General features: G+C 42.3%; 8 protein-coding genes and 1 long non-coding RNA gene across 11 annotated transcripts; 4 read left to right on the top strand and 5 right to left on the bottom strand.

The window, feature by feature from the left end:
- Positions 1-12,931: 12,931 nt before the first annotated feature.
- Positions 12,932-26,367, top strand: LOC142956844 (leucine-rich repeat-containing protein 24-like). The gene is made up of 5 exons (XM_076098602.1): positions 12,932-12,975; positions 22,144-22,342; positions 23,283-23,561; positions 24,197-24,365; positions 25,121-26,367. The coding sequence occupies exons 2-5, from the start codon at positions 22,181-22,183 to the stop codon at positions 26,365-26,367; spliced, it is 1,857 nt and encodes a 618-aa protein (XP_075954717.1). The 5' UTR covers positions 12,932-12,975; positions 22,144-22,180.
- A 19,467-nt stretch (positions 26,368-45,834) lies between these two features.
- On the bottom strand, positions 45,835-50,751 carry pigr (polymeric immunoglobulin receptor). Its single transcript, XM_076097671.1, has 8 exons — positions 50,583-50,751; positions 49,639-49,974; positions 48,945-49,026; positions 48,510-48,736; positions 46,993-47,089; positions 46,728-46,816; positions 46,530-46,579; positions 45,835-46,423 (listed from the first exon to the last, which is right to left on the bottom strand). Exons 1-8 carry the CDS (start codon positions 50,629-50,631, stop codon positions 46,346-46,348), a joined length of 1,008 nt encoding a protein of 335 aa, XP_075953786.1. The 5' UTR covers positions 50,632-50,751; the 3' UTR covers positions 45,835-46,345.
- Positions 50,752-53,567: 2,816 nt separating this feature from the next.
- Positions 53,568-55,949, bottom strand: dad1 (defender against cell death 1). Of its 2 annotated transcripts, none has more exons than XM_076097673.1 (3): positions 55,592-55,949; positions 54,608-54,745; positions 53,568-53,809 (listed from the first exon to the last, which is right to left on the bottom strand). In XM_076097673.1, the coding sequence occupies exons 1-2, from the start codon at positions 55,800-55,802 to the stop codon at positions 54,615-54,617; spliced, it is 342 nt and encodes a 113-aa protein (XP_075953788.1). In that variant the 5' UTR covers positions 55,803-55,949; the 3' UTR covers positions 53,568-53,809; positions 54,608-54,614. The 2 variants fall into 2 exon arrangements, with proteins under 2 accessions (XP_075953788.1, XP_075953787.1); XM_076097672.1 differs by having other exon boundaries at positions 54,578-54,745; positions 55,592-55,938.
- Positions 55,950-56,371: 422 nt separating this feature from the next.
- Positions 56,372-61,661, top strand: abhd4 (abhydrolase domain containing 4, N-acyl phospholipase B). 2 transcript variants are annotated; one of them, XM_076097669.1, is made up of 8 exons: positions 56,372-56,551; positions 57,691-57,776; positions 57,988-58,092; positions 58,214-58,502; positions 59,279-59,478; positions 59,562-59,673; positions 59,784-59,970; positions 60,351-61,661. In XM_076097669.1, the coding sequence occupies exons 1-8, from the start codon at positions 56,496-56,498 to the stop codon at positions 60,438-60,440; spliced, it is 1,125 nt and encodes a 374-aa protein (XP_075953784.1). In that variant the 5' UTR covers positions 56,372-56,495; the 3' UTR covers positions 60,441-61,661. The 2 variants fall into 2 exon arrangements, with proteins under 2 accessions (XP_075953784.1, XP_075953785.1); XM_076097670.1 differs by having other exon boundaries at positions 56,419-56,575.
- Positions 61,662-63,373: 1,712 nt separating this feature from the next.
- On the bottom strand, positions 63,374-83,414 carry tgm1l1 (transglutaminase 1 like 1). Its single transcript, XM_076097703.1, has 14 exons — positions 82,119-83,414; positions 76,372-76,646; positions 76,043-76,234; positions 73,065-73,316; positions 70,599-70,717; positions 69,812-69,919; positions 69,176-69,353; positions 68,590-68,728; positions 67,490-67,682; positions 66,936-67,089; positions 66,330-66,614; positions 64,982-65,142; positions 64,739-64,875; positions 63,374-64,617 (listed from the first exon to the last, which is right to left on the bottom strand). Exons 2-14 carry the CDS (start codon positions 76,643-76,645, stop codon positions 64,473-64,475), a joined length of 2,337 nt encoding a protein of 778 aa, XP_075953818.1. The 5' UTR covers position 76,646; positions 82,119-83,414; the 3' UTR covers positions 63,374-64,472.
- A 932-nt stretch (positions 83,415-84,346) lies between these two features.
- On the top strand, positions 84,347-88,704 carry LOC142956393 (uncharacterized). Its single transcript, XR_012956022.1, has 3 exons — positions 84,347-84,843; positions 86,114-86,183; positions 87,069-88,704. It is a non-coding gene; the product is annotated as an uncharacterized LOC142956393 (long non-coding RNA).
- Positions 88,705-89,647: 943 nt separating this feature from the next.
- Positions 89,648-96,850, top strand: nop9 (NOP9 nucleolar protein). Its single transcript, XM_076098305.1, has 12 exons — positions 89,648-89,779; positions 90,591-90,874; positions 91,684-91,920; positions 92,028-92,234; positions 93,178-93,285; positions 94,659-94,800; positions 94,901-95,093; positions 95,192-95,332; positions 95,507-95,626; positions 95,767-95,979; positions 96,352-96,457; positions 96,615-96,850. The coding sequence occupies exons 2-12, from the start codon at positions 90,664-90,666 to the stop codon at positions 96,767-96,769; spliced, it is 1,833 nt and encodes a 610-aa protein (XP_075954420.1). The 5' UTR covers positions 89,648-89,779; positions 90,591-90,663; the 3' UTR covers positions 96,770-96,850.
- Positions 96,851-103,931: 7,081 nt separating this feature from the next.
- On the bottom strand, positions 103,932-125,876 carry rem2 (RAS (RAD and GEM)-like GTP binding 2). The gene is made up of 5 exons (XM_076098249.1): positions 125,865-125,876; positions 122,983-123,301; positions 120,887-120,960; positions 111,837-112,014; positions 103,932-104,260 (listed from the first exon to the last, which is right to left on the bottom strand). The coding sequence occupies exons 1-5, from the start codon at positions 125,874-125,876 to the stop codon at positions 103,932-103,934; spliced, it is 912 nt and encodes a 303-aa protein (XP_075954364.1).
- Positions 125,877-131,480: 5,604 nt separating this feature from the next.
- LOC142956077 (somatostatin receptor type 3) lies at positions 131,481-133,153 on the bottom strand. Its single transcript, XM_076097382.1, has 3 exons — positions 132,747-133,153; positions 131,859-132,198; positions 131,481-131,816 (listed from the first exon to the last, which is right to left on the bottom strand). Exons 1-3 carry the CDS (start codon positions 133,151-133,153, stop codon positions 131,481-131,483), a joined length of 1,083 nt encoding a protein of 360 aa, XP_075953497.1.
- Positions 133,154-143,940: the final 10,787 nt, after the last annotated feature.

Below are 143,940 nucleotides of genomic sequence, written 5' to 3'. Positions count from 1 at the left end.
ACCACAGACCTTTAATTGCTTTGGATTACACTGCCACCTCTTCCCACGGTGGTCACCGCTGTGCCTCCACCCATTGCAATGCAGGCTGTAGGTCCTTGTCCTGCACCTGGTGTTGTCTCCACTCTGCCAAGTCCACTGTCTGCAGATCCCGGCATATGAACTCCTCCAACCGTCGAACTGCAGCACAGTCTCCTTCCACAGTTCCCTCTCGCAGGACTCCCTCTAATCGCAGTAGCGGCACCGTCTGCAGCACATGGGCGGCGTGAGAGGGCGTCTGCATTGGTGTGGTGCGACTGCCTGCACCTTCTCTTGCATGGTGCATGGTGACCCTAGCCGGTGTCCCAAAAAAGATACCTCTCTCTGCATAAAGTGGCACATCTCAGGGTGCAGCTTCAGGCCAGCTGCTTGGATCTTTTCCAGCACCAACCGTAGAGACCCCAGGACTGCCTCGAAGTAGTTGCCATTCACCAGGATGTCGTCGAGGTAAACCAGGCACTGCTGATAGGGGACACCAGCCAACACCTTGTCCATCAACCTCGCGAAGGTGGCAGGGACATTACAAAGTCCAAAGCTGTGGACCTTGAACTGCCACAGCCCCCGCCCGGTGCAGAAAGCCGTTTTGGGACGGTCCTCTGGGGTGAGAGGTACCTGGTAATACCCACTGCGGAGGTCCAAGGAGGAGAACAAGGAGGACCCCGAGACCAGGACCAGAGACTCGTCAATGCGAGGCAGTGGGTATTAATATCTGCCCTCAGCATGCTTGACACAACTTCATCACAGGCCTGCTGACGAGCAGCAGGAGGCGGCGTGGGCGGCACTTGACAGGCCGTGCATCCCCTATGTCAATCCCATGCTGTACTAGATGAGTTTGCCCCACCTCCTACTCACTCCTGGCTAAACTGCCTTGGAACTCTAGCAGAAGCTGCCACAACTTTTCCTGCTGCTGAGGATATAGGCCGCCACAATTCTTCCTCCACACCTCCCTTGCTGTGAAAGTGGGAAGATTGCAGGAAGCAGTCTCTACCGTACTCGCTGCTGGTGTGAGAGGTCTGAAAGGAGGCACAGCAGGGGTGTGGATGGGGGTCACAGTGACAGCAGGCCCCACCCTTGGAAACTCACCATGCCTCCTTAAAGGTCCAGCTGGCAGCCCGTGGCCCTCAAAAAGTCCCAACCAAGAATACATGGGTCGTGCACTGAAGCTATCCATACCAGGTGACGTACAGACCTCCCCTCCACAGACACAGTCAACTTGTGTGCCAGCTGCAGTCGCACAGAGGTGGGGTCAAACAGAGTCCAGTCCGGGAGCAGGGCACTTAACTTCCACAACTTGAAGGTGCACGCTGTTTTAGCTAATATGCTAGGCTAAATGCTAAAATGCTTAAATGTTTTAAAATGTCGAGGAGTGCAGTGGGACCTTTGAGTGGGACAGAGAAACTGGGACTGGTTGTATTGGGACTGGGAAACTTGAATGAAAAATCCATGAGCGATTTTTTTGTGCAGAATTATGGCAGGCCTATTCTCCAGGATTAGACTAATACTAATAGGTTATCAACATCCATAAACTGCTGCCACTGATAATCAGTCATGTGTGCCAATGATCGATATCTGCATGGTTTTCATGCCACATAAATCTTTAGTATTTTTGTCAGTGTGGAAATGTTACTGAAACCGTATTTCGACCACACGATCAACAGTTTAATGCCCGGGTGACCCACACAGAACAAAGAAGAGTTTTATGTGAAGAATTTCCAACAAACAACAATACAATGAAACAAAATATCCAAAAAAAGAACTCATCCATGCATAACTGATCAAAAACCTGCAATACTGCAGGTTCAATTCAGCAAGGTATAGAGCAGGCCACAGTCATTTTTATGATTTAATGTGATGTATTTTTTTTGTACAATAACCTTATTTGACTTTTCAGAAAGCAGCTAAACAAATGTCCTGTTTTTTCCCCACACCCCAGCAGCACATATATCTACCACAAAATAATGAAACGGTTTTGTTTTCAGAATGTTTTAAATTCTCACCAAACGGTCAAAGATTCAATACAAGATAATGCGAAACTGTAATCTTACTAAGTCAAGCAATTCTAAAAAAAAACAGTACTGACTCTGGCTGTATAGTCCTGGCAACTGATGAAAGCAGTGTAAGCACCAATGGAAGGACCACATTACGATGTGAAGTCAGAAGAGGGCAGCATGGCTGCAAATCTGAAAAACTAGTCTTCATGAAGGCACAGCTGCAGCATGGCACAGTAACAAGGCAATACTGGCATGAAGAGTATCTTAAGCCTCAAACATGGCAAAGCAACCAAATGTTTAGCTAGATTTAAGTGTTTTATCACTTTTGATATTTACTATCTCATTGAACGAAGGAGGGCACTGTAATTGTTTTCTAATTGCCTGTAAGAGTAAGAGACTTTAAAAAAAATACACCAGACCACATTCAACAAAGCAAAGACACGATGGTTTAGTTATAATAGCCTTCTGAAGCCAATGAATCATTTTTTACAATAAGGAAAGCTGTCACTTAGTGGCTTGAGTTACTTTTTAAGATACCATTCACCGAAGTGAAGGTCCAGGAGGAACATAAACCTGAGGGCGGTGATAGACGAGTCTTACAGAGTGATTGATTGATAGGCCCGTAATTTATCTGGTTTATTTAAACCTGATTGATATACATGTTTTGGTTAGTAATTTATTGATTACATGTTGGTATTATAACCTGTTTACATACTGTATATGCTGCTATGTATAGTTTTGTTATAATAATTCTGTAAATCATTTTATTAATTGATCAATTTGAATAATCCCTTGCTCTTAGAACGACAGATACTTGTTCTCGCTGTGTGACGGAGGGTCACACACACACACACAACTTTTTGTTGACACAAAACACACATAAACACATGCACACCCCAACTTTTTATTGTTTTCTGGTATTTTCTTGATTTTCTGATTTGTACCTTCCTTTTTAAAAAAAGTTAAAGAGAGAGGGGACGAGATTCATCAAAGATCCGTAGGTCAGAATTCGAACCCTCGGCAGTTGCTGTAAGGCCTCAGCCTTGATACCTGGGCACCCGCTCTACCAGGTGAGCTACTAAATCACCCCTTTCTCTTTTTAATCTCATTTTACTTGACACTTTGGCAATATTGTTTTTGTTACAATAAAGCATTTTGAATTGAATTGGTTGTGACTATATACTAAATATATATACAGTATATCCACACACACACACACACACACACACACACACACACACACACACACACACAGCCAAGCCATTTTATCACTGAGCCATAACATCCATCATGGGTGCCGGCAGGTTACAGGATTAAGCTACATAATAAACACAGCTATATGTCAATGGCTTGTTAAGTGTCAACACAACACTTGTTATTGTCATTGCTGGCTTGCTGTTCTTCCAGATACATAAGTCTGCTCTGTTACATAATCACATAAGCTGTTTGAGAAATATGGGAAACAGGACTCCACTTTAGAATAGAAGAGCAGAGTGGAATTATGAGTACTGATCCAAACAGTAGCAGACAGAGGGCAGTCATTGAAGTCGTCACTGTTGATTATAATCCTTGTGTGCCGTCCATGATGTCCTCAGAGCAACACTGCGTGGAGTGTTACAGCCTGTGTGTCAGGGGTGGTTGAAGGACATTTCCTGGACTCAGTCAGCTTTTTTTCTCTGACAGAAAGCAATTTTCCTGCTTGGGGGACCATTGTTGCATTGTGTTTGAAGGGTGACTCCAGTTGTGAACCCATTCCTCCTTACCAGAACCGAAATACAGCCACCACTCAGGGCAGGCTGTTGCTTTTCTCGGCTATGATATACGACATATCTGCGGAGTGACACCACATCATTATGCTTTCATTAATAACGTCGGAGAGAGCGGCTTTAATTGTTATTCAGATCGTCTGACGTCAGCCAGAGATTGATGAGTTGAGTATACAATTTGTTCCATGAGGTCTTGCAAAATGCAAAGTAGTAATAAGTGATTTGGACACAGTATTTTATGGCAGAGCTTGAAGGAGTTATCGTAAGGATGAGTATACTCCGACAATGTAGTATTCCACTTCCATTAAGTTATTTTAGAACCAGAGTCAGATTGACTGTAAAAAAAAAAGAATATTTATAGTGCTGAAACGATTAGTTGATTGACAGATAATTAATTGATTAAAAGTCATTTCTCAAACAAAAGGGCCCAACACTCTCTAGTTTCAGCTTCTTCTATGTGAGGATTTGCTACTTTTCCCTGTTTTATACCATAATTCTTCCAGCTGGAAGTATCGCAGAAAGACTTGGATGGATTCCCGTGAAATGTTGCCCAAACATTCACTGTGTCTTGATGATGAATTCTTATGACTCAACCACTTTTGACACGATACACAATTGAGATTACCGTTAGCTTCAACTATGCTTTGTGTTTGCTTATTAGCAAGCATGCTAACAGACTAAACTAAGATGGTGAACATGGTGAACGTTAAACCCTCCCCTGCATGGAAAACCCAGTGTCAGACTCCATGTCCCCAGTTTGTGATGGAGACTTTCTCTCACAAATTAGTAGTCACCAAATCCAATCCGAGATTACCAAGGATATGAGTCATTTCATCAGACACCGGCTAATCAATTGGCTTTGAGATTGAAAATTCACACAACTTTAATGACACATGAGATCGTCATTTACCTTTTTTTAAAGTATTATTTTGTGTTTAAGCGGTGTCATGTTGCAGCCGGGCCCACATGAATTTGTAATTGGTGAAAACAGCTGAAGTTGTGGACATTCATTGATGCAGTGTGGCTCTTTTTAGCAGTCAATACCATTACTCCTCCACACTCACACAGGAAAAATGTGAACTTTGTTTCAACATTATGCAGAATTTGCTTTGTTGGCTTAGCTAAATGTTCGGCTGCGAGCCTGTCAGTCACCCAGTAATTGCTTTGCCCCGCTGCATTTCTCTTCAGATTACCAAAGAATAGTAGAAGATGTCAGCTGTTAAATTGAAGGGAAATTGTTTCTGGAGCAAGCTAACAACTCTGCCTTTATTAAATTAAGATGGTGCTGCCTTTGCCAAGGTTTTTGCAACATGTCTATCGAGTAAACTACTTTCTGTTTCCTGAAGGCTGGCTCTGCATTTGTTTTATAAATCAAAGCACAGCGTGTGTTTTTGTCGGCTGGTAAACAATGACGCTAATGTTAACTGAGAATTCTGTGGGGGACGGATATTCTCTCGGCACTTAACTTGCTTTTTAACTTCCAAAGGTGCCAAGACAGTTGTCATGACACCTTGATGCCAGAACGGGGCAACTATTTCTTTTAAACCAAAATAATGTTCATTTTGCCAGATTTATCAATTCAAACAAGACAAGATCAGAGAGTTGACATATAAAATGTATGCCTCGCTCTACATTTGAGAAATGAATGTCTCTGTGTTAGTTGAATGCTGTTAAGGTAAATGACAGCATGCATTACACAGGGGATGTCCTCCAGTGAGGATGGAGGAGTTAGCCCAGACTTCCTCACTCAGCAACTCTCTTTTACCCTTCACATTGCCTGGGTGTAGTGCTGTCATGCCCACACTGACTGATTTGGATCAGTGGGTCCCGAGAATTTGTCTTGACTGCAGAGGGTTTGGGAAATGGACCGTTCATCACCTTAATGGAAGAGTATTGATTGTGGTGCAGAAGCACGATGCCCGTCTGCAATAGTAATGGAGTTCCCAAGAAATCACAGATGAAAAGGCATCCGGGGATATCCAGTAGGAGGGAGACACCTCAGCCCTGATTGTTGGCACCTTGTTATCTGTTTAGATGTGCCTGTGCCTGCACTATTTATTTATGTTTGTGTGTCCAGTTAGAGAAATCAAAGCACAAGCACCTTTTTAATGAATCACTTCTCCACCTCAAAAATAAATATCTTCTGGTTTTTAGAAATATTAAAACCCGAGGTTTCTGCTATCAACCCAATGCAAATTAAATGAATGGAATTTAGTTTGAAACACAACACTGGACATATTATTACCTTATGAAGTTTATATTTAGCTAACATGTTGTCAAAGAATCCCCAGTTTACATATCCACAAAGCAACATTCATTTGGAGCCAGGTGCTGCTAAATGCTATACTTTGTTCATCAGCTAGCCACCTACTTTTCCTGGTTCATGAGCGCAGAGAGCAGAGTTGCAGAGTTGCAGGTCAGAAAACCAAAACAATGAGCTGAAAGATGCTAAAATCATCTTTAAAGCTGTAGAGACGCAAAGATGACTTGATAACTCACAAGCCCAGTATCCTTAAAATTACGTCCATATTGAACAATTCTGCACCTCATGATTTATGTCCAATGCCTACGTTTAGAGCCAATGCGGGAAGTAGTGTGCCCTGTAAGAAGCCAGATAAGGGGTGTGGCGGTCGGGGTGGTGGATAAGAAGTGGATGAAGTCACCTTGACGTCACCAATCGGTTGGTGGACTATGTTTTGAAGCCTTGAGTTTGGCATTTACGACGTCGCCATCTTGTGTTTTTTGGAACCAGAAGTGACACAGGGTGCTGCTAAGTACGCTGAATAAGACATTGTTAGGCGACCATAATGTTACAATTAAATGAAAACACACCGTGAAAGGGTTAAAGTTGTAAGACGGAAATACAGACAAATCCCAGACCGGACAACTCTGTGGCAGCAACCTGTCAATCACAAGGTAGTCCCGCCCCAAAGCACACCCTGCTTTATGGTCTATTTGACTCTAAATGGACCATAATTTACTAAATGAACATCATGCTGTATTGAAGAAGACTTGAAACTAGAGATTGAGACCATAAACTCATGTTTACAATGTTTACTGAGGTAATAAATCAAGAGAGAAGTAGAGTCATTTTCTCATAGACTTCTACCATCAAACTTCAATTGATCCCTGATGGATATTAAGAAGAATGCAGCTTTAAGGCACTTCCTCATTGGCTTCCCTTTCAAGACCACAAGGTTGCCACTTGGAAGCAACATGTAGAAGAAAGTTTCATGCAGACGACTGAAGATCGTGTCCATTAATGGGCAACTTACTCAGTGAAGGTAATAAGTTACTTATTACTGCTTTAACAAGTAATAATATTACTTTACTTGGTATCAAAATAACTAGTTACGTTACTTGTTAAATAACCGTAATACTAACGAGTAATGCTGCCCAACATTGTTCGTGTCCCATTACATACCTGCAGTTTTTTTTAATCGCCCGTAACCATGATCTTTACCTAACTATGACAAATTATGTTTTAGTTGCCCAATTTAATCCATACTCTCCCCTTGAACGAGCTGTTTGTAGTCCTTAGCCCTAACTATACCATAAATGCTATAAGCAAGGGTTTTTAGTAGCTTATCCATGAATATACCTTAACCTAATTCATTTGGTATAACCGTGATCTTTGATTAACATAAAGGGTCTTCAAACTAAAGAACGCTGGCAGTGATTGGCTGCGAGCAAAACCATACAATTAGTAATTCTTTTCTAGGTCTGGGCTCAAAATGGATCAGGTGTTGTTTGACCTGAGAAGTTTCGGTACTGCTCGGTACTTGGTTATTTTGTTTGATGCCTGAAAGGTATCCAGTATCGACACCCAGCTCTAGTAATTATGATACTCGCTTTAGAATGGATGATATTGTTATATGCTGGTGGTGTAAATAAGCAACTCTTTGCTAACCACATGCTGCTATTACATTTGTCATCTGAATAAACATTTGTCATCTGAATAAACCTAATCTGCGAGTGTTGTTGTGTAACCCACCGTTGTTTACTTGATGTGAACACCCTCGGAAATATGTGCCGGGAACGTGCCTTCTCTCCACAGATCAGTGTAATCCCTTTATTCTGTGATCTGGCATGTCAAAATCACTGACAGCTGTCAACGTGTGAGGGCCAAGGCAAGGGATGATGGACATCAGACTCATCCACAGTGTGTGTGTGTGTGTGTGTGTGTGTGTGTGTGTGTCTGTTGTGAAGTCACAGTAGCAGGGCCTAATAACATAAGACTCTCTTAGCCTCCATTTGACTCTATTTGACAATCCCCTCAGTGATTAGTGGAACAAATGTGTGCCTGTCGCATTACAGCTGTTGTTTTGGCGGCCATTTGTAAAGCTTTCATGTCCTGCATGCTTTTCATTGGGTGATACAGTACATACAGTACGTGTGTGTGTGTGTGTGTGTGTAGGTCCGCTTTAAATCACTGTTATCTCCCCAGCATCTATCTGTGCATGTTATTGATTCTTACCTGTGTCGACCACATCGCAAACAAAAAAGACGATTTCCTCACCGTGTTTTTTTTCTTCCACATTTGTATGGAAATTGTGTTCATATTGCTCCATAAAGTATGTAAATGGAAATTATAGTGCCCGGTTGGTACTTTGATTTAGTCTATATCGCTTCATCTCCGTCTGTCTGGGAATCAAGTCATCAAAGTTTATCTTCGCCTGTCAGTTTGAAAAAAGCTCAAACCAGTGAATTTTTTTTGTCACGGAGAGATGGATGATTCAGTCACAATTATATTCCTTACAATGACAAGGAGCCTGTGTCACTTTGTGTCTTGATTCAAGTTTCTTCCACATGCTGTTATTCAAGAAAAATGTATTCTTGTATACTTGATCTACCTGGTAAATAAAGGAACCGCATGGAAACCAAGATCTATCGGATAACACTTACAATCAGTCACAGCTCATTATAAGCTTGTTAACAATGAACAGATCCTCAACAAAACATTTTTACATGTTTGTACAAATGGGCCATATGTAATGACTAAGGAAGACAGTAAGACACTAAGGAAGACACTAAGGAACACATTTGAGGTTTTTGCAGCCTTTAATCTAAAGTGTAAACTATTCAGCACAAACAAAGTCTAAAAATGCATTACTGAATCCCAAAAAACGTTTCTGCATCCCCCTTATTTGAAGTGTACACTATTCATCACATATAAATGTGCTGACATTTCATTTGTAGATTAAATGTATCATTGTCGAGTGCAAAGCTTTTGGTAGACCCTTAAATTACCAGACAAAATGTAAACAGTTACGAAACCTGGCTAACTTCACAGTAATTAATGAAAGACAACACATAACAGCATAAACTTACTTCATCACTTCAACAATCCAGCTATATATCTGCCATAATACAACTTGATATTTTTAAACCTCTTCTAAAGGTCTCCCCTAGTCATTGAATGTGGCCCATTTGTAGTGTGAACTACAGGTGAACTAAAGGCTTATAAATGACTTATGACTGATTGGAGTATTTCATCATTTTAATGTTGGAGGTGGACAAATCCTCCATAGCAGGGCTGCATCCAATGTGTTACCTCTTTGATATAGAGGTGTTTTCATTTACAAGGCAAGTCGAGAAAGAGAACATTCCTAATTACAGCCAATCCCCATGGGAGAAGTTGCAAGTTTTGTTTTTTTACTCAAACACACACACACACACACACACACACACACACACACACACACACACACACACACACACACACCTGGATACAGCCCAGAGAGCCCCAGTCTTCTAAGGTTGGCCACAGAGCAGCGCTAATGGAACTGTGACTTGTTCAAGTGCACGTAGACAGTTGGACTGTGTGGTGCAGATTTCCCTGCAGATCTGGGGATTCAAACTGGCAAGTGTCTAACTCTAGGGCTGTTTAATGAGGTGTTTTTGTTTTTCATGGCTGGAAAACACAACTTGTTAGTTAAGTTTATGGACCAATTTATGTGCAAATAAACTGGATGGGACTTTGCATGCATACAAATAGCCCACAGGTTGTATTTCAACATTGGGTGCTATTCCTGTGAGCCACAAAGGGAGAATTAAGAACAGCAGGATTGAGACGAAAGATGGTGAAAGGAGCCCTCTGCTCTTACAGGCATTTGAGTGTGATGTTAATTATCCTGATGTGGGTCGAAATAGGCTCATGCTGGCCCAGAGGGGGTAGGAGGAGATCATTAAAATCCACACACACACACACACACACCACACTGCAGCGCTCTCAGCATCACAAAGACACGCAATTAGACACAAACTAATGTACCTGCTCAGGCATGGGAAGCGTCACACACACAGCTGCGCATCGGCACACACACACAGGCGTTAATCAAGTGATGCTAAATGTGGGTCAGCGCGGTTTTAAGCACTATGAGTGAGATTAGTCTGTGATCAAGTCATCATCAGAGGGGCCACGCACGCGCAGAGGCGTGTGCGCGTAACGACAAATGGCTAAAGTGATGGATAAATGGTTGTGGTAGAAAGCTAAAAGGCTAAAATGGCTAAATAAAAAAACGATACCATAACGGGTAAACAGTAAGGTTAGCCTACTGTTAGCAGTTAGCTAAAATACAGGTAGTCCTACACAGTTGAAAGCTGTCTTTTAGCTAACTCTTTCAACTATTTTTCTTCAGTTTTAGCCTACTTTTTACAGCTAATAATATAGCTAAAATAAGAGGATAAATAATTGAAATAGCTATCATAAGATATGGATAAATGGCTAAAGTGATGGATAAATAGTCGGAGTAGATAGCTAAATGGCCTAATGGAAAAATAGTTGAAATCGACACCGTTAATGGGTAAACAGTAAGGTTGGCCTACTGCTTAGAGTTAGCAAGTAGCTAAAATACAGGAAGGACTACAAAGTTGAAAACTCTGTCTTTTAGCTAACTCTTTCAACTATTTATCCCTCAGTTTAGCCTACTTTTTATTTTTACAGATAATCAGAATCAGATGTGCAAGAGTGTGTAACAGTAAGATGTAAGTGTCTGAGTCAGTGGGGGTCCTAGTCTTTATTGATGAACCCAACTGCAGAAGGGAAGAAACTGTTTTTGTGGCGTGAGTTAGTCCTGATGGACCGGAGCCTCCTGCCTGAGGGAAGGGACTTGAACAGTTTATGTCCAGGGTGACAGGGGTTGGCTACAATCTTTCTTCCCCGCTTCAGGGTCCTGGAGGCGAACAAGAGAGGGACGGCAGATTGCAGCCAATCACCCTCTCAGCGGAGCGAATGATACGAGAACTTCTTCAGCTGCCTCAGGAAGTACATCGTCTGCTGAGCCTTCTTGGTGATGGGGCTGATGTTCAGCTCCCACTTGCTGTCCTGGGTTATGGTGGAGCCCAGGAAGCGGAAGGACTCCACCGCGTTCACAAGGGAGTCACACAGAGTGATAGGGGCAGGTGGGGCTGCGTTCTTGTGGAAATCTACAACCATCTCCAGTCTTTAGAGCGTTGAGCTCTAAGTTGTTCAGACTGCACCAGGTCACCAGATGGTCGATCTCCCACCTGTAGGCGGACTCATCCCCACCAGGTGTCATCCGCAAACTTCAGGAGCTTGACGGACTGGTGACTGGAGGTGCAGCTGTTGGTGTACAGGGAGAAGAACAGAGGGGAAAGAACGCAGCCTTGGGGGGAACAAGTGCTGATGTTCCGGGAGGCTGAGACATGTTTTCCCAGCTTGTGATCCAATTGCAGGTGGAGTTAGCCACGTGCAGCTTGGAGAGCTAGTCCTGCTGCTGAGAAGGGAATAATAATAATAATATATAATAAGCTAAAATTAGAGGATACATAGTTGAATTAGCTATAGCTAAAGTAGTGGATAAATGGTTGGAGTAGATAGCTAAAAGGCCTAATAGATAAATAGTTGAAATCAATACCATTAATGGGTAAACGGTAAGGTCATCCTACTGCTTAGAGAGGTAGCTAAAATACAGGAAGGACTACACAGTAGAAAACTCTCTTATAACTCTTTCAACTGTTTAACCATCAGATTTTGACAACTTTTTACAGCTAATTGATATAGCTACATTTCTAGACAACATATAGGGATGGGGTTCCTAAAAGTCTGTTTCAAGGTAGCATTTCGATTTTACAAATGCTGCAGCTGAACAATCAGCAACAGGGTCCCTGAAATCGCTGTAAAATAGAATAACTTCTGCTCATATATTCATCCTCTCCCCCACGGCCAGTAATGAACTGCCGCTGCCTGCTATGACTGAGCAATATGGTTTTGCAGGATATTGAAGGGCCGCGCGGTTCGGCTTGAAATCACTTGCCCTTGGCGAGACAGAAATGGCACTTTTTCAACTCGGTCCCGCCGCGCTTTTGCACGCTTGTGTGTTGTGCCTGCCACTGCAGGGAATATCACGACAGGCGTCACTCTGTCAGCGGCAGCGCGTGCGGGGATCACATTTTCACGCCCGTAAACCTTTCATAATAAAAGACGGGGCCGCTGTCCGTGGTGCTGAAATCCCTCTGCTTATCTGCAGAGCAGAGAGTCGCTGTTTTATCATGGTTTCTACAGCGCCGGAAATTACACTTAAAGTTGAATGCAACAATCGGTGCCAGGCAGCCACCCAATTTCTGTTTTGAAAGTGAATGACCGAGAATACCCCACCCCCACCCCCCCCCTCTCTCTCTCTCTCTCTCTCTCTCTCTCTCTCTCTCTCTCTCTCTCTCTCTCTCTCTCTCTCTTACTCTCTTACTCGTGCACCGAGAGAAAGAGAGAGGGGGAGGGAGTCAAGTCAAGCAGGGATAATTAGAGGAGTGGGTCACTGTTGGAAACATACGCGTTGGGGGAGAGCGCAGGAAAGACAAAAAAGGGGGGGGGGGGGAAACGTATCAAAGCCGCACAACAATATCAGAGGAGGGCGATAAAGAGTCTAAATCGACCACCATCAGCGCTGACGTCCAGCGTTGGCAGATATGCGAGTGGTTTCCTCCGGCTCTCAGCATCCAATTACAATGGACGGGCTCAGGCTGTGCGGACTCTAAACCGCTGCCCAGTCAGGAGCGAGCGGAGGGAGGCAAACAATGCGCTGGCTGCTTTATCTGCAGTGATTTGAAGTGGGATTCATCTTTTCTTGTTGTTGTTTTCTTTTTTTTTTCTTTTTTCTTCTTTTTTTTGTCAAAGTAGGTAGACTGCTCCCAAGATCAAGTCCACGCACGCAGGGGAAACGGTAGGTCGCAGTTGTCTGTTTGGGAAATGGGGACGGTGTGCGCTTGGGATAGTAACACAGAAGGGTTTTTAAAATGTTGTTTTTTTCAGTTACGTAGACATAATTTAGGATCACAGGCTCGCGTTTGATACAGTTTAATCTCATGAAGGGATATAGGTTTTTGTTTCTGTCTATTGAATTATAGAACTGTCTACAATGCACTTTGGGAGATTATAGCATGAGAGTGGAGCAAAAGATCTGAATTCTTACGTGTTTCTTATAGGATTATGTCATGTTGAGAAGTGTGATGAAACGTCATTATTTAACCCTGAAGGCACCCAAACCCCAAATTGCCCCAGTAGCAGATTCCCTTATTATGTCATGTTAATATGTGTTAAAGTAAAGTATATCCTAAATAGACTGCATACATATTCGATATAGGTCCAAAATTCAGTCTACCCTTGTGATGAATGGGGTGGACAAAATATTAGAAACACCTCTCAGTATAATGCAAAACAACAGAACAACAGCTGAAACTACAGACCCTAAATTAAGGATCACTGCTGCAGACTATCCTCAGTAAACTCCCTTCATGTTGTTATTCCTTTCTTTTAGCTAATAGTCTACAATCTCATGCAGTCCAATACAACAGCCCTGCAATAACATCTATCATTATGAAGCTCATAATGTTTAGTTTTGCGAGAGATAATCGGAAATGTGTAAATCCAATTATCGTATGTTAATTATTGAGGTTGTAGTAGAAGATGGTGTAATGGACTATATTGAGAGATGTTTTGTAATTATGTATAATTTACATTTACATAGAAAGGAGGGGGGGCAGAATATTTAAAACACCTCTTCTGATATTATATTATAAATTATATTCAGAGTAGTCCAGTAAAACACCAACAAACTTCAATGCTAAACATGTAATTGGGTTACCACCTTTATGACAGCGTCAACATAAACTGAGCATTAACGAGCATCCGAAAAGTAGACTTCATGGCAGAACAGTATTCGATTGCATCAGACTGCACAGGTGTACTGAATAAATTGGGCACTTGAGTGTATTCTTTGTATGTTTGTAACAGTATACAATTCAACAATCAAGCATCAGCATCAAGCTGAATAAAAACCTTGAAACAAAAACAAAAACGAACATTACAACCATCTTGATTGTCTGATTCATTGCAGGGCTGTTGTTTTAGGCTGCATCCGTTTTGGAGAGGTGTACCATATGAACTGGTACTATATCCCATAATGCAAACTTACTACGCATGCTGATGTGTTTTTGTTAATTGGTCTTGCTGTTTCTCTTCTAAATACACAATTCAAAAGGTAAAAAATACATTTCCTATCAAACGTTTTACAGCAGCAGAGTGATCTGCTAGTTAAGATTTGCTATTGTTTCTCCCATCATGCCGCAGTACTACAGCAATAAAACAGCTGTCTTGATCTTAGAATGCAATTTAGAGACAAAGTATGAGCAATTTCGCTGCAGAGCCACTGTGTATTCACATCACATGGGAATATGAAAGTGATACTGTTGTGATGGGACAAAATGAAGCATAATAAGATCAGTGCTGAGCACAGCACACACCCTCTAGGAATCTGGCAGGAATATTACAGGGGCACTATGGGAGACGCCAGGAAGAATATAGTGTTAGGTCACTACCAGATTCCTGGTACAGATCTGTCCGTACTGTAAGACCGTCATGTTTTCTGATTTTGTCTTCTAAGTGGTTTCTTCCCTAATGTCAGAGTGTTAATGCACGTCCCTCTGCTTAATTGCTATTCTGCACACGAAGCGGCGTGGAGCCAAACAGCGGGCCCCTAGATAGGACCTCGTTTGTGTAACTCCGAGGGTGGGGTGTCTGTCTCATGTGGAAAGATCTGTACAGACAAGTTGACTTCTTACGCCTGCAGAGAGCTTTCATTTTTCATTGGCTGCTGTCTGCCAGACAATGATAACTGAAATCTCTCTTGGCTGTAATTGTATTGCACCTCCAGTTCTGGCCTGAGTTGAGAACGACACGGGCAGATGGCAAAGATCAGCTGAAATACGAAATGCATGAGCAAAAAAAAACTGATTACTTTTACAGTTTCATTATTTCCCCTCTATATGCGAGACGTCACAGATAAACACAATATAGGCTACATGCCAGAGTATTATTTGACATACGTCGGACGTCCATCACTCGCAGTCAGCGGATGCTGTCACTTTCACTGCAACAAAGAAACACAATTTATAAGGATTCAATCACTCCCTCTGCAAACACTACTGCACAGGCAATATTACTGAAATTCAATAAAGCGGGATGATAAGCAATTGTTATCGAAGCGTTGCAAAGCATTCATTCAATTTTGGACAAACCGACTGTGCGCCCGGTTTTATTGCTGCTTGAGTAATACCTGCGACTCAACTGCCATAAAAATGAGTAATATTTATAATCAGATTCACCCATCTGGAACATTGAAGGGGGAAAAACAATAATGCAACGGCTTAAAAGAAAGCCAAAAAAATCATGAATGCAAACACTTCTATCAAAATGGGGTATAGGATTGAAATGGAAGGGATTGTTCTGCTTCTCAGTAGAGGACGATGTGACTCCCCTTCATCCATCTTCCAACCTGTCTGATCTCATCCATCCATCACAATGTGAAACCACTGAGCAACAGTCCAATCTGATTGGCGAGTGTTTGTGTCCACTTTCCCTTCCTTTCATTACTGCACACTCACATAGAAGAGTGGGCGAACAGAAGTGGGCACAAAAACAGGTTAATGAGAATCATCATTCTTTAGAAATGTAGAAATCAAACCGTTTATTCCGCTCTGGCATAATCCGCTGACTTGTAAATTAAAGTGTGACAGATGAAGCTACTGAGAGTGAAATTGCTCTGTTCGATTGCATCAACCGACCAGGACAATTAGAATGGACAGTGTGCACGTGCGAGAGAGACAGAGAGAGACAGAGAGAGACAGAGAGAGAGAGAGAGAGAGAGAGAGAGAGAGAGAGAGAGAGAGAGAGAGAGAGAGAGACTGCAGAAAATTGGCATTTGACGCAAGAAATCGTGAGAAAACACAGGAGCAAGTGTCAGACAGGTGATGTTGACACTGAGATATATTTGAAATGTGAAAGGCAGGAAATGTTGACCGCTAGAGTATTTTTCAAAAGGTGACAGGAAATTGCTTACTAAATGCCTGAATACAACGAGTGACAATGACGCACAAACACAGACCATGGTTGATGACTCATTCACTTTTATTGGTTTTCAAAAAAACTGTATAAATCACAAGTATCACTTTGAAGGGATAGTTTGACATTTTGGGAAATGTGCTTATTTTGGTTTCTTGCCAACGATCCTGCTTTCATATCTGTACAGTAAATGTGAAGCTAGAGACAGCAGCCGGTTAGCTTAGCTTAGCATAAAGACTGGAAACGGGGGCAAACAGGCTCTGTCCAAAGGTAATTAAATGCACCTAAAAGTTGACGACTTGACATCTTTACACTTTTTTATTTTACAGATAAATGTCCATAGCTAATATCTGTGCCAAGGAAAACTGTACGGGAGTATTTTATACACCGTTTAAATGATATAATGGCTTAAAATGATTCATAACAAAAGGTGTGGCCACTCTGAATGACAGGTGGGTGCCGTCACAGCATTTAGCTGTCTGCTAGGTGTCCCCTCAACTAATTCAAGTCACTGAACTTAACCTCGTGGAACATTCATGATAAATACCAACATGCATTTTTGTGATGAATACATATTGGGAGCTCTTTTGTAGAGTTGCCTGTTAGCGAAACTCTCTGAGTGGATTTAGGTTCGCCCTGGTAAGCAGTGCTGAAGCGTCTACTGTGTGTCTAAGGCTTTTGTGAAAGGAAAAGATGGAAGGAGTAAAGCGGTATATGCACCGCCGTTGTGAATGTGAAGGAAATAAGCTTATTTTCCCAAATCAATAAATGCAAAGTACTTTGTGGCTGTTTGTGTTGCGATGCACTGATTTGCTCACATTAAATATATTGTTTTCGTATATTGCGTCTCTTTAGCGCTTCTCCTTCTACTGTCATCCGTCTGACATTTTTCCTGCAACGCAATGCATGATGGTAGTTTGGTTAGTGACCATTGTTTTCCATTATTTTTCATGATGCATTGTGGGATACGTAACTTACTAGGTAATGTAAAGTATATAGGGGGTAGTGAGTGCCTTTGGACAGAGTCGTTGCTCTAAGTCAGTGGTTCTCAAACGGGGGTCCGTGAAGGCACTCCAGGGGGTACGTGCGATTTTTAAAATATATATTTAAAATTAGCATCCATTCAAAAATCCTTGAAAAATAGTTATGTATGTAACCTATGTACTTATTTTAACCCAAACCATGATCTTCTCCTAAACAAAGCCAAGAAGTTTTGTTTTAATTCAACCACGTGTTTCAGACTGTGACCACTTCGCAACGCTAAATAGGACGGTGCTTAAAACTGCCACAGCAGGACCGCTTCACAATGTTTAATATAACAGAGGGCGTTGCAAAAGCTGTGTTAAAAAATGTATGACAGAACAACGGAAGTATTATGCATAGAAAAATATCTTGATTTGACTTTCTCATACCTAAACAAGAGACTAGTTTGCCAATGATTCTCAACATGTTGAGTCTGTGTTTAGTCATGCAGAGAAAGAACTGGATTTTAGAGGGAAGAAAGCCCAGAATAACAAAAAAAAGAAAATCACAAGGTTAAAAGAGGTTTACAGTCTCTCGTTAAGCTCTGAGCAATGATGACGTGACTTTACAATAACCCCCCCCGGACAGTGAGTGCATAGAAGTTAATCTTGTGTGGAAAATGGATATTGATTATGCGGTCATAAAGTTGCTATTGTGCTTTTACTTCTCGATTATCAGTCGCAAATCAAATTGGACTGCAGGAGTTCCAACACAAAAATGTGTTGAAGCTTGATAGACAATATGAGTTATTGGCTCTAAATGATTCCACTTGTGGTCGGAGTAACAGCGCTGCTATTCACGGTGCATTGAGTAACAAGTGTGACTGTTACCATAGTTATTGCCTGTAAAGCATCATATTGGCCCTGACAAAATCTGTTTTTCTGGGTCGCTTTGAACCTCTGCGCAGTTTACATCGATAACCTTTGAGCTTTTTTTTCCTGCTGGCCAGCTTACATCACCAACAACAGTCTCTAGATTGCAGACTCTCACAGCAGTTTATCATGTGAACTCTTAAAAAGCAAAGATTTATCGAGTTTGTCCGCGCACAGAGACATGGAGTGAGGGTTTTTAGGCTCCGCTGGGAGAAGTGGCTGCTGCTGCTGCTACTGCTGCTCAGAGATTCTGCTTGAGGTAGCCTGACAGTGAGACACGCACACGCACACACACACACCACACACACACACACACACCCACACACACGCACACACACACACACACACACACACACACACACACACACACACACACACACACACACACACACACACACACACACACACAATCAAGCAATACACATGCACTCATTTACTTTGTGTTTCTCTTCAACACAGACATTCACAAATGCAATCCCAAATCCCCCCCACCCCGCCAACATCTGTTTTTGTGGTAAAAAAATCAATGGCTGCAGAGCCCAGCTGGACAGAGCAGTAGTGGCAAAATAAAGAAATCAATGCAGGCTTATTAACTGAGCAGAGCTTCCTTTACCGCTGACACAAATAATATGAGCGAGTGTTTGTGAGAGTGCGTATATGGCTGCCAGTTTGTATCAGCCTGGGTCTGTGTCTGTGAATGATGATGGCTGCTGCCGGTCGTGGGCAGGAACCGTGAGTGCATGAGCATGTGTGTGTCCCTGAATGTAGGTGGCTAGTGTACAATGCTTCGTAGATGTGCTTTGCATGTTTATGAGCGTGTGAGCGCGTGTTTTCACGTGCACGGTGGAGACTATCGCTCAAAGTCAGTGTGTTACTCTTGGTTTAGTGCCACAGTGTTCTCGACGTGCCTTGGCCTCGGTCTATTTGTGGACAAAAGGATGCTCTGAGACAAATGATTTAGCACCTGTCAGTCAGCGCAGAAGGACAAGAGATGAGAAAGAGAAAGAGGTCAGAGGCGGCAGAGTGGGGAAAAATGGTGGAGGCTTTTTCAGAGACACCACGAGGGGAAGGAGAGAGGGGAAAGGAGAGGAAAAAAGTTCACGTGGTAGAAAAAGAGAATTTACAATTTAGCTCCGGGTCATCTCATAGCTCAAGTTCCTGTGAGCAATTTACCCCGGGAGATGACAGCTTCTATTTTTGTGGAGTTGTTTGCCTAACACCAGCTCACAGGAGCTGGGCCCCCGCGAGCAAACCTTCCCTCATCACAAGTTACCATAACAACGGGATGAGGCCGACCTGCATCGGTGGCAGCGCGGGGAGGTGAACTTTGCTTCTGCCCTCCAGCACTCTGACTGGCTGCTGCACCTCCGACACATCAACACCCAGCCTCCTTGGGAGAAAGAATTAAAAGAGAAAATCAGAGCAGCAGCTATGCGGTGAATCTTGTTGTGCTGCCAATGTTCGGCTCAGCCAGACCCGTGATTGTTCCGAAGAGGAATGATTTGTTTGGCAGCGTGAAAACAAAGCGCTGTGTCAAGAAGAAAGAGACAATTGTCATTTCAGAAATGCCCGAGACAAACAAACAAGTTGCTTCGGAGTCTAGAGCAAAATAATGTTTGCAGAGCCACAGTGGGTGGTTGCATGTTTGGAGGTAAACGCTGATACCACAATGCCGAGCAGGGTTTGTGTGACGTGCATTTTATTAGATGTCTTTTTTTTTTTTTTTTGCCATTTGTTGACTGGCATCTGCCCTGGCAGGTCCTGCAAGCCAGTCAGATCTATGCATACAACATTACGCTCTAATCATCCTATTTGCACATCTTTACACAGTCAATTGGGATATTTTGCTGACCTCATTTTTTTAACGCCGAACAAAGCAGCCCCCTCTATGAAAACGTCGACAGTGCCGAGAGCGGCTTAGCTAACGAGCATCTGATTGTGCAGATTACGCGTGTTCCGCAGAGGATTACCGAGACCGAAATGAACAAATTGACCTCTTCCCACTGAAATCCCACATCAGCATGACAAAAGATGAGAGTTCGAGACTGAATATGAAATAGTCGAGCATACACTGGGAGACAAGTTGCAGTCAGCAGCATTATTCAAAGAATCCCTCTTCCCCGGATGTTTTATTTTCGTCCTCGCCTCCTTCCTGTTTGCAGACCCTGATGACTCCATTGATTCTTGTCTCTATACGTCTCATCAGCCTCGTCCTAACACTGGATGCGTGGCCCAATTGCCGCTCAGGCTTTTCAAAGACAGAGCAACACTGAAATGAGCGGAGACGTGCACAAGCTGCTTTCTCCACCTGGCAGGGCTTCATTTGCATTGATCTCGGGCTCATATTCGAACAACACATATCAGACTGCACATCCTGTTCCGTGTGTATTCTTAGCCGAGGGCAGGGTGTCTTCCTCTTTGCTTCCCTTCTGACACTTTTCAAGTGAGTCAAAGCTATTTAGAAATCATCCCACTGTGAGAAGTAACAAAAGCTCAATGACAGATCAAGGCCTGATTCAAAATTCAATTTTTTGGCCTTTCTCCTCCCTACAATAGAAGTACATCATTTCTCTCCACGCTTGTTTGGAGAGCTCCGGAGACGAAATTGCATGCTTTTGTTAATAAGTGTGAGTTTTTTCTTTTTGCTGAGAGAAGAAGATTGAACAGTTTATGTAGGTCACATTGTATTAAACTGGCTGGCTATCCTCGTAAATGCGCTCAAACATGCAATATTTAAATCCAGTTCTTTGCTCGTTTGCTTAATAATGCAGTGAGGCGGCACCAAGGATGACTTGTCAGCCACTGTAGTGAGCCTGGTTCTTTTGCACTTAGGCAGTAAATTACTGGTTCGGGATTAGAACACCGCAAATGAGACACGTTTGATATCAATCTGACGGAGCAGTTCAAACAGCCTACAAGCTGAATATTTATCAGTCACAGTGTATTTCAGGCACAGGGCCCTTTCATCACTCATCTGTAATGAGATCTGTGTGCATTCTAATAATTAATAAACTAGACGTTCTCCAAAATCATTCCGAGCAAGATGTAAATGCTATCAATTATCTGTCTGGGTGACTCTGCAATCTTAAGCAAACTAGATTTTTTTTGTCAGACGGGTTTATGGAAACACTACCGGGGTGCACATGAATGTTTTATAACAACGTGAGACTTTAGATCAATGAGTCGTCTGCTTCTCCACTGGATGAAGATTCTCCAGAACGAGGCGGGCGACTGAGCGAATGAATCTACCTGCTGTCACCGGAGCAGAATGACGGGGCTCAGTGTGACATTTCAACATGTATTTTTATCTCCATCCGACCCTGCAGTATCTTGATGCAATCTGCTGCCAATGAACTATTGTGAACGCTGCGGGGCTGCATGATATTGGCTGACTGCCGTGAACTGTGAAGCGTAACAATAAAAATCCCTTCCAGGCTGTAGCCTATAGAAATATTAAAAAATAAATTAAAAAAAGACAAAAAAAAAAGTGTGCGGTGTTGCTCAGTGATGGGTTCCGTATCAAAGGAAGATATTGCCATAAGGTGCAGCAAACAGCCAACGCTTGTGTTTTTTGATCAGATGATTAGAGCTGGTTGCCACTTGGGGTTTGCTTTTGAGAAAGTAAATGTGCTTTCTGAGATTGGGGGGGGGGGGGGGTCAAAACGGAGCCTCCGTCTCTTTACTGCACATTGTCTTTGTAAGACAAAGAAAGCGACAGAAATAGAAGGGGCCGGTTTGTACACACATTAACAAGACAACAGAGAGGTCCTTGAGGCAACCTGCGCATCTTTTTTATCACATCTTTAATTAATTGAAGCTCATAATAGAAGCTGCTGCAATTCCACTGAATAGACAGTTGAATGAAAAGCAGGCCCGGATAATACTCTTGTGTTCCAGTTTTTGTTTTTTTACTATTTAAATCGATCCTCCCTTGTCATTTCATATCCATCTGCATATACAACGTATCTGCAGCGGATGAAGAGGATGAAATATATTACCGTGAAAAAAGAAAAGAAAACGGTTTTGTTGTTGTAACTTCAGCAGAGCGATTGATGCTAATACATTCGTCTCTCCCCTCTCTCGCTTTCTCTTCCCAGGTTTTGGGGTCTGAAGGTCCACTGTTAAAGAACCGCCATGGTCCTCTTGCGGCTCTCCAGGCTCGTCCTAGTCTTCGCGGCCCTCATCCCTCGACCGTCTGCGGGATGCCCCTCCGACTGCCGCTGCTACAGCCTCACAGTGGAGTGCGGATCTCTTGGGGTCAAAGAAATCCCGCAGGGCGTCCCTTCTGTTACCGAGGTCAGTCGGCACAATCGGCAACAAGTCCGGGGGCGCTAGCTGTGCATTGCTATCGACCTTCGCCCCCTCCCAGCATCAGCGTTTTTTGTACCAGCTGACTTCCTGTCTCTCATCCATTCTTATTACCCTGCAATGATTGTGGTTAATCAATTCGCTGTGACCCTCTTTGATGTAAGCCCGAGGGAGGAGTTGGCTGTGTAATTATTCATTCTTGCTCAGAAAGTGACTCTCGCACACCCTCTGATCATCTGTTGAGAAGATGTTTAACATTACAACGTCTTTTCCTCTTGTGTTCATGCCCCCCCCCCCCCCCAACATTACTGAAGCTCATGAATATTAATGAAGGCATGTTCCGCATTAATTGTTCCATTAACCTCAATCAGCGGGTCCGTCTCGTCGATCATACTTCACCTCATGGCCCGTGCTTGCTTCTTCGAAAGCACCACCAATGCAAGCGCATTTAGCAGTCAAGCCGACAGCCATGCATGGGGAGGTCAAGCGCACCCCCCCGTGAAGCGCCAGTCACTCAAACGGTTTTCGTTAGCTAACAAGATCTGTGATTTCTGCAGCATTTGGCAAAAATAACTCAACTGCAAAATAAGAGGAAAAGTGCAGCACGACCCTCATCGTCACAGTTCTTATTATCACCATCCTGAACTGGCTCATTCCACATTGTTTGTATTGCCCACATTAACATATCTCCAAAGCTCTGCACAGCCCGGTGAGTGCGGAATGCTCTAACGGTGGCCCCGTTGTTAATGCAATCTCTCCTCATGGTTAATACATTTTTCTACTCAGTGAGCACAGCACGGCAACACGCCACGCTCTCCTCCTTGTACAAAATAAAACCGGCAATTTAAACATCACATCCCCTCCTCTGTGTCTCTGATGTAATCAATTTGCGATCACTTTGCTAATTTGATTTGTCTCTCCACTACAGACCATCTTCCTCCAGGACAACGCTGTAGTGCAGATCCGTCATCTGGACTTGACTCGCCTTGGCAGCCTCCATTACCTCTACCTTCAGAATAACAGCATCTCAGCCCTGGAGCCCGGGGCGTTTCTCAGCCAGGGGCAGCTGCTGGAGCTAGCCCTCAATGGCAACCTCATCCACCTGGTCACCGCGGACATGTTTCGGGGTCTGGAGCACCTCCGGATCCTGTACCTCGCCGGGAACCAGATCACTCGAGTGCAGGACCACACCTTCAGGGGACTGCAGGTTGGAGAGCTGAGTTAAAGGAATGAATGGATGCAGGTCTTGACATTAGCTTTTTTGCTCACCAGCCACGGTGGCTAGTGGTTTTCAATTTTGTTGTTGAGAAATTATGTTTTGTTTGATTAAAGTTAACTAGGGTGTGCTACAATTTACTTGACGAACTAGATTTACAACTTATTTTAAATGCAAACAACCACTGTCAAGCACCCAATTCAAGAATACACACACACACACACACACACGCTAGTAAGAGTGATTGTATAACACAGCACTGCAAAATTCTGCCCGCATTTGTCAAGCGGTGAATAGATGGATAAAATTGATGGCTTGACAGCAATATTTAATGCTCATTTTGTCTTAATCTTTCAAAAAACCTTAACCCCAATCCTTTTTAGTGAAGTGAAAAAAACTTAGCTTTTGCCAGCAAAGCTAAAGCATTTCCAATATGGGATGTATTTTTATGGATTATATAGAATGACGTGTGCGACTGTAAATCCAATTCACAACAACATGTGGGACTAATCCCTTCCAAACAGGAACACTGTACAGCCTGAGTCAGGAGGAATTTGACTCATCCTGTCTTTGACATTTCTTTTCCTCCTCCTTTCCTCTGCTTTACGTCTTTTTGCTATCTGCAGCGTCTGCAGGAACTCCACCTGCAGGAGAACAGCATAGAGCTGCTGGCAGAGCAAGCTCTGTCGGGCTTGTCATCTCTGGCCCTGCTGGACCTCAGCAAGAATCACCTCCGCACCCTGGGAGCCTCGTCCCTCAAACCGCTCGTGAGCCTGCAGGTGCTCCGTGTCACAGGTAGGCAGAGCGAGGTCTCGCTGTAAGATGACATAATCCTCCACGATTGAATTTAATGTAATTTAATGTGCCTTGAAAAAAATGCACTGTGAATGCACTGCCACAGCCACAACCTGCATGCTCACGTTAATGGAAATGAAGTGCCTTTAAACATGTTTTACACATCAAAGTGTTTCAAGTAATGAGACAAATTCCCTCAAAGACACAATTTTAAAGAATATATTGAAGGAACACTGTCTGCAAAAGATATCTCCTATCCGAGGCAATTAGTCCCGCAACGAGCACCAAGTTTAAATTATCGTAAGCAAAATATATTTAGTTTACCAAACAATATCGCCTCAAGGTCAATTTAGCAGCAGTTCTGGAGCTTTCAATCCTATCACATGGTCTTCATTAGCAGTAGGAGTTTGCTCCGCTGTCAGGGAATTGTAGATCTTCGCATTTTCATTTCTTCTGAGCACTTCAGGAACTTCTCATCCGTGTTGGCTTGAAGGTGGGGATTCAAAGTTAATACTTGACCTTGGAAAACAAATCCAACTCAAGGACCATTTAGCAACTTTATTGGAGCTTTCAACCTTATCAGATGATCTTCATCAGCAGATGGAGTTTGCTCAGTTTTCATGGAATTTCATTGCACTTTCAGGGATTCTCTGCCACTTTGGCTTAAAAGTCAAAGGTTCATTCTTGTGATTGAAAACAGCAGTTGACAAAACCATAATTGGTTTACCTTGTCTTCTTCCATTCCTCACCTCCAGAGAACCCATGGCGCTGTGATTGTGCCCTGGGCTGGCTCAGAACTTGGATCAGCGAGGACGGACAGCGTCTGTTGAGCTCTGCCGAACAGCGTCGGCTGATGTGTTCCGAACCACCTCGCCTCTCCCACCTCAGCCTGGTGGAGGTGGCTCCCAACAGCCTGGTCTGCATCCCCCCCGTGGTGCAACTCGAGCCCAGCCACCTGACTGTGCGACTAGGGGAGAGCCTCCGAGTCTCCTGCCAGGCGTCAGGATACCCTCAGCCTCAGGTGACCTGGAAGAAAGCCTCCCATGGCAAGGCCCAGTTGTCGCCTCGAGGCCTGGTTCAAGAGCTGGGACCCAATGGTGAGCTCTTCAGGCCCGGAGCCGGAGGAGTGGTGACGGCCCTGCCAAGCAGTGGAGGGATCAAGGTTGGGGGCGTTGGAGGAATCCAGGGGCTTGTGCGTGGGACCGAGGAGGGCGGCGAGAGGGACAGCTTTGATCCGGACATGGGCAGTGGCATGCTGTTCCTCAGCAACGTGACTGTAGCGCATGCTGGCCGCTACGAGTGCGAAGCCTGGAACCCTGGCGGCGTGGCCAGAGTTACCTTTCACCTGGCCGTCAACATGTCTTCTTCTTCATACTCATCCCAGTTCTGGCCTCGTTTGAACATGCACTCCTTTGCTCCCTCTTCGTCCAACTCCTTCTATCAGCCAGAGGTTCTGGATGTAAGCCAGGAGCTGCTCTACGAACAGGACAGCATGGACTTCTACGCTCTCGGCCCCGCGACGCAGACCGCCATTGCTGTTGGCATCTCCCTGCTGGCGCTCACTGCTGTCCTCCTCTTGATTATGATCTACACTCGTCACCAGCAGTACCGGAAGGAAGAAGGCGGCTCCTACTGCACCAGCAAGGAAGAGAGCATCCTCTATGTAAACGACTACTCTGACGGACCCACCACCTTTGCGCAGCTGGAGGAGTACCGCGACGACCACGGCCACGAGATGTACGTACTCAACAGAACCAAGCCCGTCCTGGGCTCTGCTTCCTCCAGGTGTCCCATGATGAGCGGGTTTGTCCAGCAGAAGGGTATGAAGGAGGCCCTCCTGGACCACGAAATGGTGCAGACACTGACCAGATCAGGGGGACTGGGGCTTCGCAGAAACCCGGCAGACGGAGTTGAGGGACCCCTAACAGCAGATCCAGAGGAGCTCTTCCTCAGTCAGAGTCTCCTCTTCGGATCGCAGGTTGCCTACGAGATCCACTGTTAAAGGGTTTTAATTGAAAAAAATGTGCTGGTGGACTTAATTAAAGACAGTAAAGGAAATCACCTTGGTGCAATGATTTGAAGCATCAGATTATTATGTTGTCTTCAATAGAGGGGAGAGCGTCAGTTAATGGTTGCTTGGGGAAACCTGGATCACAATCAGCCTCTCAGAGATCCTCATCTGATTGATTGTATGACATTAAGATGGGTCAGAGTGATAAACAGGGATAATTAGGGAATTAACAGCTGAACCATACCTGTCTGTCTCCACATCTGCCCTTTAAAGATAATTATGAGGGGCTAACTTTATCAGAAATGGTTTGTATGACAGTTCGTCTAAATCCTCACGACAGACGCTGAGACTGTGCAGCACGTAGTGGCAACTAACAGTATGGATGAAAACAGTGAGTCATATTTTGTACTTTTCTTGTTTTGTGTGTGTTAGTCAGTGTTTTGTGTAAATATAATAAAGCTAATTTTCACTGTGAAGTACAGATGTTTTGTGGACCCCGTTGCAGATTGCAGATCCCATTAGAATTAGACCGAAACCAATCCTCTTACTGGAAGTACATAGTCAATACCCATATGTGTGAGTGGGCAGGGGTGGGTGGATTTGTTTAAAGAGGTTCATTTTGAATGCAGCTAATTTTTTTTTTTTTACATTTCTACCACAGCATTGATTTCTACCTATTTGTTGCAACACTAGAACAAAGGAATCAACATTTCTATTGTTTGAAATGGAATCTTTGGTGGAATTAATTCCATTAACATCAGTCTGTAACTGCTATTCCAGTGTGAATACTGTACATTTTGTCTTCAGTTTCTACATATTAAAATGTATTTTAAAAGAATTGGTGCTCTGTTTCTTACAAGTCGGCCGGTCGCTCTAACACAGCTGTTCTGCTAATTCTACGGCCAAACTTTACTACAAAAGCTTATTGCTTTTCTCCTTCTCCTTATTTTCCCCTCAACCCATGACATGAAGCAGATGAGTGTGAAAGATGTGTTTTTATAGAGACTTTGGCTTTCAGTCACTGTGTAGAGGTCCATGGTTCATAAACCTTTACTGTAATTATTTTCCTCTGCTGCCAAGCACCGTGGCATCAGTTGTGCCCTCAGAGCTACTCGTGGACTAGAATAGGAGAATGCTTTTGGAAATGTGTTTTGAAATGTCAGATTTGTGCTTTATGCCAAGACCTAGAGCCATATTGATTTTCATTCAAAAAAACATGTCAGTATTCTTTTAAAATGAATAGTATTTTTTTGTATCGTTGTAGCTTTACAACTGTAAGAAAGGCAATGGTTATTTCAATATGAAGCGCAACTGAAGGGCATATTCCGCATAAAATAAAATTGTATTTCATTTATAATACTGCCTGTCACAGGCACTGTACAGCATCACCGCAATGCCAGTATGTTAAGTGGAGTTAAACGCTTACTTTAGCGATGCATCTTTAACCTGTTTCAATGGGACAAACGTTCCATTTGCAATTGCTGTCAATTTGACAGACCTATTTCATAAATATCAATACAGCTGGAATGTATTGCAATAATTTGCTGTAGCATCCCGGTGAGCATAGAGGAATCTAATTGAACGGAATAGTTCAACCTGCACATTAAGCAGGCTGACTGGTTTATCCAACTCCTCTTGGGAAGCAGGTTTTACACACAGAGAGAAAAAAAAACACTTAAGACATGTTATATAAGCAGTTATAAAAAACACAGTTGACAAAAATAAGCTTATTCCCTTTATTTCAGAGAGTTAAATGAGAAGATTGATTAGCCTAGCTTAGCATTGAGACTTGAACCTTGGGAAACAGCGAGCCTTCAGAGGTCAGAAATATGTTCACAAACTGACTTGTTAATATATGGTATCTCCTTTGTTTCATCTGTACACACACATTAATGTAAATACTAGAAATTGTGAACTTAAGCGGAGTTATGTAAAATAGCTACATAGGTGAACAACCAACCTGCAGTGACTTTACGGACTCTTGACATCACAGTAGAGTTGCCAGGCAGCCAGCCTGTACCTGGAGGCGCTCTGCGGTGCAGTGCTGGACGAATAGATGAATTGCACATTGATATTTACATATAGCTAACAGCCATGTTTAGCATTGGGAAAACTAGCTCGCTATAGTTAGCTAGATCTGGCAACGTTCGCACAAAGCTCATTTTCTTTCTCTGGATATGTGGCTTGTGACAAATGGGTCCAATATCGACTATAGAGCGAAATAACTGGATGTAAGGAAAAAACATCACGGTTTGGCTTAAAATAAGTACGATTGCAACATAACGCAAGCTACGGATGTAACGTCCAATGAGGTATGAGTAAAAAAATCACTCAACTGTCGGTTTCACGTGGAGTAAAAGTCCTGTGTTTGTTTGACAGACATGAATGGGACATAGCTTTTCTCGTCACTCGGAAAGGCGGAGAATAAGCTCATTTCCTAAAATGTTGAGCCAATGCTTTGAATATGATAAGATATCAATTATAGTGGCACACCAGAAAAGAATACAATTAAATACTTGTCAACAAAGGTGGAAAATTCGTCTTTGTCCGTCTGGCATTTCATTCAAACCTTAAAACATACATACACACACAAACCATGACAATGGCAGTACAAATACTCCAAGGTCTTTCCTAGGGAATGAATGACTTCTGACTTATGTTCTCTGTAGCCAGAGGCGTCCTGTAGCGCCTGCCAGAGTTTAGCTTGATGGACAGATCACAAGAAAAGGTGTCTTTCACTGACATTTCTATGAAAGAAAACAAAGGATTTCAGATGGCATTGTGTGTACAGCTACAGCCACAGCGGCCTCACAGCAGGCAGCTAGTACCAGGGACAAAAGTAGAACATTTCACAAACATTGAGAGAAAAAACCCAGACCTGATCGGAGCTTCATCGCAACAAAGCTGAAGATGTATTCTGCGGCTTGTGAAATGCTCTTATTGCATTTGTCCTGGAAAGAAAATGGATTTTCTTTTATGCCTGCTGTGATACAATTCACAGGCTGTGTCATTACACGTCCAACAAAGCCCCCGCTTACAATGGTTGTCATGGACACAATGGCTAAAAGCCTCAAAATGTCCAACGTGACTGTCTGTTATTTCTCCACAACTCCTCTTCAGCTGAACACACGCCGTGTGTGCTGAACTGTTGTTTCGTTTGCATAATACGGCTGCGCTCCTCCTCTAATCACTCCACATTCTTTTTCAAAGATCCCCACCAGTGTACCTGCAGGCGCGTGCTGTTGATTAGAGGCCTCCATAATTGATTTAACAGCCAGAAAATTATGCAGCAATAATACTAATGATAGCAGTGGTGTGTGGAAGATCAAGGTTTTAACGCACTGCTGCCGCCAAGAGCAACCCACTAAGAAGCCTTACCTTTTTCCAAAATGCACGAGCACTTTGTAATGCAACATAGGTCATTGCATGTGGGACATTCAAGTGGATTATCCATCCACTTGTGATGCAGAAAGAGGCGATGGCTAAAGATTTAATATTCAAGATTCTGGAGAGCGTGTTTTAGAGCTGCTTTACAGTTCTGGTTTGGGCTATTCAGAGACAGTCAAGGACAGCTACTGTCAACGGCTCAAATTATTTTTTCATAAAAGAAAAGAAGAGCAACACAACTTCAGTAACACGTGTAATACACAGTCACACGCCAGAGAGAGAATGAATGCGTGCCAATTGCCTTCCCTTTTCATAGCGAAGGTTGCCTGTGATCCCATCAATCAATGCGCAGAGTGAGGACGCAGCCGGGGAAGGCCAATACCTCATGGTTCTCATGCTGATGCTGTACTTTTTCTTTACCCATCACCTCCGTTCGTGTCTCTGTTCTCATCTCTCCTCCAACTCGGTTCAGCATCAGGGAATGAGTTTTTCCAGGGTCAAATATGAGATATGTGGGACTGAATTATTGATGCAATTCTACTCGGCCTCCACAACGGCTTTTTATTTTGTGTACAGTTCTGTCTAATGTAAGATGTCGTCGTCGCATTTTTGTGTTTTTGTTTTGGATTAATGCAGCCTTGATGCTGTGTTGAATGTGAGGCAGTCAAATGTATTCATATTGAACAGTCTCATTAATATAACATATATATCAGAGCGGGCATCTGAAGGATTCAGCACCGGTGTGCACCCGCAGAGAAAGTGTGGCAAAATTAGAATCAGAGCAGAAACAGCAATCAACCCTCCCGTGTGTTAATTCCAGTCCAACGATAATAAGAGGCGCTGTTTGATTACAAATCTCTGTGGAGAGTATAGTTCAGCTTGAGGGGCATGGCTGCACAGCCTGTGATTTCTCTCTAAGGATTATATGATTGAAAGAAATATTTTTTAAACAAACAATTGCCCTGTCAAACAGACAAACAAAAATCTAAGACCCCCCCCCCCACACACACACACACACACACACACACGTCAATGGTTCACGCTGCACTTGAGTGTTTTTCTCGATATCTGCAAAGCAATTTCCTCTTCAGTTGTGAGTTCTCTCTCCGAATGGACCTGAGCAACACCAACATCACGGTAATTGGTCACCCGTGGAAGAGAGTGTTTGGCAGTAAGTGCCAAAACACCTGTTAATGACTTAATGCAATGCAGTGTGATTGCAATCATATTAGTTTATTTATAATCCCAACAGACTAAACGCTTCATGCTTTTTTTTACTAATCATGAGTCTTTAAAAGTAATTAGATGTGACTGAGATTTTCACCATCTTGGCATAGTTCAGCAGTGATTAGTACCAAAGGTGTACCTGTTGTACCATTTACACTACTTATACATTACATTGTCTGCATTCTGAAGTATCAACAGTTGATTTTTTACTTCGTTGGCCGGAAATCTGATTTATGAACATGGATTAAAACACACCTTTTTACCCAGCTATGTAATATTATATATATATATATATATATATATATATATATATATATATATATATATATATATATCATCGATAATTATTAGCTTGTTACATAATAATCCCATGTCATAACACTGTGAGTAATAGTGTAACTAACCCATGAGACAGTTTGTCAGTTTTGTGGGTTTTAGATGAAGAAATATTGTATTAACACATGTTCTGAAAGGCCACAATCAGACAACATATTCTGTTGTATCATATTGTTATAAACACAGAGTAAAACATGTGTACTTGTACTTTTTCTTTAAAAATCTCTAATTTTACTTTTTTTACTTGAGTACTTTTAATTACAAGTATTGTATTTTGCAACATTTCGAGTCACTTACTTTACAGAGTAAAAGGAAAAAGTTACATCTGGTTGGTTCTTGTGAGGCGAGGAAGAGGAAGCTGGCTGTATATTTATAACTGACAAGTAGTCGTTTGAGCAGGGTGCTAAGTGCTATAGAGAGTGAATTACTTACTGTTGGTCTGAACATAAGGGCTTGTTCACTAGTGTCTACGCAATTTATTTTGTAGGCTAAAGAGGTTCTTTATTTTAGCAGTAGTATGATAAATAATCATAACCCCCCTTTCCCTTTTAAACATGTAACGCAGTAAAGTTTACTTAGAGTGCATTTTAACTGATCTACTTTTCTTTTTACGTAAGTACTTTTTTACAATATTCTAGTACTCTTTCCAGTAAGAACTGATCTAATTAGCCCCAAATAGAAGTAGATGTTTGTCAGATTGATGTAGAAGAAAGTCTCTCAGCTCTGGCAGTCCTTCAGCTGTTATATTTATAAAAAAAGAAAGATTTTTGCTAAAAAATCTCGTCACAAGCTGTTCACTTGTAGCCGATGCCAATCTGCACAACACAACACATTGCTACGGGGGTGCAGTGTGTACAGGAAGTTAAAGGTCAAAATAATGGAGTCTGAGCACTTGCTTGTTGCTGGCACTGTGAGGTCCAGCCTCTCGTACGTCAGACTTGGGAATCACTTGTAACACAGTGTATGTAGTGTATCGCATTTGGTGGTAAAGAGTAAAAAACGGCTGCAATTAAACTTTCGATAGTAAATAAAATGTAAGTGAAACCTGTGGTTGTCTCTGTGACACTGATGTACCGTCACTTATATTCTAGCCCCGAGGTGTGTCCTTCATCCCTCACCGTCACAGTGGCTGCATCCTTCCCATCACCCCTCGGCAAGTGTCACACGGTGAAATGTGAACGGCCGTGCCAGATTGCAAACCTTGAAAGCCACTTCTGATGGCTGCTAAATATTGAGCCACTGAACACAGTTCTCTCAGTCTGATGCTGACCACCGAGAGCAGCGGGGCATGAACACAATCGATGTATTAAGAGGTTAACAAGGTCAGCTGCTTTGTCATTGGAAGATGGGTATGTTTAGTCATGTACCAAGTATAGGCTACTGACATTGTTATGTAGAATATCTTGAATATGTTTGGAAGAATAACAGCCTTTTTTATGGATCTCACGCAGCTTTGAGTTTGAGGTCATTCTAATGAGATTGGAAAATGTTTCATAAAACCAAGGAGAAAATTGTCTCATTCTGCAGAGCACCACGTTCAATTGAAGCATTGGCCTTAACATAACAAACAGGAGAGTCGCCAGAACAAAAGCAATAAATGCCTTGAATATAAATGAAAAATGGCATGCTTAACCCTTTAACACCCACTCCACTTGTCGGCTAAATTAAAATAAATGGGACTATTTTTTATCGGTAGACGCTTGCAGTGGATTTGGACATAAAGTATTCAAGGATTTATTATATTGTTGGGCTTCTGGACTGCTTTGAATGTTGGGAGACACCACATTTTTAAAGCTGCACTATGTCAATATTTTTTATCTTTACAATGGATGAAATTACTCACGTGAAGAGGATCGCTGATGGCAAGTTACGCTCAAGTCTACGGAGGTTTTTAGTGTCTGTCAGCCAGGGGTGGAAGTACCTCTTGTTACTGGAACAAAGTTTTTTGTACTTGTACTTTTTGAGTTTATATAAAAGCCACTATGAGGAACTTTCCTTTATGTTGACTTTTAGTGGTCCCTGTGGACAAAAGCAGTAGTGTTTCCGAGCACCAGAGTCCTTTTAGAAAACCTATAATTTGAACGCAGCACACTCTGACAGTCTGCCCCGCTCACGTCTTGGTTCTGGTTCTCCCAGCGACGACGCTGGATGGCGGAGTAGTCGCGCATGCGCGCTACGTGACGTGTAAAGAAAACCGTGCAATCCTTTGCTGCAATATGTGTGTTTGTGGCTGCAGCCGCGGTACATGTCCACGTGTTCTGCTCTGGTAATGTTTTGTTCCACTGTGTTCTGAATAAATTAGCTGAGTTGTTTCCTCTTTTCTTGTTAATTATTGTGAGGCTACACTGAGGAATGCAGTTGTATATCTATTATTTACAATCAGTAGTATATTCATAATTGATAACCAGTCGTAGGACAGACTGCAAAGGGCACATCTGTTGGTTTGGACATGGGTTTGTAGCTGATGTTGTCACACTTGTATACAAGTATGTGTACGTTGACATTTCCTGCAATCTATTTTGTAGCGTACTCTTTAATTTATTACAATATTCATATATTTGCAGTATTACGAACTGGCTCACTGTGGCGACATTTACGGGAAAAGATGCTGCCAAACTCTCTGCACAATTCCATTGTTTTCACTCAAATATAAATTTCAAATTAAGCATGATTGAAATCTTAAGGATTGCCACTTTAATTAGTTTTACACCAGTACTCTTACCTTTTACCTGAGTAAAGCAGTCTAGTACTTCTTCCACCCCTGCTTTTAGCTCATTGTTGTACTTTTATAACCTTTAACTTTACTGTCCCTTGTTTCCAGCAGCTGAACGCAGCTGTTTTGAGCAAATAAGCTCTGAAGCCCCACTGTGCCATACCTGCCCAGCACCTGATGGTAGTACACAGAGCACTTAGCTACTAGAGAGCCTGACATTTCCATGAGGAGTTGGTGGAGACCAAAACAAAGCTAAAAGGAGATGAGTGCATTGTGACCAGACCTTTTTTAGGTCCAGACAAATCCCAGATGAATTATACTCTTGGTCCATGTCTGCTGGATGTTTAAATAGGTGCTAACACATTCAACATTTCAACTTTATAAAGTTATATTGTGTTTTAAGCTTACTCCACACTGGCCCCAAAAAATCCATTAAAGCAGCTTTAGGATGCACAGATTACATGTTCATGTATCTTTTCAGCAGTCTGTGACATACTCATAGTGCTAGCATCCCTCAGGCAGAGGGAATGAGGTGGTGAATATGCAATTATTTCAGTGTTGTAAGTCCATACTTAATGCATATTTAAACATCATACGCGGAGCAGTGTTTTATAATTCATTGTTATATAATCGTACAAAACGTTTCTAAGTGTGCTACACTGTAGCTCTGCTATGAGAGACTGAAACAAAGTGCAATGTCCCAGAAAACATTGGGCCCCTGCTGAGCTGGAGCTGTACTCATGATCAAATCACTATTATGTCCTTAACATAACACTCAAGGGCTTCATCGGCCTCTAAATGACCAAATTCACCTAAATCTCAACGTATACACACAGAGAAGGTTAAATTGAGTTGTTGCGCCAATAAATTCTCCAGTGACAATGATACCGCAGAAGCATGAAATAGATATTGATCCCATTGTGTCCTTCCATTTTCTTCAGCAGCTTACCTCTAGCAAGGGTTGTGGATGTTACGCATATACTACCATGGGTAATTACCCCCACAAGACTCCACTCTTCTTTTCTTTGATTACAATTGCCCTTTATGGTAAAAGTGTTAGGTCACTTGTTAGGCCAAATGATAAATAACCTATTGTTTATGTTTTATGAGGTTATTTTGCAAAACATAAAAACATTGTTTTGTATCTTTTTGTTCCAAATAAAGAACTAATTTCATTATAATTTAATAATTGAAGCCGCAGAATGTTTTAGGAGTTTGACAGCACTTTGTAGATGCAGCATATCCCCTCTCTGGAGCAGAAAGGTTTTTATATGAAATAACTTAAATCAGGGACTCATATATATATTTGATAGTTATTCTGAAATCCAACATTATCAGTTACAGCAAACTTTTACAAAGTCAAAGGCTGACGGAAAAAACTGTAATAACTCAATATTTGTGAAGTTCAATAAATGTTTCATACCTAATATGTTATTCAAGGTCCCTGCTCAGTCAAAGCAAATAGATATTAACTGCACTTGAATTGTACTTCTGGTATTGTTCTGTCTCTCAATACGGAAGACCGTTGTGTACCAGTGTTTGCATTTTCACTTGTGAAAGTAGTTGAGCAGTTGCCTTCCTCTGAAAACATTGCAAGAGGCGCCAGCTCATTTGAAAAGTTGAATTTTATGCATTGTATGTCTGCTAAAGATGCGAAGTAGGCCCAACATTTTCAGAAACAATTTTTCTGATGTTCAGATATGCTGATGTGTAAGGAAACAAGTGCCAAAATATGGTTGGATGGTGAATAGTTCAGTCTTTATCTTAGCTGTTGTCAAGCCCATCTTCGCTCAGAGCCCTTTGTTATTGCTCTGCCTTTCCTGCAGAGGATGAGAACACAATGCTTCTTGACCCACTTGGACCGCTTTTGCAGCAGTGCTGCTTCACGCTGGCAATGACATTTAAAATCACAATCCTCATTGTTGATGGAGCTCAACCCTGACGTATAGCCCCATCAGTAAATGGTCGAAACAGTCTCATTTCCTCTGGCATTTTCCATGACTCTTTAAATAAGAAGCAGCTATTCTGCTGCCATCAAAGGAATCCGGCTTAACCGCAATTAAATGTCAGAAAATTGATTGTCTATAACGCATTACAGTGCAGTCAGGAAATGGGCTGCAAGAACGTGCTAAACATTTGAGGAGTAATGAGATGCTGTGACACTTGTAAAATGAAGAGGACTGAAGTCTTGTGTGTAGCATCCTTAAAGCTGTTCATATTTCTCAGTCATTTCAAATGTTCTTTCAATCACTCGGTGCTTAAATTTCCTCAGTAATGCCAGACATCAACCTTTAAATGTTTGCGATGTCCAGATATATGTGTGTGTGCGGGGGTATGAATCTACAAAGATGATATGAATTTCTTCTATGGTCTCCGCATCTGCCTATTATCTGGACTCATATTTCTTGTGCTCACTAATGACTATGCTCAAGGACCTCTTGTGTTTTGCGGTGATTCACAACTAACAAAACAATTGACTGTTGTAAACTTTTAATGAGTTACTGAGTTCATAATCAGCATCAAAAGGCATTTCCAGCAATCGGCTAAGCTAAAAACAAGCCGTACCCAGGCTGTTGCGGGTCCCATCTTAGCCTTTTGTTGTGGCACAAAAACTGACATCCGTTGAAAAGTTTTGTCTGGGTATGAAGCGGAGCATGTGTTATGATGATACTCTACCTTCGCTGCCATCTCGACTGTAAGGGAGCCGAGATGGACAATTGAGTGAGATTCAACTCTTCTTTGTTCGTGACGGGAGATCCGCTCTCTTCTATGTTGTACCTTGTTTGCTGCGTTTTTGTCACAACAGCGTTGCCAACTCTTTTCCAATAGATTAGCTGGCAGCACTAGTTCCAAAAGTTGCTAAATCTAGTGAGACAGTCTCCATGTCTCACCCGCTCCCCCAAAAGGATCATAGACACAGCCTATTCAACACAATCACCATGGCTATTTTATTCTTTTTCTTGTCACCTGTGAGCATTTATTGATTGCTGTCAGTGGGTGTTATGAGAATTACAAGAAACATAACAAAAAGTGTTTTTTAAAATACATTATCCACCCTAGCTTTAATATATTGCCCGGTTGGCTCCCGGTATTGCTGCTTGCTGGGGAGTGTGCCCGCTCACATTGCTATGCGGGCCGGTTGCTATTGCTGCTTGCAGTGTTGTAGACGGCCGCTCATTGCTTTTTGACTCCAGGGAAGTGAAGGAGAGTTCAGTTGTAACTTTAGTGCATCCAGCAGAGCCACGGTCTGCCCACTTCAGACGACCTGCTCGACTCAGCCCTCAGAGCCCTCAGAGCCCTGGAGCCCCCCGGCCCCGCTGCTAAACGGAGCCAATCGCTTGTTTGCTTGTTGCTTTATGTGTCCAAATTGCACCAAATTCAATACTGCACGTCCTTGGGTCCTCCGCAGTACACCCGCCAACGGTGAAGCAGATCAGATGAACAGACGGACAGCTTTACAGTTTGACAAACAAATGCCTCTTGTGGCACAAGGTGTTTTGGTAACTGGAATACTTGCTATTGTTTTACCTTCAACTGTAAAAGACACGTTTCAAAAAAACGAACTCAAGGGCCTCTTGCTGTCTTACTCCAGAGCCTTCAACCTCATCTTCATCAGTGAGTTTGCTCAGTTGTCATGGAGATGTCAACTCCTGATTCCTTGACATTTGGATTGATACTCCTGCTGAGTCTCTTACAACAGGCTTTGGAGAAAGTGTTACCCTTTACCCAAACAATATATATGTTTCTTTTCCTTCTGGATGGCTTCCGTCTGCAGCATAGCACTGACATATCTCAAAGCAAGCTGACATTTATATATTTGTTTGTAGATGCAGCGTTTATAATAAAATGCCATTCTAATCTCTTGGCATCATCGGCAGTAGAAGATTACCCCTCATTCATTGCCTCTCTATTAGTATTATATTCTGCATTCTGTTAGCATGTACAAGGCACATTGTGGTGATCTTTGATTAATCTCCCAACAAACCATCCACAAAACTAAATACAATCACCCTAGAATCCACACTTACTTTAGAAAATGAATCAATCCAAGTAATCCTGTAGAAATAAAACCTCCAGCAACTCCAACCGTCTATATGAGGTTGCACTCCACCATTTGTTGTAATAATAACTTCATTTATATAGCACCTTTCAAAACAAAGTTGCAAAGCGCTTCGCAATAAAACATGAAAGCAAATAAGAAATGCAGGTAAAACAAGATTAAAATAAAATAAATAAATAAAATACAATCTGTTGGATGTAAAAATAAGCCACTTCAGAAGCAATTTAAAAGAGAACACTGACTTTGCCTTAGATCACAAGGAAAGGAGTTCCACAGCTTCGGGGCCCAGACAGCAAAGACCCGGTCACCTTTAGTGACCAGTCGGGAATTTAGAAATGTTAGTAATCTCAGGCTCATAAGGAATCAGCAGATCACAGATAGAGAATGTATTCTATCATTCTTCTTTAGCATATTGAAGATGAACATTGTCTTTTGCAGCCTGGAAATATTTAGCTTACACCAAATTTGACTCTATGTTGGCAGTGTACGTGTACTGTCCTTTATGAGGCAGCTCAGTCTTTTTACAGAATGAAAGGCTTTACATCGGGTCCTGTTGAAGCTACAACAAATGAAGTAAAGACAACAATAATGCATGTTCATCCTCACTAGGCGCATCCACATATACATTTGAAATGGAAATTTTCAAAATCAATTCATTTTCTTAGCTTTGTTTCCAATCCGACTGTGTTCACTGCTCTCATGTTCAAAGGAAGGAAGGAAGGATAGTAGAAAGTAGATTTAATGCTGAGTTTACGATAGAGATGCGCCTTTTAAAGGTGCAAGATCCGACATTGGAGGCATTTTCGATTGCCTCTCAACGGCTCTGTCGACGGCCAGCTGCTGGGTCATAGCTCATAGCTACTGGTGCTAACAGCGCTAATGGTGCAAACTACGGGGATAGTGCATACAGAGCTAAAAGTGTCAACCTGAGGGAGAACCAAAGGATGGGTACTATGTTATCAGCCGTAAACGCCGAATGAGATCAAGGCCGTGAGCTAACCAGTAGGGCACCCTCACACGCACTAACATGCACTAAAAGCGCTGTGACGACCCCTCCCTTCCACTTGGGGTCTGTGTCCTGTTTGCTGTCTCTTTCTGTCTTTCAGGTTGTTGCTCGTCAGCTAATGAGCCACACCTGAGCCTGGCGGGAGTGCCAGCTATAAAGACTCGGCACCTGATCAGGGATCTCGACACGGCCGCTGTTTAGTTCTGTTTGTTTCACACATCCACACACGCTGACATTACTGATTACTGCCTCTCCATGTTTGTTTAATTTAGTTTATGTGTTCTCTCAATAAATGTGTTTGTTTATTACTTTTAACTCGTCTGGCCTCCCATTCATGTTGCAGCCTTTGAGCCGGGTTGTAACAGCGCACACAGCCAGCCCGGCTATGTCGACAAAGCAAAGAGAAGCTCGGATAACACACACAGAGGGAGAGCGGCTTCATTCTCTGCTCAGGTAGACATTAGTCCTCTATATCTAACATAGCAAATACTTTTTTGCTGTTTTATTGATGATCAGAATGTTAAATACAGCTCGTATAACAGTAACATATACAGGGCAGTACACTGGGGACCAGCCTGTGCACTTCATTCCCATCCTTGTTGTGCTCTCTCAGCCGGTGAGGGGCACTCTGGTTAGTCACGGTGGATCTCATCTTTGAGCAGGATCTGGCAACTTGGTACCTTTTTGTTTTGTTTTGTTTTTTAGCTTCCGTTACTATAGAAACACTGGGGGTAAATTATGCCTCTCTCTCTCTCCACGCAGCTTATGGTGGATCTGTGATAGAGTAGCTGAGCCAAGATACAGTATAGAATTGTGAAATCATGCTTCACAACATGCTAAATATGAATGCGTATGAATGTGTATTTTAGTTGAATAAAACAGTATAACACCTGTGAACACTACTACTACTGCTAAGGTTATTCATTGGTTTCTCAGTATCTCTTGAGGTAACTGATGGTCATGGATATTACGTTTGGGTAAACAAGAATAATGCAGTATTTAGTTTTTTATATGAGGTTCATGCTTGTGCAACACTTTGCCTTCATACCGATTGTCACACAGCCTTGAAGAGTCATTTATGCTTCATGCTGGCCCTTCATGTTTCCCACTGATGCCTTATTTTCTGCAGTAGCCGTGCACAAGGAGAGTACGAATGTATTGATTGTTGATGCCCTCAAATGGCAAGACTCAAGGGAACCGTCTCAGAAATGTAATTCCTAATGCATGAGCAGGAACTGGGATGTTTTCGTATTAAATCAAAAATGCATGAATGTTAAGATGTTTAAAGCCTGTATTTTCCTGTGTAGAACTCTGTAGTGACAAGCAACAGCCTCTGGCTTGTTGTCATTTTTTTCCTTCAGATTATCTGAGATGTTTGGTCAGGTAAAGGGAACATTTTTTTTGCATGAACAGACATGCACACACACACACACACACAGCGATATATAACAGAAAGAACATATTTCATACAGGGTTGACCTCCATCTAGTGGCAGAACTGATTCCATTTAGATTAATGACTAAGTCCCTGTAACCCTGTAACATCAACACATTGGTGGTCCTCACTTAGACTAGAGTGGACTACAGAGAGTAGACGGGATAAAACACAGTAAATAAAACAGAATAGAGTACATAATTCAACAAACCAAAATATATTAATAAAGTAGTGCAAGATAGAACAGAGCAGAATGGAATAGAATGTAACGGAACAGAATAGAACAGAAAATAATAGAATAAGATAAAGTGGAACAGAGAGGAATTGAATGAAATAGAACAGTATGTAATGAAATTGAATCGAACAGTACAAAATAAAACGGAACATAAAAGAATGAAACCGAGCATAATACAAAGAGCAGGAAAAGGGCAAAACATAATAAAATGTAACAGATTATAATATAATTGAATAAAATACAATAGAAAAAAATATAAATGAATATAATGAAAAATAACCTAATATAATGGAAGAGAATATAAATAAGTAGAGTAGAATACAATGACATAGAACATAATGTAATGGAACATAATAAAATAATGTGGAATATAATACAACATTGTGGAACAAAGCAGAATATAATAAAATGGAACATGATAGATTAGAATGCAGCACAGTAGAATATAATGGAAAAGAATAGAAGTGTAGATAAAGCACCCACCAAATCATGAGGCACTATAACACAAATAGTTATTTTCATTTTTAAAAACAAAAAAAACAGAGGCCTACATGTATCACTGCAAACATTTGATTTCATAAACAAATGACAAATCCCTCACAGGTGCCGTGACGTTTTAATTGCAATTATTTCCAAAAGAGAACAATGATTAATGGTTATTCCAGCCATGACAATGATAAGAAATGTTGCATTATAATTGGTCAAAATCAAAGAAAATCCCTATTTATATAGCATTACTAATGATATAGTGGTTTCTTAAATAATCATATTACCCTGTTCCTCTGATATAAGCTTTACTTCAATATTTATTCAACCAGGTAAGTCTTGTTGAGGTTGGAAACTTCTTTTTGCAAGGGAACAATAAAGCATATTTAGAAAAAAATGTTTTCAGCCTATGTCACCTATTTATTTATTTTTACCCGTGAATTGCACAGTTCTCTGCAAAAATAGACAGTGAAGATGATCTGTTGAGGGCTGGCAGTTGGCGAGCCACAGCAGCAATGCTTTTTTGTGTGAACACCACAATGCTATGAGCCGCAGCAGTTCAGCGGCTGCAGCCGCACTGCTCTCCCTGGCTGTGTGGCTGCTCTAACCTGTCAAGAGGTGTGGAAATGTGTGTGGGCATGAACAACTCTGCATCGATGCAGTGACAGAAAATGATTGCGAGTTTGGTTTAATTTCAGCTCAGTGAGAACTGTATTTTGCTGTCATTTACTGTCTGTCACACTTGTTTCTTTTCTCTCCTCTGTCTGGAGGGTGGAGCTTACACACACTCCTTGTGCGTGGAGCTGAGACGGCACTCTGCAGTCCACTAGCTTGTTGCTCTCGCTACAGATATTAGCTGCTCTGTTGTCAATAATGTTGGGCTGAAAGAACGTCCATGCAGGCTGTAATTCCACTGTGGCGGTGTTCTGTCGGGAGATGTTGTTGTTGTTGTGTATTTCTTGACTGATCTTGCCAGGACTTAAGGTCTGTCAGGATGTAAGGTCTTCAACTCTCACCTCCAAGTGGTGGCTGAGGACATGGAATCCGAGTGGGCCATGTTCAAAGCCTCGATTGTGGAAGCCGCTGCTTGGAGTTGTGGCTGTTGTGGAGGCAGCCTAAGAATCTGTTGTTGGGCACCAAGGAGGCGGTCAAGCTAAAGAAGGAGGCCTTTCGGACTTTGCTGGCCCCGGGGTCTCCGAAAACCACAGACTGGTACCGGTTGGCCAGAAGGGTTGCAGCTGCGGGGGTTGCCAAAAGCAAAAACCTCAATGTGGGGGGAGTTGGGGGAGACTATTGAGAAGGACTTTTGGTTGGTCTTAGGGAAGTTCAGGCAAACCGTTAGACGACTCATAAAGGGAAAGCAGGGCTTGGCTCAGGCAGTGTTCAGCAGGGGAGGATAATTGCAGACCTGGACTGGGGATGTTGTTGAGCGGGGGAAAGATCACTTGGAGGAAGTCCTGAACCAAACCAAAACGTCCTCTGTGGAGGAGGCAGAGTTTGAAGACTTGGGGGAAGACCCATCCATATCCATGGTAAAGGTCGCTGAGCTAGTCAAAAAGCTCATTGGCGACAAGGTGCCAGGGGTGGATGAGATGAGAATTTTTTTAAAAGGGGACCAGAGAGTGTGCTCCAATTATCGGGGTATCACCGCTCTTTGTAGATGAGTGGTTTTGTACCATTCATCACGCACTGGGGCGTTTTGTAGGCGAGTTTAAAGTGGTCGGGATGAGATTCACTACCTCTAAGTCTGAGGCCATGGTTCTCTGCTAGAAAACGTTGGATTGTTTGGATTGAACCCTCTGAGTTTGGAGTGAGTCGCTGCCCCAAACGAAGGAGTTCAAGTACCTCTGGATTTGTACAGGGCTGTCGTGGTGAAGGAGCTGAGCCAGAAGGCAAAGCTCTCGATTTACCAGTCCATCTACATTCTGACCCTCGCCTATGGTCATGAGCTTGGGATAGTGACAGAAGTGGCCAAAATGAGCTTCCTTCATTGGGTGGTTGGGCTCAGCCTTAGAGATATGGTAAAGATCTCAGACATCCGTGGGGAGCTCGGAGTAGAGTCGCTGCTCCATAGCGTTGAAAGGGGCCAGCTGTGGTGGTTCGGGCACCTGGTCAGGATGCCTGCTGGTATACAGATGACTCAGTCAACTTAACAACAAGAAGTTGGCATAACTGAATGCAGAATTAACTTTGGTTGCAATGCAAATGATGCAAACCCAACATCAAGTACAAGCTGGTCAATTTCCTGCAGCAGCACTGGTCATGAGTGATGAAAGGTCTTGAAAAGCGAGAGATTAGTTTGAGTGAAGGATACGGGTGCAAGCAGTCTACATGACCCCATAAAGTAACACTGAATGTTAATAAATGTATCTGTATCACACACAACAAAATGGCCTTTCCTCATTTGAAGGGAAGACGGTTATTACTAAGAGTTCCAAGCTCTAGTTGGACCAGCAGTTTTGGTCGGCTCATTAGCTTGTTCAATTTACAATTCTAACACGTTTGAGGTTCAGAATGAGAGCAGACAGTTCAAGCATGAAATGCAGAGTTAATTTGGGAGCTCTTTCGTATGGTTTTCGTCTTCATTTGCTCACATAAGAAAGTCTCATAATAATGTTCACGTTGTCTGACTCTGCTTCCACAAGTTTTCTGTCAAACCGACCATGTATCCATGCCTAAATGTGTTAATTAGCCATTTGATTATCTTGTTATGCAGTACACTTTGCTTTCTAGTTCTGCTAAAATAGCAACCAAAGCTGAAAATGTACTGTCCCATGGGGCTTCTGTGCAGACAAGAAATACCAACTTGCACTTATTATTTATTCACATTGGACTTGTTTTGATGCAACAGATGGACACAACAAATACAAAGCAGTTTGGAGCTGATAACAATTCCCATAACAATGCTATCTAAAAACCAGGGGTAGTCAGTGTACATGACCAGTGTAATCATTATTATTCCTGAAGTCATTAGTCCTGAAGGGTATTGTTTCTTGAGCAGCATGGTTCATTACATACATGATGTGGAAAACTTGAAATGAGGTTTATTACATTACAAATCTGATGTCAGAGAAGATCTTGGTACAGCATGTATGCATATAGGCACAGACATACCAAAAAGCTTTATACAGTACGTCCCACGTCATGCAGAAATGTAATCCAGTGTTGCATTAGACTTTCTCATTGCCTGTTATTTTGACAGACAGTGTTACAAAAATTCCGTCGCAAAAAATAAGGACAGACACACAACACCGACCGTGCGGTCACTTTTCATGTCAACACACATGAAGCAGATGAATGATTTTTTCCGTATTTGCAACAGACAACCTCTCATGGTCATTTAAATTTTGTTATGAAGGCTGAACCCACACTTTGCTGCCACACTGGAGACTGGACTTAACAGACTCTCTGAACGTGGGAACACGGGGAAATTACCCATCATGCTCTTCTTCTGCAGAAGTGCCGCAGCTTCACTGGCACCGCTCGGTGACCCGTACTAACAGACGCGTTCCAAGGTCTCCAGTCTGTCAAAACGACGGACTGGAGACCGAAACTATTCGGTTAACGTGACCTCTGGTTTATAATTACGCCAGCAGGGGGCGCCCTGGTAGCTCCCTTGGCTGAGCACATAGCTGGAGGTCAAATAGTGACTAAATTACCTCCTAATGCCTTGTATCCTTACCACTTTTCGTTGACCTCGTTGAAAAAAGTCATGTGTCGAGGATCTATTGAGGATAAGTCCTTTCCGCAGCAAAGGGCCCGTGTTCGATTCCAGTCCGGGGCTTTTTGCTGCATGTCATCCCCTTTCCCTCTCTCCCACCTTCCATGTGTCTGTCCATACAAAACCATGAAAATGCACAAACCATACATTACTTCATATCTAATAAGTTTTTATTACTACCGCGGTGCTATCTAGGGTGCAATTGTCAGGAAAGCACCCGAGAGTTTTGCTTCTCTTCTCTTTGTCACCGCTCTCGTAATATTGTATCACCTGCCCCTTGGCTCGGATTACACAACAGTCACATAATCAGTTCATTATTTAGTCATACACAACCGGGTCTCTTTCTGATCCTCGAATTCTCCTGAAAGTTTTAGCGTCCCAAATCTCGTCGTCTCTGCAGTTACACTTTTCCGTTGGCGTCTTCGTTCGCATTAATGACCCTGCTACTTCACCCTCGGGTGTTTGTACTCTTCCAGCTTTGCGCCAATCGCATCACAGAAACGATATCCAACACACCCACTCACTCGCCATGAATTCTGCCGACAATGCCCACGTCTATTCGCACATGGGCTTAATCAGACATTACACAGACTTTGTGCTAGCAGGGTTAAGTCTGCTTAATGTCTGGTCTAACTGATTCGGACATTTGCATTCTCACATACAGCTCCTAAGGCTAAAGTCTAGATAAGTTCAGGGTTGCAGTGCATGTGTGAAAGGGGCTATTATCTCTATTTTCCCTATGAATAGCACCAACTTGCTAATTTCTTTAGGAACTTTATTGAAAATGATCAGTCAATAATGGACCTGTTAAATAAGTGTTTTCCCACATTGATTACAATCTAGCGTAGAAATATCGAATCAAAAATGTTTTTATTGATGTATTGTATTTGAGATTTTTAAAAAAAAAAAAATTTTAAATTATTATTATTATTTTCAGTTAGAATGTAAACTGTAAGATACAATACCCAAATTCCAACAAAAAATATGAACATACATGACCTCAGTGCCATTAGTGGTAGTTACAGTGCTGCTTCTGACAACAAAAATTTAATTAAAGACCACAAGATTATATTTTGATAAATTCTTACAAGTATACTTGCAAGATCTCCAGCATCTGCCAGTTGCATATGAAAAGCAGCAATCAGAAAACCTCATTGAATCTGTCTTTATAAAGCGCTTTGAGCGGTTGGAAGACTAGAAAAGTGCTATACAATTAAAGTCCATTTACCATTTTCAGTCCATTTTACCATCTATATGTAATGTACAAAAGACAGTGGAAATAAAGCATGAGCTGTGCGCAGTGAACCGACACAAAAATTACATCCAGTTACAAAGAGTAACAGTAAACACTACAGTGGCAAAGCTCAGTACTCCTCCTGGGAATCCTTGTTCATGAAAACGACAGCAGCGCTTTGTGGGTCACCTACGTCCCCTGAGTACCCCTACAAATGAGAGAAAAGAAAAATGATTACGATAATAATCTCTTAAGCATAACCTTGATAATAATGTTTATCTTTAATGTGAAATGGAAAAGTGACAGATTGTTACATTGTGCCTTGCTTTTATCATATTCACTTGTCTCAGCACAGGATCCTGCCCTAGAAATGGATATTGAGGATATTTAAGCAACAAATAATAATGCAAATATATTTCTCAGCATGTGCAATATCTCATAGTCCTATAGTTGAGCTTAGTGGTATGATTCTACCCAGATTTGATATTCAGAGGAAAGAGAAGCTGCCTTACTGTGTCGTCTCCAGAACTTTCTCACCCATATGGCCAAGCCCACGATGAACATGATGAAGGCACACACCAGCAAAGTCTCCAAGATGTGACTAAAACACAGACACAAAGCTCTCAGTGGTCTGAACACATAGTCCAGCTTCAAGAACAGCTCAGGCCTATGCTGCGTCTGTTTTTACATAGTTACATGACGGCCAAAATGATGACAGATTTCTCATGAACGGCAGTTTTAAAGCACAAGCATAAAGCTGAGCTTCACTCCTCTTGCCTGTGACTGTTCCAGGACTCCTTCGTGATGGGTTTGGGTGGAGGCAGGTATGCAGCAGACTGACTCGGTGTAGGTGGGGATGTCGCAGTCACTGCAGCTGAAGATAAACACAGTGTAGCTGAAAAAACGATGTACTATTTTAAGCAAAATGTAGCAGCACCCTCAGAGTTCATAACATCAATATGCCTTGATAAGTGACTCATGATAATCAATACCTTTGTACAGCGGGAGACCTAAGAGTCCCCGCCATCTGTCACAAACACATATTGATCTGTAGAGCCGCTCTTGGCTACTTCTCATTCAGCCGCTGCAGAGTGATGAACGTGGGGAAGAAGCCACGTAGCAGCAGAATTGGGTCTCTCTTCATACATACAATGCCTGGTTTAAATAGCTTTTAATAAAATTCGAGAGTTTGAATTTGTGAGTCAGATCACCATCTAATCAACTCCCCATGGTACACTGATTTGTCTGGTTTTCACCCGATAAGCTCAAAGGATTTTTAAAAAGAGGTTTCCCAGACTGAAAGCACAGCATGTGAGAATTGGACTGATTTTGATATGCTTAGTGTGAAAGTGGTAGCTATTAGTGACAAACTCACAGAGAATTATCACCCAACTCTGCAGTGTCCCACACCTTAATAGAGTGCTGCAGGGATGAGGTATTTTTAAAGGCCAACCGAGAAGTTAGAATCGCACTGGTTCCCTCAACAGAAAGCCAGTGAGATGTGTTCATAGGATGTTGGGTTAGTAAAGAAAATAAAGGTTTAAGCTAGATAATCTTGATAAAGGGAAACCACTTTTATGATTTTTGAAGGGTAAAAACAATTGCCAGATGAAGAAAAGCGAACGTTAGGCTACAAACAAACTACACTGTGATCACAGGACTTCACTACGGTAAAGTTGCCCTAGTGTGCGGCGTGGCGTGTTGACGTTTCGTAGTCTCATTTAGCCACTTGTTAACAACTGCCTTTTTTAAGACACGTACAAATTCAAGAGTGGTGTATTTGCTGACGTATTTTATGTCGTAGAACGAAACGTTAAAATCCCTTAAGCTTCTGTTAACTACAGACCTTATTACAGACATCTAACTAAAAAAAACATTCAAAAAACCCAATGACTTCCAAATCAGGCGGAAAGGCAAAAATGCTGACTCATCTCTGTGTTTCATGACTCATTCTGGCAGCACTCTAGTGAGTATTTTAGTTTCTTTAAGCTCGTTGTTTTGGTTTCCCAGTCCGCAACTTAACTTCTTGTGATTCTTACTCTCATGGCTCTCATAGACCTAAGGCGATAATATGTACAGTAAGTGTTGTGTCCGCTTGTTCTGCTGCCCCAAGTGCTAAAAACGAATCAATTAATACTGTTAACATAAATCTTGCCCAGTGAAACTTCAACAATGGATCGATTAGGAATCGCTCAGATTGTACTCTAGATGTCTAGATTCACGTTGAATTCAAAATATAAATAGATGATTTGTTATACATATTTTTTCATTGCAAGGGTTCTTTGTCAACCTACTAGTCGTGGGTGTTGGTGTGACCAGCACATGAACGAGCTTCTGGTTCTGTCCTGCAGAACACCAGTACCAGCCGCTATCGCTCATCTGCAGCTTCTTTAAGGTTACAGTGAAAGCCCTAGTTCTGTCATCGCTGATGGCCACTGAAGTGTCTTCGTAGCTCCCCTCAGAACCAGTCAGCAGACAGGAGCTCCAGTCTCCACTCCGACACCACTTCTTCTCGCTGTCTCTGTTGGCAAGCAGTCACAGGGGAGTCAGTGAAGGCTCACTGTCCATCACAGTTCGGCTTGAATTGAAGATTGTTTTAACAAACAACCAAGTTTCTCAGGTTTGCTGATGCTTTAAAAATGTAGTTTTTAAAAGTTTGGGTTCTACATTGTCTGATGGTAAAACAACAACTGACAATCGTGATATTTTGAATTTGGCAAATAAAATACCTGTATCTCTCACTGTAGCGGCATTCAACTGTGACACTACTCCCTTCTTCCCCACTCAGTTGGCTGTTCACCACCGACATACCTGCAGGTAAGGAATGCAAACTTAAAGGGCCACTGTGTAGCATTTTGGGTGATCTCAGAAATAGAATGTGATGTTCATAACTACGTTTTCATTAGTGTATAATCACCTGAAGCTAAGAATCATTGTAAGTCCTTCATATTCACAGTCTGCCATGTTTCTACAGTAGCCCAGAATGGACAAACCAAACACTAGCTCTGGCGAGAACATTTAACATTTAACATTTAACGTTACCTGAAGGCCACCGTAGTTCCCCAACATGATTGTAAAAGTGCGGTAAAGTGAGTCGGTGAGGGCTAAACCGTTGTACCTTTGTCTGACTTGCATTGCTCATGAAGTACTGTTATTATAGTATGGATGGCCTGTGATCAAGGCCAACGGTATTGCCACGTTTTTTTTGCACTCAGCAGCTCACTTAACCGGAGTCTTGGAAAGGGAGGAGTGAGCGGAGGGGTGTTCAGTCGGTTGCAATTTACAACAACACCACTAGACGCCACCAAATCAAACACTGTGTCTTTTTTATACTTGCTATCGAAGCATTCGAAATGCATTCGAATATCCTTTTCAACGGCGATCAATAAACACTCATCAGTTCAAAATCCCTCCATTACTCACCATGAATGACCTTGATGTACGTGGAAGCGACAACGTCGCGGTTCCACATGCCGCCTATCTCCACGCCACACATGTACCAGCCGGAGTCGCCCTCCTTCAGGTTGCTCATGGTCAAAGTGAACACCTGCTGGACCGGGTCGTCGAAGATGCTCACTTTCCCCGCGGCTGGATTGGCTGAATCGGTTCGAGCTAAACTGGTGCAGAACTCCCTCGTATTCCCCCGGCACCAGTACTTCACATAGCCGGCATACTGGGGGTCATAATGACACGGGACGATGAGGGACTGACCCTCCATGACTGTGAGCTCTCCCTCGGTGGTTACCCTGCAGAGGAAGGCTGAAGGAAAGTGGAGATGATTGAGTGTTGAGCACCAACTTGAGCTCAGACTCTCAGCCACGCTGCAGTTAAAACACACTCACAGTGGACATTTCTTATCCAGGATTGAGGATTGGAGAAAGTGGCCTTGAGCAATACTCATACCATATTTATGGTTTCGCTTTCCTTTGTAACGAAACACTATTCCTATTTTAACTTCCCTCTGTTTCAAAATTGGATTATTCCTATGAAATAGAGATTTTGGGGGACAAATATAACAGGCTTTTGGAGACTTGGCAAAATAAACATCAAACATAATGTTGCCATGGGCAAGCGGCACAGAAGCTTGGAAGATTAAAAAAACAACAGCAACATAAAAGCCTTCTCCGGCTCCTGCAGAAAAATAACAGTAAGAACTTTACTAGTCTGGCCTTTAACGAATTATTAATACAGAGAAGTGATAAAATAGTAAAGAGATCTGAAGCGAAAGTGAGGGGGCTGCATCAAAGACATTAATCATTCTAACTCTGTTTTTTCATCAATTGTCTGCCTAAAAAAGGCTCTAATACAAAAAACAAACAAAAAAACTCTAATAAACATATGCTCTCAGTTACTATATTATTTATTACCTGGGATCCATGGTAACAGGCTGAGGGCGAGGATTATGGGTTGCTGCATGTTTCGCCGTCAGTTTGAGGAACTCTCTCCCTTGTCTAAACACAGACTCCAGGTTCCGCAATCCCACTAACCCTTTGGTCATGTGACCACAAGTTGGATCCAGATGTTCCAGATATTAACCATGTAGGTGCCAATTAGATTTTAAAACTCAGGAATACTTCTAGCAAACGCTTTGGCACTTTTCTAAAATACCACAATTTGTCTATGGCTTTCTGTAAATGAGTCTGATCTCTTTTTGTGACCTAAAAAGTATTTTTTTTTTTTCAGCTCACACAACATTTTAAAAGGCAATGTGTGAAAATCCATAAAACTATTTCTGTGAAGTGACCCATTTGCTGACATCTTTTGTTTTCTTCGACACTCCGGTCTGGGCTCCGGATTTCGAATGTGGAACTATTCTTTTTAACTACAGTTTTGGTCCGTAAGTAAACATGTTCGTCTTTCCTCTTATATCTTCTTGTTTTATCATTTCAGTCACAGTGTTAGCCATCTTTTGTTAATATCCTATCCTCCCAAGCAACCAAACGCTGAGCGCCTTCCCACCATGCATGCAGAGGATTCATTTGGCAGGCTACAAAGAAATAATTTGATTTTGATGCCTGAAATCTTTGGATTTGGTCCAGCCTTCATTTGTCGGATTAAGTGCCCCGTCCCCCCGCCCCCCCGCCAGCCACTGAATTAACAAACAATTATTCCAAGGCTCTCAATTTGCTCTGTGAAGGGTGTCAAGGATGTCCCCAAAGTCCCTTTTTGCTTTGGCTGCAAGGCCTTTTATGGTCATCCATTTCCTGGTAAAATGTCGGCAGAACCCAGAATTGAAACTGAACATGTTCCTGCGACAGCCCTGGCAGATTTGTGAATCGAAACTTTCCCAAAACTAATTATTCACAGCCTTTCAAGCACACTGCCATATCCCAGTATCAGCATTGTGAAAGGTTGGTTTACAGATCTGTTTCTCTGTGTTACAAGAGATTGATTTTGGTAAATTGTTGCATCAAACTAAACAGGATTTGCTTGATGGTCACAACTTTCCTCCTTCACAGAGCATGTCAACCTGGTTATAATGTAAGGGGGGAAAGGTCTTCTATCAGTCTTTCTTCAATCATCCCTTCATGTTAGGCAATGTAAACAAACCTTACGTATGTATGGCTGAAGCAAAATGGTGCCATGATGCTTCCTAGCGTTTGTCTTTATCACTGAGGTTCTAGTATACATTGCATAGCGGTTTCAATGCAATACTAGTACTTGGTTCCCAAACGGGCCATTGCTCTACATTGAGATGAATTAATGAGATGTATTCCTTCCAGTGGAAGAGGAAGCAGTTTAGTCAAAAAGACAATATCACAGTCCAAGTCCACGGTATCAATTACACCCTTAAAATAGTGTCTACTTTCAGCAAGACATTTGAATTGTGATCTAATTCTGTTGTACACAAAGTACAGTAAGCAGTGGTGAGTAGTACATTTACTCAAGTACTACTTTTATCTTGTCATACTTCCGCTCTACCTTTCAGAGGAATATGTTGTACTTTTTACATTTACTTGACAGCTTCAGTTACTTTGTGGGTTTGCAAAAAATCTATAATGACCATATCACATGAGATGCATTTTCTATACCAAACAGAATGTAAGATAACTAGAATGTGCTCTACCTTGAGCAATCAGACACTAACATGTGGCTTACATGTTAATGAACCAGTAACATTGTACAATAGTTTAACATATAACAATATAACTGTGACATGGGTCATGTTGCACGAGTAGTTATACTTCCAATCTTTAAGTAAATGTTGCTGATATTACTTACGAACGTACACTGAAGTATTATTTTGACTTGTACTTGTAATGGAGTTTATTGGAGTGGTTTTGCTACTTTTACTTGAGTAAATGATCGGAATACATCTTCCACCACTGACAGAAAGTAGCCTCCAGTTACTTTTACCTAATCTAAATGTAGGACATTTAATTAGTGGCTTATAGATGAAAAGATGGGAAACCAGGACCTTTTTCACATAAAGGCTCATTCCTCTCCTTTAAAAACTTAGAAATGTGGTATCCTCAACTCCTCGTTTGAATTCTTCCAGGTCCGATATGTCCAAAATCACCTCATTACTTAATGCTAACCCCCTTTCAAAAGGACCGGTGCTAATGTTATCCCTTTAACATTTAGAGGCGGGTACCTCTCTCGTCTGCTATTAAATCAGCGTAGGAAGAGATGTAGATGACCTTTTACAGAAGAAACATGGGACGCCAACTCGATTCAGTCCGTTTTTCTATTTATGTGAGGCAGTTCCATATCCAATTCAAACTGGTCCGCACAGCCCACACCCAAAGACCAAACGAGCTGAAATGAACCCCTCAGGTCAGTGCGGTCTGTGACAAATGTTGAGTGGCTCTGCACAGTCACAATCAAACTGAGCTGGAATGTGTTTCCATCAGGTGTTCCAGAGCAGGTAATGGACGTAAACCCTCTCATTGCTCTGGGGTGCAATGTTCTTGCTCTCCCCCTCTCTTAGCATGATGGGCAGACGGCTCATTGGCTCAGGTATACACTGGGGGAAAAAAGGTTGCAATCGGTTTGGGGTCTCTCTAAAAAGGGATAGCATAGCAATTTTTGCAGTTATATTTTTTTCCCATCAATCGTTTTAACACTTTTTCTGTAGCCAACTCCAAATGTAGCCCCCCCCCCCAAATGCTGATGTAAGAAGTCATATATTTTAGGCTGTTATTTGACTATATAGCCGTCACCCTCATAAACAGGGGTTAAGGGGGTATACCGTCTATGTCATGAAATGAATTAATAGAATCATGTATTTTACAAATGTATGCTTCTACTGAAAAACACCTGTCCTTACTCAAAAGGTTTAGGTTGTTTAAAACAAATCTATTGTTGAAAAGAAAATGCGTTTTTCAAGAACTGCTTCATTATTCTCAAGGTAACCATTTGAGTTGTTTTTATTTCTTCTTCTTCTCAGTGCAAAAGGGAATGCTTTACAAATTTTTATGTAAAAAAAAAAAAAAAAAGGAATACAAGAAATCAATCCATATCTGCAGGGAAATTGTATCTTGTGTGACAAGATGTAATTAATTCAGTGTTGATGGTGGGATGTCACTCTGGCACAAAAGCAGATGTAGCGTCATGTCCTGAAGGGGAGTTTTGATAAGTTCTCTATCGTGATCTGTGGAAAAATAAAAGAAGAGGTGGTTAGGTTATGGGAGCAGTTATTTAGAAGCAAATGAGAAAGAAGAGAATGCAGTATGCCCTTTGCAAGTCTAAAATTTCAATAACACAGTTTTGTAGCAAAGCAAAAGCATCATGTGGATCCCTGCAGAGATGTTAGACTTGTTTCACAAGCATTAACCAATAGAATGCGTATATCTCTATCAAAGCCCACATACAACTCCTTTGACTGGAGAAATTCTACCATTTATTGCCCATTATGAGAGACTACACTGTGAACACCGACGCATATCTCACACACAACACGATCCAGAGAGATTTTCTCTTATTCTAAAAAAATACCGTCCGTACAAAACACATTCAAAGAAGAAGTTCTTCTAACTATTCAGTGGCGTTCATGACCTTGACCAGTCAGGGTTTAACTATTTCAAAAAATCTGAATACACCATGTCAGAACTAAAGAACGTTCAGGCCTAATTGGTTAGTGGGCTCCATCAAGGCTCAAAAATGTGCTAGTTGCAACTTGATATGAAACAAGAAAATAGTCGAAACCAACAGCTGCACAAATCATACTTGGAGCAGCGTAAAGCATACAGCTGGAAGGAAAGCTTACTGCAGAATACCATCCGATGACTGCATGTGTTCAAACACCAATACAAACAAGCGTGATCGTCTCCATTTGGGGTTTGAACTAGAATGTGACTTCGAGCAAAAATGGTAACTTTAAAAACTCCTAAAATGAGAAAGGCACGTTTGAAATATACACCTGAGAGGGAGGACACTGAGTCAGACGCACGTCTGTTTTAACCAATGAAGTTCATCACAACCAGATGCAGGACGGTGTGAGCGAATAGGAAGTCAGCGAAGGCTCTCTCTGAGGAGATGGACAGGAAGTCTCCTTTGTTCTGTGGGTTGATCTGGATACGAAGACACACTACGAAAAAATAAAGACACAGTGGATTTAATATTACAACACTTATTGCGCTGAAAACATCAATGTGAGGAGCTGCCTTATTTCTCCTTTTTCTATTAGAATAAACTGGATATCGTTGGGATTGAATTGCTTTTTCTTCATCTTTTGACATTCTACAGCCAAACAATCATGCAGCTCAATGCAGTTAACATTATGATCATCATATATTATGAACCCAATTCATAAATCTAACCTAGTTTATGATTCATAGAAAAGTTCCCAAGTCGTCTAGTTAGGTCAGTATGAGCTCTGAGTAACAGGGTTTTCACTTTCCTCCACTATGGGGATATAATTGATTCTGTTATTCAGTTCTAAGGTACACCCAGATACCAGTTTATTAGGCGCACAGAGCATAAACGAATGCACTGTAATGCAACACACCCTGCCTGCATTAGAGTTACTACGTGGATTCATTGATACTGCTGTGTTGAATCACCACTATGCTAGCTATGATAATATATAAACTCATTGTAACGTAAAAATACAACCACAAACTAAAACTAGCAAGTTGAACACCTTTCTACAAACGTAGAGAGGTAACTTTAAGATAGGAGTTTAAGTGACAATTCAGTGTGCTTCTTAATTCTAATGGAGTCGACGAACATTGCCATACTCCGTGTTTGTATTTATTTTACTCCTATATAACTACACTTTAAGCCGTGGCGTTTTAGCATGGTTAGCTAGCTTGCGTCTGCACACACGTTGACTAATAATGGGCCAGAAGTCCAGTGACCGAAACCGTCCAAACTGACGCATCGTGCAATTCATCGGCAACACATAACAAAATGTAACAGAATGAGTATTTACCTCCGAGAATGAAGGCGCCAACACACGAGATGAAGCCCGACAGAAAGCTATTGAAGGGGAAGGTGCCGACGAGCAGACAGTAGAGGAACTGCAGCGCTCCTGTCAACAAGATGTACAACAAATAAGAGTCCACCACTTTCAGCTTGTTGGGCGTCGTGGTGGTGTACTCCTCTAGAAACCGAGCGATCACCGATATGACCGAGTTCGACATGGTTGTTGTCGTCTAATTTCAACAAATGGGTTAAAATGAGCGAGTTTTGCACAGGTCCCCTTCCTCAATCGAAAAAGTGACGTGTCCTCGTCAACCGGAAGCGGCCTTGGTGTTCCAAAGAATATATTCCGAGGGTGATTGCGAGCATAGGTTCCGAGTCGCTCGGAGAAAAGAGCAGAGGCCGGTTGCTGAAGAACGGAGACTTGGCGCCGCCCACCGTAGAGCACAGAGTTTTAAAAAGGAGGAAGACGTCTCACTCTGCCAGTATTTAGAGGTACGGCTGTGTCAACTGCATTCTCGGTTGTCACCAATTGTATTGGGACGCAGAAGGCCCCAGTGCCTAATTTGTGAATTCCAGGTTAAGCTTTAGCAGTTTTGAATTTCACCAACTATTAATACACACAAACACACGTGAAAACGTTGTGTATAGCGACATGAATTTATCACAAATAATACCGGCAGTCGCGGTCCATTTGGCTGTTTGTAAGTAACAATACACGTTTTGTAACCCCCCGTCAGACTTTCCGTACCGCTCTTTCTCACCATTGACTCATCTTCGCAGCGGACCATCTCTGTGCTCGCTCAGCTGACCCAGGAAAGAACGAGTTTGTGTAATTTCAAAGGAGATATAAAAGTGCTCGTGTTGTCAACGTCCTAATTTCTGTGAATGTAGTCACCAGATAATGTCAACCAATGGACCCCGCTACAGCAACAACCACCGATCTGATGCAGAACGAGTGTGAAACGGAGTAAGTCACGTTTAACTTCGAGAGGTAAACAGACGACCTCCTCCAACTCACCGCTAGTCTGATTACATCACAAGCTAGCTACACTTTAAAAAGCTGAACGTGTTTATTGTGTCGCTTGTTTAAGGGACTGTGTTGTACAATACGTCACTGGAGTGCTGTGTCAGTGTAACGTTAGCAGAAAATGAATTTGGTGATAAATACACACGCTCTTATGCTAATTTGGTGTGTTACATATCCATAGAACATTTGATAAATTAAAGGTTATTAGTAGTAACCGAGACTCTACAGCAGTGATCAAATGGGATTGTCTTGCTCTGCCACTCCTGTTTAACTGGCATTTTAAAGTGTTGATATTCACTGGAGAGAAGCGCAGCTGTGAGTGACACGGTGAGCCAGTTGGATGACTCAGCAATTCTTTTTTGCGTAACAGGTAGAAGGCCTGTAGGTGTACCTGTGGGTAGTGGAGGTAGAAATGAGAGACTGGCCTATCTCTATCTCCAACCAGAGAGGAAGTCTCTCTCTCTCTCTCTCTCTCTGTGATTAGCTCTGACCTCTTGGTACTTATGATACATCCTGACCACTATATCACTGCTGTGGGGTCCTGGCACTGACCAGCATGATGGTTGTGTAACCTGACACTCCTGGGCGGGTTTGCTCTGTGCAAACATTGATGGCACTTGTTGGCAATTTATCAGTGTGTTCTTTTCAGAACACTTTAACTCAGAACATTGTGTGTGTGTGTGTGTGTGTGTGTGCATGCAGACAAACAAAGGTAGCCTTTGCCTGACTTGCTGTAATCTCAACCTGATGGTTGTGAGAGCTAATGTGCAGCTGGAGCAATCGGTTTTGAGAAGCATATGTGTGTGAAGCATATATACTCTGCAAAAACTTTGACTTGTTGTCAGACCTCCGAACCATCCGTGGAGAAAGAGCTCTGACCATTCAGCTGATTATATTCTAAGTGTCCGTTCAACAATATACTTCAAGACGTTTGAGAGTTTTCTCATCACGTTTATTTAAATTAATAAGATTAATTCACCACAGCACTGACTTTGTTCTGTGTACTCGGCATGCTTTTAATGGTTCCCGTACTATCAACCTCCTCATTCTTTGTTTTTTGCCTCTCTCTCTCTCGTTAGGTCAAGTTCAATCTGGAACTGGTGGCCTTCCTGGCGTCCAACCTCCATGTCCCTCTTAAAGACTACGGAGTCCAAGATTCTTGCTTGTAAGACTGTTGTGACGTATGCCGGCAGATTATTTAACTACTAGGAAGTAATATAAATGTTGCTTATCAGTTGTAATGATATTTAAAAGCATGCTAACTCTTTATAAAATACCTTTTGTAAGTGTAATACGACACCATTATGTCACCAGCTATACAACAAACCTATGTGAGGGTATGCTGATCTTTATTCCTCTATGTCTGGTCACAACAGGTATTCAGAATGACCTCTGGGCTCGGTTTGTGACCCTGCCAAACCAGGATCGAATACGGACTCTGTCTCTCAGCAAGAAGGCGGTGCGCAAGCCTGCAGAACAGGGTACCACCCTCCTCTCCGTCTGTCTGTTTGTTTAGCGGGAGGCGACCGCTGTACTTCCACAGTGCTACTGTATGCATTATATGACCCATGACATAACTCCTCTATGTCCTTTTTCCCTTAGCCCCAAAGACTCCGCTGGTGATGGTCCACGGCTTTGGAGGAGGGGTAGGCCTGTGGATCAGGAACATGGACACGCTGAGTCAGTCGCGCCCTCTTTACGCCTTTGACCTCCTGGGCTTCGGCAGGAGCTCCAGGCCTCCCTTCCCCTCAGACGCTGCCAAGGCAGAGGAGCAGTTTGTCGAATCCATTGAGCAGTGGAGACAGTCCTTAGGCCTGGAGAACATGATTCTGCTGGGACACAGTCTCGGGGGGTACCTGGCTACCTCCTACGCCATCCAGTACCCTTCTAGGTAATAATACTAATGTGATGCCGCCTCAAACATCAGCTAATGAGAAGCAGCTGCAGAACGGATTACTCAGCAGCTGGCAGTGATTTGGTGTTTTGTTGTCGTTTGAAAATTAAGGACTTCAGTAAATCATGTTCAATGGAAAGACATTAGTGAAGCCAGAGATTGTATTTCGACAGTGAACATTAAATGTCATGTTGAATATTTCTGGCTCATATCCAGAATCAAGAAAACTGAATTTTGAAGTTTGAAAGTGACAACGGTGACAACCGTCCCCACAAAGTGACTGCACGTAGCCCAGAAATGGTTTGCAACATAACCCTCCATAAAACCACAACTTAGAACTTTTGTACTTTGTCTTTTATACGGATTAAACCTTTGGACTAGATAGATAACCTGGCTGCACAACAAATCCTTGTTTGTTTTTTTGCGGGACTTTTTTTAATCCGTCGACCGATTTAAAAAAAAATAGTCTAAGCACAGAAACCTTGCACACTGAGTCTATTTGCTTTTGAAAAAAGATGGATAGGGCTAGTCCCAAACTGGGCAAATAAATGTATGACATTAGCAGGAAGTTAATGTTTAGCTTCCTGGAGCACAATCACTACTGTAGTTTTAGTCCGTCATCTCTGATTCCAATCTGTTCTGCAATCACCGGCCACACTCTCCTCCTAGTGGTGGTATTCAAAAAGATGCCACCGTGTGTGTTGAGCATAAGCTGATGGCAAACAAATGCCAGTTGATAGGAAATTACAATGTACCCTGCTTTCCTCTTGTAGAGTGTCTCATCTCATCCTGGTGGATCCGTGGGGTTTCCCTGAGCGACCGCAGACCCAGACCCAGACCCAGACCCAGGAGGGTCAAGATCAGGGAACGGAGGTGGTGAAGCGGCCGCCCCTGCCTACCTGGGTGAAAGCTCTCGCTGCAGTGGTTTCCCTCTTCAACCCACTGGCCGTCATCAGAGCAGCGGGGCCATGGGGTGAGACGACGTTGTTCATCTATTATTGCGCTGTGCCACGTCGACACGCTTTCCACTCATCTTACGGCGTGTCATTGATTCAGGTCCGGGCTTGGTGAACAGATTCCGTCCGGATTTCAAACGGAAATTCGAAGATCTGTTTGAGGATGACACTATGACGCAGTACATCTACCACTGTAACGCACAAACCCCGAGGTAAGCGAAAACACCCAACGCTTCATCACATTTCCAATGGCAGAACATAATGCCTACAGAAAGCTGACCAGTGTCCTACCGCCTTGTCCGTTTCCTCTCCTCCTCCCCAGTGGCGAGGTGGGTTTCCGGGCCATGGCGGAGTCTCTGGGCTGGGCCAAGAGGCCCATGCTGCAGCGGGTTCACCAGCTGCCCCCCTCCATGCCCCTCACCATGCTGTACGGAGCTCGATCCTGGGTGGACAGCTCGTCCGGGGACAGCGTGGTCCAGATTAGGAACCAGACCCTCACCAGAGTCATCGTGAGTAGAGTCATGAGGGCTAGGAGTCCAAAATGTGCAGTTCAGCATTGAAATGGCGTCATTTTAATTCAAGTCATGTTTGTTGCTTTTGGGTTGATATCTCAGAAACTCCTCGAGGCAAGTACTCGAGGATGAACCTGATTTTTGGTGGTCAAAGGTCACTGTGACCTCACAAAACAAGCCTTTGTTACGTAACTCAAGAATCCGCGTCAAATATCTAATAGGACATAATTGAGAAGAGACACAGTCATGGATGTAAACCTCAACATGACGTCGGTTGGCGGAGGCATACAACCGCGAGGCGGTGACTCTAGTCTTCACGTGGTAGTGCATCGTTGCTGACTCGTCTTTTTAATTTTCTCATCTATTCCACTGTGCAGCTGATAGACGACGCCTCTCACCACGTGTATGCTGATCAACCAGAGGAGTTCAACAGAGTGGTGGAAAAGATATGCAACTCTGTTAACTGACTGCCAGTATGCGTGTGTTTGTAATTTCATTTTTTTTTAAATTTCATTTTTGTGCGTCAAAGGACTGAAAGTATAAAGACAATTCATGACGGTTTTAGCACTCCAACATGTGGAGCATGCCGGATGGTTTGGCGTTGGGGCATATCAAGACATCCAGTAGCTCCACATGAGTTTGAACGTTATTTGTTTCAGAGACCTGTTCTCCTACGAACAGGTTGACGATACTATTGTTGCCAAGTTATCTTGTCATTTATAAGCTGATATATTGTAAGGAAATGGTTTATTTATAACATGATTGAATTGGTTTGTTAATGTGATCATATAGAGTAATAATTGTACTTCTTAAGCTAAATGATGTTGCCCATTGTTATATTTTTAACACACGCACTACTCTGGATGCACTGGGTTTGTGTGTGACGGAGCAGCCACATGGCTACTGACGCGCACTTTTTTTATGTGCCTGACATTAAGTACTGTATCAGATATTTTGTCTTTAATCCCTATTTTTCTCTTATATATTCCCCACGGTATCAAACCACTGTTTGTATTTTATACCGTGAAAACAATAAAAGCTTATTTGACAAACTGCTGCTGTGGAAATCCACATGCAAAGCACTGTGGCCCAACCAGTAGAGGTCAGTAACAAGTCCTACCATTGGTGCGCTTTTACTTCTGCCTGTCAGCAGTTGGAAAGGGCTAGTGGAAGTCCTTCATTCAAAATGTTGCATTTGTAAAAGCAGACAAATATTATCACCAAAAGTGCCAGTCACGAAGGCCGAATTGCCCCAATCACTGTTATATTTGTAACATAATTAAATGTTTCAACCAGCATTTTAATGTTGCAGCTGGGAGAGGTCTTCTGTTGTACGTAATGTAAGTTTGATCTAAAGCAATTTATCCCATTTGTTTTATTTTGTGTTTTTGTCAGTGTGATACTACAAACTCAATAAAAAATTGTTTTTAATAATTAGAAATGTAAACCTAAATTTGATTATGCAGGGAGGGTGTTATAGTAGCCTTTTTGGTTCACAATTCGATTTTCAATAAAAGACAAATGAATGCTTTCCATCTGAAACTGTTATCACCTAAATCAGGAGTCTTCAATGTTTTTCAGGCCAAGGACCCCCAAACTGCTAGAGAGATGCAGCAGGGACCCCTGACTATATATTGTATAAAATTGTGTTTTATATTAAACTGGGCCTAGTGCCATGTATAAACGTACCTCTTTATTGTGCTTTCAATACTAAGCTATTCAAATAATACACAGGTTCATATATTCATATTTTAAACATGTGCAAGGCACAGTGAGTATGGTGGCTGTGCCACTGCCATTGTCTGTACAAGCTATTCAAATTGATGTTTTCATTTTAAGCACATGTAAATGTGGAAATGAAAATGAGTGATGGCCTATTGGTGCCACTGCAATGCATAAACATACCTGTTATCTTGCATACAATACTGAACTATTAAAATAATGGACATTCATGTTTGGAAAAAAAAATAATTATTAAAAAAAAATTGTCTAATCAACCAAAAATTTTGCGGACCCCCTGGGGGTTGCGGACCTAAAGAACAGTAGATACCAGTGGTTCTTTATTTCTAGCACCGCCTGCTGTAACCCTCCGACATCGCAGCTCCAGTTACACTGCGCATGTGTTATACCCCATAGCTCTGGTCTAGACTATGCCCCAGCCTTCATTCTATGAGCCTTGTTTGACATGCGGATATGAAGAGGATTAGGGTTGGACGACAAAGAGAACGAGAGAGTCGTTATCATTTGAATATGTAGACTGTAGGTGTTTGTGTGCACGTATGAAAGTGTCATATATGGATAGCTGTAACCATAGTGCAGGTATAAGGAAACATAAGAACGATTAATACAAAATAAAGGAAATGATTACATTAGTAAAGACCTTTAGGAGGGAGCTGGCCCACTGCAAGTTATGAATTATATTTTATGATAGACTCACAATGCCTAGTAAACTACAGCCATCAGATAAATGTAGAGTCAAAATGTGGAGTAAAAGGTGCAAAATTCCCCTCTGAAAAGTAGACTCATAATAAATACTCAAATGAAGCACATTTGATTGCATTCCTCCTCTGCTGCCTGAGCTCAAACTACAGGATGTCACACAATAAGTTCCTGTTTCTTTTGCTCTACCCTATCTCCCTCAGCGGTTGACGAAATATTCAGATCTTGTATTTTAGTAGAAGTAGAAGTACTCCTTTGACAGCAGAATGGCCCTTGTCAGTGTTATACATACATATGTCTTTTTATGTGAAAAGTAGGTAAACAGAGCTGTTAAATAAATCCAGTGCAGTAAAAAGTCAGTATTTCCTTCACAGCATTAAGTGCGTGCGTTCCACTCTGCCCTGCTTACCATGCATGTTGTAAAGGAACAGCATGTAACATTTAGGGGGACTAATTGGCAGAAATGGAATTTGATCTGCATAACTATGTTTTCATTATGTGTATAATGACCTCAAACTAAGAATCGTTAGGGTTTATTTAACTTAGAAGACGCCATTTAAATAAGTTTTTAATGTCTTCTTCCACACAGTCCGCCATGTTGCGTTTTTAAATTAGCTAAAGTTAGATTGGTACTGAAATTCTGTATTAAACGTGCCATCCATCTCCAGGTCAAAGATGAAATATAAAAATCCCAGACGTCTGAATACGTCAGACATCAATATCTTGGATGAAAGGCAGCAAAGGTGCGTCAGCTCACCTGCCTCAAGTTACACTAAGTTGAAATGAATCACTGGACAGCAAATTATGTCACGTGCAACAATTTTATTGCTTGAATGGAAAAGTACAGGTAGCAACGTGCTTCCTCCGTATGATCTCAACATTACAGTATAATCTACCTTCTTTCCAGTAAAGACTTGTCCAGTGATGAATGGAAGTAGAAAATCACTCGTGTGAGTCAAGCCAGTGTTTCAGTGTTTATTTAAGTTTATTACCATCACAACACACACAATACAGAAAAAATTAACATTCCAGGTAGATATGGTAGATAAATAGTGTAATGTTATTAAAATACTTCACATTGTACTTTTAGTGCTCAAGTTAAATAACCGGGAAACCCGGTAAAGCTCAGGTGAATCAAGGCCACTGTGGTCTGATATGGTTTGCTAGAATTCACAGCAGAGTCCAATTGTTCACAGAGGTTGCGACGTACTTCAAAGCTGACTCCAGTGTTATTATGGAGAAACAGACAGAACAACATCTGGTAGAATTCTTCCCAAGGGAACGTTTAGTTTTTTGCAGTCGACAAGCGGAGAGGTTTATGATTGCTAACTTGTCCAAATAAAGGACATGTTATGAATTTCGCATTTCATCTGGTGATTAAAACAACCTTTTAGCCATGTCCTTGTAGCTTCAATTTTTGGGGAAATCTGCATCGTTAATTTGCACGGCAAAATGACAACAATAATTAAATAGTTAATCAGTCAAATGTGACGGGGGGGGAAAAAAGGTGGGGAATTGTAAGAACGTGCCCTTTGCAGAATGTCAACGCCAATTTCACCACCAGTCCTTTTGAGAACACCCCCAGGACCCTTCCTTCATGTAAGCCACGAGAGGTTCATTTAGTCGGACAACACTTTTCACATACTTTCCTTCTTATGACATACGGTATTTACATTATCATGACCTGACTGTCTGCAACGTCATATTCTTTGGACATTCTGTGTAATCAGGTTTTATAACTTCAATATACGAATGCTTGTTAATCAAAGCACTTAATTAGCTGTGCAGGGTTTTAAACCCTGCTGCAGACTTCACCACAGTTTAGACATTTCAGAGTAAGGCATAAGTGTGGATTTATATTTAAGTAAAAAAGTAAATAATACTGATAGTGCTACAGTTACTAATTGTCTACTCAGTTTTAAAAATAGCCACATTGTTTTTCTGTAGTACAAAACCAACAAGATTGTTTAAGATACAGAAACTTAGCACACTTTTCATATAATTAGAGGCTCTCTGTTCATATTTTATGAGGAACAAATGACAGGAAGTGATGTTGCTTCTCATTGCTCAAGAACAACAATATCAGCCACCCCGTGCACTTGCGTGAGCTGTTTGCAGTCAAGGGACGCCACCAGCTTCCTGGGTCCGGGCTGGGTGGGGATGAAGTGCTCCGTCAGTGTCACTGTCGAGTGGCCGCTTACATCGCTGAGAGGGAAAAAAAGAGAAGTGGGGATATTAGACTGGAGAAGGAAATGCTGAGGGAGTTGTGTGTGTGTGAAAGAGATGAGATTAAAAAAAAAAAAAAGGAGATGTCGCATGTTCTTACCCAACAACCACTTCGTGGCCCTTCTGCAGACCCAGGCCCTCCACTCTGAACACCACTTCCTTCAGCATACGTGGCAGAGGGTTGGTGAAGGTAATCTTGGCTGCCATCTCCTTGCCAACAACAGCTTCTCCCAAAGGCTGTCGGAGGGCAATTCAAAATGAGTCAGGAGATGTGAACAAAACCTTTTCCTGTCATTTCACTCTAGCGGTAATCCTGAAGTTTTAGGGCAAAACAAACGCCTACCGTGACGTTGAGGTCAGGTGTACGGAGCCTGAAGGTGGTCTGGTTGGCTAATACTTGCTGGGTCTCACTGACTCTTCCAGACAGGGTCAGCATCAGAGCTGCCTGATCCACCAGCTGGTTTTGGTACTGTTGGTAGGGCAGCATCCACTCAATGGTCTTCTCTGTGTGGAGAGGAACAGAAAAGGGGCCTGGGCTCAGTATTCAGATTTTTTATTCTATGCAAGTTTTACTTTTTTCGCAAAAAAACCCCACCCCAACTAGCACCTTCAAATCTTGCTTAATAATGTTATAACAATTTTTTTTAATCTACAGTCGCTTATTAGCAAAGCTCCCCTGGCTATTCCAGTACAGTTAATTGAATTATAGCGAGACTACTGCGTTCAGTTCTGAAACAAGAACCAAGTTTTGCTGCTAGAGCCTTTTTTTGGTTTTCTATGAACCTGTAGCTATTGGCGGCTAATGTTAATACACTTTAGGTAGACACTGGTATATCATTTTGTAATGTTGATGTTTTAAACCTGAATTATCTGATTTTTAAGCCACTTTGGGGCAACAGAAACCAGCTCTAGACACCACACAGCTACTATCGCCTTTTAAGTTGATATGGCAAAGTTAGCAAACAGCTGCTTAAATAGATGCGACTCATCAGCATTCATCGCTCTCCTTGTAGCTATGTTTTGGTCTCCACCAGCTCCTGAGAGAATAATCATCGAGTTGTAGGCCTTCAGACCAAAACAATGAGTTAAAAGACACTAAATCTCTCTAGATCCGGGTGCCTAGTTCACACTACAGCCCTGAATTTCCACCCGCCGACAGTTTGTGGAACTCCCCGACAAAAGTCCCAGATCAGAAGCTAAATGACGTTAGCTCGGTGCTCCAGCGCTATGTGTAAACTGTTCAAAGACGCGAGATGAAAGACACGGGTTGAGGGGAAACCTGGCGGACGGGTTGCCTGTACGTGTGTAAATCGTGTTGCAACCAAAGTTGTTGTTGTGTCTCAGGTGTTGGCTGCTTGCAGAATAAACATAACACAGTGAGCGATCTACATATAGGGGAAATAGCGTGGAAACAGTGTGCTGACGACGAATAGCAGGACTACGCCTGTGTAAAGTCTCGCGTGTGTTTTCGTGACAAAACGTAGTCTGGACCCCTCATCAGGGAATCCCCGTGTGAAAGATGTAGTAGCGCGTGACCACTTTGAAAGCCGTGCAGTGTGAACTTGACTTGAGGAGAAACTTGGATGATTTGTCACAGTGGACGACCTCTTTCACATACATGTGGCCATTGGATCCATTGTTAGTGTGAAAAAATGAATTCCAGCAGCTTTTACGCTCCGTGGAAAGCCTACCTTCATTGGGCAAGAGCTCCACAGGCATCTGCTCCTTCCTGATGGTGCCCTTCAGCACACCAGTGTAGTACATGACGGCCACCCGGCTGTGCAGAGTGGTCTGACGAGGATGCGAGCTCAGGTTCTTCACCAGGATGCTCAGGTGGGCGTCAGCACCCATCCTGGGCCCCTCGCCCTCCATCTTCACCTCAATGCTCACATCCTCTGCCGTGGCCGTGGAGTAGACATTTGGCTTGCTGCCATAGCGACTGGCAGTCTCCACGGCGATGCGTTCCTCTTCCGAACCTGGTACAGAGGGAGGAGAGTGTGAGTGCACCTCATTCTGTCTGATGTTTTGGGATTTATGGATGGACACAAGAGATATGGCACACAGTCCTTCAAACTAAGAAAAAGAGACACATTTTAATATTGTGAGGAGCAGGTGAATAGCTGTGGGGTCAGACGAGGGGAATGTACAGCGAAATGATCTACGCAGCAAGAAAGTATTAAATCATTACATTTTAAGAGTGTTCCCGGTAGTGTAGAAATAATTCTGTCTGGTTCTGGAACATCAATCTTGGGTTGAAATGCAATTAGCAAAGTAGGATAATATGCTTGCCAGTATACCTTCTTGGTGTTTGTACAGGTGCGTGATGTCTGCCCTCTCGTCAGAGCCCACTGCTTTAGTGCTGATGCAGTGGCCGACAGCTTTCTTCTCACTGTGGATCTGGCTGAAAGTGGCGTCCAGGTTCCTCTGCCAGAAGATCTTATCACTGTTAACCTGATATATAATAGAAAAGTATCAACAAGTACATGAGAAGTTTGCCTTTCATGATGAAGTTCATCCAAAGTGCACATCACTTTTATTTATTCTTAATCTTCACTTTGAACAAGTGGACAGGGAAGAAATTTCTTCTTTGTTATTCCGCTGTGAATAGCGGTGAGACAGGGACCCAAGAAAGTCGTTTTTATTTAAAAAGGATGCCCGCTGCTAGAGAAGGTGTTTGCTTTAACGCACTCAATTATATCTATTAAAGTTTCACAATTTATGCCTGTTACAGTTCTATAGTCCACCTTTTTAGACGATCTGTCCCTGCAATTCAGTTCGACCACATTCCCTTCACTTTGGTACACATCATTAACCGAGAGAGAACGCCCACTTGCCAATTTCAAGCACTCACCTCAGCGAAGACAAACGGCGTGTCGTGTTTGAGGTAGACCTGGCCAGAGCGGATGCCGTTGACAGAGGCGGGGCCGCAGCAGAAGGTGCCCTGGCTGGTTTCCTGGGGAGTAGAATCAACAGCCTGCCATCCTCCATACCCAGGGGGCAGGTCTGCTCTCGCCATCCAGCAGTCATTCCACACGTGGAAATTCCTAGATGGGATTAAATGATGTTTGTTTGAGGTCTCATCTTAATTTTTTCGATTTGTGTTACCATGGTTTTATGAACATGTGTGCCGGTTAGGCAGAAATGGCATCAAATGTTTGTGGATCAGGTTTGGCTACAACGTTGTAAAAACAATAATCAGGAATTACGAAGTATGGATCCTTAATGTAATAGGAATTATTGATACAAATGAAGCTGGCATTGCTACATTTAGCTACATTGCAACAAGTGCCTGGTGTACTTGGCTGGACAGGAACAGGAAACCCATAATTCTTGGGGTATTTCAAAGGTTCTATATACACGATTGTGAGCTTTTCGACTGCCTCTAAGCAGCTCTCAACATGGCGATTGCTGTGCTAGAGGCAAACTATTGCAAAACTGCTGACAGAGAGTCTTTAGTTGAGGATCAATCAGAGGGTGAGTCCTACGCTTCTGTGACAACGCCGTCGGTCGGGATGGCGTTATCAGCTATAACTGCCATATGAGTCTAGGAATGTGGCCGTGAGCTGACCAGAGGGGAACCCTCACATTCACTAACATGCGCTAAAAGCATGTGGGCCGGCCCGGCTATGTCAACAATGTAAGGAGAAACTCAGATTACAACACAGACAGAGAGAGCGATTTCATTCTCTTCTCAGGAAGACATTACTCTACTATATCTTTACATAGCAAGTCGTTTTTTGCTGCCATTTTAATTCTCTGAATCCCGTATATTGCACCGCTAAGGACACTGTAGTAGTTGCAATTAATTGGACGAGGATGACTGAGGTTTCAAGTTAAAGAGGACTGCTTTCGGAGCAGATCTAAATATATGGCGCATTCCTACGGTATGGATTTAGCAGCAGGCCATTTTTCCAATGCCATGGTGTCCTCATGTAAAGCTACACATCTTACCACACAGAGTCACTATTAAGGTAGTCGATCGGCTCCATTTCCTCATCCAAATACACATCTGTGGTGAGGGATACGTCAGTATCATGAGCAGACTGGAAGTTGGTCACACTGCGGGCGGGTATGCCCAGACACCGCAGCACTGGTAACAAGGACAGAAAGAAAGTCATTAAAACTCAATTTACGAGGTCATTTGACAATTGAATTATGTTCGCAGATGCTAAGGCTTGAACATAATGACTTCGGAGATTTCCACTGTGATGGCATTTGCGTGATTGCAAGGAACTTTATTATCCTGGCTGACTGAAAGCAACACATGTGGCTCCATCTTTGACAAAAGTAGGAGGTATGACAGGAATGCCAATGCGAGGTATTTAGGGTGTGTATGAGCTACGGCTTGCTATCAGGTGCTAAGGTCAGCTATAACTACCATGTGAGGGGCCCTGCGTGCATGCACAATGAATGAAGTATTCTGTTAAAGAGTAGTGAGAGCTAATGAAAAGGGCCTGATCACAGTCTTTTGACCTTTCTTTAAATTCACATGTCCACTGGGAAACTTTGCAGCACAGTTTTATTTTCTCACACTCACCCGTTGTAGTGATCCCAGAGAAGACCCAGCACTGTCCATATGACACAGGCGTTCCATTGGAGGAGTGGTACTTCCTCAGGATCTCCACGCTGCTGCTCCACGCCGAAGGAGGGACTCCATCAGAGTAATTCCCAGACCAGTTCCCCACCAGAACCCCAGAGTCGTCCTGAGCATTTATCTGAAAAGATGATGGTTACACAGTCATTTACAACCATTTACAAGTCATTGCCAAATATTAATTTCCCAAGCAGAACATGATTAGGATCATAGCTACTAATGAAGACACTGAGGTCATGTCCTCTCCAATGTTCCTGGAATATTTGTTAGCTGAGGCTAGCTGCAAATTAAGATTAAAACAAATGAAGGGTATTTCAAATGTTTTTGGCAGATATCAATATATCTAAATTTGACTACTTTTAGGCCAAGTATTCTGTTTCTTCCCCCACCATGAGTTTATTCCTGGCAGTGTGGAGACTGCTTTGAAACAGCATTTCATGGTGGGAAACAAAGTTCACAGAAATACAATTGACAAGTTAACTGAATATGTGAAATGTGAGCCTTGAGGGACTTGGACTCATGACTTCAGTATTTCTAATATCCTGAGATGGTGTGATGTCAATATAAATCTAAACTCACCATGGCAGATATGACTCTAACCACATTGACAGGATCCCCTCGGCCAGATGGTGGCATGTCACTCTTCTCCAGGATAAACAGACATGCTTCCAGGATTCCCTCGTGAAACTAAAACCAAAAAAAAAAAAAAGACCCATAAATACTCAAAGGAAATGAGTTCATTCAAATGGGGATTTTGATCACAGTATTCAGAACAATTTACATACATGTCTCATCAAAACATTCATTAAAAATAACTACAATAATTGAGAAATTGTTCAAATTACGGATGAGATTTGCATTTTCTACCAGCCTCCACGCTTCACAACTACGGAATGATTTATGGCACAAAACAGGAAGATGGTGCTGTTCTTTCAGCACAAATGGAGGTAAAGTTGACAACGACAGAGTTTGGAAGACTGATAAGGCTACAAAACATAACTAAAAGCATGTAAAACTGATAAATTAATAAAGAAATTATTATTTCTCTGATTTAACCTTTATTGAGCCAGAATAATCCCATTGAGACGCTCACTCGTGCACCATGTGTATTAATCCACAGTTGAAAATAGTCCAACAAATACACAGTTTACTCTTGTTTAAGTACCCTTTAACAAAAACTATTGTGCCCAGTTGTTATACAAAATTACTTAGCATTTTTCAATAATAAAACAATACATTTCTGACCCTCTTTTAAAGATTTACATCTTCAGTCAGGGACAAATGGGCTGAGTGCCACAGACAATGATGTCATGTTCATTCAAATCCATTAATTCAGCACTTTCGAGTCACAACTTGTAGCACGTACCTGGCCAAAGTTCCACGTGCGGGCGCCTATTTGTTTCTCTGTGCCATAGTAAATCCTCCCGGTGTCATTCAGCACATACTCCTTTGTCTCCTCCTCATTATCCAAGAACACTGCGTCCTCTGGAAAGACATGATAATAATCTGGTAATTATAATACTGATAGTTTTTCATCCTGTATATACTTGTGTATTCTTAGTTGTATAACTGAGGTTGATCCTTAACAGGAAATACATGGAAACACTTAAACTGTTGGATTCTTACTTAAGGATATGCTCTAGTCAAGAGGTTGGCTTCCTCTGTGTGAAAGTTACCCAGAATGTAGGCTTTTATCACCTCTTCAGTGACCAAACTACATAAGAATGTGATTTATTTTTTACAAATTCTGTGAGAGAATCCCCTAGGCCAGGAAACGGTTAGGATACAATGACTCCATGGACCTTGCAGTGGGGCCCATGTTCATTTATGGGAAACTGTCTGTTTTGAGTGACATCAGCTCTACAGACTTGGGCGTGCACCCCCGACATGAGCGTCACAAAACGGTGCCTTTGTTTTTCCACAGCCTTTATCTTGTGCTGTTGCCACAGTGATAAACAGTAGGTGGGGGAAAGGTACGTGACGAGAAGACAGAAAGGGAAAGCATAGTACAAGTATAAGAGTATTCAAGATGGACATGAGAAAAATGAAGTGGAAGGAAGAGGTTTAACAAAGTCATGAGGGACGAATGATGGGGGGGGGAGTTATGCTTGTGAGGGAGAGGGGGGAGTGGAGCGTAACAGACTGTCTTGAGAGTTTACAGGAGAAAGGAGAGGTGGAGACTGGCAGCATCTGGCAGCTGTGATCATTTTGCTTTTCATTTCTTCTTACTGATTATTTCTGCAATATAGGGAGAAACAGATGCGCACACACACACGCACACGAGGACGTGAAGGAGGAGCAGACCAGAAAACAGAGCAATGATGCAATGGAGTGAGGATTTGGTGGGCATACAGTGTGTGGGACTGGGTGGGAGAAGCACATAAAGGCAGGAAATACACATGGAGGCAGTTGAAGTGAGGGAGAGGACAGGTTGTCACCAGCTGCAGGATTACTGTGAGCTCGCACCATGGCGTTTTTTTTTATAGCAATTGTAAGATTTTGAATTTTATGAGCGCGAGGGAGAGATTGGTCTCGGGAAGAAGAGATTGAAAGAGGGAAGAGAAGATTGGGCTCTCTGCCAAAAACAGCCATGCCATAATGAAAGACAGAGCATCATTTTTTTATCAAATCCAGGTCCACCGTTTTTATTTTTATTTAGCTGTGTTGCAAATATATATATTTTTTGTCAAATATCCTGTGCAGGGAATTTACAGTACACAGCAAGCTGAGGTCAGCAGAATAAACAGTGGACCTCATGTCCTAAGGCTTTATTAACTGAATCAGAGGATAATAAATATGCGTAATTCAAAACAATGAAACTGACCTCTGACATTATGGCAAAAGCCACAAGGTAAATGAGACCTACTATAGTATATAGTAGAACTAGACAGTTTCTCCAACAGATGAATAGAGACATATTTGTCTGACTATCAGTTCTATATAAGTCAAAGTCTATCTCTGTGACCCCCCACCCCCGTAACGCCGTAAGCTGCAATACTAGGAGCGATTTAACATGCCCATTTCGAATGGGCACAGCATTGAAAGGTAATAGTATGTCAGTTGTGTTTACAGCTTGTTTCGTCTGCCCCCAAGTGGCCAAAAAAAATCTTGTTATGCAGGCTTAACTAAATAATAGAAAAAACTAAATGTACATATTTTATCCATGTACATTTATTAATAAATGAAGAGAACACTAATTCAAACAAAAGTGTTTGATTTAGTCATAAGCAAAGGTTAAAAATTATATTTTGTGCAAGCGTTTCATCAATGAGGCCATTGAAAGGCCTGTTTCAACTTGCACACAAACTCAACGTGGTGCTTAAGTGGCAGATCCAAGTGAGCCAGCAGTCTTGAATCATAGCCAGTGGAGTTATGCAACTCTCACACAAGGTCACACTATCTTTTTGATGGACAGCAACACGCTCACGGATTGAGTTGGCCCTCCTCACCCATGTGTTACATTATCTCAGGACCCTTCTCACAGATTAAAACAGACAGACTTTGTGCCAGTACCTGCCATCAGAATGCTAAGGCTATTCGTAATATAGCAGCTATGTTCTGGGAGCACTTTCCCTAGTAATTGGGCTGTATCAGACACTTCTCCTGCAGGTAAAACATAGATTTTTTTGAAGCAACTCTGCCTCAAACCTAATAGTAAGCTGGATAATAATTCATTCCTGACATTTTGTTTTGCAACACCGTCTGTGTTTTCCTCCTGCATTTTTCTCCTATCAACTCTGACTCCTCTTCTTTCCTTCCCTTCTGCCACATTCCTGCTCTCGATCCGTGCAAACACTCTGCCCCCCCGCTCACACCCCGCTGCCAATCTTACCCTCACACCAAGGGTTGAAGAGCATGACGATGTTCTTGGTGGAGTCGTGAGTAGTTGCCGCCTCGCCCTTCGACGAGCTGGTTGTCACCGTGAGCCCATACAGGCCAATCACAGCACTGGCTGGCGAGTTGACGGACAGCTTGATCTGGTTGCCGTTCTGCTCTACAATCGTGGCCTCCCAGCGTTCGTCCTCCAGGTGATCCACCAGTGGGATGATGACATGGGTGCCTTTGGACACCAAGGGCAGGGGACCTGCAGCATACAGGTTATGTTTGAGTAAAAAGGAAACACTGTAATAGAACTTCCAAGAACAAACACCTGTGGTGCTGTTCAATAGGCTTGTTGGATGTTGATGCTTGATACCACATTCACATCCGTCAAATATAAAATCACAACCTTAAGACTGTTGCTCAGCTTAGCATGAAGACGGTAAAAAGTTAACGGTTAGCTTTCCAGCACATCTAGAACACTCTAATTAATAAGTTATATCTCGCTTCTTTAGGCAGTATACAAATGGAAGTGTAAGAATGACTTATCTGGGAAAGGCCAGGCTAGCTGGTTCCTGCTGCTTCTAGTCTTTATGCTAAGCTAAGCTAACGGTCTTGCTGGAGGTTCATGTGTAACAGACAAATGTACAAGTGGCGTCAATCTTCTCATCTAACCCTTGGCAAGAACCCGAATAAGCGTATTTCCCAAAATGTCGAGATTAAAGTTAACTGCATGCAACTGATTTGTTGTGAACCACTAGCGCAATTAAAAGATACATAGCTAACATTTCACCTCAGCAATTCAGAAACGCATTCCTTTAAATTTGAAATGACTGGCCTTTCAGGGCAGAACAACAACTGATGCTGCAAATGTGAACCAGATGTCTGCTACAACGAACACATCATTTTGTGTTTTTGCAGTCAAAATTATCTTTGAACGACATGTTGCTTTATATGTGCGAGTGAAAATTCAAGTTGTGCAGCTCGACAAAGTGCTTTTCAATTCTTTTGATTTTCTGCAATCCTTGAAAATTTGGATTAAATTAAGTTAGACGGCAGTGCACAGGACTTCACTGATGTCAAAGTAATTCTGGTCCCCATGTATGACGCAACCTTAGAAAACTGTAAATCACGATGTGTCCCAGGCTTTCACTTGGCTGTCCACAGTTTGAGTAAACAAAATCCTCTGGAAAACGTCCCACACTGCACATATCTCTGCAGAAAGCCAAGCACATTTGTTTGTGCTTTATTAGCTTGGCTGTTTCCTTTTACACGTCTTTAAGACATTAGCATGACTAAGACTTATTGACCCATTCTAAAAATATTTTTGGATGCTTTCCTCTGAACTGTTTTCTTTGTAGCACCCTGCTGAGATTTAGCTGCCATTTGCATAAGCAAATACGGAGTTGATCGAGAAGCCATTGTTCTCCAGCCGACCGCAGACAGGACTTCCTTCCTCATCTCCGAGGAAATGTTCAAAAGGAAATCAATGAAAAACACTCTTTTCAGCCGCATCGACCCAACCTTTTTTTGAAAATTGACTAAAAACAAATCTTTATTCAGCTTCCTAATTGAACAAAATAACCAGCTTTTAGTGCAGCACTTAGAATCTTTTCACTGCAAATGCGACAGTGAAAGCAAAGGTAATGGGGGCCTGTCGAATGTGGAGGCTCAGATAGTTATGTGTGCCGATTCGGTTTCTCCTCCATGTAACTATCTAAGCAGCAAGTGATACCAAATCACAGCTCTGTGGTGATGTAAGGGCCATTTATTTCCCAAGCGTGTAGCGGATCGTGTAGTATGAGGCCTGTAAATACCAGAGCGAGGTGTCCGGTGTCCTGCCGTCTGGAAGCTGTAAACACTCTGAGCTACAGTTCAACTGTTGCTCAATTTAAATGTGCTTGCTATGCGTGGCATTTTGACCACATTTCCCATGCTTTGTTTTGAGTCGGTCGCTCATTCCTCTGCGTTTCACACGGGCTTGTAGCAACTACTGGTTAAAGGGTCACCCCACCAATTCAACTCAATAGTAATTCTCACATCATGGAAACTACTCAACCTGTGAAAACAGTTGTATAACGTCTACTGTGGTATGACGTACTAACACCACCCGGTCAGATGAACTCAAGTACCCCTTCATCGACACCACCTATTTCAACTATTTATCTGATCAATTGAGCTATGTAAAGCATGTATCTATAACGAGCATTTCAACTGTTTATCGGTTACGTTTAGCTCAGTTTAGACCTTTATGCTAACTTACTGACTCACAATGTGGGTAGTTCTACTAATTACATTTTTTTCAATGTGAAGTACCCCATAGGGTGCAAGTAGCCTCAGTTGGGAATCACTGGTCAAGAGAAGCTTCCTTAATTCCAGGAAGTAATAATATCTCGGATTGGGTTTGGGCCTTCACATTTCAAACAGAAACTTGGGGTTTGAGTTTAAAAGAATTGGGAATTTACCATGCGGGGAGGGTCTAACTAAATGCTTGCGTCTTGCATTATGGGAATTGTAGGATCCAGTTTTTTGGAACTTGACCCATAGAAACTAAAAGTCATGATATCTTGATGCTTCAATTTAGTTCATCATTTTGTAGTTTCTTCCGATTCCCCCAAAGTTATGAAAGTACAATGCTAAATTGCTGAGGTGGCCGTTTAAGTTTTCACTATATATTTTGCTTAATTGTTTTGCTTTTCGTCTTGTTTCGGTTTCTGAATCCCTTTTTTCCTTCAACCCATGTTTGGGCAATCCGAGTGCATTTTTCTGCAATAGGCAGTTTAATGCAACCCATTCTGACACGCTACGCTTTTTAACCCATAAACTGTGCACTGCCCCTCTGCTGCTGCTCACCTAAATAGTGTACCCAACTCTCAAACTTTTCTGCCGCTGCCAATAATCATATTGATTATAATTCTTTATCATATGAATCATAGATCCTGTTGAAAAGTGTGATGTTACACGCACAGACACTGTCCATCCCTTCCATACCTGTTTTAAGCTCCAGATGCAGCTTGTCATTGTCAGCATTGAAGGGCCTGTTGAGCTCCAGCTCCATCTGGAAGGTCTGTCCTCTGCGGATGATCAGCTCATCCCCCTGATACAAGTCGGTGTGGTGCTCCTTCCTGTTCTGGCCCGTCTTGGAGCTCAGCAGGTCCACAGAACTCACCGAAAACTTTATTTCTGAGAGGAAGGTTAAAGGTGAAATTTAAGTACGTGTCTGTATTGCAGCTGCTATGACTTTGTAAGGGTCAACATATGTGCAACATGCAACAATAGTCGAGTTTAACTAATTTAATACTAAAGGTCTGTGACATTACCTTCCATTTCCTTCGCTTCTCCATTCTCAGGCTTTGGCTTTGCAGGCTCTGGGGCCGGGGGTTTGACAAATTCCACCTTATCTGTAATATCATAGGTGCAGTTCTGGCGCTTACAGCAGCACGGACACATCTTCCTGAACCAGCGGCGACAGCCTCCCTCCTGTTTCTTCTCCCCCTCTTTGTGAATAGTCAGCTCCACCCTGGTGGGTGGGGCTGCACCGGGGAAACGCCCCACCTCCGACATGCCTCTTACAGACAACCGCTCACCTGGCATTCTGGGTGACATTTTAGAAAAATGTTATTTGTATTTCAGGAATAAAATTGCAGTTACTTATAATAATATTAAGTCATCACATTGTTATGGCAGACAGATAGGAAAATGAAGCTATAGTGTAAATGAACAATTAGGAGGTCTAAATGGAAACGTGATAATATTTGTAGCACCTTCGATACATACATTGCATTCAGCCCTAATTCCCTGTTTCCCAACATATGTTGGCTTGTGACCCATTAAAATGAATATATGTCCAATTGGAACCCTTTATCACATGGTAGGGCCTTAGTGTGGACAGAATAATTTGTCCATCCAAGTTCATCAGATCTGAAGAATCCTGAGAAGCCTAAAGATCTGACGGTATTATGTTTCAAAGAAAAAAATACAAGCCTGCAATTATGGGTACAGCTATCAGATTTGTTTCTCCTCGTATTAATTTTAATCACGTTGGGACCTGTTAGAAAAATTCACTCGAGGCCGATGTAAAAATCATTAATCACAGGACATTTATTCTTGCAAGGAGGAACAGTGTTGAAACGCATACAGAATATATGGATCAAGACTGCTCAGAGGTTTGTCTCTGAGTCTCAGTCATATATACTGCTAAACACAAGCAGTGTGGTGATACAGGGTAATTTGCACGTATTGCTTTTCACACAGCGTAATCTTCACAAAACCTGGAACGACACTTTAGCAGTTTGTTCTAGTACAAAGGTCATTCTATGAAATCAGGAAGTCTTGGTATCAAATCAGCTCTGCTCAAGTATTGACGTCTGCTACAGCTTTATTGTCTATTATTTAGGACAAACATCTGCTAGCCCCCAAAATATCTGAGCCGCTGGTGTCAGAGGAAGTTTCAGACACCAGACATACAAGGGCACAGGCCTCGAAAGTTCACATGAGGATACAAGTCTTTGTAAGTCAACATAATTCTTTAGTTATTCGATTTTCCCAACAGGACCACTCAGCTCTTCTTTGGGACCCATTTGGGGGTCTCACCCCCCGGGTTGTGAACCCCTGCACTTGTGGTGTCCATCAATGCAGATAGTTTGGATTTCATTTGACCAAGATTTGGAATGTTTACCACTGAAAAATCCCCGGAACTGTTTTTTTTAATTGGAAGTACTCTCTACAAAACAACCACTCCTCGTGAGAGAACTGCTGACTGTGCTGTGGTTTGTTTGCTCTTGAATTTCTGAAGTTATTTTTTTTTAATAATAATGTGAGCACCACTAACAAAATTCCATTAATTTGATTGTATTGTGGTGAGAGCAAACCAAACATCTGCAACAACTAGATAAAGTGAGAAGCCAAACAGCTCAACAACATTGTCCATTAGACTGAGAGATGCAGTCCACACCGAGGTCATTGGCAGTGTGCTGCAGTACATTTTGTTTTTTCTTCTATCTCCCCATCATACAAACAGCAAATGCACTCTTTTCACCTTTTTCCCACAATTACCACATTCTGGACTTGCACTCTCCTCGGCCGCCACGCTTTCTCAAAGCATCTTGGGGCTGTTCAGTCGGCTACACTCTAAATACCTCCTGTAAGCATCTGGATTTCATCTGCCTCACCCCAGCTGTTACGAAATAATGTAGTTTGTGTGTATATCTCTGTGTGTGCGGATACACTGCGGCTGTCCAGCACTGTAGATTATATGAACATTTATCACACTGTCACATCCCCACCCTCATACGGCGCCCCAATAATCGCAACGGAATTAGATCGTTTGTCACATTGAAGATAAGCCGGCCCTCCCTGCCCATCCTCAGACTTTGAAATCAAATGTCAACATTAGGAAAGTGAAAACAAAAAGTGTTTACTAGAACGAAAGGAGGATGGGACGGGGGACTTTCCCTCTCATAGCCTAATTTCCTTCCTTTTTCTCACCATCTGTAACTTCTCCATCTTAACATAAAAGCCACACAAGGCTGAGTCGCTGTAATAACATTAAAGCACCATATGAGTTGTGTTAGCTCTTGTGAAACACCCATAAACTGTAATGAGATGCAGTAATGCACATATTCAGGAAAAATGCTTGTTTTTATGTAAACATGTAAAGATGATGTTGGGTTTATAGCCCCCTTCCCTGAGCCATTTTTTCTCCTAGGATGGCAAAGTCATGACCCACCCTACTCTGCCTCCGATTAGTACTCGTTACCTTCGTTGGCTGGGTTGGTTAGGCAGACGGAGAGAAAGGGTGTGCAATGTCACACAGAGGCGCACAGAAACAGGATTCTTTTCTTTAACCATGCACTGTCCATTTTTTCAACTGAAACGACAGACTTCATCACCTGTAGCTAGCTAGCTAATGAACACTAACTCTTTGAGTTAGTTAAAAACAGTGTCTCCGTGTGACAAAGTGGTTGAGAAGACACCATTTGTCCACATATTAGCATTGACTTTATTTGTGACTTACCATACCCACCATGTGTTCCAGAGTCTAAAGGAGGAGGCACCCAACCATTTCCTGTATTTATATGCTGGATGATGTCAGCAGTGATGTCATGGGGTCAGACCAGGTATGGGGGGGAGTAGATTATGTATAGGTATGTATGTAGGTTAGTTGTGATCTGTTATGCATTGTTGAGAGTGTATAGCAAATTGTGAACTATCTAAAAGTGTTTGCTACCTAAAGGTGAGCAGTAAACTATAGCTTGTGTCTTAACTATTTGAGGAAGTAATTGGTGTCACCTGCAATCATGGTATGAGCTAGATCCTGCTGATGGAAGGCTCTATATAAGCAGGTGACTTTGACTGTTAGGGGGAGAGGAAGGAAGTGTGTAGTTGTGTGCACATGTGATAGGTTAGTCTCAGTTGCTGTATGATGAGTTGAGTTTCAGTCTGTTAAGCTTAGTGAACTGTTTGTTTTGTTAACATGTGTAGCAGGGCTACTTTTGTAAATAAAACACCTTTTGTTTTCTGGACAAAGTATCTCATGTCTGCCTTCTGCCACTTTCCAAGCCACTCCGGTCAGACTTCACCACACTCCGGCTGACTTTTTACATTTTTGCAGCTAATTTCAAAACAAGACTTGTCGAAAAGGGTCTTGAATATGTGCTTGATGGCTACTTGCATTACAGTACGCTAAAAGACTGAGGCTAAAGCTAATACGTTTTTCCCGGGGTTTACTGGAGTGTAAACCTCTCCAAAATCAGTAGGCTACAATGCGGGACAGAGCCGCTATCGTTAGCTTTACCCGTGAAATAGGAGCACCTTGGCTCCCACACGGGACGTTCTGTTCACTTACGGTCCTGTACAATGATTCTTAAAGCAACTAACCCTAAATAGTAATGTAGTAGTATGCCACTTGGCTTTGGAGGTAAGGCTAGGCTACTTTTGTATGTAGTAAGTGAACGTTTGCTGCAGATAAGCACACTGTTATTCCTCGTTGGCAGTGCAGCTATAACTGGATAAAAGCTGTTGGCGAGGAGGTTTACCAAATGGTCAATTGCACATCTATTTAGCTCCATGTGTACTCCACATGTCTCATTATTTTGTTTCTGCTAAACTTTATTATTCTGCTTGCAAATTAAAGCGAAAAGTTGAGACCGGATAGGTGACAAAGTTACAGCTATTTTATAAAGATAAGCAGCAGAGAGAGGGTCTTTGATGAAGCTCTGTTTTCTATTGATTTCATGGTTAAATATTTGCATGGGACAGGCGTATCAAACAGGCTGAGCACACTGGTTTTGGGGAAAAAAAGAGGCAATGCTGGTATGTTATGTGACAGTTCAAAGGGTAAACAGCTGAGGAACTGGTGGTAGGGAGGGGCGCCTCACAGTACCACACCCTCAAATCCATGTGAAAGTGTAGAATGTGTGAGTGTGCGCACACACACAATCTGTGCGTGATATTGGGGCCACTTCTGATTTTTCAACTCTTTTACTTCCTGAGTTCATCTGCCGGTCAGATTACACTCCCCTCCCTTAAACTGTTTCCAGATGCTCTAAATATTTGGCAAAAGAAATTTGTAATCATTGTGCCAGACACAATGGATCAGGTCAGCTGTGTGTATTGAGACATGACCCCCCCCACCCAAAACTGAAGTCACGCTCACTGAACCATTCTAGGCTGCCATCGCTGCATCTCTAACATTAGTGAAAAGAAACCCTCACGTGCATTGAAATAAAGTGAAATGCATGACAGGATTCAAAACATTTAGGATAGCAATGCTTTTTTCTACCCACTCAGACACTTGGTGACCAAATATTTGGGTTGTTAAAAGGCAAGCGACAACTGTAATTGGCCAAATAGTACTGCAAATATGGGTTATTTTCAAATGTAACAACTGAACAAAAGCTTCTTCAAGCTGTTTTGTTCGTAATTTCTGTCTTCACAGGCTTTAATAAAGCCAAGTTATCTCACCACTGCACCTTAGGTGGTTTAAAATTGCCCAATTAGAGTCATCCACTCAACCCCCCATAAAACCATGAAAAGCCATTCCACAAGCCTAATTTTTGGCTGCTCTTCCCTCACACTTTAATGCACGAATTTAAATGGATTTATAATACAGCCGCCAGCCAAGCTTGAAAACAAATGTTTCTTCTTCATCTTTTGTCCCCTCCCTATCATGTATCACTGCTTCCTCCATTATGCTGTGCCCTCTCCCTCTGCGGCACTGCACTTCTCCTCAGTCGGTTTGTGTTGGCATGCCGCACCCCTCTGGTATGTCCACTGGCCCCCCGAGATAAGCGCTTTCGAATTCAAGTCACTGTTTCCAAACAACAACCCTGTGGCTTTAAATGGCCAGCCTTGTCTGGTGATGTATAAAATTAATGAATTGATAAAACAAATGTTACAGCATAGTAAAAGCCATGACATGCAGAAAAAAAACAACAACAAGAAATGGTTTAAATCCCATGCACTGCACATCTGTCAAGGTCTCGGAGAGAAGAAAAGGCAGAGCTGCAGCTGGTTGGCCACCAACCAACAAGGCGGAGGGCATTAAAATACCTTAACTAATTGACTGCTCTTTACTGAATATGGAAAACTTAAATTCTTTTTTTTTTAAGTGAGTATGATAGCAAACTTCTTGGAGATTGGAAGAATGGAAAGGGTTCTTCATATCAACTGCTGGAAACCATTCAGGGGAGCTGATGGTCGGAGTTTTGTTGCAAGTTGATGGCTGAACTTCACATTTAGAGCTGCAAGACCATGAGAAATATCAAGTATGTTGAAGTTCAACAAAGGCACAAAAACAGGCCTTATAAACGGAGTAAGACCAGATTTAGATTTTTTTTTTTTTTTTTTTTTTTTTTTTTGATATGGTCTGTCCTTTTTGTAAACGTGCTTAAATGTCTCAGTCTGTCTTTATGGGATGTGCGCTTCCCTCTCTGTGGAGGATCATCCTCAAAGCCTCAATTGTAAGACAGATCTGGTCTAAGAAGAACCCGTTAGGTCATGCGCGTACCCGCTTCAGGTCTGCACTTTACTTAACATCTCTCTTATAAGAAACAAACACTCTTACTTTATCTCTGTGTATTCTGCTGTGGATCCGCGATGAATCCTCCACTTCGTCCCGAGGAGGCGTATTATCTCTCAGCGTCGAACTTTCGGGAAAGTTTATTTTACTTCACTCGCTCCGTTCTTGAATCAGAATACTTAATGCCCGAAATGTACCGCACGGTACTTTTTAAGTTGACACACACAGACACACACACACACACGCCCCTCTTCCTCGCAGCTCAGCACACCCAGCCCCACCCTGCGGGGACTGAAGTTTCCCACACACAGGAGGTCCCCGCTGAGTTGAGCGCGCGCTACGGAAAAGAGCACACGCAGTGTTTTAGGCTACATGGTGAGTGGTGCACACGTCACACACACCCACACGAGGGAAGGGGAGACTTTTATTACGCCATAATAAGCGTTAATTTGACACATACAGGGAGTGGAAGCAGACAGTCAGAGGAGTGCAGGAAGATAAGTATTGCTATTGGGTGACTCAACACCATACACATCCAGTTACTCCAGACATTTATACAGTAGGCCTAATTTGGTATGCTTCGCACAATAAGGACAAATCATAATACCAATCTTCACTGACAAAAAATGGGGAAATTAGATAATACAGCAGCACATCTGTAAATTTCAGCCCATGAAGATGGGCAAATTGTACTATCATTACCACAAATGTTGTATATCTACGCTACACACACAAATCACAGCTGTAACCACCAAAATAAACCAAAACCACAGTTTCAATGATAGGCAAGGTTGAACCTCCTCTTTAGGAAATCCCCATGTGTCAATGTTGTCAGGGTCACAAAAATATTACAGGACATTCAACTTCTCCTGCACACTTTCCGTTCTCCTTTGTCGCTCTGTTTACAGAGACACACCCCATCCTAATTTTAAACCATCTGATCACAAGTTAAGAAAAGGCAAATTTAAGATCATAGGAAAAGAATCAAATGCTAAGAAGATGGCCAGGGCATGTATTCGGTAATGCATATTGTTTAATTCTGTCCAAAGCATCTTAGCAAAAGCACAATGTGATGAAATGTCTCATTCTAGTGCCAGCAACCAATGACGGCAGACCTTTGTGGTTTGGCAGAAGACCTCAATGAAGTCATACAGTAAGTGGTGATGATTACCAGTGAAAACTGAAGATTGCAGTATTTTTCTCTACTCTGAACACAAGTAAATACAAGTATTGAAAAAACGGAAATGTTGTGACGGGGGCGCTGGATGATCACCAAAGAAGGGAGAATGTAACCTCAAGGGACTTTGAATAAAACATTTCACAGCAATCCATTCAATAGTTCCCAAGATTATTTCCCTTGAAATCCTAACTGTTAACCTCATGGGGGCTCAGTGGCTCAAGAGGAAAAGTCAGGGGATCACAAAGGATACATCATATGGGGACCATGAGCGTCACCAAATATCATTACAATCCATCCAGTAGTTGTCAAGAGGGTTAAAAACTCTAAGATAACTTACTAAGAGAAGTCAAAACTTGACAACATGGTGGTGCTAAAAAAGTCAGGGGATCACCCAAGTCACTAGGCTTCATCCTCTGGGGACCATGATTGTCTGTACGAAATATCATGGCAATCTAATAGTTTTTGAGACATTTCAGCCAGGACCAAAGTGGTGGACAAACTGACACTGCTACCTTTGGAGCCACACCACTACTATGACTCAAAACCCTGTATTATATATATATCATACAATGTACAAAATAGTGATACAATGATTGGCAAGGACTGTATTTGTCCGGGGAGTGCTAAATGGCTTTGAGTGCTGGATGGCGGTTTATTCAGCAGTCTGTCAACACGAACGAGGAAACTGTTGTTCATTCCGGTGGTGTTGGATTAAATATTACATTGCCTCCTCCTACACAGCAGGGGTTGTGGGTGTGTGTGTGTGGGGGGGGGGGGGGGGGGGGGGGGGGGGTCAAACAATCTGGCCAGGGTCAGGGTTGGGGGAGAATCCTTTCCGCAGGATAAGTAGGGCGGCATAAAACAAAATGCAGCGGAAAACACATTGTAAATATTAAAGCACTGACAAGGACACCACTTAAAATAATTTGTGTGGCGTGGCCCAGGTGTACTTGTAGTGAATAGCCAATATATGCAAGGATTTTTAGACTATATAAAAGTTTAAAATTTCGTCAGACACAGATTTATGTTTTCTAATAGTCTATCCATTTGATATTGATGTAATCAGTCATTGCCTACGAGTAGTTGTCAGGTTTGAAATTATATTGTAATTGGCTTTTTTCCCTCTCTGTGGAGGATCATCCTCAAAGCCTCAATTGTAAGACAGATCTGGTCTAAGAAGAACCCGTTAGGTCATGCGCGTACCCGCTTCAGGTCTGCACTTTACTTAACATCTCTCTTATAAGAAACAAACACTCTTACTTTATCTCTGTGTATTCTGCTGTGGATCCGCGATGAATCCTCCACTTCGTCCCGAGGAGGCGTATTATCTCTCAGCGTCGAACTTTCGGGAAAGTTTATTTTACTTCACTCGCTCCGTTCTTGAATCAGAATACTTAATGCCCGAAATGTACCGCACGGTACTTTTTAAGTTGACACACACAGACACACACACACACACGCCCCTCTTCCTCGCAGCTCAGCACACCCAGCCCCACCCTGCGGGGACTGAAGTTTCCCACACACAGGAGGTCCCCGCTGAGTTGAGCGCGCGCTACGGAAAAGAGCACACGCAGTGTTTTAGGCTACATGGTGAGTGGTGCACACGTCACACACACCCACACGAGGGAAGGGGAGACTTTTATTACGCCATAATAAGCGTTAATTTGACACATACAGGGAGTGGAAGCAGACAGTCAGAGGAGTGCAGGAAGATAAGTATTGCTATTGGGTGACTCAACACCATACACATCCAGTTACTCCAGACATTTATACAGTAGGCCTAATTTGGTATGCTTCGCACAATAAGGACAAATCATAATACCAATCTTCACTGACAAAAAATGGGGAAATTAGATAATACAGCAGCACATCTGTAAATTTCAGCCCATGAAGATGGGCAAATTGTACTATCATTACCACAAATGTTGTATATCTACGCTACACACACAAAGCACAGCTGTAACCACCAAAATAAACTGAAACCACAGTTTCAATGATAGGCAAGGTTGAACCTCCTCTTTAGGAAATCCCCATGTGTCAATGTTGTCAGGGTCACAAAAATATTACAGGACATTCAACTTCTCCTGCACACTTTCCGTTCTCCTTTGTCGCTCTGTTTACAGAGACACACCCCATCCTAATTTTAAACCATCTGATCACAAGTTAAAAAAAGGCAAATTTAAGATCATAGGAAAAGAATCAAATGCTAAGAAGATGGCCAGGGCATGTATTCGGTAATGCATATTGTTTAATTCTGTCCAAAGCATCTTAGCAAAAGCACAATATATACAATATATACAATACACCCAGGTGTACTTGTAGTGAATAGCCAATATATGCAAGGATTTTTAGACTATATAAAAGTTTAAAATTTCGTCAGACACAGATTTATGTTTTCTAATAGTCTATCCATTTGATATTGATGTAATCAGTCATTGCCTACGAGTAGTTGTCAGGTTTGAAATTATATTGTAATTGGCTTTTTTTTCACAATGGCTCTTTTTACACATCATAACAAGAAAAGCACAGGTGTGATTAATCACATTAATGATGGCCAAATACGTTTCAGGTGTGCCACTTCCAGGCTTTGGGTGGTGTGTATCAGCATTAATGTTATTAGTCACACCTGAGCTTTTCCTGCTGCGTCTGCAATCAAACTTTGAACAAAACCTTTCAGAGGGAAAAAAAAGTAATAAGATAACATTGAGGAATGTATTAATACATTTGTTCCAGTATTATTTGTAAAAGAATAAAATGAATTGCAGTGTAGAGAATACATTACATTTTGTCATGACTATTTTGTATTTTGAAAGATGCAGACCATTTACCAGTCTTATTGTTCATCTTGTTGGCCTGACAGCGGTGTGATAAACGACACGGACAACATCGGTGGGATCTGCAGAGCAGTGGGCGTGAGAGGAAACATAAAGGTGACCTGGGTTCGCTGAGTATCTGAGCATAACAGATGGGATTGGGTCCTGGCTCTCACACTGTACATGGGAAAGCAGCGGACCAGAGGAAACTTGTGGGAGAAATACATATTAGGATTGTGGAGAAATGTGTTTTTTATGTTATATACATTTTTACTGAAAATCAATTGCTTTTGTTCATTGTGTGGACAACGTATGAGGGCCACTGTTCTGCAAACATACAAGATTGCCCCTGTGTCAAGGAGCGTCAGTGAGAATATTTTTGGTATGCGCTGTATTGACACATCTCTGTTAAATAATAACCAAGTTCCTCTGACCTTTTCTGAACTCATGAGGATCAAAAAGGCTCACAGAGTCAAAGCACACACTCAATGAAACGCTGCCAAACATAAGAAAATAGCCAGATGAAAAAAGAACACGGTGGATGAAGACAATGCAAATTGAATTTCCATATGGTGTTTAATAAGGAATAGTTTGACATTTTGCTGAATGCAAATGCCTTCTTGACAAGATTATGATGAGAAGATCAACTCTTTCAGCAAAAGACAAAAAACAAAACAACAACAAATATGGTTCCCAATTCTAACTATTGAAATAACAGAAGGCAAAGCATCTGCAACATTGTTTCCATTTCGGTTATGACTAATGTAACCTCTCACCCTGATGATATCATGCCGCCAAACCAGAGACCGATAAAGAGAGAAGACGATGTGCGCTGAAACACTGATACCAACCTATTATAATGTCTAAAGAATTGTTCACTCCTAAGCATGAGTCAAGTATTTTCCATTAGAAGTTGTTGCTGTTGCTCTCATTCCTGTGATTACAAGGGTGTGATGAAATGTGTCCATGTGACTCTTAATTAATTGCTGTGTCCATTCACAGTTTGCTGTGCAGAGGCTGATTCACGCGCTGCAGTTGCTCCGGAGATGAACACAAACATACAAAGCCGACAGGAGCTCTGCTGTTGAACAAATGATTTATCTGTTGCTGTTGCTTCTCTGCTCTAAGGCGCACTGCTCTTGCCAATACAAAAAAAATCCAGAGCATGTAATGTTCACTTTCTCCTTTGTGTAGCCTATTAAAGGCAAAACTAGGGGGGTTTCAGTTCAAATTACAGACAGGAAATGTGTCCCTTTATGAAAAGTCTTGAATAATTTACAAAAAGCAGACCAGAATTTAATCATTTATGATCGCTTTCCATAGTTTTTCTAATCCCACAAGCCTTTTGTTCTCTCCATTTACATTGTCTGTGCGAAGCCTCATGACTTTCTTACTTACATTGTGTCAGAGCTACAGTTAAGCAATCCTCACTTCAACTGTCGAAAAATACTAAGAGTCGACAGCCTCTTAGCAGCTCTGCATTTTGGCCCATGCGTTGCCTTTAAGCTAAATGCTAACGTCAGTATGCTAACACGCGCAGAATGACAATGCTAACGTGATGGTTGAATGCTAAGCAGGTATAACAACGGTTACTAGGTTCACCATCTAAGTTTATGACGTTAGCATGCTGACATTGGTAAGTTCCTACTAAACCCAAAAGTACAGGCAAAGTTTGAAGTCATAAAACATAGTAGGTTTCTGGACACATTTTTTATTTTGATCTGGTTTTGTTAAGGTTATCATTACAAGTTATTACATTCATCCAGAGGAGAACATACCAAATTCAATGGCAATCGTATCAAATAGCAGTCTCATAGTTTGTGAGATATTTCAGTCCGGACCAAAGCGATGGAGTAACCGACCAGCTGACTGGCATTGTCATTCCCAGAAAACTTTGAAATCTCTAAATCATCTACTTCCCTTTATCTCCATCTCTGTCTTTTTAATCAGTGTAGATCTAATATATCACTTTTACCTGGATAGTGGCATTAGTGGACATTGTACAGATTAAAAGTGCATTAAGCTTTTAAAATACTCTATTACTCTAATACTATTTTTTTAATGACGACACCTCAACTTTCCACACCTCTGATTCATTTAACTACAAGCCCAAACATAGGACTGTTGGCAAGGATATGTCCCTCTTTAGAGGAAGTGTAATGCTGTCATTACTGTCACAGAAAGGGCAGTAGTGACATTGTTTTACAAGTCAAAAGCAAGTCATAGGATTTTGAGTCATAAGTGCTTGCCCTCTTGACCTAATTTTAGTTTTGAGATAGCAACGGATCAGACACATGCCATCATTTGAAATCCATTTTTTTTTGTCTTTTTTTCAAATTTGAGTTGATTATTATTATTTATTTATCTATTTATTTCATTCATACTTGTTGAGATGCTTTGATTTGGGGTCAAAACGTGGAATTAAATTTAGACTGTATTTAAAATTACACACAACTATGTGCCACTGACCTCATAAATAAAACCATCAGGTTGTGAAAACGTGAGGCGGAATACTGTACTCTGTTATGTGACAACATTGTGCTCAACCAGAGACAAAAAAGAGAGATGTTTTCAACAAAATCAATCTCATTCTATAATCCCTTTTTTTTCGTTTATACATCTCTGGCACTTTAATGAAATCCTGCCTTCATTTTACAGTTATTTATAAGAAGGCTCAAAACAAGCGTTGATGTCCTCAAATAGGCCTACAAATTGAAAATTGGCTTTCTATTTTCTACTGCATATACGTAGAGCTGTAACCCACCAAGGTTTCCTCTGCTTTGTGCTGTGGTTAAGTCTTTCATATCAAAAGCCCTCATAAAGTCACGAGTCACTGGTGTTAAAGTTGAATTACAGGACTTTTTTTGATTGAGTCTCATGCAGCCTTGGGCTCCAGCCCACACATTTTACCACATGTAGTCTTTGGGTGAGCGTTGTGATTGGATCCTTCTACCAGAAAAGTCACCATGCTGCCCTCTGGTGGTTACAACTAAAGCTCACTGCACTTAATGACCGCAAACAACCAAAGATTCATTTTTGACATGCGGACAACAAATAATTTGGATTCTCTGTTAATTATTTAATCACATTATGCATGTTTTAACACAAGACGGATTGTAATGTAAGTAACAAATAGTCATTATGGGATTTCTCTGAACTAGAGGTCATCAAAACAAGAATTCATATCGGTAGTATCGACACTTTGGGGATTGACCCGCCCACTCCTTTCTATTGATTGACTGGAGGCAATATTATACATTGGTGTTAATTTACGAAGCAAATAATCATTTTGGAGAAAAAAAATTGTATTTAACGATGATTCAAGATACAAGAAGCAGTTGAATCAGGATACAATCATGGAAGGAGAAAACAAACGAAACAATTCTTTAATTCATTGTTTAGCTTTTCTGTATGTGTTTCATCCTCCTGTGTGACGGATAATATGTTCAACTGTTTCTTCTTCTACGCCACATTCACAGACCTGATAGATGTGTTTCCATTAATTACACTGTTTTATTAGCTCTAGTGTGTCTCAACCTGAGACTTATTTCTTAGGGAGTAGGCTCACACTCCAGTATAGTAGGTGGCGGTAATGCACCGTTAACGGTAGTCGCCACCCACCATTAAACAAGTCGAAGAAGAAAAGGTACCACGAATCTTACGTCATCAATACGCGCCATAACACGCAGTCTCTGGATCTTCACATCCCGCACGTGAGTTAAACTACATTGTGTTGCCTTCCACAAATTCAGTTTGTATCGATTCATATTTTGGCACGAATTAAGCCCAATGTCTCATTAAGATGGCCTTCAACAATTTGCGAAAGACGTCCACTTGTTTCGAGTGAAATATCGAGCTAGTTTTGTTCTCTTGCAGGGAGTTAGCGTGGACGCCTCCTCAGCCATCGTCTTCTATACGTAACGTTAGAGGTTGCCTGAACAGAATATGTCAGTAATAAAGAATATGTCACAACTTATCGGCAACCATAATGACCTCGTAAAACACGACGTATGACTGTCTGAACCGTTGGCTGGACGGTGTTTTTCTAATATATGCCTGAATATGTTGTTTCCTGAAGAACAAGGTAGAGCTTTCAGTTCTATGATGCTTGATAGTTCAATTAATAATAATGCGTCATATTTTAATTTGTTTATATTTTGTAAGTCAAATCTGAATCACCAGAATAACCAGCAACATGTGTGTGTGTTAGGTAAATGTAGGACTTCAATGTTTTCCTCTGTAGTAGAAGCACAGTACTCTGCAGCATTGTTCTATTTGTAAGTGCTTTGGGTACATTTAGTATGTTATATCAGGGTATAATCAGTTATAATATTCAAAATATTAAATTTTTTTCATTTAGCGGTGAAGTCTTGTTTTTTCCGTGAACCAGACTGTGGGCCTAATTCAAAACATTAGTGTACAGTGTAAACCATTTATGATGAAGATGTGCCGTTTGGTAATTCCGGAGGATGTGGACTTGACCATCAAACCCTAACGATGACTTTGTGTTGTTCCCTGTTTTAGCCAGAAGATCAAGATCCTCTCTAACAAGATCAAGTCATTCTTCTCGTAACCTGCATGCTGTTAAGTCCTTGCTATGTTGGCGAAAACAGAGGAAAGGAAGCAACACAAAGGTGAAGGAAAGAAGAGGAGACACCCTGGTGAAGATGGAGAAGGAGGAGAGAGGAAGAGGAGGGGAGGTGAAGAAGGAGACGGTGGCAGGAAGCGCCTGGACCCCCTGAGTGTGGGCTATTTCCGCCGAGTTGGGGATAGACTCAGCGAAGGCTTTGAAGAAAAGGAGGAGAGAGGTGAGAGGGATTATTTTACTGGACATCTGAGCAAGTAGACACCTGGAATGTGCATCAGAAAGGCACATGACACCAGTACACCACCGTATTAGAACAAAAGTTGGTGACTTTGAACTGCATTATACGGTGAAAATAAAGTCTTTAAGTAATGTTGGGTTATGGAAAATCCCCTGTCAACGTGTCTTGTTAAAGTTTACAACACGGTTCAAACTGTCAGATCTATAATATCGAGCTGCCAAATATTTGTTGAGTTCCAAATATCTTTGCGTTATTGGTCAGACAAAACAAGCAATTTCAAAATGTCCCCTTGAGGAAAGTGTGACGAACATTTTTCAATGTTTTCTAACATAAACAAATAAATTGATAAGTCGAACTGGCAGATTAATCGATAATGAAAAGGACTGTTAGCTGCCGCTCTGCTCTCATTTCAGAATAAATAATCTTCTGTTACAATTACAGTAGGTATCACTGTAATAACCAGATTATTACAGTGCATGTAAACACGTTCTCCAGTTAATTACCCCCGTAACCTGCTCACTTAAATACATATAAACCCACTGTCGCATATTCATGACATCTTGTTGTCACATTGGTTTACTATCATTCTGCTTATTGCATCATTTTACCAGAAATATATCAAGCAGGTTAGGCTACTTTGTCCAGTTCCGTTTTATTTTTTGTTGACTCCAACCACCGTCAAAATTACTCATCTCAACTTTTTTTTAATTCTCAATATTGTAGATGCTCCATTGCTGCCTGTGTTTAATCTCTGTCGACTCTTGTTGCGTCTCTTTACATTTCTCCTGTAGAGATGTTTGTGGAGAATGTCCTCACAGAGGTGAAAGGTAAAGCGGCGGTCGTGGCGATGGACCAGACGGGAAGCATCACCCTGCAGCGGCTGCTCCCGCTGTGCAGTCCTGGCCAGGTGGCAGAGGTGCTGGCTGAACTGGGCGATCCAGCGGGGTCCGAGTTTAAGGCCGTCTCTTGCGACCGGTGCGGCGGCCACGTGGTGGAGAGTGCAGTCAGACAGATATCCAGGCGGACGGGTAAGTTTACATGCGTCATCTCTGAGCGGTGGACTGCTCATCGCTGTACGAAACGCTTTGGAAGGAATAGGTGAATAACAACTCTGTGGTCTCCATTCGTTTTTAAGAATCATCACAAAAGGAGACAACAGCAGAAGAAGAAGACGAAAAGGAGAGCTGTGACTTGTTGGAGGCCCAGGTGTTGTCTTTGAGTCAGGTGGTGAGAGACAACATCACAGAGTTCATCAAACATGTCCATGGCTCACACGTGGTCCGCACACTTCTACATGTGCTGGCAGGCTGTCTCGGACCACCCCGCACTGAGTCTCGTCCAGGTACACACACACACACAGATTCTTTGCTTGACCTAACGCCGGGGTCTTCAGACTCTATGGGCCCCACCTCGGACATTTGTCACTCCTACTGTAACTGTTGTTTGTCTGACCTCTATTTGAGGGATAATCACGGGGGAGATGTTTGGAATTGTTAAGATAAAGCAAGACGCAACTAAGAATCATTTCACGAAGCTGTATAAAGAAGTTGTGATGATGATTTTGTGATGATTATGTGTGTATGTTATAAACATTAAGTCCATTATTTAAGTCATAGAACTATGTAGAGCCACCATTAAAAGTTTGCCAAATAAGGATTTAGCTGTTCCTGTTTGCAAAGTACAGATCGATGTACAGACGGCTAGCAGTGGATTTCTTTAATATCGAAGAATATTTGATTTATTCTCATGTTCTGGAGTTAAAAGGAGCGTCTTTTTTTTCTATGACTTCTTGGTCGTTTACACGCAATGACTGTTGGTAAGCGGGTCGAATCAGTGGCCAAGCTACAACAAGCAGTAATCAGATTCTAGCACCAGCACGCACCCGTCTGCTTCACCTCATGCAGTGTCCTCGCCTCGCGTCTCTACGATGCCTGAATTCTGAGGGGCAGAGTTTGAGAACCCCCGGCCTGATAAAGCTGCTGCTGTTGAATGTCAGTGACCCTGCACTGCCCAGTGTCTCGCAACAGTGACTCTAGTCGACCTTCTGAGTGACTGTTCACCCTAGAAAATAAGTGATTTCGTCCTTTTGGTGTGGCGGTCACCTCAGTCACTGCTTTTCTCTTCTTCTTTTTCAACAAGAGAAATAGGAAGAAAATCAAGCTTTTGATCCGTTGGCTTTGTCAGTGCTAGTTCTTAGAGTGTGTCACAGGGCCTCTACACACACAGGCTTGTGGCGTCGAGCTTGCATTCAACTCGTCTTTTGTTATACTTTTTTTTTTTTCCAGGTGCAAAGGACCGCAACGTTGCTCCTCAGCTGACAGACTTTGAGGTTCCCACGTCATTTTGGTACGAGCTGAAAAGCCTGACGGAGACCTTGATGGACAACGTTAATGGTGAGTCGTCTTTCATCAAACCCAAGCACATGAATCCTAATCCTAGTTGTTGCCAGAGTGAAGAAGACTTGCGTTATGGTCAGCTTTTTCACGGAGGGAAAATCACAGTATTGCGAAGCAAAGGATACTAACTGTATCTATTTCTGTTAACGTAGGCAAGACGTAAACAGGCTGCTGCTGTTAGTAAACTGTTTATGGGTTTTTAAATAGTTAATTTATGACTTTGAATATTTAAAAAAAGAAAATGCGTAAAGATCCATGCTAAAGAAGTATTTTGATGGATGTGGTAGAAAGGTGAAATTGAAGAGGAGTAACAGTTGGTCTTACAAAACACTTAATGAGTGACTCTTAAGGTTATTATAGTTGTACTGTTTGTGTGCATTAAACATTTTGAATAGTGGGTGAAGTACCCATGACCTTTTGATAGGGAGTATTTAAAAGACACTTTTCATCGATGCAGCCTGTCTCTTCTTCTACTCTGCTGGCAGCTGTGGCTTTTTTCTTGGAATCAGAAAAACATTTAATCCTGTTAAATGCAAGCGAGGTCTCTTGGGGCGAACGGGGAAGTGCTCAAGGGCAGGTTTTTGTTCACCGGATTTTGTTTAGAATTCAAATGATAAATCCAACCTCGCCGTTTTTTAATATCAAAACAAAATAGTCAATAAATAACCTCGGGGCAAGTGCACAGGCTGCAGAGAAACCTAAGCTTTTAACAGAGCTCTGCTGCACAGGGACTGAAGGAAACTCTGTTTTCTTAATATCATTTTGAAACAGAACACAGAGTGTCTGGATGACGGGAGAGAAGGCCCACATGTGCGTCTGAGATGCAGCTCCTCTAATATGCCTTTGAAGTGATGGAGGCTGGCACAGTTCTGTTCTGATGAAAGATGGTGTGCTAGTATGAGGGTAGATGAGGGCTATAGTGTAACTAAGAGAAGCCCTGCATATCTGCTTATCATCGCTTCAGATAACACACTATTCCACTACAGTGGGTGGGCGGTAGCTAACAAACAAAGAAGAGTAGCAATTTGCCCCACAAGGCACCGGCAGTGTGGAAGAAGACTAACAATCTGCATACTACATACTCAACCACTATGAAGTTTCAGTTTTAAGGATTAATTGTGCCATTACCACAACACTGATCACACTGAAGTGGTATAATACATTCTAAATGTGAGCTCACACATTCTTCCTCTTAACCCTAACTTCACTTGCCATTAGGCCTCATTATTTTATCCAACTGCATCATTCTTTAAACCGTCTGCCTGACAGACCACCACTGGATAGTCTGAAGAGCAGAATTGCATGTTGGGGCAGTGGAGTGCGTCCAGTAAGCCTTTTCCCCTCACCGATTGTGTCTCTTTCCTCCCTAGTAAGTGTGACGGATGCTGTTCCCAGTGCAGTGTTCCAGACCATGTTGACTGTGTGCCACAGAAATCGGCCTAAACTCTGCAAACAGCTCCTCAAACGCACCACGGAGTACCTGACAACTCGCAACGCCGCTCCAGGAGTGAGGTCAGAGACGACTCTTACACTGGTTTTCCCTTTTGTCCTGGAATGACTCGCCATGGCATGTTATGTAACCGCTGGTTTTTTGTTTTTGCACTCCTTTCAGTCCCCTTCTGGTCTTTCTCAAGGACCCGGCCTCCAGTCGCCTCATTGAGACGATCATACAGCTATCCCACAAGTCGCTCCTCCGGGACCTCTACAAGAACCACCTCAAGGGTCAGCTGGTGGACTTAGCCCTCCATTCCATCGCCAACTTCCCCATACAGAGGCTAACGGCAGCCTCGGCCAAATACAAACTGGTTGGTCATTATGTCGGCATGTCACGCGGTGCACGATTAAAGTCAGGATTTTGTGAATGGGAGGACAATTTTCTCTCTCTCTCCTTCTTTCTCCGCAGTTCCTGGGGTTGTTTGATGAGCTGATCCAAGGTATTGAGGCCATCTTGGCCAAGGGTCACATGGGTGTGATTGTCCAACTGGCCGAGAGCTGTGCAGAAGGCGGAGAGAAACAGGACGAGTTGATACAGTGCCTCCTCCGTGTAAGTGTCAAAGGGTGTCTGTAATTGAGGCGCTACGGTCTTAAATCAATATGACAATGAGCGTGTTTTATTTGTCTCTCCCTCTTCATGACTGAAATCAGAAGTGTGTAACGACACAGTACTTACTGTTTGATTCGTGGGTAATGGAAACCTTGTTGGTGTGTTGCCTCCCAGGCGTTCCACTGTGCTGAGCCCGGCTCCCGACACGTCAGCTGCCTCCCTCTCTTCATGTCCCTGCTCACCTACGAGGTGTATTACCACTCTGACACAGCAGAGGGCAGCACACAGACGGAGGTAAACGACAGAGAGGAGTCGAATCAAATCATTTGGGGCTGGATTTTAATTCATGTCTTGATATTTCAGTTTCATATCGATGTTGAATATATGTACCAGATGCGGAAAGTTGCAGTTCTGGTGTTGTTGATCACTTCTAGGTACCGCTGTCCTCCATCTGCTACCACGGATCCCGGCTGGTCCAGGCGCTTTCCAAGTTCAAGGAGCGCTCACTCCTCCTCAGCAGCCTGCGCACTCTGACCCCTGCTGACCTCCTGACGCTGGCTTCTGACCCCTCGGGCAGCCACGTCCTCCAGGCCCTCATCACCACATCCAGCGACAAGGGGAGGGGCAAGATCCTCAAGAGACTGGAGGTAGGACTACAGCGGTGTTATAAGAGTATTCTAGAAGAGGAAGCTGGTTATTCATTCAGCAGCATGATCATTTACATTAGCAGTTCCCTTTGCAGTTTTAAATAGTACGACTGACATTTAGTCTGGTTTAGCTTGTTTTTGGTCTTTTCATGTCATTTGTTGAAAATAAGAATATCCATTAATATTCCACGCTGCTGCTTTGAGGGAAAACTATATAAATTCATAGATAGTTTCAAAATATTTTATTTCATATTCTTGTATCTGACCTCTTGGTGTCAAAAGTACGAAGAAATAAACATTTCTGTTGACTTTTCAGTTTTGAAGTGACAGATCATCACTCTTTCTCCATTTTTCCCCCATTTGCCGTCCCAGGGCCAGTATGCTCCCATGGCCTGCTCCAGGCTGGGTAGTCGGGTGCTGGAAGCCATATGGAACGGTGCTTCAGTCAGTCACAGGCAAAGCATCGCACAGGAACTAGGTAATACAAATCATGCCACAGATCCTGACTTAAAGGGTGTGTGTGTATACATTATAGTATAATTTTATATATATAATAATAAATCATTTTTTTATATTCAGTTTTGCACATTGTTGAAATCCCTGTCAATGACTTCCATTCCCGTCTCCCCTTCCAGTGCTGAGTGAAAGCCAGCTGAGGTCACATCAGTTTGCTCGCCATGTGTGGGCCAAATTTGCCCTCTCCCACTTCACCCACAGAAGAGCCCACTGGCAGGAAATACAGAGCGGAGAGTCCAAAAAGAGGAAGCTCTTCAGTGACATTCTTGCGTAAAAAAAAATATTTATATAATGTGTTTTTGCTATGTAATTGAATAAAAAAAATGTAATTGGATAAAGAAAGAAATAAGAAAAATATGTTTGTGCGCTATTTATTTACCTCCTCAAAAAGAGCACGGATCCTCATCAGTATTAGAATATCATTATTTCATCACATAACTTTAGCTTTTCAAATAATCTCTAATGTAAATAATTTTAACAAGTTATGAGGGGCGACTGTGGCTAAGTGGAGAGCAGGGCCGTCCTTCAATCAGAGGGTTGGCGATTCGATGCTATTACACAAAAAATGTATTCTGTAAAAAATATTGCTGGATTATAAGAGTTGGACCGTGTTTTGTCACTGGGAATATTGCCATTTTCACACGCCTTGCCGTGAAATGTTGTCGGGACACAAGCAAAACGGTGTACAACTAATCCAAGTGATTACATGCATATGGGCCGACAGAAAGTACTGAAGTAAAAGTTATGTTACTTTACATTTAAATATTCTCAAAAGTGCAATTACACAAAAGAACAACTTTGTCCAAGAGTGAATTTAATTTGTTACTTCCACCCCTGGGTTTACATATTATTAATTATATGGATCAAAATGTTTGATGTGATATGTCAATGCAAGTTTCAGATTTAATTATAGAAAATATGATAAACTGAAAATGTGTTTTTTTGGCACAAAAAAAGTAGCTGTGTCCACTACTATGTGATGTAAGGAGCAGCATGGCCACTAGGGGGTGCTAGTGTAATATCTATCCTCTGAGTTCTCGAGTGTTGCCCTGCTTTAAATGAGTAGAGCAACACTAGCTCTAATGTGTGAACCTAAAGTCACTTAAGAAAACACTGAAGAAGTTGATGTTGCTGAATATTAATAACAATAGCAAAGCTGAGGCACTATGCTTGTAAGCATGCATATCTTAAATTTGTAATGGCGTTTTTTGTACATGCAAATACTATACATTTGGCGGGAAATATATCGGTCTGAAAATGATCCGACAATCTTTAAAGCGTGTTTCTTCTGTTCTCCTGGACGTTGTGCTTCCTCATAATTCCTTAACACAAACAAATTCGGGCTGTTAGGAAATGGCTGTGTGCCACAGCAGGGAGCTCCTCTTGTGGCAGGCCAGTGGGAGACGCATTAGCTTAGTCACAGAGGGTAACATTGATTATGTATGGATTTGAAGAGGGAAGGCCTTCATCTTGGCAGATGCTTCTGAGTGGAGAAGAAGCACGAGGGGCGAGAAGGCGCGTGTTATCAGTGTGCGAACAACTACAAAGCCCAACATAAGCCTGTGTAATAAATACACTAGTTTATTCACAGTTTGATGTGATCACACAGACGGCATGCAGTGTTCCATACTGTACACACTCCCTATATGTCAGGTGTAGACCACACTATAGGAAACCACCTGCTTGTTTTACATCCTTTAAAGCCATTTTAACAAATAGACATTCATTCAATCCCATTGTAAGACCTTAAGCAGAATGAAAGCCATTCTACATTGTACTTCAGTCCAACACTGTAGTCCTGTAATGCATACTACCTTTTTAAAACTGTCAACAATGTGCTGATTCAACTGTCTGGTGCTTTTAAGGCTCCAGGTTGTGTTCAGTTGTTCTGCTGTGTATTTTAATTGGAGAATGTTTTAAATAGTGTTTTCCCCTCCAAATGTGGGTTAAGTGGAAATATATAGTGGGCGACGGTGGCTAAGTGGAGAGCAGGTCAGAGGTTATAGTCGCATGTCGGTGTGTCCTTGAGCAAGACACTTAACCCCTAAGTTGCTCCCGTAGCTGTGCCTACGGTGTGACAGAATCTGAATTGTAAGTCGCTTTGGATAAAAGCGTCTGCTAAATGACTGTGATGTATAGTGCAATACATATAACCAGGTTAGAGTCTCAGAACATAGGATGGAATTAAGTAGGCATATAATTAGCTGGAGAGGAAGTCTCAGCAAAGGAAGGTAGTTACTGTATTTAACACATAAGCTGAATGAAAGATGGCTTGTAGTGATCAAAGCAAGTAACACTGATTACCGTTGAAAACTCGACATCAGTGTCCGTCCTGCAACACTGTCCTGGTTATGGGTGCTGTACCTGTGGTCTCCACTGGATGCATCTTAATGTTTCCTCTTCCTTTCTTTGCAGAATATAAAGCCAAAGTGTCGACGATGCACAAAAGTGGTAACACTTTATAAGAAGGATTCAAATCACTTGCCTATTAATGCATTCATAATGCCTCCTGTCGCTCACTATTAGCAGATGATCAAGTCAATATGAGTTGATGTAATTAGAGCTTTAATTAATTATCAGTGAGCAGTGACTCTTCTCACACACGTGATGCTTTTTAAAGTCACAATCAGATTTCTGGATCCTTTGAGCTTTAATCACATAAACTCGTCGTGACGTGTTATTAGTGAGAAACATGCACAATGCATTAAATCATCTTGAGTGACACACATAGTTACGCAGTGCTTAAGTATGTACAGTATGTGTGTGTGGGTTTTTATGCCAGATACACTTTTAGCCCGGCACAATGAGCTGTAACCTGGGTGACGGTTCATCCATTGTTCACTCAGTCACTTCTAATGAAGGCTAATAGACACTCAATAGTTAATGGTGAGCATGTAAACCGAGATTTCAGACACTTATGCAGCATTGTTATAATTTACATGTATAGATCTTGACACATGGCCTTGTGGGATTGTAAGCAGAAAGTAGCAGACACTATATAGTGCACAGCTTTTATACCAGAATTCAGGCACCAAACATGATAGCAGACATTAAATGTAGAGAACTATATAATAGATCACTGCACTAAGAATTAGTCCAGCAAAAACAACCTTCAGTTGTTGTACAAATTAGAAAAAAACGAATTACGAATAGTTCATTATTGAGTTTAAGAGGTGCTCTTAGGTCGATTATTTATTTTTTTACCTTTGTACAGAGCTAGGCTGTTTTCCCCCACTTTGAGTGTTTATGCTAAACATCTTCAGGCTCTATCTTCATATTTAACACATAAACGTGAGATTGGTATCGGATTTCTCTGCAAGAAAGCAATTTTTTTCCCCCCAAACGGTCCAACTATTCCTTTAATAGTGTTTGCTAGGTGCAGTCATGTTTTTTTGCATTTGTTCGGACGCTAAGACAACAGTTCCACTTGATGCACCGCACCGTATCCATCACATCCATGTCAGCCGATGTCGAGATCAATACTAATCTCGTGACGGCATCTATAGTTAGCCATATTTTGCAGAAGACAGGGTTTGCTCTCGCCTTTCGACCTGCTATTAATCCACATTACCGGAGACGTGGGGGAGCATTGCACAAGGCATTCGGCAGCCCATAATGAGGTTGATTTGTGCCCTCGTCTTCAAACTGCTGTCACAATCACTTGGCCTTATCTTTCCCTCACTCCTGCTCCCTTTTGTGGTGTGTTATTAAAGCTCTGTGCATGTATAACCTACGCGCTCGGGAGACAAAGCAGAGGAACAATGACTTCTGGGGTACAATGAGACCATTGCCCCTTGAAAACAAATCACACGGATTCCCCTGGGGATTCAGCAATGCGGCCTTCACTGCATCCTCCTCATGCCCGGCTCTATCCCCAGATACACAGACCACTTCCAATATAACCTCCGAAATAACGTGCCTACACCCACACCTCAGGGAAATTTGCATCTCATTAGTTATGCACAGTGCTCACTGGAAATAGTCTTTCTTCGGTGCAAAGTGAGCAGTAAGTTGGAGTGGCTTTCACTGGCACACAGTGGGGTTTTTTTTCTGCGGCTTTTGAGCTCCCTCTGTCTTCCCTGCTCTCGACAAGTATTCTTTTGCCTGAAAAACCCCCCAGTAAATACCGACAGAATGAGTCAGCGACAGATACACAGAGCGAGAGGGAGGATTTCTTGTCACGATTTGAGAGACTGATAGGGTGTCACAAAAAGAAATGGAGTCATATTGTCCTCGTTTCCATCTCCGGCTTCCTGCAGGCTTCTGTGCAGCTGTTAAATGTACGCTATTATCTGACAGTTATCTGACCTGTTTAAGGGTGATAAAATCCTCCATGTGTCATTGTCTGTCCACAGAGACATATTGTGTAAAACCAGTCTGAAGTGTCCGCCTTGTCATCGTCCTTATCGCTGCTTGTCTCTCATTCACATACTGGGAGGGGGGGGGGAAGAGTAAAAACAAATAAGAAGCTCCTCTTTCTGAAAATCAACATAAATGTAGGACATTTGAGATGCCAAAGGACTCTAGGACTCTGTCTCCTTGACAACAGTCTCCAAGCAACCATTACTCCTCAAAGCATTTCTCCAGCCCCGTCTCTCTCTCTCTCTCTCTCTCTCTCTCTCGCTCTCTCTCTCCTCAACCCCTTTGCCAGTTTGCCTTCCTCTCAAGAGTCCTCCCATTTGTCCACTCCAGATAGTTACTGTACCAGCATCAGAAGCTGAAAGCCACAGCTATCTGATGTGATCACATGTGATTGACTGTGGGCCTGAGGCCCTTCTCCACACCTGCTCAAACTAAGGTGGAGCAGACAGGCTGACAGAGACGTTTTCATTTGTGCCATTGTTTTTTTTAAGGACTCCTGCCCGTTGAACCAAAATGCTTATTTGGGGCATTGTGTAAAAAGGAATAGGCCGATCAACTACTACCTGTTTAGGAATCAAACCCCGATTCGTAGATCATTATCTGCGGTATTCATTGCTTGCATTTTATACACCACCTTGACTTAAACTGTGTCCAATTTTTATTATCTACTTAATCTAAAAGTGTTTTTTGCAAACTGTTGATCCAGAAATCATCCTTGTAAACTAACTGATCTAACTTACTTTGTTATTGGAACTGTGTCTTAACTAACTGCCACATGTGTAGCTTTAGACGGTGTCCTATGCCTCCACCGCTGCTTAACGTTCTGTGGAGTGAGGGAGAATAATAACTGAAACAGTGTTTCGTTTTTAGACCAGACTGCTTCGAAAAAACGAAAATTTAAGTAACAAGTATATGAGGTTAACCTGCGGCAGAAATATCAAGTAAGACTATGGTCGCCTCCAGCTTTAGAAGAGTTCCAAGTTCTCTGTCCCGTTTGTTATTTGCATAGTTACGAGACATATTAAGGTCAGTTCATCCACATTTCCTCACTTACCTCGAGTAGTACTGGGCCATGCAGACAGTTTTTCTTTGACTTGCCCATGTTCAAAGATATCACTTTGTTTTCTTTATCAACGGAATGGAGGTGAACAGCAGTTTCATCTTTAAAGCAGGTAACTTGACAGATCTCCCAAAAGGCACGTCTTCTGTATGCATCTTGAAGTAAGGACAGTTCATATTCTCCCATGACACAATCTATTTTCAACCTGAGATTATTTTACAGCCATAAAGTGCTGACATTGCATCTTTTTGCCGCTCAGTCCTAAATAGAACTGTCCCGAGAGACCGTCTAGAGGACCTGCGAGTCATCTGATGACCCGTCATGCCGTCCCTCAACCTGGTAACGGCTGTAATGAGACATTGAGTTCATAACATTGTTATATATATATATATATATTTTTTTTTTTTAAAAGACGAGACACTCATTCAGGATGTCAAACAAAAACATATTTATTCTCAGTGGAAAGACGAGAGTGCTTAGTAGACTGTGACAAACGAGTGAGCATGTATCAGTGACAGCATGTATCAGTGACAGCATGTATCAGTGACAGCATGTATCAGTGACAGCATGTATCAGTGACAGCATGTATCAGTGACAGCATGTATCAGTGACAGCATGTATCAGTGACAGCATGTATCAGTGACAGCATGTATCAGTGACAGCATGTATCAGTGACGCTGCCTCAATCTTGACGAGATATCCAAACAACGTTTCCAGAACGTTCTATTTTTGGGTCACTTGTGTGGCCAGCCTCCACAGAACTCCGTCTCAACACGTAATAATGCCCGTGGGTAAAAAGAGAGAGATGAAAGAAAACATCAAACAGCCACAGGTAGATTAGGTTTTCTCTTGTTTGTCCTCCTGTGCCTCAAGAACCTCCCGGTGTTCTGTGACTCAGCTTCTATTGAAGAAAAGTTCAGTCCGGTCAATTCCTCAGAGCCACTTTGACCTTTTTTTCGCTCCACATACTTCGGTAAAGGGTTCTTTGTGCTGATCGCTCATGGTGCATTCAGCGGAAATATGGCTTAGACGCTGATGTGTTTTATCCTCGTATAAAAAACAAAAAAAATCACACATGAACATATGCCATTGGTGGTATCATCAAACACTTCAAAATCAGTACGGGACACAATCGGTGGATGCAGTGTGAAGATTGTGGTCCAAAAAAAAAAAAAAAAATGCGCAGAGGTGCATTTTTTTTGTTTTGTTTTTTTCATAAATAAAGGGTCTTGCCTTTGAGATGGCATTGCTAGAGACACTAGCTGGATTGTGCATTAGCTATTGGCCACTGAGGTACAGTCAACCCAGTATCATGTAACTGTAAACCTACAGGGTCACGTCTTAGATCGTCTACTCGGCATGCTATAAAACAGGGTTCACAACAGGTACACAGATTGCTATCAGATTGCTATCAGTCTCTACATAATCAGTGCGTGCTACTTGGATGTGTGTTCTTTTGTGACCCCCCACGCCCCCCCTCCCCGTCCCGTTTCGCAACAGTAAGCATTCAATCAGCATCTTGATGTGACTCTCTCCACTGTCACTAATTTTGTCTCTCCTGCTCTCTCATCAGGTGATGAGCGCTTGCTGATTCACCCAAGCTGGAAGCAGCAAATCAAGCTCACCTCCTTATCTGTTTATCTCTCCAACCTGGCCTCTTTCTCTCACAAAATTGGTTTCACTGATGGGGGAGAACACAGAAGTTCGGTGATGCGATCCTGGCTGATTTCAGCTCTATCTATCCAACTTTTCCTCCCACTTTCTCTCTCTCTTCTCCTTCCTCGACTTTTACCCGCCACTGCTAAATTCCCGTCCTTCCACCCCTCTAATTTTACCACTCATGTGAGTCTCTTCCATCTCCTCCTTTGTCGCTACATCTAGTCATCTGCAAATCACTACTATCTTCCATTTTACCCTCTTCTCCCTCTCCATCCTTTACACCTCCCCCATATCCGTCAATCTGGTGTGTATGTGTGCGAGTGTGTCTCTTTGCATGTGTGTGTGTATGCGTGTATCACAGTGCGCTGAGGTCATGGCAGGAGCGGGACTTCTGGCGAAGGATCTTGCTGCCCCGGTGGCGGCTCATCTCCCTGTAGCGGCCCCGATCCCGATCCCGGTCTCGACCGTACGAGCGCGGTACCAGCCCCGACAGGAAGCGCTTGGCCCGGCTGGTCAGGCTCTCCCTGCGGCCTGCCCCGGGGTCGCCGTCGGTCCAGCCGGGGCCCACGCAGTCGCCCCTTGCAGTCCGAACTGCGGCCTCCAACAGCTCGTTGGTGCCATGGTCCAGGGAGGCTGAGAGCTCCATGTAGACGCAGTCGAACATCATGCTGCTGGATTGGGCTTCTGAGAGAAAGAGAGAGAGAGAGAGGAAGACGTTGGTATGGTGCACATTATATATATTTGATGCTTCACACACTGACAGCTGCAAATGGCAATCAGAGGCAGGAATTTAAAGATATTGGATCATAAAACCAGCAAACCACAGCAGCTGCTGTGTGATATGGCTCACCACAAGATATAGTACCTCTGCATCAGCAGCGCACTCACCGATGTATCGGAGACTCTATTAGAGTCTCAAGTGTTAATGTGAAGCTTCTTATGCATCAAATTGAGACAAATGGAGCCAATCTACAGCATCTCACTCTCTGGGGAAGGGCCACGCCTCTCTGTTTACTGTGCTTTTGAAAGAGAAATAGATATAAAGGGGAAAATGTTTTTTGGGGATTTTCATTTATTACAACGGATACAAAATAGGCATTTTTTTAAACTTTATGCTTATTATCATTTGCACACTGTATGATGGATATCATATTTAAGATAAACATGGAAGTCCATTCTTGACCCTGTAGATAGTAGTTTGTAGGTCTGGGGAACAGTATTGGATACCTTTTTAAGGTATCGCCTGAAATAACCCGGTAACAATTAGGCTAGCATCGAAACTTCTCCAGTCAAACGATGCATGCAATGGATCCTTATCCATTATGCATCATCCACCATGTAAAATTCCTTGTATGTGCAACATACTCTTGCAAAATAAACGGTTCTGATTCTGATTCTGATTGTGAACTCCGGGGTGGCGGCTAAAGCAGCTAACAGTGCTAACAGGTATGGAGCATGGGTGATCAGCTGTGTGAGCGCAGTGCAGCAGCAGTTAGCTAGCCAGTGGGGACACGCATGGTATCGGTAGTGGCATCGTACTTTTTTTTTAAACAATCCCCAACCCTCATCGTTTGACAAAATAATCACAACTTAAGGTCCACTTGGTAGCTTTTTCCCTCCGGAGATTTCAACCATGTGGCTCGGATGAAGTTTACTCAGTTGTCATGGAGATAGATCTGTTTACATGTGGCAGAGCAAACCTCCATCCACTGAAAAGGACCGTGTGATCCAGTTAAAAGCAACAAAAAGCTAGTAAATGAACCTTGAGTTGGGATTGTTTTGTCAATTTCAAGGTTGAGAAAAGTCCCACGGATGAAATCATAACAGTTACTGAGCTTGCGTGTCACAATATCCATCTCCGTGAAAACCAAGCAAACTCCATCCACTGATGGAGAAAGGGTCATATGGTATATAGTGGACCTTGATTTATTTTTTTTTTATCTGGATTTTGTCAAAAAATACGGTCAGTTTTGACCAATGTTCACAAATATGTTAATGTGTGCTGTTTTTTAGATTTGTTTTTAAGTTGATTTTCATTCAGATGTCATGTTTCCTACACTGACCACTGTAGTTCAAAGGTCCTTCAGTCAATGTTCAGTTAATACAAAATTAAAATGTAATACAAAAATGATTAAAAAGTCACAAAGCAAGAAATGGTTAAACCTAGAGCTTGCACCAGTGATACAAAATGCTGTAATTGGAAAATTTTAATATATTTAAAACAAATGTTCATCTGCTTTTAATATTACATTCATAAAGATCCATTTTTCCAATGAGCCTTTATTGCATTTTAATGCCCTAAAATATTCCTTTTGAAAATCTGTCAATCAACAGTCATGAATACAAACAGCCAGAAAGAGAGACGGTGATGTCAGGATAGAGTTAATGTTGTCACTAGCTGAGTTGTATAAGCTCAAATCTCTTTGCTGGCACTGAAATGAAAAAAAAACAGAAAACAGTTTTTATCTCAATGTGACTCCTCTGGATAGGGAAAGGTGACTAAACGTGTTGTTGACAAGGTTCAGTATCTCATCCAAAAAGTCCCGTCTGTCCCTGGTCAAACACGCCTGGATGATAAGGAAAGCTGACAGATACAGATCAGTCTGCAGCAAATGGGCTTCACTGTCAGCTCCAATAACATTTCTTTCCAACTATATTTCAGATTTTTTTTTTTATTGCCGCTGCTCTGCTCCCTCAGAGTGCTCTTGAGCAGCTGTGTGCAGAATAATGCTTTTAAGGTTCATCATTTCCATTCAACATAGCTGTATAAAACGTACACTGCATGAACTCAAAATGACTGCACAGTGTTTGAAGCAGGAAGATGTCGCTGCCATGCACACATTCTATGTTAGAAACACCCAGGCTGGGAAATAACAAAATATTCTTGGAGACAATCTTAACACAAGGGCCTTTTTTTCCAAGAGCTTTCAGTTGCATGTTCTTCATCAGTCCATAATTTGCTCAGTTGTCATGGAGATAGATGCGTTCAAATGGGTTCAAGTAAACTCCAGCAACAGAAAATAAAAGTAAGCAGTTCAATGTGTACCTGAAGATGTTTTACTAAAGACGCCCCATAGTTAACTCCTTCTTAGTACTCTGAACTATCGTAAAAGCAATGTGACATGTTCATCTGTTTGTCTTGTGGCTGCAGTTCAACAGCATGTACTTTTACTTACTGAGGCAGTGTTGCACAGGTACTACAAATAAACAGAACTGGATTTGATTTGAGGGTAATAATCCAGCCGCACAGCAGCTGTCGACCCATTGCAATGTCACCTAATAGTGGGTGAGCCAAGTCCCAAACCAGGTCAACGGGGCTTATCCTAATACCTACGACAGATGATTGAATTGAACTAGATCTTTACAAATTGTTAAAAGAATGTTTTGGAAATTGAATTGGAAAAGAGAGGAAACTAAGGGAAGAGAGGAAAGGTAAACAGAGGAGAGGAAAGAAGAGGGAACACGAGAACAACAGAAGAGAGCAGAGGGGAGATTAAAAGAGGAGAGAAGAAAGGACACAAGAAAAGGAAACGAGGAGGGGAGGACAAGAGTTAGACTACGAGAGGAGCAGAGAAGAAATGAGGAGAGGGAGTAAACGGAAAGTAGAGTTTAGGAAACGAGAAGAGAAGAGAGGAAATGATGAGAGGGAGCAAACGGAAAGTAGAGTTTAGGAAATGAGCGGAGCAGAGAGGAAATGAGGAGAGGAAAGAAGTGTAAACAGTCAGAGGAGAGGCGAGGAGAGGGGAGGAGAGGAGAGGGGTTGAGGAAATGAGGAAATTTCCCCCTAATGGGCCAAAAAAGTTGAACTGCGCTGAAGAAAGGAAACGATGAGGAAACAAGGCGAGAAAAGGAGACGAGAACAAATGGGATGAAACATGCGAGTCACAAAGACAGTCGAAGGAGACACTGAAAGGGGAGGACAGGCAAGGTGGCAGATGAACAAGCAGCAGGAGGAGAGGAAGGAGACAGAGAGAGACAGACCGACAGAGGAGAGAGAAAGAGACGGGCAGAAAGAATGTCGACTAAGCAAACAGAGCCAGAGTGCATATTAATCAAAGCCCTGAGGAGCAGGGCCACACCACAGCCATATTGAACAAATGATAAATACGTTGCCGGTGTGACACCGTGTTTGTGTGTAGTAAGACTGGAGAGAGATATGTGTGTGTGTGTGTGTGTGGGGGGGGGGGGTGTTAGTTGAGAGGTAGCAGAATAAAAATGTCACTATATGCCATAAATAGACTTTATGACTTTGGCACTCTCAGCCAGGCCGCAGGTTCTTGAAGGGGGAGGTTAGTTAGCCGGGCAGGCGTCAGGCTCACATATCAGAAAGAGTACATGTGACCTGTCCGGAGAGAACATAAGAACATCCTTGTCAGGCGCCCTGGGAGCAGGGATGGAGCATTTCCATATCGCTGACCACATCGCTGCCTCTGGATTTCTTTTTTTATCAAGAGAGAATATGCTGAGTATAGGCATCTCTCATTACTCAGTCCTCGCCTCCTTCCCTTCCTCCCTCCTTCTTCCACTCGCGTCATTAAGAATACTCCAAAGCCGCGACCGAACGTGATTCGACAGCGATGTGCAGGCATCGATGCGCACACATTTTTTTCACTTGCTGCCTCTGTTTAACTTGCACAACAACGCAAACCAAACAAGAATTGACCCCCAGGCTGTGGTTTCTACACTTCCAGACAATACACACACACAGACACTCACACACACTTAATCCCAAAAGACTCCATGTAGCATTAGAACAAAATACCAAAAGTTTAAAACAATAAAGACAATACAAATTCAGATTTTTACAACTGTTGATTATTTCTTTCTAAATATATTAAAAATTTGAAAATTACTTAAAAAACAAACAAAAAAAACATCCCCAAACATCACTTCTTGTGGAATACACTAAATAGAAGACAATCCCTCCTCTAGACATTTTTTTTAAAGTCCCTGTCGCCGCTGATTAAGTTTTAAGGGTTAACATTGATTTATTAAATGTAGTGTGATTGTCAACTAACAGCCCTAAAAAGCATTATTAGTAACATTGACAACCTAAACGTATTGTGGTGTTGGCAAATAACATCAGGCTGCTTTGATTAATTTTTGGCTATGCGTCACTTGGCCTCGTGAAGCGCCAGTCATGTGGTATTCTTTTGGATAAAGTGTTAAACTACTACGCATCCCATACATCCCACTTGAATCAGGTTTCTGGCCCTTGCACGTAGCTCTGCTTCAGCCTTCACCAATATATTATCAGGGACTTTAGCTTTCCAGACGACTTCCCAGCTACTTTTTTTACTGTTTTGTGATGCCGGTACACTTGGCTGGCCTACGTACTACGTTTCTGTGGCTTAATATGGAGGTTTAACGAGAGCAGTGGGTCTCACTCATACGGCCTGGTGTCTATCTGCTGTGGGGAAACCAAAAGAAAGAAAGTAAAAGCGTGGTAGAGCTGCAGAGATGTAGGCTTCTCTGTGTGTTGACTAGCAATCTTTTCGCATCACAGGGAGTCATTTGACTCAGTCGGAAACATCAAAAACACTTCAATGCTAAAAGAGTAAAGTGACGGCTAACATTAAGTTGCCATCTGAATGGATTCTTCTTGTGAGGAGTCGCAATTTAAACTTCTAATGTATCTGAAAGTGGAGTTCACCTCTGGTCACTGGCAATGTCTGCAGAATACAGGTGAGACAATATAACTTTAAAACCTCTCAGGTTGAGGGAGGAAGGATAGGATATTCCAAAAAGATGCAAATTGATATATACAGCCTCCCTCTTATAAAAACATCCTCAGTCTGAAGGTCTAAAAACTCAAAGTGGTTCTTTCAAGGACAGAAAAACAAGCCCCACTCTCAACACACATACACACACACACACACACACACACACACACACACACACACACACACACACACACACACACACACACACACACACACACACACACACACACACACACACACACACACACACACACACACACACACACACACACACACACACACACACCTCTTCAAACCGAGACTCCCGTTCATACACACACACACCATTGCGGAGATGACTAAAGTTTTGAGTGGAAGTTCAAATCAAGGTCAAACTGTGCTGTCAGCATTTTCTCCCACTTTGCATTTGAAACATTCATGAAATTCAGGCAATAGGATGGGCTGCCAGGGCTACACAAAGCCACACAAAGTCACTCAAAGTCCAGCAAAAGACTGCTGATCTCTGTTCAGTGGGTTTCTTCTTCAGGTAATTCGTTTGGCCAAAACCACGCTTCAGTGTTGCAAGCTAAAACATATAGAGGTCTGTAGAGCTTGCTGCTCAACACAATGCTATTTACCAGCTCTCAGATTTAGAGGATTGATTCAATTTGCATCGTTAATTACTCCATCAAAACAACACTTACACATGCCTATAACAATATTCACCCCCATGGACTTCTCCATGTCTTATATTCTTTAATTACATTAAATCACACTGGATGGTTTTAGGATTTCTTGACAATGATCGACCGCAAAATACTAATAATGATGATGATAATAATGTACCTAAATTGAATACCTAAATTGTCTACATGAGGTCATTTTTACCTGGAAAGAAGGGATATATGAGTAATTGCACAAAACGCACTACCACTGATCACCAGGGGATAATGTGTCTGTATGTGTGCATGTGCCTAACTACACATTTATACACATAGACACTGTAATTACAAGACATTTTCCATTTGAGATGTTTCATTTGGAGAGCTGCTTAAAAAAAAGGCAGTAAAAAGAAGCGAATGAAAAGATTAATTTCAAATCTTTCTCGTGCTTTTCCTCTCTTGCATCAGCCACCCAGCGGCCTGGCGGTTGGGTTCATCAGTGCTCGTGTTTGTATAATATGACGTTTTTCGACATACGATATGAATTTTTTAAGATACACTACTATGACTTTTAAAATCATTATTTAGACATACTATGACTTTTTTGACTTACTTTACTGACTTTTTGCGAATTTTTTCGACATACTATTATATGACTTTTCATCACTGTTTTTGTCATACTATACTATTACTTTTTAAACATACTGTACTCTGACTTCCCATGACATTTTATACTATGAATTATTTTTTACTTTTTTGACATACTATACTATGACTTTTTAGTCATACTATACTGGGACTTTGTTGTCAGTCTTTCGACATACTATGGGATGACATTTTTCAACATCTATGCTATACTATGACTTTATTTAATATTCTTGCGATATACTATACAATACTAAGCAATTACTTTTTTTTTATGAATAGACTGTGACCTTTTTAAATTGTTCTTTTGACATACTATTATATGACTTTTCATGACTGTTTTCGATGTACTATACTATTACTTTTTTTTTACTTTTATCAACATTAATATACTATGACTTTTTAATGATTTCTTTTCAACATACTGTACTGTGACCTCTTTTGACATACCCTGGTGCGACTTTTTTTTTAATCAATATTTAGACATACTATGACTTTTTTGAGATACTTTATGACTTTTTTTGACATACTATACTATAGTCCAAGTCCGGACCCAGACGCCATGGTATCTGGACCATGGACTTATAACCAATAGATAAGTGAGAATTATGACTTTTCATGGAGCGCTTCTATTTTGACTGGCGCAGCTTTTCTAGCCTTTACGGCACTCGCTCAGCGGTCCAGGAAACACCAACTAATTACATGCATTGTAAATCACATTGTTACCTTTTTCAACATACTATACTCTATGACTTTTTCGAACATACAAAAATATTCTACTAAAAGTTGTAACTTTAAGTTACAACTTTTAGTTGTAACTTTAAGTTACAACTTTTAGTTGCTTTTTCCGACATACTATACTTTCTTTTGACTTTTTCCGACATACTATACAATGACATTTTTTCAACATTACTTTTTCCGTCATTTTTCAACATGCTACGACTTTTTTTTTAACATTCTTTGGACATTACATACTATGACTTTTTGAAGATTTCTTCGACATACTATACGAGGACTTTTTTGACATACTTTGCCGTTACTTTCTAAGGACTTTTTTTGAAAGGACGTTTTTTTTTATTATCATTTTTGCAACATACATATACATCATTTTTTATGGCATTTTATAATCTGACATTTTTTCTGACTTTCTTATGCCACTCTATACTCTTCACATCAAACCTATGGTCTCTCTCACCGCTAGGAGGAGTCCATAGCTTGACAGACCTGCCATGCCTAGATATGGTTGCTAACCTTCTGAGCTGATTTCACGGGAGCGGACGAGGTCGCTCTTGTTCCCCACCAGGATGATTGGTGTGTGTGGCTGGGACTCCCTGAGAAGGAGGCGGAGCTGGGCAGTGCGGTGGAAACTTCGCCTGTCAGTCACTGAGAAGACCAGGATACACACATCACACTGTAGAGTGGAGAAGTCCTGTGGATACAAAAACACACATTAATAAAACACCTCAGTGGAGTAGATTAGTACTGCATACATAAAGGAGCGGTCCGATGACAGCTGAACAGGTGTGAGACGTCAGGTTATGCAAGATCCTTTTCATGCCAGAGATAAATAACAATTTGTCCTTGAACAACATGTTTAAAATCTGATTTCTCCTGACCATAAAAACATCCCATCGGGGCTTCTTGTCACAGAGGCTCTATTAGCCTGAGTGGCTCTTGCAGCAGCAGCAGCAGCTTTGAACTGCCTAGTCTAGGTCCCTCTGTGTCCTCTCTTGCGTTCTATCAGACACTTTGGACTGAAGGTGGTTTACGGCTGTTAAATAGGTCATGGCAAGGTTCTCATGGATGTACCTCGAACAAAATCTCAACTAAAGTCATCATATCAAGGGAGCATCAAAGGCCAAATTCCTCCCAATTAATCAATTGTTGACCTAATTCTTTATCAAGCAAAGGTCAGCTAATTTGATAAGTGATATGAGACGCATGAGCTTTGCCATATGGTTCAGGGTTTAGTGAAATGAATTCCCTGTGGTTGTGAAATGTAGAGTAAAATGCAATCACATTATGGATTTAAGTCTGACGCCTGTAGTCAGGCTTCCTCCCACAGTCCAAAGACATGCAGCTTAGGTTATTTGGAGACTCGAAATTGCCCGTAGGTGTGAATGTGAGCGTGAATGTTTGTCTGTCTCTATATGTGCCCTGCGATGAACTGGCAACCTGTCCAGGGTGTACCCTGCCTTCGCCCAATGTTAGCTGGGATCGGCTCCAGCGCCCCGCGACCCTCAACAGGATAAGCGGTATGGATAATGGATGGATGGATGGATGGCCTGTAGTCATGAGGATTAGGTATATGCACTATTTATGTCTCACATCATTTTAGCTTTTTAAATGATTCACCATCTTTGTTTAGAATATGGCCGAAGATCATCAACCTTTTATTTTGTGGTTACTCATATTCCCCTTAAAGCCAGTTAAAAAACAGGTCAAACGAACCCAAATAAATGCTAAAGTTGTCTGCTGGATGTGTAAATAGGCAACTATCGGCTACATGTTGTGATTACAGCATTCAAATTGTCCAATTACTACTGCTTTGCAATTCCCTTAAAGTCACTGCAAAGTTAGATAAAGAAATATGTTTCCGCTCTGGTTGACAACATCACATATATCTGCTTGATCCAGAGTCTCAGTGATTCTACTCGGCCTGGAACGCTGCATCAAATGGAAAACATTACTAGCCTTGCACAAAAAAATGTCTTTACCTAATCTCAATCATAACAGTTTTGATTTGGCATCCTCACTATATTTTAAGTTTACGGTTCTGTTCTTCTGGAATCAGCAGTGCTACTCCAGGCCTGTGGGTGTGAAGAGGTTAAAACAAAAGACATCTTATCTTTAGTTGGACAAGCACAATCAATACAAACTATTCTTACGTCAAAGACAGAAACCTGAGACCAGGCTCCACAGTATTATGCCAGACAAAGTCCTGTTCTCTGTTTTTGAAGTAGAGACCTATTGTAAAATAGGTTTCTTGTAGTGAAGCACAGACTGTGACTGTAGACTGCAACAACAAAGTATTTATGTTCACTGTTTATTGCAAAATACCAGGAAATAAAGTTTTTATAACAGTCTTGAGCTCAGAAGATACCCAGAGGGTTAGTCAAATTCTATTTGAGGTTTTAATCCATTACTTTCCAACTGTGTTATTTCTAAACACTGCAAATCTCTGACCTACAGAACTGCAAACACAATCACGTTGTATTTCAACTGGAAATAGGCCTCTGGAGCTGGTGACTTAATCAATCTGAAAGCATGTTATTCCCACTAGATAACCCAATCGGACCGCTAGCTGTGGACTGCATGTTGTCTGTGTGTATGTGCGAGTGCACGGATGCCCTTGCCCTACATCCACAGCCCCGAAGGAAAATCCCTGCCCTCCAGAGAGTTTCAGATGCCTGAAAAATTCACGTGGTCTCAAGCGGCCAAGTAGTATCGGATCAGACCCCGGAGCAGGAAACTCATGGGGAGCAACCTTGGCACTCTGTTTGACGTAGCACAGGAAAAGACAGGGAGCGGAGAGAGGAGGAGGGCACGGAGTCATTGGCGTGGAAGGCAGCTCCGCCACCTGTCACTGTCTGATTTAGGGATGAGGATGAAGAATGGGAACAACAAGACAGAGAGAGAGAGAGAGAAAAATGGAGAGAGACACTAATCTTAGTAAATATAGGAGTACAAACAGAGAGTGGACATCGACTAGGAGTGTGATGGAGCGCTTCAGGAGAAAAACTGACCACGGAAATACACCTCTCTATCAAACGGAGGCAGAGCAACTCAGAACAGTGCCAACTCTCCCCCTCCATCTCCCTCTTTTTCTCGATTAAGCAGCTCCTCTCTGTTCACAAAGAGCAGACCATCTGTCAATACCTACTCCCCCTATACGCACACACACATGCGCACGCACACACACACATTCGCATGGACTAACACACAAAAACAAAAGCCAAGCTGAGAGAATAATATGCAAATCATATGTAAATAAACACGGATCAGTGAGCATTCAGGAAAATATCATTTAAATCAACTTAATAACAAAGACGTCATCCCTGAAATGCGTCTGTTTTGTGAGGTTTCACTTGATTGGCATCATCTTTTACACTCACAGCCTTGCTACACTGCCTAGCCAAAAGTGTGTGGACACATATTCGGTCAACATATGTCGGTGTACTTTTCGTCTGTGGCTGTTTTTCGTGGTTTGCTTTAAGCCCCTTTGTTCTAATTTAGGGAATTTGCTCTTAAGGCCCTGGGAACCTATATTCTCAAGCATCTTCTTACTGGGAGCAATGGGGTCGTACGTAAACACAAGATTTCTGGCCAAAGTGCTTTGCCTGGGCTCTTCTCACTGGTTTGAAGTGGGCGGGACCCGATTGGAAAAGGGTGATGTCACGCACTTCCATAAACCAATCAGGATTTAGTAACATCTGAATCAAAGTGTGATGACAGTTGAAGCCTTGTTTGCTATTTGCTTGTTAAATGACTTAATGATTATACTTTATGTTTTGTATTTTTTGGGACCAAACTTTATACTTGATTGTTACCCAATTAGCAGTGAATTTCAGATGAAATGGAAACACTGAATCCATGTTTTCGGCGGCTTTAATGCAAGAGAGCATACAATGATCTTTCTAAACAACAGTGTGCTTCCAGATTGAGGTTTTCCAAATGTTGAGGCTGAGCTCCCCATCCTTAGATAATGACACAGCTGAAAGTTAAGAACATTTATATTCAACGCTACAATGTTGGCTCTATATTGAAATTATGAATAAATAATGATGGGCGATTGTTGCTTTGGGCTAAATCCTGGAGTGTCTCTGCCAAATGCCTCATGTCGTTTCACATAATTTGACTGTATATTACCATCTATCTTACTGATAGCTTTACTTTAATGAAATGTATCACTAGTGCTGAATTGTTGAGGCCATGAAACAACATAAACTCAAATTTTTGATAAGGACCTCTTACATTTGGTCAATAAAGAACTGTAACAATACCGAGCAAGATAATGACATTACTCTTTATAAAGAACCCAAAACATATTTGCCACTTCTGTATATTTTAAATATGCCATTATCGGCGGATAATATACCATGCTGATACATTGGCTGGAGCTCTTCTTTCCACTCTGCTGTAGCTTCTCATTCTGTCCACTAGGGCAACCATTCAAGCCTTCAAACACCGCGATGAACAGACAGGCCTATCTGTTCCACCGTTTTTTTAAAAAGGGTCACAAACCAACCTTTCTAAGAAGTCCCTTTTCCACAACTTCCTGTTTCTGCCGCAGATGTAGATAAGAAAAGAACATCCAATAAAAGGGAAAGCATGGTTTCCAACCTCGCTCTTATCAGCGCAACATACAGACATGATTTTTCTTTTTGAAAAGGAGATTTATAATAGTTTGTGTGCAGTGAGAAGCTGCAGCTGAGCCGTCAGAGGCGGAAAAACAGCCTTTAAACTGGAATTTTCATACGTTTCACAAGCTTTTCACAGAGACAATACACATTATACAAACACACATACACCAACATGCACTCAAAAACACACTCACACCATCGTGCTACCGCCAGACACCACATCAGTGACCATTAACAGTGAGGAAAATGAATCACTTATCAGGCGTCATTTGCATAACATGCTGTGGCGCCGCGAGCACTCGAACTATTTCTCCCAGTTGTGAAACAAGGCAGAAAACACAGCATTTGGCCCCATTTTGAGAGAGTGCTTGAGCACATGTGTGTGTTCATCTCCCATCATACGACATGCTATTGCATCTATTGGCTCCCAAGCAATTTGCTTTGCAGAACAAGATACATGAGCAAAGCAGCTTAAGGTGCTTAACTTGGAAACACAAAGGTCAAACACCTCCCCGCGCTCACATGCACAGATAAATACAGAGATGCTAATGCTACCACTTTGCTTTATCAAAAGCAAACACGTGCTTTGTGCACATCTGCTTCTTTGGCGTGTGGTCCATCTGTCTTACTGCCTGTCAGGGGAAAATGAAAGAGCTGGCAGGATCAATAAAGATGCAGGGGTGATGAATGAAGGGAGGGAAAGGGAAGGAAGAGGGGACAGAAGCGAGAAGAGGAGATGGAAGAGCACCTTGCTCAGATCGCTAAGTCAAAATCTGATAAGAGGATGACGAAGCTTACTGGAGATGGAATGCTGAGTTAGTGGGTTTGTTATTTTTTCTCTTGCTGACTTTATTTTGCATAGAGACAACGCTTCCCTAAGGGAATTTATTACAGAGGCCATCTGGCCTGCACTGGCTAGGCCACAAACACACACACACACACACAAACACACATGCATAAACACTGCGTAAGCCAAGCACCAATGACCACGAATGACCACATTATCACCGAATGCAGCTTACATCACAGCACAGACATGGTGAACCATGTGAAGACATGCATGCCATGACCACACGCGCACACACACACACACACACACACACACACACACACACACACACACACAGGAGGGTGGTTTAGGGAGTGTCCCTGCGTGACCCAGATTCAGGCTTTAATATCATGGCATGTGGAGCCTGCAGCCTGCTAAAGTGGTCATTAGCAAATCCCTGAATCCCTACCGGTTTCAGGGATGCTGTTCTGTAGTTGACCTCTGACCCCAAGATTTCCTTCCAGGACACAAGTATTGCATTATGTTATTTATTAGTAATTCACTTATTTTCTTTCAGGTTCTTTCTACCAATCAGTAGCAACAAGAGGCCTTTTTATCTATTGGCTCTCTGCTCTTTGACTGAGGTAAAGATTTTGTGAGAGACATCATCACAGATGACAATTAAGTTGAGAGACATTTATCGAGTAAAATCTTGCGGCTGGGGGCTGCACGGTGGTGTAGTAGTGGCTAGCACTGTCACCTCACAGCAAGAGGGGCCCGGGTCCGATCCCCGATCCGGGCGGTCCTTCTGTGTGGAGTTTGCACGTTCTCCCCCGTGGCAGCGTCCAAAGACATGCAGCTTAGGTTATTTGGAGACTCAAAATTGCCCGTAGGTGTGAATGTGAGCGTGAATGTTTGTCTGTCTCTATATGTGCCCTGCGATAAACTGGCAACCTGTCCAGGGTGTACCTTGCCTTCGCCCAATGTCAGCTGGGATCGGCTCCAGCTCCAGCTCCAGCGAACCCTGAATAGGATAAGCGGTTTGGATAATGGAATGGAATGGAATCTTGCGGCTGGTTATGCAGGGCAACAGGGCCCAAACGCAGGCTGGGGAGGCAGCAGGATGAATTCAGTGATTCGTTATGAAAATAGCTTACAGGTAGGCAGACAGGCAGGCCCGCGGGCAGGGAACCAGGTACACAGGTCCACGTAAACATTACGATAACAGACGACCATCGCATCATATTTCGGTGATGGGACGCTAACTCTACTGTGCTTCTAACTCGATTTGAGTCTGTTTATAACTTGTGCAGGCCTGCCACAGTACACATGAAATGATGCATTGAGAGCTCAGGCCCTTCCAGTGATTTTTTATTTTTTGAATTGGATTATTGATAAAATTATGAACGAGCTGAATTGTCAGTTCAAATGTGTCTCTTCTGTCTCTTCTGTAAAGACAATCAAAGCTTTCTGTGAATTTCTCAGCTTGTGCCGTCCACCTGATTGGGAAAGCTTCATTACAAAATGTGATAGGATTTTGATATTTATCCCTTAAATACAATGCAGCATGAAGCTTTTCCATTTCAGTATTTTGGTTCACAGTATTCCACACAAGCAAATTGAGCAGTGACTCCCAGCGGAGGCAAAAACAAACAGAACTGTTAAGGTATAATAGCTTATGTGGATTAGGGCAACAAAGGAGAAACTGTAAATCGTGCAGAATGACTCCCATGCAGAAGAGCAAAACAGGAAAGAGAAAACTGTCCTGGGAAGAAACACCCTGGGGACAACGCCAAAATCTGTCTCTGTTCCAAGAACTGGATGGTGGGACAATGTTTTTCTTCCCTCCTAATCGAGCAAAAGAATGTGGTCAAGCAGCAATTATCTTCTTCCAAATGACATCCTGCTTTAACACAATAAACAATTCTGTCCTCAGGGGGCAGCAGCAAATTCTCCTCACTGCACGCTGATAAACACACACGTATACATCACTGCCAAGTACAGGCCTCAGGCTGCACCTTTTGGTTGTCTTTGATATATATTTTTATTTCAAGCTATCAAATAACAATGGGGACTCCTAGACTGGCTCGAGCTTAGAATATCTGCTGACACACACGCGCAGACACTGAGGCAGATAAACACACATTACAAAAAAAAGGGTGAGAGGGCCCCTCTGGTCCTCAGTGACCTCCATATCCCACTTGGTTCCCCTACATACAGAACCCAGTCGGCTGTTTAAGAGATACATTACACAACCGACATCAGTCGGCGAATGGCAGCATGGGCCGGGTAGGTCAAGGCCATGTATGCCAATGTTTCTATTTTGGGCCCATGGATGACTTATTTAAACCATCCAACCCCACGTGACGGCAACAACACTCACAACGGCCCAGTGTCTGGCTGAGCAGACTCTCAGCCTTCTGTGTGTGTGTGTGTGTATGCTGGTGTGTTTCACACATTTGACCAATGCCGATGCGGCGCATGCACGTACACACACAGTCCATATATGTTTCTGCACTCGTGGCAAGCTCTACCTGCGGTTTGTTGTGCGCCGCTCTCGTTGTGCACTGCAGTTGGGCAGATTACAGCACCAGCTAGACCTTCATGTGTCAATCAGCTGTGAGTCAAGCCAAGAGAGCACTTGAAGGAACAATCACTGAGTGTGAATGTAACAGTTTTTTATCTTTTTGCAGTTTGTATCGCAAGGCAACGATGAGGCGCTGTCCGGGCTGGCCAGTGAACATAAGAAGCCCCACAGCCAACAGCATCGGATGCTGACTGTTCTAGCATAGTCTCATGCGCGAGTGAGTGATTAAGTCAGTTTTCTATGTGCGTAGTGTACGTGTGTGTGTGTGTGTGTCTGCATGTTGCTATGGTAACTTGGGTGTAGGTTGTGGTGCACCATGGAGAACACTTGCAGCCCGGCCTCATGGGACTGGCGGTTAATGTTGTGCCAGTTCGAGGCCACGACGTGTGTTAGTCAGCTGGACAACATCTGTATGCAAGTTTCTATGTCCGTATGTGTATATACTGTATATGTGTCTTTTATCAATGGGCATCGCCACAAATAAAGCAAAGAAACATGAGCATGAACTGGCGGATGATTCAGGACGCCGTCCAGTCCTCTCTGCCCCCCCCCCCCCCTCCCGCCACCCCCCCACTGCTGACGGCCTTGGAGTTATTCCAAGCTTCCCTGCTGGCCTGGGTCTGTTGCTTCAGCCTTAATGCTCTGCCTCGTATTAACACGCACAGAATAACACATGTAATTAACTCGAGATTTATCCACCACAGAAAAGAGCCAGTGGAGATAGGCGAGCAAGCGCCACAAAAAAAAAAAAAAAAAGCAACAAAGAGAGTGAACGGGCAGTGAGATTTGGAGATGATGACAGCTGCAGGAAGGAAGGGCAACAAAATTGGGGGTGAGAAAGGGTGGAGAGAGCTTACGGAAAAAGTGAGGAAGCGAAGAAATGATCTAGCGTTCGGTGTAGTTCCCCAGAGCGAGGATAATTGACCTTACAGGGAGAGCCCCTGAAGGCCGAGTGGACATCTGGAAAAAGATGCATTAGACATGATCCAACCTACACTCTAATTAGAGTGTTCGACTGTTCCATCTCATTATGAATAGGTATTAATGACTGCATGCTTTTGGATTTGGCAAACAATGTAATCAGTGTGACGAGGAGCTTTATGACAAGATGTTGTTTGTCTCTGCCTGCTGCAGCTGAAGTTTTTCCTGCTCAAAAGCCATCGCCACAGGGTCATATTAACGCACTCACGCTGCTCCGCTCAGTGGATGGAGCAATTTAAGCCCTCGCTGAAATGTTCTTGTTAACTGAAGATTTCAATTGAAACAAGCAAGGTTAACATGAGAGTGATTTCCACTTTTCCGAACGAGAGAACTTCGAAAAAGCTTGAGTACAATGGGCACAGCTGCTCCTGTAGGATTCCCTGCAATGTGTAGCACAAAGACACACACATGAAAGCTACAGCATACGCACACTCTCTTTACACACAAATAATGTGCCCATCACAGAAATCCAACAACCCAAAGAATGTCAAACCAGGAGAAGTTAATGGTGGCTTTGAGAGAAGGCACACCGAGTGCAAAAAAAGACTAAATTGTTCAAGATTAAGAAGACCGAGGTGGATGCTGACAGTCAGTAACTCACCTGTTTCCAGTTGTCAAAAATGATGACTTTGCTGTCCTCGTCGTCGACTGTCACTGAGCACTCGAAGCCCTCACCTGCAAGCAAATACCCATGTCACACACATCAGCACACAGAGCGTAATGACGAACACCACTGTCATGAAATAGTAGGAATATGATATATATATATATATATATATATATTGAAATTCAAAAATATGACAGTATGCATTGTGGAGTCTAAATGAATTGCAATGTTAACGAAAGAGAAATGTCTCAACTGCTGCCTGAAAATGTTGACAAATGAATCTGGGTCTTAAGAAATGTCCTTGACCTACTCGAGACACCTTGAAGCAGTTTAAAGATGTTAAAATTGGGTTATGTGGCCATGTTTGGAAAGTGTTACTGCAACCCGTTTCAGACATCTGCTCCGTATCTTTATGAGGACATTTATTTATAGACATTTTTGTGCTCCAATTTAAAGGATACGCCTTTTGATATTTGACTTGTTTTTCTTATGGTCAACAAATCCCATGAAAAGAAAACCAAAACCAACAACGTTTTAGTCTATTTTTCAATAGTTTTAATGTCTAGTTTTTAGTGTATGTGGGGTTAACTCAAAATCATCTGCAGTATCCGGAACAGGAACATTTCAGCAATGGTGTGGCTCGGTGACATGTTTCACAACATATCAGGCTTTGACTACACAAACGATGCTCGTTAATAGGATCCATTTTTCGTTGGTTGTGGCTTTTCATGGGATTTGTTGACAAAATTAACAACAATATAGACGTAGAAAATGCTTCCATTAGCTGCATTTTACCGGTAAATTGCAAAGAAAATCTCTTCTTATGAAGTAAAAAAAAGGTAAAACCTTAAAAATGGTTGTTGACCATTTGACTGTATTGATACAAGCAGAGAAAATAAACGACATGTAATTGCATGGGAGCAAGTCCCCTGGTGTTAATAAGGTCTTGCTGTATCTTACCGGTAACTGCTTTGTGAGGACACGTATTGACTGGTGAGGTGTTAACCCACTCACAGGGCTGCTAGAGCATCTGGTCAAAACTATCGACAAAGTGTTAATTAAATAGGTGTTGATTCGTTTCATTTTAGTTGGGTTGTTTTTACACGTTGCAATTTTGACGTGGAGCTCATAGAATAATTTAGCACTTTGTTCAAATTTGCAATGAGAAGGGGAGTGCCATCGTGGAAACAGTGTACAAGCTTCTTGGATGGAAGTGCTTTTTCTATCCATTTATGATGCATGACTCCAAGTGTACAACATGGGCAGTAATGAATACTGTATGGCGTGAGTCAGGGACAAGTCAGCTCTATGCATGAGGGCGAGCAGTCACCTCTCGGTGACACCGACTCATCGACGGGCGGGTTGAGGACCAGGTCTGATTACCCTCTGTGTAGCAGTGAGCTGTGTAACAGACAGACCTAGTGACCAACAGAGGCCACAGAGCGTCTGATTTTAGAAGCTTCAAAGGGAAACAAACCCAAAGGGGAAATACGTTATTCACTTTCTTTTTGATTTCTTTTCTGATACCCCACTCGTATCCGTTTGTTAAATAAATTAAAACAGCTAGCAACTGGTTAGCTTAGCACATAACCCCCATAGAACAGCTGTTTTCGTTATTAATTTTACTAATTAATAACGAACAATTAGTTGTTCGTTATTAATTCGTAAAATGTAGAAGTTTTAGTACGCAGACTGTATTATCTTTGGATAGAGCCAGTCTGTTTCCCCCTGTTTCCAGTCTTTATGCTAAGCTAACCAATTGCTACCTCCAGGTTCATATTTAGCCTACAGACATGAGAGTGGTATCAATCTTTTCATCTAACTTTTGGCAAGGAATTGTGGTCGTTTTCACTCACACTGATCGTCTGAATAAAACTTTTCTAAAGTTAACCCTTAAATCCTAAAACGGATTTAAAAAGGTTTGCCAGGTGCACACACACACACACACACACACACACACACACACACACACACACACACACACACACACACACACACACACACACACACACACACACACACACACACACACACACACACACACACACACACACAAACAATCCCTATCCAAGTCTTTACCACATGCTTACCACATGTCTCAGAGTCTATAGAGAGGGATCTGTCCGATTGCCCGGCCAGAGATAAGGCTAGCGACGACTTGCCCACGCCGTTCTGTCCCAGTAGCACTATCTTCAATGCCCCGCCGTGGCTGTGGTAAGCCAACTGGGCGGCTGCCGATTGGCCGACAGAATCATCCCGAGTCACCCCCGTGTTACCGATAGGCTCCTCAATGCCCGGGATCCAATCACAGTCCTCAGATACGGCCTCTTCCCTCCGCAGCTGGTGCTTGAGAGGCAGGGGTGTGCTTCCACGCCGGAGGGGGGCCGCCGTGGTGAGAAACATACGGTACTAGAATTACATTGAGAGAGAAAACCAAAACACAGGTGTGTAAGTCTAGGACAGTTCTTACAAACAGTCCATGAGGTGCACACATGCTGCAGATTTACATGAGCAGTAAGACCGTCTATTCTGGTAAATGTTATCACTGAAGAATGGGGGAAGGGTGTCTCCCCTGTTTGTTGCCTGTGTGTGTAAAGAGGATGGAGGTGATAACAGTGGAGGTGAGTCAAAGGGAACCTACACGAGGAGGAGGGAGACGGGTGGGAGGTGTGTGTGTGTGGGGGGGGGGGGGGGGGCAGGACGAGCTGCTGAAAGACTGACAGAAGATAAGAAGATGCTAAAAGACAGCAGGTTGAAAAGGACACAGAGAGAGAGGGGAAGGAGAGAAAGGGGAAGAGGTACTTAATAAAGAAATGATGGCGGACAAGAGGCTGTAGCTGTGTATAATGAGGGCGTAAGTGCTGCCAGGTGACTACACATAGTGACCTCCGCATTAATTCACACAGAAATGGGTCAGAAACATAAAGTCTTCATCCTTAGTCATTTTTAAAAATAAAAAATAAAAAGAGGGGAAGCTGTCAGCCCTTCTCTCTGGAACAATAGTTTGGCTGAGAAAAGTATGCACGTGCATGTGCATAATAGTGTGTGTTTGTAGCCACAGCAGGTCAACCATAATACAACCCTCATCAATATTAATACAGCAATTAATCGAGCTCCAGCGCCCCTGGACTTCCACGGCCCAGCGTCTGCCTTTGGCAAAGATAAGTACTGTATTGGCACTTAATTAAAGGGTATTGACACAATAACAGGAGCACGTTAGAGTATAATGCAAACCAATTCAGCACAACAATAGAGGAACGTCTGGCAAATAACAATAACCTGAATGAACACGTCTCTCTGACACAGTGTCAACATTAACTAGAGATTATAAACGTTACTGTACGTAGACTGTATGAATTGCATTAGAATTTTCAATATACTTTAAATAGTAGTAGAATAATTGTACACTACATCTGTGTAGTACAGTACAGTACATTGCAGTATAATATAGTGGAGTAAAGTGTAGTTTAGTTTGTATAGTATAGTATAGTGTGATGTAGTGTAGTATAGTGTAGTATAATACAGTATCGTAAAGTATTGTGTAATGAAGTATAGTATTTAATGAAGTATTGTAGTTGTGTACAATTGTAGCTTATATGTTGTATAGAATGTGGGGACATGGTACAATATAGTGTAATGCAGTGTAGTATTGTACTGTATAGTTTAGTTTAGTATGGTATACTGCTATATAGTATAGTGTAATGTAGTCTGATGAAGTAGCACAGTATAGTGTAGTGTAGTGTCTAAGTACTATCAGTTTGTGTGAGTTGTACTTTTCATAAATGTTTGTTTTTCTAATGAGCAATAATGAGGTTATTTATGTGCAAGAGAATTCATTGAAAATATATATTTAAAAGGCACTCGTTTTGGAAGGAGAAGAGTAACATCCGCTATTAAACCACAACTGTGTTCAACAAACACATTCAGTTTGTAGTTCTTCTATTTGGCTGATTTAAGTGTAGTGTAGTTTAGTAGACAATAATGTTGTGTAAGAGATGCCCTGCAATATAGTATGGTGTTGTGTAATGTATTGTTATATAGTATAATACAGTAGAATAGAAGGCTGTAGTATAGTGTAGTATATATGATGGTATAGTATAGTAAAGTATATGTATAATATAGAGTAGTATAGCATAGTATAGTTTCAGTACGGTATAGCATAATAATGAATTTGTCGTACATGCAGTTGAGGTGTGGCTACCTGTGACAGTAACGTGCTTACACACACACCCTCAAACACACGCCCATACATCACTCACACAGGTTCACTCGGGTAGCTCAATTAGGTTAATTGAACGCACTAATCAATTAAGCACGGTCTTTATCGTCAGCGGTGCTCAGGGGAGCCACGCGCGCATGCACAGCACAGGAAAACTCTGACCGCGGGCTGAGCCAGCGTGTCAAGGGTTAATCTCCTTCTCTAGCCAGGCTGTCGAGAAACTAGGTCAAACAACAAACAGTGCACAATACAAAATGAATACTACGGGAAATGTTTTCATCCTCCCGTCGTCACAGCCCAATTACGCTGTCTGCTGCTTCTTTTCCAGCTGCAGCCCAGAGTTATGTCTGGTGGAGGGCGATTCTTCCGAACCACGTTTGGTGTACGGTTAATTATAATTCAGTTTGTGATTAAATGCCATACCATAAGATAAAGACAGATACAGAGCATATGGAGCGTAGAAATACTATAAAGTCCCTATTGAGTACCACAGACACGCTGAATGCTCCAAATTTCAAACCGACTTTCCACATACAGAGTTAGTGTGACGGGGAGAAAGTGTGTTGCATAAAAAAAACAAGGATTAGATCTCGTGTTATTTTCTAAAATACACATTAGAGCGTGTGTGTCTGTGTGTGGGGGGGGGGGGGGGGGGGCGGGGTTCTGTAGCCTACCTGGTGTGTGCGCGTGTAGTCTAGGCTATTGTGCAGAGCGCACGAGGTGGGGAAGGTGGGAAAGCAGGCTTCGCCTTACCTGGTCCGCCATGGTTATCAATAAGTCTTCTCTTTATGGAACAGGTGATGTAGTTACAAACTGCCTCGGCCGCCCGGTTCAGGTCATCTGCGCTGGGTGCGGACCCAGCATCGCGTTCACAGCGGCGGTTACAGGCGGCGCACGAAAGAGAAGCGCCACATCTCATTTGACATGATGATGTTCTTCATACCCCGCGGCGCGTAAAAATCCTCCTCTGGTGACTGGAAGGTAGAGGTGTATTGGCGCATGGACGGCTGGGGTAGGTGGCAGCGGGCTGGGGGAGCGGATCAAGAGGCTACACCTGCGTCTCCGTTCGGAATAAGAAGCGAGTTAGAAAGAAAGCCATCAGCACAACAGCACACCTCCTCTTGTCCTTTTGGCGTCCCAACGACCAGCAGCGACTGCGCTCCCCTCCCCACCTTCAGTTAGTACCTGCATCTCTCTCTCTCTCTCTCTCTCATGCAAAGGGTGTAATGGGGGGGCGCGTCCTTCTGAGAGTGATCTTCCTTTGGGTTGGGTCGGAGGTGGATGAAGGGATGATGAGGGTAGACCAGTGCCCCTGGTTTCAGTTCATCCAGCTCAGGTGCGCCGTCTCCTTCACAACATGTGCCTCGGTCTCACCGGTCAGGGCTTTTCCCGGTGTGTTTTTTTCAGGTTGGACGACAGAAGTTCAGTTTTTTATTGGTCGCTGTCGGGTGACGCTGCCACCAGAGGGAGGCAGAGGGATGTCTCTTGGAGAATGTGCCATGTTTGAACAGAGGAATTAGATTTGATATTGTGATCCCTCTACCTCAAATGACCAGAATAAGCTTTGATTGAGGATTTACAGGATCAGCTCACAGAGTTTACTCGTGAAGAGCAGTTTTTTCCTTGTCACGAGGACTACTAATCCATTTGTGAAAACTGTTGTGTACTGTGGGAGCTGGAGTCTGGGAAAATAAAAAAACCTGATGATGTCATCAGTTCACTGTATATCAGATTGGGTTTAAGTGAAAAGAAAAATGTGTTGCATTATGGGAGATGTAGGATCCATTTGCTTGTGCGGGAGCTTGACCCAGGATATCTCTGCCCAGTTTGAGCAGTTTTTTTTATTTTGATCAGTCTCTCCTGAGTCCCTCAAATGAAGAAAATTGCAACGCTCATAGTGCACTGCCCCTTTCATTTGGGTAAATTATTCAATTTCAAATGAAAGCATGGTTATCGACTACTTTAGTGCCATAGGTTTATAGAAATGCTCAAATGCTCATCTGTCAGAAGATAAAGCTTTGTGAAACTAGTTAGAAATGATCATGAATGTAGGCGTCCTGATAGCAGAATGGTTAAAGCACATCGCACAAAACTGCAACGTCCCTTATTCGATTAGTAGGTCAGTGCTGTTTGTCTGTTGGCGTACATTCTTTGTTTTATGAGCTGTGTCCCCAGTTCTCTTTTTCCTGAGTATTAGTACACTTTAAGCTGTCACAATGCCCAGTTGCAGGGAAGTGTGTTTCTGAGTGAACTGGTGTTTTGTACCCTTTAGCTATCAAGTCCATCACAAAGTGCTGCCAAGATGACACTCCTCTGCGACTGTGTGTGTGTAAGCTAACTGGCACTCAGTGGAAAATCCGTTGGTTCAATTTATTCACAAAACCCCTTGAGAACCGACAACACCGGAACCCCAAATCATATCTGTCAAATATGTGAGAAAGAAAATCCGCTTCCCATAACACATCAAGGGACATTTTGTCCCAGAGTTTGAACCTCCTCTGGTCCACACACCAATGTACTGCTCACAGTGACTGGACTCTGAAATTGGGTGTGAAAAAATAACCTGTTCTTCTATGTTTTTAAGAGTTATGGCCAACTTTATATGGTAGACTGATTTGCACATATGAAAAAGGTCGTCAGAAGCACAAAAACAACTTCCTGATCAATGACGCATGTTGTTTTTAGTGATGTCCTTGTTGTCGATGGTGGAGCGTTTTTAATGTTGTTAGTCTCCAAGCCAAGGCTATGCCTGCACTACCATTAAACATCCCACTTTATTGTGCTTTCTGTTGCCTTCTGCAAACTCTTAGACTTTTCTATGGTTCCTTCACACAAACTCTCCAAGAGAGCATTTGCATTTTATATCCAGTATCCTGAATCAATAAATCAATAAATTCAGTATAACTTTGCTGACCATAGATAACTGCTGAATGTCTTCTTTCATAGTTTCATTTAGGAACTCATTATCCTGAGACAAAAAGTGCCAACTATGGTCACATGAGTGACGAAGTTATTTAATTTCATTATGCGAAGAGACACCGGCACAGTGTTACACAAGGAGACCAAACAGCCTTTAGCAGAACTCAGCCAGTGAGCATGTTAAACATTCCAGACAAGTTTAAAAAAAGATCGAATTCTATGTTAGCAATTTCAAAACAGCGAAATATAATTAATAACTCTGAAAAAAAACTTCATAAATGTTCAACTCTTAAAATTGAGACGGTTTGAAGCTAAACTACGCAATATTTAGATATTTACAGTAGATGGAATGGCGAGCTTCCCAGCACCAAAAGCAGACAGAGAAAGTTTGCGATTAGGCAGCAAACATAGTGGAGCATTTAGCAGGACGTTGATGTTCAGTTGATAATTCAGTTTTTGAACATATATATATATATATATATATATATACACACACATATACAGTATATGTATATATATATATTTGTTTCCAATTTGGCACATGAACGTCGCAAGGATAGTCGAAGGCTCATTTGTGAATCACTCCTCAACTAAAGCTCTTTGTATTAAACAGATCCTCCCTGTGGGATTTAAACAGTGTTCAATGACAGTGAATGACCCGACATCCTCTTCAGGCCATTAAGGGGTGAGGATTCGCTCATGGTGTCACAGTCAAAGAATCAATATCTCTCCAAAAATGGCCATCTGTGTGAAGAGAAGTCCACTCATCTCCAGAATGCCTTGCATATTAGTTTCTTGTCTCACTTTGCAGGCTGGCTGATCTCGCTGTGTTTTTAAAAAACTACAACAGGCCTGCAGACAACTGAGAGGCTCAGTGAACACACTGTAATGGAAATGGCAAGGATCCTCTCTATGGGCCATGCTGAGCGTGACTTGTGTTTTATGCTTTCACTAATCTGCAGACTTAATTGAGTCTCATCAGGACATCAGAGCGCGCTAGTGCCGTGCACTGTGCGAGAGGATCACAGCGCAGACAGATAACGGAGATAAGTGCTCTCATTAGCCACCGAGACGGTATCGACGCAAAAAGCTTGCCTGCTCCTTCCCAAAGGAAACCCTGCGGTCCGTCATCAGGATGTGCAGGGAGATGAGGTCAAGAGGTCAAGAGGCAACAGAGGTGCAATTTATAGCAGTCAACAAGATGACCGCCCCAAGGTCAGAGAGGACGTTTTATCACGGTCACGTGCCAGCCATTCTCTTGAAGTGAATTACTTTTTGTCATCCAATGAAATGAAAGAATGAAGGATGACTACTCTTTGCTGTGGTGCATGTGGTCTTTGACGACTATTACTTAAACAGGTGTTCCACTATATTGATACACTTAACGGAGACTCCAGGAAGTCACTGCCAAGAGAAAGTCTGGCACATAAGACTGCAATCTGTTATTCTAACATTTCAAATTTTTCTTTTTAAGGATTAAACAAACAATATATAACGAGTTAATTGGTGAACTAAAAGAGTCAGGCTAGCTGTTTCCCCCTGGTTCCAGTTTTTATGCTAAGCTAACTTTCATATTTAGCAGACAGACTTGAGAGTGATGTCGATCTTCTTATCTCTCTCTCAGCAAGAAAGCAAATAAGCGCATTTCCGCATGTTTCCGATTTTTAAAAAATCAAGCAATTTCCATCTTAGTTCTTTAGCTCAAGTGAGTCCACATTGACAATGAATTAAAATCATTGCTTCACATCCCTCAATATGAATAAGCTTTAAAAACTAAAAAAAAAAATCCAATTACTTGTCCTCAGCCGATTTGTCAAACAAACAAGAGCAGGTCATGCCCTTTGCATTGTAATATTAAACCAAGCAGATGGACTCCGCTTGGTAAGAAGTACTTTGCTGATGTTCTGATGTGATCCTTTGTGTCAAATCTCAGTTTTAAAAGGCATTTCTCCGCATTCAAGCTCAGAGCAAAACAAGACTGCTTCTATTCGTGCTTCCAATAAGTCAAAGAGGCCCCTTTTCACAAGGTTATTCAGATTACATTGAATTTCGATAATGTTGCAACCAAGAGCTTTACAGGGAGGCGGGCATGGCCCTCTGCCTGTCCTCAGTGTTTTGTTCTGCCAGACAGCTTAGTAATAGGTTTACATGGTTGCATCGCTTGTCGCAATCTAACTAGATGCAATGTAACGACGTGCTGCGGAGGGAACAGCCACTGCTCTTTCATATTGTGGCCGTGCTATATATGTCATACTTATCAGATGCTCTTTTTATTGCACTTTGGGAATAGTTGTTTAAAAGCTCCATGGGGGATTTGATTTCTGTTTGCTTGGATGGTTTCTGTCAGCCAATGTGGGCTCAGCAGACGTCCTTCAGTCTCTGAAAAAGGCTGTTAAGGTTGCAGGTTCAGGTCCCACGTTGGGACGTCCGTTTAAGTTCAGTGACCTGGATTTGGAAAATGGTTGATGTGTGTGCTTTCATACTAACAGGAACTTGTTTGTAAATTTCCTTTAAAATTCTCTCTTCAGTCGTTTTGAATTGGAGGCTCTCCTCCTCTGCGAGCCTCATACCGCCTGGACGGTGAGTTGCTGAGTGACTCTGGCATTGCAATGTTCGAATATAAACCTTGTGTTTTTATGGCACATTAATGCATTCTGTTTATGATACTCTGCCGTCTATCTGAGAGGCTCACACACTGTTGGCCAGAGCCTTTTTTACATTTACGGTAATCTTGCACAAGGAAAGAGCATGTGGCTATGACTGCACAAGCATCCAAACAAACACAATAGCATCTGTATACAAAGCATGTTGTGACTCATGCGTTGGGACGTACAGTGCTTCTTGCAGGCGGCAACCTCCGGTTCTGTAAAGTGAAGCCAATGCGGAAGTGCCTTAAACTTGCATTCTCTGTACTGGCCATCAGGGGGCGACTCCTCCGGTTGCAAAAAGAAGTCAGATTGTATAGAAGTCTATGGGGAAATGACTCTACTTCTCACTTGATTTATTCCCTCAGTAGACATTGTACGCATGAGTTTATGGTCTCAATCACTAGTTTTAATTCTCCTTTAATACAGCATGATGTTCATTTAGCAAATGATGGTCCATTTAGAGTCAAATAAGCAGGGTTTTCTTTAGGGCAGGGCTACCTTGTGATTAACAGGTCGCCTTCGCTACCACAGACGTATAAGGCGTCTTTACGTCGCTACTCCGCAGTCCAAATATGGTCACTTCCGTTCACTAGTTACAAAAAAACAGGAAGGCGCCGGCCAAAATCCAAGATGGTGCCGGCCAAAATGCTGAACTCATGGCTTCAAAATGGCAGTCCACAAAGCAATGGGTGACATCACAATGACTACGTCCACTTCTTATATACAGTCTAAGGTTTTTCGTGATGGGAAATATGAATAGTATGTCACGGGAATATGTGAGTGAGCCGTGTGCTTACTAACTTTACTGAGTCAGCCTGTGTGTCGCAGGTTGGTGAGTAAGTGAGTGTGCGGGAGGCTGAGGGTGTGACAGGCTTATGGGAGGAGCAGGAGCAATACGCCAGCGCTGCACAGGGTTTTTTCCGAAGTGCTTATCAACGAAGGAAGGTAGCAGAGCCCGGAGCTGACGCACGGCCGGACGCGACAACAGGAAGTAGAGCGGCGGGTTCCAGCACGGAGCCAGGCACACCAGAAAAATGGCCGCCAGGGACGCCACCTCCCACAGCAGGGACACCCTTGTCTCGGTTGCCTCACGCGGCGCGGGAGAAGTGGAAGAGAGATATGACGACGTTGAAGATAGCTCACGCCCCAGCGTACTGACGGGAGAGGCAACCGAGCTAACGAAAGGGGACATAACGTTGACAAACTCAAGTGCATAGTACGGCAGCCAGCTAATCGCAAACACCAGCGTTGAAGCGATAAGCAGAGCGGTAGCCTTCTTGTTGCGCCGGTCGGCGGCCAGAGTGCTCCTGCAGCTGTGGAGGTGAGAGATGATGAGGCCACAGTTGACGGCGATACAGAGGAGAGGGGCCACGTAATAAACCAGGAAAGCGGGAACCAGGAAGGACAGCCACTCGTCGCGGCCCACTGCCCACGTGCAGCCCCCATCAAAGTTGACGTAGGTGACTTTGGGCAATGCCATGGTTACTGAGAACAGCCAAATGGCTACAACCGTGCATAACCTGTGGAAGAGGAGGAGCAGAGCATAGGCTTATTTGTTGTGCAGGAGAATCACGTCTGTGCTAGTACATATAGGTCAACTCTGCAAGAAAACATAGACCTGGGTCTGACGGGAAGGATAGTGACATTATGATTTAATGGGAGACAACAATTTATTATAGCGTTGACCTTTAATGTCTGCACTGACCTGTGATATATGCTCATGGTTCTGCTGTTTGTTGGCATATTTGATTTAAGCCTCCTCTTTACTGCCTCTGGGTTGTAGTTAAAAATTGACTCCGGCATTATTCTTATGCATGCCGACAACTGACTAGAAGAGAGGATCACTGAAGTGACTGCTTGAGATAGACGTCGTGTTTATTGTGTTACAATCTCATTTCTGTCTGTAGAATCGTTAAAGCCATTAAGTGTTGAATTTGAAAAGCTCAAATATTTTCTTTAAATATATATTTTTTAAAACAGGATCAATTCATTGTTGCTTTTATGGGTTTCACTGAATGTGTTGACAATAAGTTAAATTCATGATATTTTTTAATACACACATACTCACACTTGCGTCAGGCTGGCAGGCGTTCTCGTCCCCGGCGCAACGATGCGATACCTCAGCACCGACAACGCCGCCAGGCTGAAGATTTCCCCTCCCACCGTCACTGAGGTCATGAACCCCAGGAGGATGCAGGTCCCACCGCCCAGCTGCCAGTCCTGGAAATAAGCAGTCAGAAGGACAAATGGCAGGGTGAGCAGGGCGCCCAGGTCCGCCAGGCTGAGGTTGAGGAGCAGGACGGAGCTCGGCTTGGAGCGACTGAGGGGGTTCCTCATCAGCACCAGCCACAGCAGGAGGTGACCCCCAACCCCCACCAGAAGAGAGACCAGGCTGACCATGGGCAGCACCACGGTGAAGGAGATGGTGGTGTTGGTGGAGACGACGTTGAAAAGGAGGTTGACTATGGCAGGCATGGTAGCGGCAAGGCTCTAGTTGGTGTAAAAAGAAAAAATATAGATTTAGAGATGGAGGATAGTTGAGCAAACATAACAGAGAAAATGGCGAATAAGCAAATTGGGAGTAATTCTAGGAAATAGGATTGCGGATGAAAAGGGAAAGGATGGGTGAGGGGAGTGAATGCGGGGAAGGTGATAGAGGGGTCAAGGGGAGAGAATGAATGTGAGAAATTACAAATGAGATGAGACAGGAGCAGCAGTGAGCAGATGAGACAGCAAAGGAGTAATAGCGCAAAAGGATATTTAGAGGTGAAGAGAACTACCAGCAACTGTGAGAGCAAGACAAAATCAGGAGTGTAGAGAGACACGCAGAGTCACCATAATTCTGAAAAGTAATTTCAATCAACTAGCCTGCATGTATTATTCATGCTCATAATAGTTGCAGCTCGATGGGGCTCATAATGGCCCTCCAGCTGTGATTGACAAGCCTGATGATTCAGACCAGAGAACTCTAGTCCCTCCCCCTCTTCTTCTCTCTCGGGTGACATCAACAAACACTCGGTGGCATCAGCAAGTCGACTGCGTCACGACACAAACAACTGACAACTGAGCTCGGCGGGTTCATGGCACCGGCAGGTGTTCCCAGGTGGATAAACAACACACACAGACTAGTTGCGCGGAGGAAGACGGTGAAGTCTTTGGTGGAGGGGCAGGCGGTTGACCAGAGCAAAGCCCCCGCAAGTAAACAAGCCACTTATCGCCATCAGTAAACAAGCCATTTATCGCCATCAGTAAACAAGTCATTTATTTGCTGTGCGAGAAATGATTCAGCGGCCTGCGCGCTGACATTTGGGAAGGTTTCTCTGAATAACTGATTTTATATCGACGTCCGGTTTCACGGATCGATTGGGCCACTCTCCACTGCATTCCCCTATGGAACATCCTGAACTAAACACACCACAACACTTTGAAGACAGATTAAACCAAAGGCTCTTTAAAACACCCTGGGAGTTGTCTACCTTGAGACATGCAGGAGTTTCAAAAGTCTCAACTCTGACATTATGCAATTTTTACTTTGACACTTTTACCTTAAACTTCACAAGTTACTACATGAGCCAATATGTCATTGTGATGTTAGAGCAAATCATTTTAGAAACTTTGTAGAATACCATTATTTGCTGTTTTTCAGAATGTGAGATGACAGAATGGGTCGCTGTGTGTCCAGCAGTAAGCCGCTGGAGTTAAGAGAGGATCTAATGTGGAATGCGACTGATTCTTTTAAATATAGAGACAACGTTTCTAGTGCTTTTGTTAAGTTGTTGAGAATTGCCTCAAAGGTTTGCTCCAGTTTTGGACTAAATATTAACTTATCGTTCATTTATAATCAGAAACTATATTCTGTGCTGTGCACTGACTAAAATGTTGTTTAGCAATTGTTTGGAATAAATTAATTGCTATCGTAGCAATTAAACTAGCATGGTTTCTGTTTCTATTTGACCGATAATTAGTGCAAAATGTTAGCAGGAAATTTACAGGAACTTAAAAAATAAGAATTGAAGGACTCGTCTAGTCACAGTGGAGTTTCCAATTTTGCACTGTTACCTGTCAAAAAATAGTTTCAGCAAGTAAAACCTGAAAATGTCATTTATGTTTCGTGTTATTGATAAATAAACACATAATATATAACATGTTAATAAGTGAGCTTTAGAGTTCTTGGTTGGTGTATTTTTGTTTAGCTTTGGTCAGAACCTGGCTAGCTGTTTACCCCACCTTTCAGTCTTTATGCTAAGCTAGGCTAACAGACTTCAGCTCTGTACTTAATGTGCAGGCATATGAGGTTGATATCTATATTCAGATCTCACTCTCTGAAAGAAGCAAATAAATGTTTTCTTAAATGTTTGACCGTTTCTTGCGGCTGCTTCACAGTAACAGCCACACCGTGTTTCGCCAGTTGAACACTTACAATGTGAATCAGCAGCAGTAGGATGTAACTTAGTACAATTCTGACACAGTGTTAAGAGAGGGAAGAGTAAACAGCGAGGCTGTATCCCTATGAATCCCTCAAATTTAGGTAGATAATTAGTTAAAAAATGAAAACTCACGAAAACGTGAAAACTCAAATGGCCCCATAGAGAGCCAGTGCCTTCTAGGCTACTGTAGAAACATGTTGGCCTGCTCCGTGAAGAGGACCCACTCCATATAAAGATAAAAAGGCTTATTCTAAGCAAACAGCAACACAACAGATTTCTATTTTCAGATTCAATTACACTAAAGAATAGAAGAGAAAGAATACACACTGGTCCTCTGAGTCAAAACAACAGCATTCTATAAAACTACTCTGTTCAAAATAAAAGTTGTACATTAAAGAGAATGTAAAGAGGAAAGAAAATGTGCTTTAAATATCAAAAGTATAGCACACAGAATGTTCACAATGGCCTCCGTCAGTGTGAAATGATTGTATTGTTGGATCATTATAACACTGATGTGTGTACTTCAATGTTGTAGTTGGTTGAGATGGGTAGTTGAATTTGATGTTAAGCCAAAAACTAACAGCTGTTAAATAAATGTTGTGAAGTAAAAAGGGCAATATGTCCTGAATGTAGTGGAGTACAAGTATACATTAAAGTACAAGTATCTCAAAATTTTAAATAAGTACAGTACTTGAGTAAATGTGCTTAGTGACGTTCTAGTACTGACAATAGTAATACGACAACTATCTGTCATTTTCTCTCAGCACCATCGATAAGCTCTTTAACTATTAATTGGGACATTATGAATGTAATTTGAAAATGCCAGTGTGGTGGTGGGATGCATCATTACTCCCACTTATGTCAAACCCTGATCAACTGTGTGAGGGACAGATGGACGAAAGAAATGAACAAACGTTTGTTCATTCCCTCACCCATCTGTCCCTCTCCTGCAGGATCTCACTCAAGCTTAACATCCCGGTCCACATTTTAATCTTTGGGGGGGGGGGGGTGATAATGTGTGCTTTGCACGCGAAGCAAGAAGGTCAGAGCGGCAGCTCAGTTGGTGTTTTTGAACGAAGAGTCATCACTAAACGCTAACCGTCTATTTAAAAAAATAAAGTAAAATCAGGCCTCACATGAACATGAATCATTTCTTTTAAGGGGCAAATAACAAATTAGCAGCCTGCTTCAAAGCCTTACTACATTTGACTTCCCACATCACAACACAAGCCTCACAGTGTTTTTTCTTGTTGTTTCTTTATTAGTACAGCTGCAACTTTATGAGGAGTGAAGAGCAGCAGCAGTGGAAAAGGCCATAAGGGAAAAACGTAACATGACAAATGAAGAGAGACAGCCAAGAACAGACAAGTGATTGGAAGCACAGAGACATGAAGTGAGCAACACAAGGCTGAGCTAATTGTGTTTGATTTTAGACACATTGACCTCCAGATGTGTTGACTTACTGATTTAGAAGTTGGGACAGGCTCCGGGCTATTTTCAGTCCTACCACTTTCACTCCTCGACCGCAGTATATGGATTCACAGACATCTGTAGCATGAAGAATCAATCAATGCAGTATGTTTTCAGAGGAAAGGACGAAGCAGACGGGAAAAAAGCTGATTGATTTACCACAAAATTGAATTCAGAAATACAGATGGGTGACATATGAGAAAAAGGTCTGAATAGATAGTGTGGAAAGCAGACGCTTCCATACAGGGCGCCAAAGGTACTTTAATGGTTTGATGGGTATACAAATATTACAAATAATTTACAGTCACTAGATCTTAACTCAGTTTACCGATGGAGTTTAGTTTTTAGCCATGCCAGAATTATACATTTCTCTAAAACTACTGGATGGATTGCCATTCAATTTGGTAGAGACACTCATGGTCCCCAGAGGATTAACCCCGAGGACTGCACAGTACTTTGTTGATTCTGTGACTTTTCCTCTTGCGCCACTGCAAGGTTGACTTTTCTGTTTTTCAGTGAAATGTTTTAATAACTATTGGAGGAATTGCAATTTGGTCCACGTATTCATGTTCCCCTCAGAGTGAATTGTAAAAAAAACTTAAAAAAAAAACTTGCCCTGACTTTTCATCTAGTGCCACCATCAGGTCAAAATGGTTCTATTCTTTGTTTTATGGACAACGCAAAACTAATTAGTACTAGACATTAGCACATGTTAAGATATATTTATATAACAGTAATTGTCATGTTACCCCTTTAACAACAAATGTTTTACTAATAAAGAATTTAAAATCAAAGCAGCATAATTAAATGTCTAGTATTTTAAACAGAAATTGGTCTGCTGGCATTCTCATACACATTTCTGGAAAGAATAAGTGCACAAGTTTAACTCAAAGACGTGATGATACACAGTCATTCAAGAAAATAATCTATTAAAAATATTGTAAAAACAGGCATTTCATCATAACAGAGGAACACAAAAAAGTCAAACCTCAGGTAGGTTCAAACAGAAGCCAAGAATTGTGTGCAGCGACTCTCTGGCCCAGGTGTGGACTGGAGGTAGAAACGCAAAAGCAAAATTCCAAGGTCTGAAATGCGGGCAGAGCCACGGGGAAGTACAAAGAGGTGAACCATATGTGCCTCACTTACTGTGAAGAGTGACCTGCTCAGGGGAAAAGCCCTCCGCTCACCATCAGAGGGCACACACACCTGCGCTCCTCTTGACTTCTCATCATGTCCTTTAGCCACAGACATACACACACACACACACACACACACACAGCACAGCGCAGACTGCACTTTTCTTTCACCGTACACATTATGTGGTCAAGAGTATATGTGGACGCATACTATGTGTATTTCGGTCATGGTTTGGGCAAGGTGTCTTCATTCCAATCGACGGGAATCTTAAGGCTACAGCACAAAGTGGTATTTTAGACAATGTATGTGCTTCAAACTTTGTGCCAACAGCTTGGAGGAGGCCATGTTGTGTTCCAACATGAGAGAGAAAGAGAGTCAGAGAAAGATCCATGATGAAATGTTTTTCAGGGTTTGGTGCAGAAGAACTTGACTTGCCTGCAGAGAGAACAGACAACAGCATTGAGCACATTTGGAATGAACTGAAATAAACGACTGAGACCTTAATGTTCAACATCAGTAACCAACTTCACCAAGGCTCTTGTGGCTGCATAGGTGCAATACCCATACTGCCATACTATTTAGTATGCCAGAAAAGATTTAGTATGTCCCAATACATAGTGTTACAAATGCAGTCTGCTAAAAATACCAGGATGTCCTGACCCACAGTCCTCTGCGGAGCGGATATATGAGCAAAAGGGTCAAAGTTGAAGGTGCAATCTTATGACAAAGTCACAATTACATGCATACGGCGTGCAACAGTACATATTTTGTAAGGGCAGCTGCAGCATGAACTAAGAGTCCACAGCTGGAGCTGCTTTGTATAACTGTGCGTGCTGATATTTAGCATTAACATTATACAATGTTCACCATCTTAACGTAGCATGTTAGTAGGCTAACATTTGCTAATCATCACCAAATGTGTAGCTTGTTTGTTTCAAAGTATTTGGTCAAAAACAAAAGTATTGGACAAATTGAAATTCTGACCCGATGAAGGCGCTAAACGAAACATAAATGTGAATGTCATGGTGGCGTCATAGAGGGAAAAGTCAGAGGATCAAACACATAAGGATTCATCATCTGGGGACCAAGACAGTTTTGTGCCAATCCATCTGGCAGATGCTAAGCCATTGTCATCCCAAGAGTCCCGCCGCTGGCATGGCTACAAATTACATGAGGTGTTTTGTTCGACTGTCCACGTACTTTTGGCCACATTGTGCATCTTCAGTATGCAACTTCAGTACTTTGTCTGAACCCCCCCCCCCCCCCCCTCCCCCGTGGCTGGGTTACCTCAGTCAACCTCTCTCCCTCGAGGGATTTGTTGTCAAAATATCTCCCACTAAACACTGACTCACCTCCTCCAACACTGACCTCACTATCACTTTATTTTACACACCCACACACACACACACACACAAACTGACACACCTAAGCAGAAGAGCACACAAACACATTGAAACACCTACACAAGTGACTGTAAGCCTAGACACACACACACACACACTTTAATCTCCAATAATTGCTGGCAGTGGGTATTATGAGACTCCCTTGTTCTCAGGGAAAACAAACAGGTATGTGTGTGTGTGTGTGTGTGTGTGTGAGAGTGAGTGAGAGAGCATTAAGAGCGAAGCAGACGAGGCAGAGACGAGGAAGGAAGGATGGAGGATGAATGACTGCTTCCATCGAGGCCTGCGTGGAGAGTGTCAAACACGCCTCCTCAGATCGTAAAGATAGGATGCGAAAATGAATAGAAGCCTTTTATGAACCTGAGAGGGAAAAACACAGCCACAGCTGCGTTGGTGGGAGATGTCTCAGTCGCGTAGAGTTCAGGATGGAGCCGGAGGAATGCAAGAGTGCGGCGCTCGGTTGCGTCACGTTCTTTCTTCTAAGGGAGAAATAAAAGTGTGTCAATCCGAGCTATGGCAGGAAAATGGAGGCAGTAAAGTGTATGGGTTTGTCACCTCTTTGCTGATTTACAGCAAAAGATGGATGAAAAATAACATGTTTTTTCACAATAAACACTTGAAATGATGAAGGCACTTGCAAATCACAAGGTAGTAAATGATGTAAACCATACTTTGGTGTTTCATTTTTACCTCTTTACTTAAGATTTCATTCAACTTATTTTCTTTGGCTCAGACCTAGACGCAGTTTAACTGTGTTGGTGTTTAGGCAGTTTGATTGTCTTTGTCACATGTGAGAAGGACCTTGTTTTTTTTTAATGGCAAAATTGCTATTTAATCCGATATTCTATACGACCATTTAGCCCATTTATGAGAGTTATTGTCAGACTCATATGCAGATTATGAGACAATGGGGCCCCTGGGCACAGACATACAAAAGCCCCCTGCACCTCTCCTACACATAAGCATGATTTTTGTCTCTGTGGTTATTTTGTGTCCATTGTTGTTGTTTTGGGTCACTTTGTAATTATTATCATGAGCCTCTTTGTGGTCATCATGAGCCTCTTTGTGGTCATCATGAGTCTCTGTGGTCATCATGAGCCTCTTTGTGGTCATCATGAGCCTCTTTGTGGTCATCATGAGCCTCTTTGTGGTCATCATGAGTCTTTGTGGTCATCATGAGTCTCTTTGTGGTCATCATGAGTCTTTGTGGTCATCATGAGCCTCTTTGTGGTCATCATGAGCCTCTTTGTGGTCATCATGAGTCTCTTTGTGGTCATCATGAGCCTCTTTGTGGTCATCATGAGCCTCTTTGTGGTCATCATGAGCCTCTTTGTGGTCATCATGAGTCTCTTTGTGGTCATCATGAGCCTCTTTGTGGTCATCATGAGCCTCTTTGTGGTCATCATGAGCCTCTTTGTGGTCATCATGAGCCTCTTTGTGGTCATCATGAGTCTCTTTGTGGTCATCATGAGCCTCTTTGTGGTCATCATGAGCCTCTTTGTAGTTGCTTTGTGCCTCTTTGTCCATTTTTTTTTCATGGTCATTTGGAGTCAAATGTGTACCACAGCATAGTCCTTACAGTACATTCAAATGTGATAATCAGAGCTATACTCTGTTATCTGTCTGTTGGTCGGCACAGTCCAAATGAAGGCATTGGCTGGGAGCTTTTAAATGACAAACACAGCTCCTCTGTTGCATGAAAACACATTTCATTCCTGAGTCTTGTCCGCTTCCCCGAGCTTTAAATCAAGCTGCAGACCATCTTGCTTGACTTCAAGCTTCATTTTTCTTTCATGGCACAGATCGCCACAAGAAAATTAGAAAAGCAAAGCTGCCCAAGAGACACAAACAAAGACGAAAAAATAAAAATAAAATGTTTCTGTTAATCAAAAGAATTTGGAGCATCCGGCTTTGCTGCTCATAAAATGCCCACTGCCTCATTAAGGTGTAGCCGTATACAAGCCCGCATCCCGATTCTTCAACCACAATATGAATGTCTTGCATATAGGAGTTAAATAAGGGCAGACAAAAAATGACGGGGGCCTTTACAGAGGTTAAATAAACTGCTTGTATGCTTGCAGTAGGGCATAGGTGTTTGAAAAGAGATGTGCCACATACTGTGCTATTATTATCATTGTGGTGACACTATAGTGAAATCCTTTTTGTGTGTGCAGTCATTATATTACCTAACAAAGAAGTTAAACATATTTCTTGGCATCACACTGCACATACAGTGGAACCCCATCCCGTGTCAGGCTTCGTTATGGGCTCGTGCTGCTCAATAGCTGCACCACGGAGCAGGTCTCACAGAAACCCCATTACCAGCCTTCCACTGTTGACACAGCGAGTCAAGTGGCTTGCTGTTGACCCATCTGCTGGTGCTGAACGCGCGCGCACACACGCACGCACGCACGCACGCACACACACACACACACACACACACACACTCTGAGCGAACTTGTTGGGAAAACCACGCAGATACCGCAGCGCACGTACGTCTCACACCATCCGATACGCATCAAGATGAATGAGCGCACATTATGCATGCGCGAAGCGCGTAGGTTTACATGCACCGTAATGAAACATTCAGCAGGGCACGCGGGCGTGATGGGATCTCTTTGTGGATGGAAAGACAAAGACCGGGCTTCTCCGGTGACCCAGCCAATGTGAACGCAACACCCCCCCCCCCACACTTGAGACAATCAAAACGCTTCTCGTGTTTACAGGATAAAAATAAAAAAAACGGGCCCGTCATTGTGTGGAACAGCCGACAGACGGTCCAGGTCCTGATCTCACACAGAGAGCACGCGAGTGAGAGCCTGCAGTATTGGCCTAATCTGCTGTAAACATACCAGAGACGGGGTGTAATTAATGAGCATGCTTATACCGTCAGTGCTGATCTCCTCTAGAAGCATCACATCAACATCACAACAGCTGTACGCCCCCCCGTATGCATATTCTGCCTTCATTACTGCAGCCACAGTGGCGGGATCCGTGTTTATGGTAATAACAGGGTAAGATGACTTGACAGCGACGAGCAGTGAGCAGGCGGCTTGAGGAGAGGAGCGCTCAGTCTCTGCTGCCATCTGCTGCTCAGAGACAGCAACAGTCCAGATTTAAAATATATATTTTAACAAAAGCTCTTGTTTTTTTTAATTTACATTCACACATCATCATACAGCTGAGACAAGAATATTGTTTTCTTCTGTCTTTTTTTTTGGAGTGTCCGACCAATTTACTATTGCACTTCCATAAAGTTGGAAGAGACAGACTTTTAAAAGAATGGCTAAAATCGAAGCAACAAAGGGTTCAAAGGTCCTACCTTGTAGCTCCTGTAGTTTAACATTTTTGGAAATGTACTTAATTGCCGATAGTTAAATGAGAAGATTTATCTTCAGGATGGTCCTCTCTTTACCAGAGGGGAAAAATGCATGTTGCTGTTTATTGCCAAAGTCATTAAGGCAAACGGCATACTTATACATCAAACATTTTATCCTGTCATATCAGCAACTATAACATTACAGTAAATCTACAATTCAGATCTTTTAAATGTCCCCAGGGTGCGCTGTGAGCTGGGTAACACGGCTTTCTGATGTTATGCACCCTGGGCATGGACTGAGAGCTGCAACACATCCTTACTTTAGACGCACTCTTCTTTGACGAGGGCTTTTACAAACGGCCCTAAAGGAAATATTATGTTGACTCAGGTTGCTGGTATGGCCGTTATGCTCCTCTTCTTGCACTATTTCCCTTGTGTTGCCTCTTTGTACTCTGCGTGTTCTAAGATTTGAAATTGTTTCTTTAAGAAACTGTTTAAGCTGCCGACTAGAACTCCCTGAGAGAAGAGATCCGTTATCTCTATAGGACCCTCCTGGCTAAATGAATACATAAAAATACTACCGCGTCCTCCAAGCGGACAGTATAAACAGATACTACGTTTTTCCACAAGCTAATCAGAGAAGACTGGGCTTTTTCTGGAGGAGGGTTTAAAGACATAGGCGCTAAAACGGAGTGTTTCTGACAGAAGGTGAATATACCTGTACACAGTATGACAAAAAGTATGTGTTTTTTTGAACATTAAAGCATGTAAATATGTTCTAGTAGTAACACAAAGTACAAGCATGAACCTGAAAATGAGCATATGTCCACTTTAAAGACTTGAAACAGGTAAAACAGTTAGCCTGCCTGTAAAAATGGAAAATCCGCCCGCCAGGCTCTCTAAACTTCAATAACATGTTACATTTCTTTTGTTTCAATTATTAAAAAACAAACCGAAATGTTATACAACTGTCTTCAAAAGGCTCAGTAGTACACCCCAGGACTAATGAACCCACCCTCATGTGCAAAATCATCATCTCATAAACATGACATTCAGCAACACATTTCCTTGTGTAAAGTCAATTTTATTTATTCTGATTTGTAGATCCATTTTTAGAAAATATACTAATTTTCCTGGCCTGCAAAATCAGATTCAAACTGTAAGGGATACTTAAAATACTCTTGCAGAGATGGGAGTGCTAAGTGCATGAGAACACATATCTCAATCATCAATGTCAGCATACACAACAAACAAAAAGAAGCATACTTACACAGTTATTAAATGATATATCACCATTAAAAACATGATTGTTAACAGGTTAAGTTACCACAATGGTTAGTGCAGTTGTATAGTCGGCATTTACATCTCCGTCAGGATAAATACAGCACAAACTCACTTTTAGTAGTCACAGATTGTCAGTAAGAGACGGGGAGGGGGATGAGACGACCGCATTCAATTATTCTGCACAAATGCATAAAACGGTTCATGATGAGCACACTGGAGAGA

The sequence above is a fragment of the Anarhichas minor genome, unplaced genomic scaffold (assembly GCF_050575085.1).
Source record: "Anarhichas minor isolate MPS153535 unplaced genomic scaffold, ASM5057508v1 ptg000024l, whole genome shotgun sequence".
Classification (NCBI taxonomy): domain Eukaryota; kingdom Metazoa; phylum Chordata; class Actinopteri; order Perciformes; family Anarhichadidae; genus Anarhichas; species Anarhichas minor.
Note: the sequence above shows the minus strand (reverse complement) of the source record. Positions and strands in the feature narration are given on the sequence as shown.

Bases quoted from the DNA above. Each gene is read 5' to 3' on its own strand.
- rem2 (XM_076098249.1), bottom strand. The intron at 120,961-122,982 runs GTAAGCATGTGG...ATTTGCTTGCAG, and splicing joins TATAGACTCTGAGACATGTG to GTGAGGGCTTCGAGTGCTCA. The intron at 104,261-111,836 runs GTTAGCAACCAT...TCTTTCTCTCAG, and splicing joins CCGTGAAATCAGCTCAGAAG to AAGCCCAATCCAGCAGCATG.
- tgm1l1 (XM_076097703.1), bottom strand. From the start codon at position 76,645: ATGCCAGGTGAGCGGTTGTCTGTAAGAGGCATGTCGGAGGTGGGGCGT. The intron at 76,235-76,371 runs GTAATGTCACAG...CCTTCCTCTCAG, and splicing joins AGAAGCGAAGGAAATGGAAG to AAATAAAGTTTTCGGTGAGT. The intron at 73,317-76,042 runs GTATGGAAGGGA...TGTATGCTGCAG, and splicing joins GCATCTGGAGCTTAAAACAG to GTCCCCTGCCCTTGGTGTCC.
- abhd4 (XM_076097669.1), top strand. From the start codon at position 56,496: ATGGACCCCGCTACAGCAACAACCACCGATCTGATGCAGAACGAGTGT. The intron at 56,552-57,690 runs GTAAGTCACGTT...CTCTCTCGTTAG, and splicing joins CAGAACGAGTGTGAAACGGA to GTCAAGTTCAATCTGGAACT. The intron at 59,971-60,350 runs GTGAGTAGAGTC...TCCACTGTGCAG, and splicing joins AGACCCTCACCAGAGTCATC to CTGATAGACGACGCCTCTCA.
- LOC142956844 (XM_076098602.1), top strand. From the start codon at position 22,181: ATGGTCCTCTTGCGGCTCTCCAGGCTCGTCCTAGTCTTCGCGGCCCTC. The intron at 22,343-23,282 runs GTCAGTCGGCAC...TCTCCACTACAG, and splicing joins GCGTCCCTTCTGTTACCGAG to ACCATCTTCCTCCAGGACAA. The intron at 24,366-25,120 runs GTAGGCAGAGCG...CCTCACCTCCAG, and splicing joins GCAGGTGCTCCGTGTCACAG to AGAACCCATGGCGCTGTGAT.
- nop9 (XM_076098305.1), top strand. From the start codon at position 90,664: ATGTTGGCGAAAACAGAGGAAAGGAAGCAACACAAAGGTGAAGGAAAG. The intron at 92,235-93,177 runs GTACACACACAC...TTTTTTTTCCAG, and splicing joins CCGCACTGAGTCTCGTCCAG to GTGCAAAGGACCGCAACGTT. The intron at 95,094-95,191 runs GTTGGTCATTAT...CTTTCTCCGCAG, and splicing joins CCTCGGCCAAATACAAACTG to TTCCTGGGGTTGTTTGATGA.
- pigr (XM_076097671.1), bottom strand. From the start codon at position 50,631: ATGCAGCAACCCATAATCCTCGCCCTCAGCCTGTTACCATGGATCCCA. The intron at 49,975-50,582 runs GTAATAAATAAT...ACTTTCCTTCAG, and splicing joins CCTGTTACCATGGATCCCAG to CCTTCCTCTGCAGGGTAACC. The intron at 47,090-48,509 runs GTAGGTTGACAA...GTTTATCTTCAG, and splicing joins CACACCAACACCCACGACTA to CTGCAGTGACTGCGACATCC.
- LOC142956077 (XM_076097382.1), bottom strand. From the start codon at position 133,153: ATGCCTGCCATAGTCAACCTCCTTTTCAACGTCGTCTCCACCAACACC. The intron at 132,199-132,746 runs GTGAGTATGTGT...CCTCTTCCACAG, and splicing joins CCTGCCAGCCTGACGCAAGT to GTTATGCACGGTTGTAGCCA. The intron at 131,817-131,858 runs GTTAGCTCGGTT...CTGGGGCGTGAG, and splicing joins TCAACGTTATGTCCCCTTTC to CTATCTTCAACGTCGTCATA.
- dad1 (XM_076097673.1), bottom strand. From the start codon at position 55,802: ATGTCGAACTCGGTCATATCGGTGATCGCTCGGTTTCTAGAGGAGTAC. The intron at 54,746-55,591 runs GTAAATACTCAT...ATTTTTTCGTAG, and splicing joins TGGCGCCTTCATTCTCGGAG to TGTGTCTTCGTATCCAGATC.